The sequence below is a fragment of the Poecile atricapillus genome, chromosome 14 (assembly GCF_030490865.1).
Source record: "Poecile atricapillus isolate bPoeAtr1 chromosome 14, bPoeAtr1.hap1, whole genome shotgun sequence".
NCBI classification, from domain to species: Eukaryota; Metazoa; Chordata; class Aves; order Passeriformes; family Paridae; genus Poecile; species Poecile atricapillus.
Window position 1 is genome coordinate 16,814,080 of NC_081262.1, and position 142,853 is coordinate 16,956,932.

Below are 142,853 nucleotides of genomic sequence, written 5' to 3' on the forward strand. Positions count from 1 at the left end.
GGAGAAAGCTGAGAGACAATAATACATTCCTTCCCCTCACAAAATACATCCTAAAGCCAAACCTGAGAACTGGAGGTGGGAAGTGACAAAACGTGGAGCTTGAAAGAGGTGATGGCTGCTCCAGAAAACTGTGAGGAGGGAGGCTGTCAGCCCTAGGCTGCTCCACCAAGGCTGGGGACAGAGTTCCTGGAAGAGCATCATGCGTGGGTGCAATTGGCCTCGTCTACTAGCGCAGCTCCTGGCACCTAAACTATGAACCCTCCATGCTCCAAATTGAGTTCCTGCCTGCCCCTGCCCACGGTCTGCCACCTCTCCTCAGGATCCCAGGAGGAAGCAGGCTGCCCTAAGTTACTGTCCCCAAAGGGCCAGGGCCGAGGGGCCCTGCTGTGCGGGGCTGTCCCAGCGGAGCTGTGCCAACAGCCGGACAGAGCCACGGGCTGCGGGCAGAAAAGGCTCCGGGGGAGGTGGGGGGGAGCAGGCCAGAACACGGGGCCAAGGAGCTGTGGCGCGGTGACTTTTGCAGGGGAAAAGGAGGAGGATTTGTAGGGTACAGCTGACTCTGGCCCTGTTTCTGAGGCCCCGCGCCGTGAGCGCTGCCACGAGTGGATGCGGCACGGCGGGAGCCTCTGGGCAGCAGAAGGGGCAGACGGGGCTGGGGCAGGCGGGGCTGGGGCAGGGGGGGCTGGGAGAGCCGAGGGCAGGGGGAGCCGAGGGCAGGCGGGGCAGGGGCAGCGGAGGGCAGGGACAGCCCGGGCCGGGGCAGCGGAGGGCAGGGACAGCCGAGGGCTGGGGCAGCCGAGGGCAGGGACAGCGGAGGGCAGGGACAGCCCGGGCAGGGGCAGCGGAGGGCAGGGACAGCCCGGGCAGGGGCAGCGGAGGGCAGGGACAGCCCGGGCAGGGGCAGCGGAGGGCAGGGACAGCGGAGGGCAGGCGGGGCTGGGGCAGGCGGGGCAGGGGCAGCCGAGGGCCGGGAGAGCCGAGGGCCGGGGCAGCCGAGGGCAGGGACAGCCCGGGCCGGGGTCTCGGTGCCGCCGCCGCTGTCCGCGGTGCTGCCCGGCCCGGCGCGCTCCCCGCGCTCTCGGCGGCGGGGCCGGGGGCGGGCCGGGCCCTCCCCGCGCCGGGAACGCGCTCCCGCCTCCCACCCGGCACAAAGTTTCGCGGCAGGAACTCGGGCGGCAACAGTGCGGAGCCGCTGGCACCGGAGCGCGGAGCCCGAGCGCCCCGGTGCCCGGCGGGGGCCGGCGGTGACCGTGCCATGCGGGGCCCCCCCCCACCGGCGGCGGCGGGGCGGGCGGGCAGCGGCGCCCCATGCGGCTGGGGCGGCCGGGCGGCGGCTGACACCATGTGCGCCCGGTGCCCGGGGCGAGGAGCGGGCAGCAGCCATGTCCCCCCCCGCCCAGCCGGGGCTGCCGGGCGGGCGCGGCTCTAAGGGGCCCCCGGCGCGGAAGCTCCTCTGCATGTGCAGCCTCTCCCTGTGCCTCACCTACCTGTGCTACAGCCTGATGGGGGGCACCGGTCCCGCCGCCCTGCGCTCCCCCGCCGCCCTCCCCGGCTCGGCGGCCCCCGGAGCCCCGCGTTCCCCCAGCGCCTTCCCCGCCACGGTGGCCCCGCGCTCCCCCGCCAGCCCCTCGGGCAGCCCCGGCGCCCCGGCCGCCTCAGCCGCTCCTCCGCCGGCCTCCAACGGCAGCCGAGAAGGGGCGGCGGGCACCTGGCTGCGGGCGCGGCTGGCCCCCGGGGAGGTGATCACGGCACAGAGCGGAGCCTTCGAGAGGGACCCGCAGGAGTCCAGCACCACGGACGAGGAGCTGAGCCGGGCCGGGAGCCCGGGCAGCCGCGGCGGCGGCAGCAGCACCACGCCGGACTACGGGGAGAAGCGGCTGCCGCAAGCCCTCATCATCGGGGTGAAGAAGGGGGGGACGCGGGCGCTGCTGGAGGCCATCCGGGCGCACCCCGACGTGCGGGCCGTGGGCACCGAGCCCCACTTCTTCGACAGGAACTACGAGAAGGGGCTGGAGTGGTACAGGTGAGGCGGGGGACTGCGGTCCGCGGCGGGGGAGGGAGGAATGCGTGTCGGTGTGGGGCGGGGGAAGCTCCCGTGTGCTCCCGGGGATGCCCCGGTACCCCCGGTGGGACCGGGCCGGGGGCTCCGGGACCCCCTGTGTGGCCGGGGCAGGCGGGGGAGCTCGCCGGGGACCGCGCCTGGCAGCGGCGCTGATTGAAAACGCGCTGTTCTGCCGGAAAAGCAGGAAATCTCTAACAACATCCCTCTTAGCTGCTCAGTGTGTGAGCAGACCGCAGCAGTTCAGCTGTACTTGCTGTAAAATACACCTAAATAGGTCGGCAATGAATAATTACTGAAATAAACAAGATCGCAAGTTATTCCAGGTGCTGCTAGGGCTGAAGGGCTAAAGGATGCTGCCTTCATGCCAGTACATGATTTGCTTCACAAATAAGGTTTACTCTTTATTCAACAAGTTCCGTATCAGGAAGGTTTTTTTTTCCGTTGACAAGATCTAATTCTGTTTGTGAAAAAGTCTCTAAATACTATTGTCTGACAGTATTTGTTTCTATTTTAAAGGAATTTTATGTTAAAAGTCCGGGTTATTAGAAAACACTGGACTGCAGTAATGAAGTGTTAAATGTCTTAACATGTTTAGTAAATCAGTGGATTGTGATGGCTCAGTGTTTCTCTCTTTAAACATTTCTGAGCAGAATGCAGCACATCAGAGGAACTTAAAAATTCTTAGTAGCTCTGTAGGTCGCTGTTCAAAGCAAACCATACTGGTTCTTCATAAATAGTGGTCTGTGGCTGAGCTGGTGAAGTTCTTGTTGTGGTTAGTATGGCAGCTGCCTAGTTGCCCTGAAAATGAAGCTAAAAATGAGAGGCAGAAGGCTAGTTACTGCATGGATTATCTGGTCACTCTTTATTAAAATAAAGTACATGGTCTGCATGTCAGGGGTATTTAAAGGTGAGAAACTCCAGGCAGTCTGCTGTGGGGATTGTGGAAGCAAAGTTTTCATAATGCTTGGTGTGGCATGCACTTGGCTCTGGTGAAATGCTGTGGGATTTTCTGGAGGGATTTCAAGAAAGTGGACATCAGCACTGAGAAAGTGAGGTTGTCCCTGAGAGCGTTATTGGTGTGCTGCTCTGATGGGGGTGGGGGGAAGAACTAAAGTAATGGCTATGGTTATTATTGTGTTTATAGGTATAATTTCAGACACAGTATTTTATTGTACTGAATTTTCCTGGAGGAAAGGCTTACCTTGAAAAATAAGTTTAGAAAACTGGCTAGTAGAGGATAGGAAGTGGCATTTAAAAAAAGTTTGGTTTTATTCAAAACAGGAAGCAGAAGATCAAGCACTGAATATATTGAGCAGCTGTTTTTTCACCTTTAAAGTTATGCTACTAGAAAAGGGCTAGTGAGTGGGTGTAGCTCCTCTCGTGGAGTAAGAGGTGCACGCACAGGTTTTCATTTGCAGACTGCAGTTCGGTATTTTCTATTGCTGCAGCAGCTCTCTGGTGTGTGCAGCTCATTTCAAGCCCTGGAGCTCTGCTGCTGGGGCAGGAGAGGTGGGAGAACAGGCTGGGGCAGCCTCGGTGTGTGAGGGTCTGGGCAGAGCAGGCTGTGGGACGGCTGCTCTGGGTACAGGATAAAGAAATGGCTTTGGTGCTGTGTGCCATTGCAGCCCTGCCTGCCTGACCTGCACTTATCTTCACACCTGCCCAAGCCAAACACGTGCTTCTCCTCCCCTCCTTCCAGGAGTGTTCAGCCTTGGAGGGGCAGGACACTGCTGCTGCTGCTGTTCTGTGCCTCAGCAGCTGCCACAGCTTCCCTGGGGCTGTACTGGTGCCAGGCTGTTGGCATGGACTGGCTTTTAGTGCCATACAAACACAAACCAAAAGTGCAATGGGGAAAGATCGCCGTCCATCCCAGCAGTTCTTTCTTCCTGACCTTCTCTGAGATTACCTGATTGAGTGCACCAGGGAGGCTGACAGCTCATGGCTGTGTCCCAGGTAGAGTAACTGGAGATTTTCTTTCCCTATCCAGAGTATTGTCAATGTTTTTTTAGCAAAGAAGCAACTATTGAAGTTTTTACCAGCATTTCCTTATGGTGACTTCTGCATTACACAGTGAGCTTTTAACACGGTCAGGCTTTTTCTTACGTAGTGAAATAAGGGCATGGCAGAGCTTCAGGGTTCCTTGCTTTGTTGTTCAGTCACAAGATTATCTCCCAGCCTCGAGGAGCTGGAGGAAAGGGAAATGCCTCCTCCACCTTGGTTTCTCCACCTGTGAAATGGAGACAGCACCAGGGCATTGCTATTTTTTGTGTGTACTCCATATTACCTGTGTCTTTGCTGCCTTGAGACTGAAAAGCCCTAAACACTCTGGGTGTCGGGTCCAGGATCTCTCTCAGTGGCTGGAGTTGCTGCAAACACTGGACCAGGGGACACCAGCTCTGTGCTGCTGGGCCAGGATGGCAGCTCCACACTGCCTGCTCTGGTATTTCCTGGGAGCCTGTAGGGAAAGCTGAAGGTTTGTTTGGTGTCTCTGATGCCTTTAGCTCATTTCATGTGGCAATTGCAAACAGAGGTCTTCCCACATACAAATTGGTGCAAACTGGGCCAACACTGGTTTTGGTTAGTTTCTGTTACGTTGCCAGAATTGTTTGTGTGGTTGTGGTTGTAGTTTATGATTCTGTCTGTCCTCATGCTGGGCTGTCTGAAGGACAAGTTCCATGGCACAGCTTTCCTTAAACGACATCCAATCTTCCTGTGCTGTTCCTTTGTTGTCTTTAACTTGCTCCTTCCTTCCCCAGGACATGCCATCTTTCCTGCAGGAGCTGCTGCTGATTTTTAGGCAGTGTCCAAGTGTCCCCCTGTGCTGACGTGCCCAGGCACAGAGTGATCTCCGCGTGTCCCCTGCAGCCAGGCTGGACTGCAGGCATTTGCTCTCTCCAGTGCGATGCTCATGCCTCAGTGGGCATCTCCCATGCCATGAGCTCTGCCCTGAGCTACCCGGCATTTGGAAAAGCACCAAGAGCCTTTCTCAGAGCACAAAAAGGATGGCAGGATGACAGAGAGGCCTCTGAGGCTGGGGAATGGAGATTACATCCACAAATGCTCATTACAAGCACAGGCTCAGCATTTGGGACACGCCTGAGTTCCCTGCCTGGGCGTGGATCAAGGGCACACAATTGTGCAGGGATGTTGTGGAAAATGGGAACTACAAACTGCCTGCAGTGTCCAGCAGCTGGGCAGGTTTGTCCCCTTGTGGTGCTAGAGGCCTTGGTTTGTTCTCAGGGAGGAGAGGACCCCGGGAGGTGGGCAGGGGTCTGCAGGGGAGCCCTGGAGCCGGTGTGGTCCCAGTGGCTTTGTGTGACTGGAGAAGGAGGGGGATCCTGTTTGGCCCCGCCCTGTGGGTGGTGCACCGGGGTCACCTGGGCAGGTGCCGATACCTCGGGATGCTCAGATGCTGCTGGAAACTGGTCTGGGGATTTTGGAAGAGAAATGCTGCAGGTGGCTGTGTGAAGGGAGTGGGAGCTCCGAGCGCTGGCAGGGAGGGGTTTTAGTTGTGTCTTTCTGCTGGTACAAATGACCAGCACAGGAGACCTCATCCCTGGGGCACTCCTGAGGTTTTCTGAGCCGAGGGGAGCAGCCCAGTGCTCCCAGCTGCCTGCAGACTCAACACAGTGATGGGGTTCAGTTCTGTCATGTTACGCTTTCAAGGCTATCTTGACATCCTGCCTTTAGCAGAAAAACTGAGCTTCTCTAGCAGTATTTTGTAAACAAACTTGCAGTGTTAACACAAATATGATTTACATAACAGAAAGAGAATACCTGATAGTGGTGAGTTGAAATTGAGTTTTAAGGTTTGCTGATTTGAAGAGTTAAATTCTGTGTGTACATGCACATTGCTTTACTCCTTGCTTCCTCCTCAGTGGAGCCCTGATGGAGAGGCTGCAGCAATATCTGTGATGAGATCACATTCCCCTGTCTGCCCTGGGCCTCCAGTGCTGAGCACTTGCACAGGGTGTAGCTGTGTGCGTGGAGTGGCCCCAGTGCAGGAGCAGTCACCATGACAGGCAGTGGAATGGCTTGCATGTCTAATGCTATTTGCACCGCCTGTCTGGGTTTTTTGGAGTGTTCTCCGGAGCAGTCAGGCCTGTGTGTTATTTGGTGAGCTCTGCCCTCGTACAGATAATGAATAATGCCATGACAGGGAGCTCTTCTCTCGGTAATAAACACGTGCTCAGCGGTTCCGTGGAGCCGTGGCTCTGGAGCTGCTCCTCGCAGTCACATCCCTGTGTCTGTGTGGGGGAGGCAGCTGTTGTGTGTTGTTATTTCTGCCATGGGGCCATCTCACCTTCCTTCCCGTGCTGACCTGGTGGCTGGGGCAGTGGGGCCACCCCTGCATGCCCAGGGATGATCCAGCCTTGGAGCACCTGGCTTTTGCCGTCAGCTTTGGCTGCTGGCAGGAATCGTGTCCAGGGATGTGGAGGGGGACCTTTTTCAACATCCCCTAACAGCTGTTGGGGAGCAATAGCCTGGGGCCATTTCAGCCTCATCCCACCTAGTGTCACCTTGCTGTGGGCTGTACCTCGCTGTGAGCTGTAATTGTGTTGCTGGGTAATGCCTGTGCTGCTCTCATCGGCTCAGGGCATTCAGGAAATCAAACCCTTTCCATCAGGGCTGTGAGCCTGTGCTGACGGCACTGTGGGAACACCTACAATGGGCGGATGGATTGGGGTCTGCTGTTGCCCACAGGCACTGCTGCAGATCCTGGGAACTGCTGTGTTTCTCTGCAAAAAGCCTTCCCAGAGTATTGTACCCACTGCACTTCTGGTAACTTAGGGAAAGTGTATTGATTTTGTTTCTGGGCCCTGCTGTGAGCTGGCTTTTGCTGAAATGTAGTGACTCAGCTGCCTCTCTCCTCTGTGGATCCAGTGTATTGGACTTTGCTGACACCTGGGTGGGCTGTGGGCTGGGGACTGTGAGCAGGGGTCAGGTTTTGTGCTGGCTGGCCCCAATGGTTCACCCATCTGGGGACTGACGAGAGGCCATTCCAGCAGCAGCCGTGGATTTTCTTCTGCATCCTGCAGCTACTGCAGTGAATCTGTTGTGTGCCAGAGCTGGGGGTCTCCTGCCTTGAGTGCTGGGCCAGGGGTACTGACCCTGCACCCTTACTGGGCAGCAGTTGTCTTCCTCCTTTCTGCTGGGTTTTAGCTCCAGGAATGGGATGAAGGAATGAATTGTGTCTATTTGCAGTGTTTTATCACCTGATGATGGTTATCCACATGCTGCTCAGTTGTAGCCATGGGAATGGCAGCTGCTCTCAGCACCTGCAGCCCCTGTGTGCTGCTCTGGCTCTTCCTGCAAAGAGAGTGAGAGAAAAGCCAGGGCCAGCACTGGCAGGAGGGATCCAGAGCAGCTCCTGCAGGGCTTGTCACTGCTTCTGCCTCCATGTGAAATGTATTTGCAGTTGACTGAGGGCACAAAGCACTGAGAGAAAGGTGGGAGCAGGACAGGGAGGCAGCAGGGTGCTCTCTGTGCCCCTTGGCAGCCGCCAGGCACCGGCTCCCCTCTGCCTTGGCTGGGAGGTGTCTGACCCCATTCCCTCAGAAGGGTGGAGTGACCAGGGTGACATCCCACCACCATGCCCAGCTGGGTTCTGCCCTGTTCCCACTCTGATCCTGGCATGTGTGGGGAGCCTGGGAACAGGAGCAGCCACACAGCTCCCTTGGGAGCGCTGTGGACTCAGGGCTCTGCACCCCAGCCACACAGGTTGGGGACACCTCTTCCAGTGACTGTTGGAACATGCCTTGGAGCATGTAGGAAACTCACACGCCCTGAAATCATCAAACTGTTGCACTGTAGTCTCAAGAACATCCTTTCTCTAGGATTTTGCTCAATAACCCACTTTGTAAACACTCTGGTGCTTTGCTGCTAACGGTTTAAGTGTTATCTGTGGTGTCAAAGTTTGTGAGCTTTGCTCTCTTTGTGGGTGCAGTACTACTCGTGCATGTAGAGTTACAGAAAACTCAGAAACAGGCCTGGGGAAACACAGCCCCTTGGAGAAGCAAAAGGGGAAGTGTTGGGTGGTCGTGATCTCTGCTTTAAATGATGCACCTGACCCCTGCTTGCTCCCTGGCTCAGCAAGGCTCACTCTGCTCTGCACCGAGCCTGGACTGGCAGAGAAGGAACAACAGCTTCTCAAAGAAAGTTATGAGCAAAGGCTTCAGATTTTCAGAGTCAAAATTCCAACACAAATTTGTGACACCTTGTATCGACAAAGGTCAGAGTCTTATTCTTTTCATGGGTTTCTTTTACCTCTTCTTGTCATGGGGACTCCTTTTCTCTGAGTCATTATTTCATGCACTTCAGCAGAAATTTTATTGCTTTGGGGGCTGGGCTGGTTCATGTGGGACATTTTTCACTGCCGGAGTGTGATACACAGAGGTAATTTCTTTCAAATGATTTCTGCTTGAAGTGCTTTGAATGAATTGCAAAGGGTGTGAGGGTATGAGCATGAATGAATGGCTGAAACATTTGTATGGAGTCCAGGTGAGGAACCTGCATGATCAAACTTTCCAGAGCATCCAGTGTGGATATTGTAATTTCACTGCCGTGTGCATGTGAGCAGCAGTTCATTTTAGCCTTTTAATCCACTTTTAAATAAGTATTATTTAGGGGTGTATAAGGTTTAAATTGGTTTCCCAAAAGTTTAAAGGAAACCCCAGAATTACAAGAGTCTATTCAATCACAGTGAGAAATTCCTGTTTAGATCAAAAGTACCTGTGGAGGGCATGGGGGGAGTGGCTGGGCAGGACTGGCCCTGACCCTGCCAAGAGCAGCTCCTGTCCCTGGCCATGGCCAAGCTGCTGCCCAGACACTGCTCCATGGTGCCACATGGGAGCTGCTCCCTCCATTTCTTGTTTAGGTAGCTGCAGTTTCCAAGCTGAAGGAGAGTGTTGAAAGCTGACTGTAGAAGGCTGGGAAAAAGATTCATACTTATGAAAAGGAAGAGGAAAAAAGCCAAAAAAACAGCCCTCAAAAAAACCCTCCAACCTTTTATTTTTTCAGTCTCCCATTTCCCTCCCCAGTGTCAACACACCAATTTAGTAAATGTTGCAAGGCACAGTATTTCCCCCCTTGTCATATTATACATCCAGGCATCAAGGATGGATCATAAACTTGCTCTTTATGGCTTTAACATTTCAATTGCTAGTCACATTTTATGTAAATGAAGGTATTTACCTTGACAAGCTCTCCTGTGAAGTACAGTACTTCTTTACAGAATATATTTGGCAATATAAACAGGCCAAAGGCTGGGGGTGGATGCAAAATTCACAATTGATTTTTACAGCTAAGTAGGATCCTCCCAAAATATACTGGAGTTGTCTGCTCCAATCTTGTCAGTGACTGGAGAAACTGAGGCAGGGGGTCCTGGGGGAAGAGGAAATAGCAAAGGGACATCAGTTATAGCCACCGACCTACTAAACAGAACTAGCTTTGGATAAAAATAACTCCATCTGCCAGACTTTATTTTATGTTGCAGAGATTGCTGTAACACATTTCAAGCCAAAATCTGATTTCTGTTCTCTTCAGAGTCAGGCTGGACTGGCCATGGCCCTCTCCTTTATTAGCGTAATCATTTTGGATCTGAGCAGAGCAGTGCTGTGATAGCCCAGATCCGAGGTTCTCCTTTGTTTTAGAGTGTATTTCCTTTCATCTTGCATTGAGATGGGTACAGTGATATATTTAGTATTAGTGCTCATCCACATCTGCAAATAACTTTATTAGAGCCCAGCTCTGCCCTTTCTGTGTTTGCTCTTGGTGGACACTGATGTGATTTAGCAGAGCCGTGAGCACACTCGTGGGAAGGCAGCATCGGGGCTGGCTGTTAAACCCTGCCTGCATCCCACAGCTCTGGGGAACACAAACCCCCTCAGCCTGTGTGCTGAGCATGGGGGGTGCACCAGCCCCAGGGGCTTTGAGGCTCCTCCAGGTGCTGCTGTGCCCCAGGAAGCTCAGCTGCTGCCCAGCCCTGAGCCCCAGACATGTGGGAAGGGGTCACTTCCCAGCTCAGCCCCGGGTGGAAGGTGCTGTGTCACCTGTGCAGGTGACAAACTGTCAGTAACTCAGCTCTGTTCCTGCCTGTTCAACAGCAAAGTGACTGTTTAACATCCAGAGTGCTGACTGGAGAAATGCTGGTGGCAGACCATGGATCCTGAAGTCATTGCTGCTGGAGGTCTTTAACTGGCTGTTGGTTCATCCCTCCTTGGCTGTTCCTTGGGGAGCGGCAGCATCGATCCCACAGTGCCACTGCCCTGCCCTGTCAGCACTCACAGCTTTCAAGCTCGTTTTAGGACTCTTTATTTGTACCCTTCTAATTCCTGAATTACCAGTCACCACCTCTGCTTTGTGCTCTGTGGCACTGGGGCCTGCAGAGCCAGAGGGTGCACTGGGGGACACTGGTACATCAGGAAAGGGCTCTGGGTACCCTGGGAAAGGGCTCTGCCTCCTTTACATGAGCTGTTCACCTTGCACAGAAAGGCAAATCCAGTCAGGTGTGAACCAGAGGGGCTCTGGAGACCGGCCCATGTGGTAGGGTGGTGATTTTGCAGCATGAGGGAGGATGCTGGGGCCACAGCTGGTGCTGGTGCTGAGCTGTGCCACAGAAAGGAGGATGTAGCATCTGCCAGGGCCTGGCTGCAAAGGGATGGCACACAGCAGTGTTCCTGCTCTGGGTCTTTGCTAATGGCTCCCCCAGAGAAATGGGCACAACCCAGGGCAGCCAGGCACCGCCTGTGGTTACCTGTGTGTCACCCCCGGAGCTGGCTCTGGCAGGACAGACCCCAAAGGGGCTGGCACAGCGTGCAGGGACCCCAGGGCTGCACAGCCCCTGAGATGGGGCAGCTGCTGCTTGGGCTGCTCATCCTGCACTGCCACTGTGGGGAAGAGGCTCCAGCAGCTCCGTCGCTGGTTCTGTTGCACGTGCTGGGATCTGGAATGATAACGGCTCCTTACTCAGCTCAAAATCATCTAGAACCCCTCTAAAAATTGAAACAGTGTGGAAAAATGCCTGAGGCAACAACTTCATTGGTAAACTAAAGCATCTTGCTGAGAATTTCATAGACCCAGCAAATCATAATGCAATTTCCTATGCAAAAAGGGTTTATCTCTATCTAAATATTATTCCGCACCGTTACTCATTGTAGGGAAGTTATTGCTCTCCTAGGTTAACTGATTGAACTTTGGAAATAGAGCTGCAAGCTTATTGTACAGACGGGAGCTTGACTTTTATTGCTCCTAAATTGTAGTGATACTATTAGATGTGAGTAAAATATACACTCTATTAGAAAATATTAAAGTTTGGTACCACTTTAAAATTAAAAAAGATTAAAAGAAGCATTTCTGCAGTCTAGTCCACCATGAAATTTGAGTCTATTTGGTATGTGAAACGTGTGACACAAATAGCCTAACAATTAATCACAAAGGAAGAGCTGGGATGGATTTATGGCTTAAACTACCCTGGATTTCACAAGGCTGGTGTGGCAGCAAGGGAAATGTGTTATTAGATCATTACAGGCTTTTCTGCTAGAGCCACTGCTGCTAAAGTTACAGCAAGGTGTTTTATTATTACTGTGTTCCCACATAATACTCTGAAGCACTCTCATCCTGGGATATGGTGGTCTCAGTGGGAGGCGATCCATGGCTCTGCTGCGGATGGGTTCCTTTGGAAAACCTTATCAGGAACTCCTCAGCCATTTTTTTGCATTAGGCAGTGGTGAAGAAGTGCTTTCCCATGGGCAGGCTGTGGAAGGAGCTTGTTTATTATGTGTAAGTTCAGAGCTGCTGGCTGTCAGCAGGTGATGGCTGCACGAGCAGGGCTCTGGCCCCACGGCACCGTGCTGGATCTGTGTCCTGCTGCCCGGTTCAGGGTGCCTCCCTGGGCTGCTCTGGCATGGCACTGCCCAGTGTGGCTCCCCCCATCACCCCTATTAACTTTTTCTAATGCTTGGAGTGTGCTGCAGGCAGAGGTGAGGCTGAAGCTCTTTGCTGTGCCCAGAGGGTAAGGATTTGGGATGCTGGTGTCGGGAGGAAGGGAGGGCTCTGCAGAGAGGTGGATTTCACCTGTGCCTCTGTCTTCCAGTGAGCCTGTGGAGAGCTGAGCCCCCAGTTAGCCTAAGGCTGGGGAGACACCCTCATCCTGCAGCACTGCTGCTGTTGTTGGGGAGGGTCTCAGCTGCAGCCCTTCCCCTCCCACACGTGGCTGGCAGTGTCCAGGGGGTACCCAGGCACTGTGTGCCCCCCAGCACACCCAGCAGCTGTGCTGTGCCTTGGGCTCTCTCTTGGCGTGGGGAAAATAGATTGAGGTAGGACTGGTGTTTTGGGTGCCTTTGGGGTGCAGATTCAGGGCCTGTGGAGCCAGATGAGCATTGTATCCCTTGGAGTATAAACTGCATTTCTAATCCAGCTTTCTCACCCTGCACTTCATATGAGAGTCATCTTGTACTGGTGCCTCTGTGCTGGAGCCTACAGTGCAGGTTACATATCTCCTTCTTCATTAATGGGATTTATATCCTTGGTGCTCCTTGCTGGATGACTTAGTATTGTAATGTAGAACATGAGTGCTGCCTTAATTAAAATGTAACCCCTGTATTAATATATATGTTGCCACTGAAAATTGAATCAATGGAAACTGAGCTGAAAAGCTTGTGGCAGGTGTAGCCAGCAGGTGAAAGGGGAGGTGATTTGGGGTGAAGAGCCCCAGCTTGGCAGCCCAGCCCCGCAGTACCATGCTCAGCCTGTGGCAGGGTCAGAGCTGTCCTGCTGGTCCCCACAGCAGGCTGGCAGCTGGGGACACCACAGCTGTCCCAGGGCTGGGTGCTGCCAGCTGCCCTGAGCTCAGCACCGCTGGGAACCTGCACCAGTCCTGCTGCTCACTCCCAGGATGTTCTCTTTTACCAGGGAGGTGCAGAGCAGCTTAATGAACCAGAGAATTAGTTCCGTAATATTACTTAAAAAAAAATCTTGTAAATGCAAACATTCCAAGCCCGTCTCTGAGCTGTGCAAGCATTGCCATTGGCAGTATGATCAGTTATGAAGATATTTTGCATTCAAGGATTTGCGGTTTCTGGGTCCATGAATATTCAGGCTCCAGCTCACCCTTTTTGTCTGTGCTCCACACCTATCCTTTCCATTCCTTTGCTCCTTTTTTTTTTTTCCAGTGGATTCAATTAGTTCTATTTGCTGCTTTAGCAATAAAACAATTCCCTCTGTGGCATTAAAATGAGTTTCTTTCATTATTTCATTTGGCTTCTTGTTATATGTGGAAGGAAGGTAGGGAGCTGTGCTCTGTGCCCCAGCTCACAGGGCCTGCCAAGCCCTGGAGGACATGAGATGTACTTGGGGCAGCATTAGGAATTAATGAAGGGCATTGCTGGTGCAGAGCTGCAGGAGCTGCGCTGACAGAGCCACATTCTGAGCCACCAGAAAATCTGACCGGTCCCAGAGACTTTGGGTAGGACTTTGGCACCTGAGTGACTGCAGCCTTCAACGTGCTGTGCTCCTGACCATTGCTGAGCTTTGGGTCAGTTCTCACGTGGCCTTTGTGTTACCTGTTGGCAGCGAAATGCAGGGACAGAGCCCCAGCTTGGCTCAGATGAGGCACAAGTCAATCTGAGCTGAAACATGGATTAAACCAGCAGATCAGTTTGTGGAAGCAGCGTGGCTGCTGTGTGGCAGCAGGGGCTGAAGCTGGTCAAGGCTCTTGGTCCCGTTTCCTCCCTAAGCTGAGTCAAGTGCAGTGTGAGGGAAGCACAGAGGCACCGTGAGAGCCAGGAGAGCAGTGATGGTGTGGGCAGTGTGTACAGAGAATTGCACACAGTGCCAGAACGCTCGTCTGGCCACTCCTGGAGTGCCCTTTCAGGGGCTGCAGTGGCATTGGGAGTGTGTAGTGTGGACAGACACATAAATCATTCGTTTCGCACTGTGCTAAACACAAATCCTATTAGTGCGCTGAGGAGCATCTAAGTAGAGGAAAGAAAAAGCAAGATAGAAGGAGGAAAGGAGATTTAAATCTAATTGCTTTTTTGCCTGTGTTTCACCACAGTTTGGGCTGGGACATGATGAAACACGGCGGAGGAGAGCTGACACAGGTGGGAGTGGGAGCAGTGGTGTTCCTGCTCTGCTGTCCTGGACAGCTAATGCAGGTGTTGAAGGTCAATGACAGGAGATGTGGCTTTGTGTATTCAAATTTTTTTAAAAAAATCACTTTTCTTCCTCTTTCTGTGACTGGGGAAGGTTAAAGCAGTTGTGCTGATACCAGTTGCTTTTTCATTCTGAAGTAAAATCTAGAACCAAATGAGAATTTCCAGGCTGGAAGAGGGGCTGCAGACCCCAGGGTCCGGCAAGCACCCAAATTTTGGAAAAAGAGGTTTGTGCCTTTCCTCCCCCCACAGAAAGGCCCACGCCCCTCTGCAGCAGAACACGGGTGGCCACGGGTGTTGCTGTCTCCAGCTGGAACTGCAGATTCGGGCAGGATGGGTTAGTGATGGCAGGCTTCAGAGGGACAAAGTAAAGGAGCTGAACAAGGAAAGGTGTCTCTTAGGGATGGAAAACCATTTTAAAAGGAAGCAAAATTAGAGCATGCAGTAGGGTAAGTAGGACTGCAAAGTTCTGTAATTAATCACACTGTTGGAACTTGGAAAGGAAATAAATATGATAAAAGGATTTGTCCAAATAGATTACAGGCAAATTAGAGGGAAAAAAAAAAAAAAAAGGTGGGGTCATGATGGCCTTGGAAATTGTGCTCTTCAGAAATCTTCAATCATCCTCACAATCAATTCTGTGTTTCTTTAATAGCACTGCCTTGGATTAACCGCTGCGTGCATCCAGACATTAAACGAAGTATCGAGCATTTGTCTCTCAACAACACACTTGGAAATTGTTTATTTCCCTACTTGTGTTCTGCGGTGTATTTCAGTCTGTAACCCCAGCTGAAGTCCAGCCTGCCTGAGGTGCCCACCCCGAGCACGGGAGGGTTTTCTCATAAACCACTTGTTTGTTTGTGCAGACGATTACACCGGCTTTGCTATACAACAGTGTGTTTCTCTGCAGCAAACAATCTGCTTTATGGGTTTTCCTAGGAAAATATCAGCTCGCTATGCTCACTAATATGATTCAATTGTGTTGTGTTATCTGACCTTTAAGGAACTTGCAATCTATAATGACATGGTTCTACAGCAGAGCCACTGGTAAAAGCCCAGGCTCCTGGGGAATTCCGGCTGCAAATAAGTGAAGCCAGCTACAGGAGCAGTAACAAGGCACTTTAACCCCTTGGCTGCTGGCCTGGGGGGCGGGTGCTGTAGGGATGTGTCCTGTGATCCCATCCAGGAGCAGCCAGAGGCTCCCCAGGGAGCACGGTGGGCAGCAGGGGACAGGGAGGGGACGCGCTGGTGGCCAGCAGAGCCGCTGGTGCTGGCTGTGCCGAGCAGGCCGGAGAGGAGCCGTGCCCGGTTCCCGTCAGCGGCGCTGGGCAGCGCAGGCCCTGCCAGCCTCAGGCTGTGCCCGGTGCCATGGACAGGATGAACGCTGCTGTCACTGCCTGCCACCCCTCCTGTCTGTCCCCTTGGCTCCGGGCACCCTGCCACTTGTGGAGGCACCAGCGAGCTCCGCTACAGATGGGGGACCCCGCCTGTGTCCCCTTGCCCTCCTGGTGGCATCACCGCCAGTGCTGGCTCTGGGCCTGTCCTGACCTGGCACAGCATGGCCTCTGTCCCCCCCAGTCCCTTCTGCTCTGCCAAGGTCCCAGGGGGACACAGCACAGCAGCCCATTGACCTCCTGGCACAGTGGAAGCTCGGGAGGCAAACTGTTATGTACCGACATCATCCCTTTGCTCTGGCTGGTCTTTTCCCACTTGGAATTTACCCACGAGGTGCTTAGGGGAGGTCTGTAGGTCTTGGTCCCAACCAGGGCTGGAGTGACCCCTGGCTCGTAGATCAAACAGCCTGCTTTTCTCAGGAAGGGATATGCCACCCTCCAGCTCATGCTGCTGGTCCCTCCCTGCACCTGTCCCAGCATGGCCGGGAGGAGCTCAGGCTGCAGCAGGACATGGTGCTATTGAGGAGGCCTTGGGAAGCCTCGGGGTGTCTGTCCACTCTGCTCTGTTGGGCTCATTTTCAGGCCACTAATCACTGTCTGATCCCTCTGATGGCTTCTGTCTGACCTCCCTCCACAGCTGGGATGCTTTACCTAACAGGCATTTCAGGGATTTTATTGAGCGGAGTGAAAGATGGGGGATAGTCGGGAATCTGTCAGACCCAGGAAACTGGCAAGAGATAGGGAAGTTGAACCGAGAAACAGACACTCCAGAGATTCACAGAATGATTTGGGTTGGAAAGAACATTGAAGATCACCCGGTTCCAACCCTCCTTCCACCCAGGTGCAGGGTGGTGTGGCTGGAGCTTGCTGCCAAAGGCTGAGAGTGAAAAATTTTGAAGGGTTGGTTTATCAGAAGCTAAAGACAGCCTGTGCCAAGTTCTAGGTGCTGGGTTTTAAGAAGTTTCCTCAGTCTGCTGCACCAGCTTTTGGCAGAAATCTTTGTGAAACTACTTTTCCACTGAGGAACAGGAGATCAGAGAACTGTTCCCTTTAACACTTGAGTGTGCATGAACTTGCAGGGATATTGTTTGAAGCTCTGCTACCCTTGTTAAAGGTCACTTTTTGATCCCATCAAATACCCTCTTTACCTGGAGATAAGATTTAAAAATGGAAGACGAAAGAGAAAGAGCTTAAGGAAGAAGGAGAAGAGGGAAGCTGGCTGAGCAGCCTGCGCCCGCTGGCAGCAGGGGGGAGATTAAAGCAGGAAAAGGGCTCTGCAGGGTGGGGATGGAGCAGAAACAGAGGGGCTGGGGCATCCCCAGGGCTGTGGGGCAGCCCCTCGGTGCATCTGTGCCAGGAGAACTGCCCACCCTGTGCTGCTGGTGCTGCCACAGCACCTGCCAGAGCCCGCTGCTGCCATCTCCACAGTGCAGAGAAAGGAAACCACGCTGGGCCAAGGTCGTGGCTGAGGTCAATAAATTATACATGACAATTAATCTTAGAAACCTGTGATTCGGGGGAGAAAGACGAGGACACTGCGGATCCTGAGCTGGGCTGGCAGGCGGATGCCTTGGCTCCACGTCAGCCCGGGGAAGGCAGTGAAAAACAAGTCTGTGCTGGGATGCTGTGAGTGTGTGTGAGTCACTCAGCACGGCTGGCACGCTCCTGGTGCCCGTCCTGGCCCTGCTGGCTGTCACTGCCCTTCCCACTCCCCTGTGCAGGTGTCTGGGCTGTGCTCCCGGGGTGCTCAGCTCCTCTTCTGTCACCAGGCCCTGAGCCCTCCGTGCTGGGGGCTCAGCAATTGTTTGCCTGTTACAATCAATTCCCATTTGAGATGTTTTAAAATGTATAACTGTCTCCTTGAGACTTCAGCATTCAGCAGGTGGTAACACTCAAAGCTTTTTTTTTAAATCTGTAGTAAGGATTTACAAAGGAAACCTTGACTTTTAGATTGATTTTTAAATAAGCATATATTTAGCTGTTAGTGCTTGAAGTACATATTGGATTATATTCTTCTGCAAACAGAATATTCTAATTGATCTTGCTAATAAATAATGAAAGCCAGCCCTGCTACATATAATTCAAGGTTACACTGCATTTTGTATCAGCAGCACTGGGGAGTTTTTTAATGCTTAAAAGATTATTTCTTTTGAATAAGGAAAAAAAAAGGGGGTGGGGTGAGACTAAATGCTGAGCTTTTCTCTAGAATTTCCTTTTGTTGTTCTCTAAACTGTGGCTAACAAGTGTCACTCTTTGAGACCCTCCTGTACATATAAGGCTAAACCTAAAAGCCTCTCCCCAGTGAGTGCCCCTCAGGAGTGGCAGCAGCCCAGGATGTGCAGCCCTGGCTGCCTGCAGCTGGCCCTGTGGCTGCCTGGGGTGGGGCCAGCCCCCTTCCCACGCTGGACTGGGGGTACAAGTGACAATGGCAAGTTGACAGGAGCCCCTGGGAGGAGTGCAGAGCTGCCACTGGGACCTGAGATCAGCTGGAGGATGGATGTCCATGTTCAGCCTGGCACTGATCAGCGCTGGGATGGGTCACTTGGCTGGGCAAGAGCAGTTTCCAGGAGCCTGTGGGACAGGATGAGTCCAGGCCCTGTGCACCCTGGGGACACCTCTGGGGCTGGGCTGTGAGCTGGGCATAGCCAGGGCTCCTGGCAAGGGTGCAGAGCAGCTCTGTCAGCCAGGGCCCACTGCAGCACGAGCCAGGGACAGAAGGCTGCACCCTGCAGCTGGGGCACTGGGGTGCAGGTTATTGTGGTTTGCAGATGTGGTGCAGGTTCACTGAGAGCAGAGCAGACATTAATCACCCAGTGACATTGCAATTACCATAGTGGACAGGCATTTATTTGGCATTTAACTTGTAATTCGGGGAGATAACTATTTCTTCTCCGTTCACAGAGGTTGCAAGTTGCAGCTGGCCAGCTTTGAGCTGGTGAGTTTGTGCAGCTCAGCTGCATTGGCTTTGCCACGGGGCACAGAGCTCCTGTGTGCGGTGGAGGTGACACTTGCTGTTGCAGGGACATTCACAGCAGCTGTCCCCACTCCATACACAGCCTCTGCCTCCGGGGTGGCAGCAGTGACTGGAGAGTGGAGAGGGCAGGGCAGCTGGCCCAGGGTGATGCCATCCCACGGGGACCGTGGGGCAGGGACACAGGACGGTATTGCTCCCTAACTCCTCCAGGATTTCTCCAGTCTTAAATGCCCTCAGCCTGAGGACCAGGACAGAGGCCAGCCAGGCACACAGTGAGGGATAAAGGATAAAGCTGTATGGCTTTGTATCCCACTGGCTGCTGGAGGGAGAGCGGAGAGCAAGACCTCCAGGCCTAGGGCAGTGGCCCAGCTGGCCAGTGGATCAGGGCTGAGTGGATGCAAAAAGCTCCATTCTGTTCCACTCCTGTGACACCAGCAAAGCCCCTCATTCCTGAGCAAAACCCCGTGTACCTCGTGCTGGGGACCTGCCACTCCATTCCCTGTTTGAGATAGGGCAGGGGCCCATGGTGGCCCATGTGTCTGCTGACCCTCTTGCTGCCTCTCTGCTCCTGCTGCAAGAAGCCATTTGTTTGTGGTGTCGAGAGTGGTGCAGGAGGAAGAGCCAGCGCAGTTCTCCCAGGCAAGAGGAGACATTCCTGTCATCCTTTCCCCATAGGCAGCTGGCAATCACTCTCCCACCAGCTGGAGTGACAACATGATTGGCCAGGAAAAGCAGCACAATATTAAAGAGCTGCTGACACCTCATGGGAAATTCACTTTAAAATATTTTATTTAGGTGTGTGTCTGTGGATTTTTCTGTTTTTCCTTCCCTTGCTTCACATCCCAGGGAGCACTCTCTGGGGTGCAGGCACTGTGCTGAATGGGGAGAGGACAGGGACACAGAGCCACACAGAACCAAGCCCATGGAGTGTCTGGGAGCTGCATGTTCCATAGCTCCAGGGCTGCCTCGTGCCCAGCACTCCAGGGGTGAGAGCAGATTGATGTGGGCCACACAGGGTGGGTGTGTTGGTGGGAACAGAAATGGAGGTCATGGGATGAGGACAGATGGACTCTTCTGGCTCTGGCCAGGATAAAGGGCTTCTGCTGGTGGCTGTTTATTAGCAAAACTAGTCATGGTTTTGGCTTTTGTCTGTTCTAGGAAGTCATGTTAAATATGGGTGTGAGTGCACAGGGGGATGGGATGGTTAATTGGAGTCCTGGGAGTGGGATCTCCTGGGCTGTAATCACACCCTGGGGAGATGGAGCCAGTCCTGTAGGACCCCCCCTGCACACTGCCAGGCTGTGGGACCTGCAGCTATGGACTTGCCTCTCCACAGATCTAATTGTGTCTGTCCCACAGGCTTGTTGTGTGAGTCTGAGTTAATTAATGCTCATAAAGCCACTCAGCATCTTTGGAGAAGAGCAAAGGTATTGTAGGTGCTGTTAGGATATACTAGGCAATGCAATTAGTTTAATTTCAGAGAGTTATCATCCAGCAGCCATTTCCACAGCCTGTGCTGTCCCTGTTTGCCCACTGCCACAGACAGGTTCACAGAGAGCCAGCTCGTGCTGTCTGCCAGGGAGGAGACAGCAGCACTCTTTGTCTACTCTTCCTGAGCACCTCTTCCCCCCTGCCCCATCCCTGCTTCTTGAATCATCCCGGTTGTCACTCTTTGTCCTATTAATGGCCTGATGTCATTGTGACCTGTGGCTCTGGTCACAGCAGCCACCAGTGCTGTCATGAACAGATGAAGAATAAAAGTCATCCCATTTATCCTCAGCTGTTTACCTTGCCCTGAGCTCTGGTGATGTCAGTCCCTCTCCTCCAGCTACGAAGGTCTCTGATGAAACCCCCTCACTGCAACCCAAACACTGAGAGCCCAGAGGAAGGATGTGAATCCAAGCTAGCCTTTGTTCTGGTGACAGTCGCCTTTTCTCATGCTGCTTCTGGCCAGCAGATGTGTGGGACAAGCTCTCTCTCAGGCTGGGTCCAAGCTCTTTTAGTGCTGGAATGTTCCTGTGTCCCAGAGACTCGGGAAAAGTGGAGCATTAAATCCGTCTGTCACGGGAGGAGAGCAGGCTGAGCACGGCTGGGGAACGCGCGCGCGGCTCGGCCCGGCCGCGTGTGTCTGCAGGATGAGATGGGACAGAGGGTGTCAAAGCAGCGGGTGTATTTATATCTATCTATATGGATGTACATGTTTCTCTGTGTGTCTGTATGCATTTATTGGGTTAAGAACTTGAGGACCATCTGTTCCAGCTTTTGGGGGAAGCTAAAGCCATTTCTGGCATATGCTGAGGCTGTAGGTGATTAATCACCGAGGGCTCAGTGGTTTGCTGCCACAGAGTGGGGTTTGCAGAGCCTGGCTCCCATCATCTGAAGCCAGGGTGCCCTCGGGCCTCATGACCCTCCCTGGCCATGGCCAGTAAGGGCTGTGGTGGGTGGCAATGTCCCCTCCATGTGTTTTGTCACAGGGCCACACGGCTCCCAGCCCTTGGGGAGGGGAGAGCTGCAGCCTCTGGGGTTCAGCCTGAAGCAGTTACACTGGTCATCACTTCTTTCCAGGCTGCCTTGGGGAGAATATCTGGCATCAACCTTATGCCCCATCTCTGCACAAACCATTCTTTGTCACCAGCTCTTTTTTCTTCCTGAGACATGAAAACTGAGACCTGTTGCCTTTCTCTTTGCCTTTGCAGCAGATGAAGATGTCAGGAGCCTGAGTGGCTGTTGAAGAGATCTGCCATTACCTTTTGCCTTCTCCAATTTTTGAAATCATTTCATAGGAATCCAATTTTCTCTTTCATATTCACTTCTGCAAACAGATTTGAAAAATTCTTTGTTAGTCAGAATCATCTCTGAAATGTACTGCTGTATTTCTTTTTGCTATTCTAATTAGCCTTTTAACTCAGCACTGCTTGTATTTATAGCTGGCTAATCCTCCCTTTCCAGGCCCCATCCTCCTCCATAGCGGAACATTTCCACTCTTTAGAAGCCATTTTCTGTTTCCTGTTTTCTGTTTCCCAGTTCCTTTGCTGTCGCTGTTTCAATGCTCCAGCTCTTGACTGAGCTCCCTGATCAGACGCAGGGTCCCCTTTGCTGCAGCACCTTTCCTGGAGCGAGATTCAGCTCCAGGCTGGCACAAGCCTTTGAGCAGCTGCCTTGATTCTCTCCTTCAAGATTATTTCAAGACCATCTATTTTAGCTCCTCAGCTCCCATCCGCTCCTGCAAAATGGGCAGCCCAGGGTGGGCAGGGATGTGGAAACGATTGCCTTGCCCATGGCAGTGTGGGCAGAGAGCCTCTGGCACGGTTTTGGTGGCCACGGTTGTGTCCTGCCGTTCTTTGCAGTGCACGAGCGTGACCCCCATGTTCTGAGCTCCCTGGCTTCCTCCACTCAGACCAGTTCCTGCATCTGTAAAAAGGAGGCAGATTTTTGTCCTCATCCATCATCCTAATTAATCACCATAGTGTAGAATACATTTTTACTTTTTGATGCTTTTATGTACTTAGGAGCCAGGAGGAATCATTTTGCTGCAGTGTTTTAGTAAAGCCCTTCAGCTTAGCATTGGGAAGCATCACAGTTTGCCCAGGGTGGGCAGGGGGGGATGTAAATACGGATTTATCCCCCAAAGCCAGGGGGAGAGCACCCCCTAAGCACCCATTTTGCTGTGCGCCTCTAACCCTTGACTTAGGAGCAATTCCCTTGCTAATGCTTTAGCTCCACATTTATGAAGCTTAAGATAACTCAGAGCTCTTCTGGAGCAATGCCAAATGCTGGCATAAAATATCAAAATGTCTTGTATGGTGCAGAGCTTTATCTGTGGGCTGGAGCTGTGGGGCTTTCCCTTTATGTGGCCCTCCTGCCAGAGCTCCTCAGAGTGGGCTTTCAAAGAGCAGATACGCAGGAGATCTGCTGGCTTAGGACAATTCCTAAATGCAGATAAGGCTTACAGCCTCACACCAGGTAGGAAGATTCCATCATCAGTTAAATGGGCTCGCTTGTGCAAATCTCTGGCTGTGGCAGGGAGAGATGGGGAGCTCTGACAGATGGTCTGGCACAGGCAGCACGGGGAGCTGCTAAGGCACCCTGGTAAAAGACATCCTGCTGGCCTCGTGGCAGAGCCTGGGACCACCTGAGAGTCCCAACTCCCCATCCCTCTCTGGCTGGTCCCACCATCGTGGCCACTGTTTTCACACCCCTCAGCATGTCATCTTCCCCTGGGGTGGTCTCAAGCTGTCTGTGTGAACAGCAGCCACAGAGGTGTAAATCATGCAGGCTGAGGAGGATCCTGACAGAGCAGCCCCTGGCACAGGGAGTAGGGCTCGGGCCAGCCCCTGCTGTGATGGGGGGATTGGGGTGTGTGGGTGGGCTTTGCTGCATCCAAAGTCCACCCACAGCATTGTCCATCACACTTTGAGAGAAGGTGCTCCTCTCCACATTGCAGAGCTGGAGCCCCAGGCCCATTCCAACGTGGCAGCTCCTGTGGGGAGGGAGGAGAAGGTCAGAGAGGAGGAGGGTGTTGGAATAAGCAGCAGCACTGAGGGCAGGGACTCAGATGAGAAGGGGAATCGGTACTTTCTTCCTAATACCACATTTTTAAATGTGCAGATCTGTTAATCCTAAATTATTTGCTCCACATAAAATATTAGTTCTTGTCAAGATATATCTTTTCTGTGCATAAACTGCATAGTTTGATGCCTTGGGTGTTTTTATTCAGTCTCTCTGCTCCTGAAAATTCATCTACATTTTATCATTTGCTCAATTTTCACGTTTGTTTGGCATTTCTGAGATAGTCATGGCATCAATCCTCTGCTTCGGGAATCTCAAAGCCCTGGTGGGGAAGAGGGACTTGGAGTGCCCTCAGTCACAGATCTTCCCCTGGCATCAGGATCCACACAGCAGGGTTTGGGATGGATGGATGGATGGATGGATGATGGATGGATGGATGGATGATGGATGGATGATGGATGGATGATGGATGGATGGATGATGGATGGATGGATGATGGATGGATGGATGGATGGATGGATGGATGGATGATGGATGGATGGATGGATGATGGATGATGGATGGATGGATGATGGATGGATGGATGATGGATGGATGATGGATGATGGATGGATGATGGATGATGGATGATGGATGGATGGATGATGGATGATGGATGGATGGATGGATGATGGATGGATGATGGATGGATGATGGATGATGGATGGATGATGGATGATGGATGATGGATGGATGATGGATGATGGATGATGGATGGATGGATGATGGATGATGGATGGATGGATGGATGATGGATGGATGGATGGATGATGGAAGATGGATGGATGGATGGATGATGGATGATGGATGGATGATGGATGGATGGATGATGGATGATGGATGGATGATGGATGGATGGATGATGGATGGATGGATGGATGGATGGATGGATGGATGGATGGATGATGGATGATGGATGATGGATGATGGATGATGGATGATGGATGATGGATGGATGGATGGATGATGGATGATGGATGATGGATGGATGGATGGATGATGGATGGATGATGGATGATGGATGGATGGATGGATGGATGGATGGATGGATGGATGGATGATGGATGATGGATGGATGGATGGATGATGGATGGATGGATGGATGGATGGATGGATGATGGATGGATGGATGATGGATGATGGATGGATGGATGGATGGATGGATGATGGATGATGGATGATGGATGATGGATGATGGATGGATGATGGATGGATGGATGATGGATGGATGGATGGATGGATGGATGATGGATGATGGATGATGGATGGATGATGGATGATGGATGGATGATGGATGGATGGATGATGGATGGATGATGGATGATGGATGGATGGATGATGGATGGATGGATGGATGGATGATGGATGATGGATGATGGATGATGGATGGATGATGGATGGATGGATGATGGATGATGGATGGATGGATGATGGATGGATGGATGGATGGATGATGGATGATGGATGATGGATGATGGATGATGGATGGATGATGGATGGATGGATCATGGATGATGGATGATGGATGGATGATGGATGGATGGATGATGGATGATGGATGGATGATGGATGATGGATGATGGATGGATGGATGATGGATGATGGATGGATGGATGATGGATGGATGATGGATGATGGATGATGGATGATGGATGATGGATGGATGGATGATGGATGGATGGATGATGGATGGATGATGGATGATGGATGATGGATGATGGATGATGGATGGATGGATGATGGATGGATGGATGGATGGATGGATGGATGGATGGATGGATGGATGGATTGATGGATGGATGATGGATGATGGATGATGGATGGATGATGGATGATGGATGGATGGATGGATGATGGATGGATGATGGATGGATGATGGATGGATGATGGATGATGGATGGATGGATGATGGATGATGGATGGATGGATGGATGGATGGATGGATGATGGATGGATGGATGGATGATGGATGGATGATGGATGATGGATGATGGATGATGGATGGATGATGGATGGATGATGGATGATGGATGGATGGATGGATGGATGGATGGATGGATGGATGGATGGATGATGGATGATGGATGGATGATGGATGATGGATGGATGATGGATGGATGGATGGATGAATGATGGATGGATGGATGGATGATGGATGATGGATGGATGATGGATGATGGATGGATGATGGATGGATGGATGATGGATGGATGATGGATGGATGATGGATGGATGATGGATGGATGGATGGATGATGGATGGATGATGGATGGATGGATGATGGATGGATGGAGCAGGGAGAGCAGATGTGGGTGGGTGACAGCTTCCCAAGGACCCGGGGATTTGTTCAGTGAGTGGTGTTGAGAGGCTCAAACATGGAGTGTGGCCAGAGGCACAGAGCCCTGCTCACTCCAGCTCACTGGGCACCAGGGCACAGTTCTCAGCAGCCTTGGGCTGAGGACAAAGCATCATTTTCAGGTTGAAAAATTGTTTTATTGAGTGTAGCACTGGATCACAGCATAGGAAGAATATTAAAAGAGGTAAACCAAAAAATCCCCCTAGGAGCATATTTGGCCACCAGGGTTGGACATGGCTGCCTCAATGTCTCAGCTGTCACAGGCATCTTCAATTCCAGCTTCTCAGTGTGGATGTGATGCCCCAGTCTCCTTCATCCAGCCTCCATCAGACCTGGAATCTCAGTGCCCTTTGGGATATCTCAAGGAGCTGGAAGGGACGGCTCAGGCTGATCCTGACCCTTCCCCAGCCTCCCCAGATTTGCCTCTCAGTCCTTCCCCCAAGCTGGCATTCCCTCAGCTGGTGTTCCAGGCTCACAGCCTCCTCAGGACCTTGCAGTAAAACTTCACACGTCATTTATCACGAGATGTATTAATGGTACAAACAATCTCTTAGCTTCCTTTTATCTCAGCAGGCCTGCCATGTGCTTTGCCCATGACTATTAGCAGCACAGATGACAGTTTAGGCAGTGAATGGATGTTTTCTAGTTTCTTTTCCTTACCCCACTGTATTAGTGGGGGTTCTACCACCAGCCTAATGTGAGAGTAGATGAAGAAGTTTATAGCATGCAGGGGGTTAAACTCCTGTGTGTCATTATGCACAGACCAAGATTTCTGTCTCCCAGTCCAGTTGGTGCTTCTTAAGCATCATAAATCTGTCTTCTTGCCGCTGGAGCCAGCAAGAAATCACATCTCACTGTGTCAGTCTCCAGTTGGTCTCTTGTCCTGATTTAAGCAAAACCATGCAACTGGTGTTACTGTATGGGAATGCAAACGTTAACGCCTCATCTGTGATGCTGCTGGTGGTTCTGCAATCATTAATCTAATGAAACTGGTAATAACTCTTGGGGATGTGGTTCTGGGTGAAACCTCAGCTCAACTAGAGACATGCTGTGCAGCCTGTCCATTCAGGCAGTGATTTGTCATCTGCAGGATGGAGGCACCTGCAATGAGATGACTCCTGGAAAAACTCGATGCTGCTTCTTGGTGGGGAGCAGACTGGGAGAGGTTTCTTGATGGAGCTGCACATGCAGCATTGCAGCAGCAGCCCCGGGGCAGGGATGGGCAGCTCTCTGAGCAAGAGAACCTGCAAAGCCTGAAGTCTCCTTGTCAAACTTGACTGGGCACCTTGGAGCCAGGTGTGTCAGCACCTTTCCTGCAGTGTGAGGTGTTCCTCCAGCTGCTTTCATTGTCAGAGGCCAAGGGAAAATGCTCATTCTCATTCCCACTCTCAGTGGGGAGCTGAGAAAGAGCAGCCAGCAGAGTGGCAGGAGGTTTCTGCTGCCAGGAAAGGGGCTTGCAGTAATTTGCCCCCTTTCCAAGTGAGCTTTGGAAAGGTTTACTCCTGTCTGGGGTGATGCACCCTGGTGTCCCTGGCTGCACCTTCCCACTGCTCGGCCAGGCGTGTTCCCCACACCAGGGGCATGTGAGTGCAGTGGGGGCCAGCAAGGGCCAAGCTGCTGATGCAAAACCCCAGGGACACAGAGCCACAGCCCTGCTCTGTTAAACAACACACCATTTTGTTGTCTTTATGGCTGGAGGCTTTCATGAGAACATGCAGTTTTTGTCTGCACTCCAGCAAGAGGAAGAAGGATGCTTATAATCTGGTGCTGGAGAAATTGGCTGAGAATCAGAGCTCTGTGCCAGCCCCCTTTGCTCTCCCAGAATCTGCAGCAGAGATGCCTGGGAGTGTTTCTTAACCGTTCTTTTTGCCACAAAAAAAAGGAAAAAAAAAGCAAAAAAAAAAAATAAAATAAAAAGCTGCTAAGTCAAAACCTAAACAGTTTGCAAACTAAAGTTGATTTTGATGAACCTTCGGATTTTCAAGTGTTTGGGGGAGAAGTTCCATTGTTGACAGAACACCTTCTCTTAGTTGTGCTGGTGAACAGGCTGGAAAATGAGTCAGAATGTGAAGGCTTAATTACTTCAGGCCTAGCATGTAAAAAACCCTAAAACTAATAGGGCTGAATTCTGGGAAGGCTGCATTTCCAAAGATGCCAAATAATTTACTGAGAGATCATAAGGTGTTGGTCTTTCATCCACATAGGAAGAGCATTTTATATTTTAAAATCTCTTCAGGGGAAGAGAACCATTCCTGGCTTCTCTGTAATCAGGGGCTCCTTCCAGACAGGCCCCAAGAGGTGTTCACGTGAGCCGGGCAGGCTGTGAGAAGGACCAGGAGCTGATTTGAGGCTGGCAGCCCTTTGTGCCCAGAGGTGCCACTCCCCAGCACACCCTGGCCATGAGCCTTGCCCAGGGACACCTTCCCAGGCAGCCACTGTGGATGTGGAGAGATTCTTGATGTGCAGGGATCCAGCTGCCTCGCTCTGTGCTTGCCCTGTCCTCGCTGCCCAGGCTGGCACGGGCTGAGGGATGGTGCCAGCTCTGGGAGCTGCCCAGGAGATCTGCTTTAGCTGCTGTCTCCTCAGAGGCCTCCCAGGACCGTGCTGGTTATCCCGCTGGTTTTATGCACTTCCGAGGGGGCAGAGGGAGGAAAGTTTATGGCTGCATTTATGAGGAGCTTGAGATTATCTGCATACGCTAGAAAAATCACAGAGGCTATATAAAAAAGGGAAAGTGCCATCCCTCCGCAAGCAGAGTGAATTGGTATTAGCCTGCAGTCAAAGAGGATCTTAAATTATTGTTGTCTTTTTGTATTGCTGTACAGTAGTTTAAAGATAAAAGCCATCTGGGAAGAGTTGAGATAAGTTGTGGGGGGAGCCAGCTGAGCTCAGAGCTCAGACACTGAGTGCAGCGTGCTGGAATGAGCCCCCTCCCTGCGAGGCTTTGTGCTTCACTCCCCGGGCTCAGCACCATAAAGCTGGAACAGCCAGGGGGGCAGGGTGAATCCTACCTGGGTGCTTCAGCTGCCTCTGCAGATCCTGCTGGCTGCACCTGCCTGCTGCAGACACCTGCTCATGAAGCAGCTCTGGCTATAAATTCACTTGCTGTCCTTGGTGTGTATTCTCACTGCTCTTTCCCCAAAACAGAAGCTGCAAGCCCTGAGCTGGCTTGTGCCCATGTCCCTGTTGCCTGTGACACCTTCTCCATCCTTGGCACAGATCAGATGAGATATTTGTTCCTTCTCTCCCAGCGCTGAGGCATGTGGCTGGGCATGTGGCGAGTCCCTCTGGCTGTCCTCAGCCCCTGGGGACACAGCTTAGGTCTCACCCAAGGGAGGAAGGGGGGCTGCAGGGGCCCATCCCAGCTGACTGGGGGGATGTGGGTGAGGCCTTTGCCTGGCCCAGTTCTGACTGCAGTAAGGCTGACAGAGTGAGAGGCCCTCAAATCAGCTGGCCTTGCCTGCGTTGGTAATTTAAACATGGGTTTATTAGAAATAATGAATTTAGCCTGCAGCAGAATGACGCAGGGAGAGCAGCAGGAGCTGGCAGGTGGTGGGAAGGGGAGATGGTGGCACCTGTGCTGAGGAGCCAGGAGTGCCAGTGTCACTGGAGCCCCGCTCTCCTCTCACCTGCTGCTGTCACCCATGGCTCAGTCCCACAGGATGCTCTGGGGGCGTTGCTCCAGGCTGTGCTCACTGCCTGACCACACAAGTGGCATTTTGGACCTTTCCTGGGAGAAGGAGGTTTCTGGCAGCTTTACCCCACGCAGGGAACACGCTGGGCCCCACGAATGCCGGAGCGGTTCCGCGCAGCCGGGGGTGATGGCAGCGCACAGACAGCGGCAGGCAGGGACAGGACATGGCTCAGGTCACCCTGCTGGGGCTCTTGGGAAGGCAGCAGTGGAACAGCCGGGGCCCCTGTGCCAGGGGCAAAGGCTGGGTGACAGCAGTGCTGGCTGCTGGGGCAGTGGGGGCACAGGGAGCACAGACGGGGCTGAGCAGCCCAGAGCTCTCTGCTTTCCAGAGCTGTCCAGGAGGGACACCCGCCAGGAGCAGCCCAAGCAAGGTGCTGGGGTGATGCTGGGCACAGTGGGCACGCTGTGTGCTGCCCGTGGGGCTGAGGGCTGGTAATCAGCCCTCCTGGCAAGCATTGAGGCATTACTGTAATCTAGTCTGCACGAGATAAAAGCTCAACGAGCTTTGTGGAGTCAGACAAGGATAAGCGCTGACAAAGTCTGGAATGTTTCTTCAAATGATAATGGCTCTCCTTAATAAAATGCCAAAACAACAGTGGGCAGGGCTGAAAGCAGCGGCAGCAGAGGCTTCATGGCCATCCTGAGCACGGCCACCCCAGGCTGGGAGCCAGCCACAGGCTGGCTGGTGGCAGGGGCTTGTAGCTGGCCATAACATTGATCTGGCAGCCTGGAGGCTTGCCCAGCTCACCTCAGCCAGCAGCACACACTGCCTCCAACCCCTCACCACAGCCCACTCCTACCTTGCAGTAGCTGGGAGCAGCAGCCCACTCCACGGGCAGTGCCAGGACTGACCCTGCCATGTACTGGACAGGGCTGCGAGGGACTCCTGACCTGTGCCAGCCTTGCTGGGACTGAGCCACTGCCTGGGCACCAGCGGGGCTGGACTCAGCTCAAATCCTGCAGGACAGACACAGAGCAAGGGAGTCTGAGAAACTATTGCTGATTCCCCAGCGGCCTCAAAATCTGTCTTTGTGTGGTGCTGCTTTTTGAATTGCTACATTCACACAGCAGCTTGAGGGGAGTGATAAGGCTCATGAATATGAAATTTTTCTCAGATGGGGGAAGGGGGTTTGCTGGGACCTGGGGTGCTTTCCTGAAGTGCTTCTATCCTGCCTTTCTTTGACTACCATGTGCTCCAAGAAGTGATGTCTGAAGCAGCCCCTGGTGCTCACACCCACCCTATCTCCTGGAGCCAGCACAGCACTGGACCAGGGGCCCAGGGAAGGGCATGTGGGAGCTCTGTGAGGATAACAAGACATTAGCTGTGCCTGTGTACAGACACCCAGTTTTCCAGCAGCCACTGTGGGACTGGGATGCTCCTGTGCTCTGCAGAAACAGACTCATTCAATTCAGCACACGCTGTCCCCACCGGCAGCACAGCCCAGCATTGTGCTGTTTGCCCAGTGCAAATGGTTTACCAGTTTCTTGGCTTTGAGCACTCCTCTCTCTGCTAATCTGCCTGCCAGTTCGAAGCTAAACTTCCCCTTGCTCCTTGCAGCCATCTGCGTGCAGCCAGAGCCTACGGCTCAGAACAGACATGCAAGAGCCCTGTTGCTCCTGGGGCTCCGTGTGCCCCCAGCCACAGCCCGTGGCAGCAAACTTGGTGTGTCCTGGGAACCCCCACCAGTGCTGGCCTGCTTTAGTTCTGCCCAGCTCCTCTGATGGCCTCAGGGCTCAGTGCCAAGAGCCCTCAGTGCCATGGGGCTCAGCACCCCAGTCCCTGGAGCCCTCCAGTCCCGAGCTGTGGGGACAGCCAGCAGCGTTGGGCACGGGCTCAGCAGAGGTGCTGGTAGCACTGGTGCTGTCCCCAGCCGCTGCTCCAGCCTGCTCTGCACACATTCACTGCTTATTGATCGCTCTAAAAATCTTTAAAGATTGACTTCTGGGAACAAATATGACATCTTTATGGAGAGGCAGAACAAGCTGCTTTAGCATTCGAGTGGCTGCTTTGCTGCACAGAGACATCTGTTTGCAGCAGGACGCGCAGAGCAAATGATCTGTCAGCGTTCAGGGGCGCGTCCTGTGAGCAGCTGCTCCCCTTGATGGCAGGTACAGGTAACCTTGCCATCCCTGCAGCTGCACAAGCTGCACTCCTCACACTTGTTACTACACCGAGTTCCTGGCATGTGCTGTGAAACCAGCCAGCGTTTTCACTGTGTTCAGCCTCCAGTGTAAAGCCAGGTAGGGCATGGCCTTCCAGAAGCTTGGAGGGAGCAGCTGGCAGCAGCTGAATACATCCCTGTCCTTCGGATTAATTTCTTTTCCACAGCTAGAGAGAGCTTTTCGTGTGGCCATGATGGCAGAGCACACCTGGGAGCAGGGGACACTGGCTCCCCAGGGGTACAGGCACCATGGTGCAGGACAGCAGAGTCTCCATGGTTATTCTGCTGCAAGAGGATAACCTGCTGCAAAGAAATAACTCTCCTGGTGCAAAGCCCAGCCTGTGGCAGGGCAGCAGACTGTGTGAATGAAGGCACCTTTACCCAGGGCAGTGAATCATCATTAGAAATCATTCAATGATTTATGTCAGGAAGAGCAAGTCACATACTGGGTCATCCTTCTCATCTCACCAGCCAGCATTTGTGCATTCCCTCTGGGATATTTGCCAGGGATCTCTGATCCATCTCATGCCATGGGATTTTCCTCCTTTCCCTAGGATGGCAATTCCCTGATTAACATGGTTTGCTTCCAGAAAACTTTCTCCAGTATTCAGTCTGTGTTTTCCTTATGTTAATTTCGTGCCTTTACAGCACCTGATTAATAACTCTGTTTATGCCACTAGAATATTTGCAAGCCATTGCCACTGATGCAGGGACACTTAATGGAAGAGACATGTCTGTAGATCTAATTGCTTAATGAAGGGATGAAGAACATTCTCTGTTCCCCTGGGTTCTGCATGACCAGCAAATGTTTCTGTGGTCTGACTGTGTCGCAGTTGATGATCCCCTGGGCTGGCTTCAGCTTTCTGGTCACTCTGGTGTCTCCTTCTGCAGGCTCCTTGTCCCAGGGAATGCTGCTTCCACAGTGCAATCCAAAAACAGGACAGGGTTTCTATATGGTTCTTTACCGACTTGCAAATTACAGTAAAACACCCAGGGAAGATGCCCAGCAGTGAGTGCCTGGGGGGTCCAGGTTCCATGGTCCCACTGTACAGATGTGTGTGCAGTTGGCACTCCTTTCCTGTCATGGATCCATCAGTTCTCTCTCTGTTTCCCCAGCTCTGGCTGTTGTTTTTGCTCCCTGGCAGTGGCAGTTCCTCCTCCACAGACACGTAATGCTGCACATCCCCAAGCAGGAGCTGAAATGTGCAGTTTTCCTGTGGCACTGCTGAAACCAAATGCCCTGTGCAGCCCAGAGTGCCAGCTGGGCAGTGCTGGCAGCTGAGCCTGGAGATCAGTGTGGCTCCCTGCTGCTGCCCAGGCATCTCCTCCATGGAGCAGCTTGCAGGAGCTCAGTTCCCCTCCTCGGCTCAGACTTGGGCAGCCTCAAAGTAAAAATAGTCTCCAAAAGGTCTTCTGACCTCCTGCAAGGTTCCCAGCCTTATTGAGTGGAGGGAAAGGATACATTAATGTTTAGCTTCATTTCTGTTTATCAAAGAGAAAAAAGCTTTTGTCAAGCATCAAAGCTTGGGGATTCGGGACACAAAGCAACTGCTTTGCTCTGGGCTTCTGAGGAACCTGAGGAAGAAAAACACTTGTTCAAAATTCCCCACTAAACTGGTGAATCTGAAAGCCCTGGTTTGTTAAAAGAAGAGGATCAAGAAATTCCCTGTCTGCTGTAAGCATCTCTGGAGCCTGGAGCTCCATCCAGGTGTGAAATCCTGGGTAGCAAGGACGCTGGCACTGCACCCTGTGGGGATTTGGGACTCCAGGCTGGGCTGAGGCTGGAGCTGGAGCCAGAGCCAGCTGTGCACAGAGCCCTCAGACAGACCAGAAAACCCCAAACAGGCTGAAGCAGCTGCAAGGGAAATGTAAAATAAACATGTGGCCTGAAGTCCGGATGCAGTTTATTTTAAAACCTAATAACTCCAGATAATTGATAGTGGAGTGCAGTATTTTCCATGCGTTGGATTACGAGCGTCTGTCGCTCACCAGAAGCTGTAACCTTGAGCTATGAGACATTATTGGCAGTATTTAACACAAATCTGTTTTCCATCATTGTCAAATCCCACTTCAATATGCACCACAGGAAGAAAGCCGAATACTAAATTGATTTCTTTAACGGGAAGTGTTCTTCAGGAGATACCAACCTGTGTGGAGATGCATTAATAGGATTACAATGGAACCTTTTTATTTTGCTTTATTTTGAATGGAGATTTCCTCTCCTGACACACCGAGATGCTGCTTGGCCACGGACATGACGAGTCAAAGGCAAGGCAAGGCAGCGTACCATGAGGAGAAGCTCTGTCTCTGGAGATGCAGCTCCTGAAGCTGGGACTGCTGCTGTGGTGGCTCTGCCAAGCCGTGGCTGCAGGGAGCAGCTGGAAACAGCAGCATCCACCAAAAGCTACGGGAGAGCTCACCAGGTACAGCTGACTGGGATGAGGGGCTGCATCCTGCTGCCATCCGACAGCTCCCGGGACATCCCTCCTTCTCCTGACCCAGCAGCCTTTGGGAGGGCCTGGAGAAGCATCTGGAGAGAAGCAGGACAAAAGGGAGCCCAGAGTCAGCGTGGAGCTGGGTGTGGATGTGCTCAGCCTGGCCCAGTGCAGGCGCAGTGCCCGGGCTGCCCGTGGCCAGGGCACTGGAACCGGCAGCACTGGCCACTGGAACTGGCCACTGTCCTCACAGGCACCGGCTGGGCAGTCTGGGGACCGCTGGTGCCAAGCAGGCAGGAGGAAGGTTTGCCTTCTCCAGGAGAGTGGGAGTTCTGTAAGTGACAAGGTAATTACCTTACTTCAGCATAAGCTGATTGACAGCGAGCTAATTGAGTAGTAAGAGCCCCGTGAACTGCTCTCACTTCCTTCTGCCGACTTTGCCTGAGCTGAGGCTTGTCTGGGAGTCCCGAGCCCGGGCAGCTGAAAGCTCGCAGCTCTTCGGGGCTCTGTTCAGTGGGGTGAGGAGCTCCCCCCGCCCCTGCAGGGTTGGCAGTCGAGCCACAGCCCTTGAGCAGCAGGTTCACCTGGCGGCTGCTGATTCAGACATAGCTGGGCGTGCAGCAGTGCCACATTAGAATGTCTGTGTCAGAGTTGTGGGCTACTGCAAGGTTGTTTTCAAGTCTGACTGGCAAAGCTGAACCTTTCCTTGTGATATGCTGAGGATTTATGTCTGTAAATATTGAGGGGATGTGTAGGAGGTGTGATGAGTGCTGGCCATGCAGGGCAGGTTTGCTCCTCACAGCTTCCCTGCGGGGCTGGCTGCTGCTGCCCAGCCAAGGGTCTCAGTGAGCACCCGGGGACTGCAGGGGCTGCACTGAAGGATGCTGTTCAGGCAGGGAAGAGCCACCAACCATTTGACAAACAAGGCTTTATAGATTTACAGGAGCACATTACAGTTTCCAAAGGCAGTATGGTATGTTCTGGAGCTAATTTGAAGGATGGTTTTGGATTCAGAGACAATGCCGCTCTGGCATACCCTGACAGTAAGTGATGCTGTTGCCGTGACAACTCACCAAATCTTCTCTTCCACTCTCAAAAGCCACCTGGGTCTCCAGCTGCCCTGGGAGTGCACAGGGCTAGTGCTGCACACCCTCTCTCTGGGCACCTGCCTTTGGCTTTGGACAGCAAGACTCGTCCCAGCCCGTCAGGCACTCACACTGCTTTGCTGCCCCACTTCTCCTCTGCAGCCTGTGCAGCACTGGGCCCGTGGTAGGTATAAACAAGCTGCCACTGTGATGGATAAGAAAATCACAGCGTCAGTTAGAGCGGATTATAGCTCTTTTCTCCCCTGACGGGAAGGAGATGTCTCTCCATACAAGCCTGAGGTTGCTCAGGGCAGCTCCCACCTTCATCCGTCACTGCTGGTCCCCAAGCACTCCTCAGCCAGAGATGCATTTGGTCTGAAATGCATTCCCGTGGGCTGAGGCTTTTGAGGTGATCAGTGCTGATGGAGACCGTGCTGCCCAGAGCTCTGCCCCGGGCAGGAAGGTTGTCCTGCTGCCTCCAAAGAAGCATGGCCCATCCCTTCAAGCTGCAAAAGGCACGACAAATATGGAGAGTCTGGAAAAGCCCCAGGTGACAGTGGAAAAGTGACTTGGCCCTGGCCAGCGCGTGTGCCCAGACTGGCTGCAGCCCTGTCCCTGCTCTGGAGCCCGTGCAGCGGGGATGCAGTGTGAGCATTGCCCGTGGACAGCGGAGATAGATTCAGGCTGAGCATCACCGGCTGGAGCCAGAGGAGCTGGGTCTGCCTTAAAGCGAGGTGTTTGTGACCGATCAGATAACACAGGAACATCTAATGGGATTACTTGTGATTGGAGAGTGTCGGGTGTGCCTCGGCTTTGTCCTGTGCTCAGCACAACTGTGAAAGGCAGAGCTGCCAGGTGTCCTGTGTGACAGAGCCCCTCAAGGGCCAGGGGTCACACAGGAGCAGCAGCTGAGGCTACGCTGGGTTATTGTTCCTGGCAATGTGGAGAGGCTTCCCCGGGAGGCTGCTGCCCTCCCGGCAGAAACTGTGAGGGGGTCCTGTGCAGGGGGTGCTGTGCAGGGATGTGCAGTGGGTGCTGTGCAGGGGGTCCTGTGCAGGGAGGTGCAGTAGATGCTGTGCAGGGGGTGCAGGGGGTCCTGTGCAGGGGGTGCTGTGCAGGGAGGTGCAGGGAGTGCTGTGCAGGGGGTGCTGTGCAGGGAGTGCTGTGCAGGGAGTCCTGTGCAGGGGGTGCTGTGCAGGGAGTCCTGTGCAAGGGGTGCTGTGGGTGCTGTGCAGGGGGTGCTGTGCAGTGGGTGCTGTGCAGGGAGTCCTGTGCAGGGGGTGCTGTGCAGGGGGTGCAGGGGGTGCTGTGCAGGGAGTCCTGTGCAGGGAGGTGCAGTGGGTGCTGTGCAGTGGGTGCTGTGCAGGGGGTGCTGTGCAGGGAGGTGCAGGGGGTGCTGTGCAGGGAGGTGCAGTAGATGCTGTGCAGGGGGTGCTGTGCAGGGAGTCCTGTGCAGGGGGTGCAGGGGGTGCTGTGCAGTGGGTGCTGTGCAGGGACGGCAGCACACAGCCATGCCACAGATCCTCCTGGCAGGGCAGCCGTGGCCCGGGGCCGCTGGGCTCCGGGAGGAAAGCTCTCCTCGCTGGGTGGGAGCACTCCGGAGGGCACAGGTCCTGCAGCCCTCGCTGGGAGTGCATCGCCTCTCATTGATCCTGGTCTGGCTTACCTGAACGAGCCGCGGCCCCGAGCGGGTGCCAGGAAGACATTCCGGTTAACAAGAGCAATTAGGGCTGTGACAGTGGCAGGAAAGGAGCTCGGCAGCGGTGATTAATGTCCTCACACCTCTGTGTGCCGCAGCACGGATGTCTCTGCTGCATGGTGGGCTGCCCCAGCCCTGCTTGCCTGCAACACCTGTTTGCTGGAAACTTTCAGGAAACTTTCAAGTACAGAGGAGAAACATCTCCTCTAGGAAGGTCTGTGGAGATGCAGTGCTTGCTGTTGGAACCAGACCTGTGGATGTTTTCCCTGGCAGCCAGGAAGCAGGGCAGGCAGGACCTGGTGTGCCACAGCGGCTGCCTGGGCAGGACAGGGCACAGCCTGGTGGCACAGGGCACCACTGGCAGCTGGAACCGAGCCACTCGTGTTACAGGACTGTTTTCTGCTGAGGCTGTGCCCATTTCCCTTCCATGTAACCTGGGGCTTCTTCAGCTCCTTCCCAGCCGTGCTCTGTCACTGGCCCAGTGTCTCTGCAGGTCGTGCTCGTGCTCCCAGTGCCGGGACCCTGCTGCTGGTGAGTGCCAGAGATTTCATCGTCTGTTTGCTAATGGAGATGGGCATTAACGTGATTATTTTGCATAGTGATTGATGACATGTGTAGCGAGATCACCATGTGAGGAATGAGAAGTGAAAAGGTTTAGGGAAGTGGGATACCTGGGGGTTGAGACAGGGTGTTTGAGTGCCATGAATCAGTGCTCTGTGGCCAGGAACCCACCCAGTGTGGGGAACTTGCTTCCAGTGCTGCCCTGGCTGGGGGTTGTGACTGCCCTGAGCAGCCAGTGCAGTTTGGGGGTGCCAGCCTGCTGATGGCAGGTGCCCAGCGTGCCGGCTGGCATCCGCCACAGGCAGTGGCAGGCGGAAGCTTTCCCTCCCACGATGCCATACGGGAAGGCTTCTGTCACTGTGCCACTGCAGAGAGAGGAATTTAAAAGTGTGACAAGGCAGGTTCCTCTGAACTGCCTCCAAATACCCGCCTAAGAATAGTATCTCCCTCCAGAAGGGTGGCTGGCTCCAGGCTCTCGTCTCCCCGCGCTCCCAGCACTCCATCCTTCCTCCTGTCAACGTGCGGGCTGTGACCAGCTGCCAGGATCGATGTGTGAGGGGCAGGGTGGGATTTAGGAGTCACACAGACAGCACAGATCTTCTGCAACGTAAATCTGCACTCCACCTGCACAAAAGCAGAAGTCCTGGATTTTTTCCCCAGCTCCTTCCCCTGTTAATAGCAGGCCCTCTGCTCTGCCTGTGATGGCTAAGCACAGCAGCTTTACCAGGTGATAAACCTGGCTCAGTGAAGGCAGACTTTGTGTCAAACACGGTAACATTCCCCCAGCACAGCCCCAGCAGTGCACAGCCCAATGCCAGCTCACGGGGTTAGGCAGCAGAGCCCCCGTGTCCTGCCAGGTGAGACACAGAAAATGGGGTGTATGTGGCATGGGCGAAGGGAAGCTGGCAGTGGCTTCCTCCCTGCTTGCCTTCCACTGAAGACATTTACCTTTGAAGCAACATGCTGGAAGGTTTCCTTGCTGATTAAAGCCCAGCATTAGTATGCAGATGAAAACATGAATCGGCCTAGATGAGGCTTCCTGGGCAGTAGTGGAAGTCAAGGACTTAATCTAGCCTGATCTTGGACATGGTTTAAATTTCTCAAAACAAGAGCACATAACCTGCTGCAAGTTTTGTTTCAATAAACCCTGTCAGCAAGCTCCAGCAGCCTCTGTTTGCCTTCACAGTGATGGTCAGCAGAGGTGAAGTACCTGGCGTTGGTCCCTGCACCCCGTGCTGCTCCAGCAGCCCCCAGCTGCTGCTAGGACAGATCCTGGCATCCCTCCATGCCCCTGAGCTGTGCTGCTTCACTCCAGGCCGAGCCTGTTCCTCTGAAATGCAGTGGTCTGAGCCTTCAGCCAGCTCCAGCTGAGCCACTGGTGGTGGCTGGACCCTCTCCAGGTGATGAGCAAGTGAGCTTGCTGCTGCTGTTCAGAGATCTTGAGACCTCTCTTCTGTCCACCTTCTATTGCTTGTGGGAAAGACTCGTTTCATGCTCTCCCTGTAGCTTTGCAGGGCCCCCATAGCTGTCCATGGGACAAGGACAGTTCCAGCTGTTCTGGAGTTCCAAACCTCACCCCTTCGAGTTGCAGTATTTATTCATAAGAAAGTATGAATAAATAAATAATATGTCATCTCTGTGCCAGGTTCGGGAATTTCTTCTGCCAAATCCTGCACGCATCCCTTTGATACAGAGGCCAAAGCTCTGGAAGTGCTAGCTAAGCCCCAAGTTTTGATCAGATTTGCAGAAGCTCAGATTGCCTTGCGAGTCTCCAAATCCAAAGAGAATTCAGGGGCTGCAAAGGCAATGAACTGCCCAGCCTGAGGGTACTTGGGGCAGAGCAGTGATGAGGTGTTTGGTGGGCACAGTTCACAGGAGCAGCTCATGGCCATGGTGGGGCAGAGAGCGGGGCTGCTCCTCTCCACCCCTGGCTCAGAAGGTTCCTTGGGCTGGCTTCAGTGTGGCACTGGTCCTGCCCTGTGTCAGGGGAGCCATGGGGGGCTCTCAGGGATGGCACCTGGTGCAGCAGGCCCCAGACCCCAGACCCCAGTGCAGTCAGGCTGTTTCTGGGCAGCAGGATGAGGGCAGGCAGAGAGGGGATGTCTCTGGACAGAAGAGCAGCTGACTTGATTAGCGAGCACTTAATTAGTCTCTGTGTTAAAGCCTCCATCCACAGCAGCTGTACAAGGAGCTGTGAGGACAGGAAACATTCTTCAGCAAGAACAAGCAGCGAGACTGTGGGTTCCCAGACTTTCCCTCCAGAGTTGGAAAGCCTTCACACCAGGAGCACCAGCCAAGAACTGCTGGCAATGCCAGGCAGCCAAGCACAGCCATTGCTGCTCCATCCTTGTGCATAAATTACCTCCGGGCTCTGAGCTAAACAAAGGGCCCTGAAATAATTCTGCATTTTAATAAAGTCAGCATTCGTGCCACTGTTGTCCTTACAGAAAGAGAATTTGCATTTCCTTCTGCCAGCTCGCCCCACACAGCCCGCTGGCACTGAGGCCTGTGCACTCGCCTGTGTTCCCACCAAGGACAACGTTAGATATTGTTTCTTAATCACAGTGACACTAGAAACAGGGTAGAGCTGCCCAAAGCCCCAGACTAAAGAGCACATCAATATCTGCAGAGCCCTCCAATGTGCAAGGGTGCTTTTCAGCAGCGCTCTCCAAAACGCTTGTGCCGGTGGCTGTGCATCCCTTTGTGTCCCTGTGGATTCCTCTGGCAGCAGCCTGTGGGCAGGTTCATACCCCATGGCTCTGAGAGATGGGGAGGAAGAGCTGCTGCTTGCACTGCTGCTCTGTATTCTTGTCAAATCTGGAGAGAAACAAACTGCAGTTTCTCCCTCCCAAGGGGAAGGGATCCCCTGGGCTTAGGGATCCACCAGCTGTGCCTCCAGCAGGCAGCATGCAGTGAGCAGATGAGCAGCATCACAGTTCTGTGCAGGTGCTGATGGGTGCTGGACAGGTGCTTCCCCAGGCAGGCAGAGCAGAACCATGTCTTCTTTCTCTCTGATGGGCCTGTCACCCCTCTGGTTTCCCTCCTCACCCCCCTGTGCTGGACACACAGGCCAGGGGGGCTGGTCTGGCCTGGAGCACAGAGCCTTTGCAGCTGGTGCCCAAAGCACCAGCTTGTGTCCTGCTGCAGGGACAGAGGCACTCGCCTGCCCCAGGGTTTATCCCCCGTTCTGGGAGGGTCCCCGGCCCACAGGGCTCTGTCCCACTTGGTTGCTGTGGGCTGGGCAAAGCTCTGGCTGCAGCTGTCCCTGTGCATCCCTGCAGGGCTCTCTGGGTCCCTGTCCCACCTCTCACCTCCACCCCACTCCCCTCTGCTGGCAGCTGCACCAAACCCTGCTGTGGGGGATAGCTGCAATCACAGTTTTCAGCATGTTCAATTACTGCCAGTTAATGATGATTAATTTACAATTAAGGGCCTCTAAAGGGTAGTGTGTCTGTTAAATAAATATTGATCTTTCATTTGTGGCCACAGATATATTGCCCCAGTTATGGGAAGCGCTGCAGCAGCAGAGCCGGGCTCTCCCAGAGAGGCGCTCCCTGCAGAACCCGAGCTCACAGGATTGTTGGGACACTGGGGACTGCCCAGTGCAGGGAACTGGGCTTTGCCTCGTCCCAGGAGCCTGGGCTCTCAGGCTGGACAAGGATCATGATATCTGGGGAGTTTCAGTGCTGACTGGAGGTGCTCAGTCCTGTTGGTCCTGTTCCCGTTTGCAGAAGGGGTGTGGGAATGGGGATGCTGGAGCTGGTGTTTCCCTTTTGTGTGAGCCTTGATTTGCCTTGTAAAGTAAACAGATTGTCCAAAGGCTCCACTAGCGGCCTGACAACAAACTCCTTCCTGAATATATGTGTTTTCCAGCCCCATTTCAGCCATGCTCTGCAATCTCTCTCTGGCCAGCGTGGTTGTGCCGCTGCCCACACATGCACCCACACTGTGGGCTACCGGACTTCCACCTGTCTAACCCCCTCTCCAAGCGGTATTTTTCTAAAAATCTCTTACCAATTACTTGTTAGCCATACAGCTCTCACCTTTTTCCAAGGCATTGACCCCAAATAAACAAAGGCCATTTCAACCAATTGTCAGATCCATCCAGACCTCAATGCTGGATTTCGTGCTGAATGCTGGAGCTCAGCAGGGATTTCTGCAGGGGTGTAGCACTCTTCTTTCTCACCTCTGATTCTTTTCCACATGCAGATGAGGTGGAAACACCTTCCCACCCTGCCTCCAGACATACCCCAGGCAGTCCCTGAGTGTGCCCTGCTCCTTTTTCCTAGCACATTCCCAGTCACTGTCCCCTCATCTCCCTTCCCCTCTGCATTCCTTGGAAGCAGGCTCACCAGGGGAACACTCTCTGGCTTTCTCTTTTATTTGAGGCATGTATTTGGAACAGTGCTTTTGTTCCAAATGAACACGTTGATTCATTCAGAAGTGCAGTTTCTGTTTTTGAATCAGCAGAGCTGTTTATGCTCATAGTGTCCATAAAACTGTTATTTTAGTTCTGACACTGATGCTTATGAATAAAATTTAGATCTCATTCAGAAGAACATTAGCTGTAGCTGTTTGGCTTCTTGTTAAAGCATTAATTTTTATTGAGACCACATTGCCAAGCAGCTCCTTCTGCATCTTGCAGCAACCAAGTAGCTGGAAGTGGAGAGTTGGGTGGGACCAGATTGCAGCACGTGTCCCCCAGACCCTCGCCTCCAGCTGCAGTGATGATGATGATGGTGGTGGGAGCCTCCCAGGTCCCCCAGGTGAGCAGGGCACATGGGAGCAGGGGCACCACACTGAGGGGAGATGCTGGGGTCTGCTGGAGGAGTCAGGAGCTGACACAGCAGTGCTTGCTCGTGCTGGGTGGATGTTGGGTTTCTGGTGCCAATTAGCTCTCCTGTGTATTTATTGCACCTTTTTGCTCAGAGCAAGCTGTTAAATGTCAGAAACACTTTAGCATTTTAGCAGAAAGATAATTTTTAATAGATTCCACCTACAAAAAGGAGCTGACTGGCAGAATATTAAACTGAGGGAGATTTATTTTTACTCCGTGCCTCCAAACAGCTTGAGATAACCATTTTTGCATGGCTCCTTGCTGATTAATGCTGCTGTCTCTTGCCTGTCCTCCTCACTTGATGCTGTGGCAGCTGTGGTCTCTCACATCCCATTAACCTTGTCTGCAGAAGGGATACCTGGCCAAAGCAAGAATTAGCCCTTGTAATTAGGAATGTAAACATCTCACTGCCTGCTAACATCCACACATCCTTCCCTGCCTGCTCCTGGTGCTTCTTAGGGCAGGATACCCCCAGACAGGCTATTCCTATCATCAGCTTCCCACATACCAGCTTTCAATAATTTCTAGTTGAAGAGGTATATAAAGACCAAATCAAACCCAAAGTAGCTTTGGTTCTTCAGGGACTAAGGTGGGTGTTCTGTCAGTGCTGGTTTTGCTCTCGAAAAGTGCACTGGGAGGGTTTGCTGGGACTGTGGTGAGTCTTTCCTCTTCCTTAGCAGAGCTGATGGATGCCTGGGATTTGTGGCTGGCACTGGCCAAGCCATCATGTTTTCAGTGATGGTGATGTTTGTACCTGGGCACTGCAGCTGGTGGCACAGCCCCAGGCCAGCCCCGAGTGCTTCCACAGCAGCACTGCCTGAGGTGTTGCAGGGATGTCACCTGTCACCTCTGCCTGTGGCCCAGGTTTGATTTTTGGGTGAAGCTGTGTCAGTCTGTTCTCAGTATGAGCAGTGACTCCCTTGTGCTGGATGGAGCAATTGAGTCATTGCTCATAATACAGCAGCTTCTGAAAATTCAGGTGACTTTATTTTTTCTCGGTGATATAACGAGCTGTTTTGAGTGATGTTAGATTTAATGGCTAAATCAATGTGTGTATTTAGTGTTAGCCTTTATTTTAGCACTAAGTGACATGAGATAAGCAGACTTAGTGTTAATTGGTTTGTGTTTAGCATTTACACTAATCAGACTGTGCAGTGCTGCCCAGAGCTCTTCAACACTAGTAATTCTGTTTATCCAAACCAGGAATTGTTTACTCTATTGACTAAAGTGGCATCGGGCTGTTTTTTCAGTCTCTTGGATGTTACGCTACATGTGTGAATTAACAGAGATCCCTGGCTAACACTGAGCAGTGCCACACACAGAGTGTGGGGAAAGGTGGCTGAGCAAACCTGCTGAGACAGAACACAGCAGGGTCCCTGTACGGGCAGCAGGGCCAGCAGGAGCAGCAGGAGCAGCAGCAGCAGCAGCAGCAGCAGCAGGAGCAGGAGCAGCAGCAGGAGCAGGAGCAGCAGGAGCAGCAGCAGCAGCAGCAGCAGCAGCAGCAGCAGCAGCAGGAGCAGCAGCAGCAGCAGCAGCAGGGCCAGCAGCAGCAGCAGCAGGGCCAGCAGCAGCAGCAGCAGCAGCAGCAGCAGCAGGAGGATCAGCAGCAGCAGCAGCAGCAGCAGCAGCAGCAGGGCTAGCAGCAGCAGCAGCAGCAGCAGCAGCAGGAGGATCAGCAGCAGCAGCAGCAGCAGCAGCAGCAGCAGGGCTAGCAGCAGCAGCAGCAGCAGGGCCAGCAGCAGCAGCAGCAGCAGCAGCAGCAGCAGCAGCAGCAGCAGGAGGATCAGCAGCAGCAGCAGCAGCAGCAGCAGCAGCAGCAGCAGCAGCAGCAGCAGCAGGGCCAGCAGCAGCAGCACCAGCAGCAGCAGCAGCAGCAGCAGCAGCAGGGCCAGCAGCAGCAGCAGCAGCAGCAGCAGCAGCAGCAGCAGCAGCAGCAGCACAGCCCTCTGTGGCTGCCGTGCTCCTGCCCTCATTGTGAGCAGTGCAGGAGGCAAGAAGAGCCTGTGCTCCCTGTCCCAGGCCTCTGTCAGATGGAGCTGCCATGGCCCCATTCCTGCACGGAGCCACTGCTGAGCTCTTGGCAGCAGGAACACAACGCTCTTCCCGTGGGGCACACACTGGAGGGGTGGGATATGGGTTATGGGCTGAGGTGCTGGGGCTGTGCTGCCCAGAGGGGAACTCGCAGGTCTGTGGGGCAGTGTGGATGTGCCAGGACTCTCCTCCTGTGGCAGGGCTGCCTGGCCTGGGCTCACACCCATCTTGTACTGATGGGAGCAGGTGCCTGGGCAAGAGCCCACCAGAGCATCCCAGGAGCCAACGGCAGCATGCTCTGGCCAGCCAGCAACACGCAGCATGGCTGCCTTCAAAATGGCTTGAAAATTGCCTCACCATTGCTCTGTTCCCATCACCTGGCTGGTTCTATTAGAGTTGGTTTTGGATCATTTAATTTTGATCTAAACATTCACTTCCCAGCTGAGCTCTTGGAGAGCTCTGGCTCCCTGGGCTGCTGCTGAGCCCCTGGAAGTGGAACTGCCTGTAGGATGTGCTGATGGACCCTGCTGCTGCTGCTGCTGCTGCTGGGAGCTGCCTCCTGAGCCATCCCTGCTCCTCCCCACTGCAGTCCCGGGGCTCCCTTTGCTCCTGGGCCCCTGACTCCTGCAGGGGTAGGTATGATTCACCTGTGAGAACCCATGGTGTGCTTCCCCAACAGGGGTGACCTGGGTGGGAGAGGTCAGACATGCCACAGGCTGCTCTGTGCTGTGCTGGGAGGCACAGCAGGATGAATTCCCTTTAATTTTGCAAAGTGTCGTTTTTACTGGTTTCTGCCAACCAACCCCAAACTGGGCTGCAGTGCCTCTCCAGTGCCACCCCGGGGATAGTGGAGAGAACCTGCAGTCATTATCTGGAGCTGCAGCAGCATCCTGACAGTCCCTGGGATGGATGTTAAATCACAGTGTGAGGGCAAGCACGGGGGTATCGCTGGGGCTCAGGGAGGAAGCTCTGCAGTACCGTTTGCACTGACTGTGTGATCCGAGTCAGAATGAGAATCATAAATCTTGATTATTCTCTGTCTCAGCTGATTTGAACCAAATGCCTTGGACAGGGATGTAGGTCACATCTCGCTGAAAACTGCAAAAAAACTGATTAAATGTACAAACTGATATCAATAGCACTCTATCTCTGTTAATGCCCAAACTGTCAGAGTTTGGGGAGAGGATTCTGTGTGGGCAGGCTCTGTCCCAGCCCAGAGCAGCTTCCTGAGGTGTTTCAGGGTGGCTTTTTCCCCACTGTTATTTATTTTGGTGCTTCGTTCCTGCAATTCTGGCTGTTATTATGATGCTGTCAATTACAGATGGCATCTCTGATTCTGATTGCACTTTGCTTACAATTAAGCATCCTATAGAAAAATGGAAATGCTGGGTCATTAACATAGTGTAATAATAAGGTAAACCATTCAATTATGGAGGAAAAACCACTTTGAATAATAAGGATATTGTATGCCTAAAAGACTTTCAGATGCCGATGTATTACCATTCTTGCATACATAATAAATGAACTTAAACCCCAAAATAATCAACAGAAACAAATAATAAATAGCTGTGCCCTCAGCAGCAGCCTGACTGGCATCACTCCCTCCAGGGGCAGAGGAGCAGCTATGGGGTGGGAATGGGTGAATCTTGGATCTGTGTAGTCCTTGGCAGTTGTTTTGGGAGATGCCTTGGCCGCTGCAGGACTCGGCTGATGCGGGGACTGACGTGGTTCCCACCTGGATGAGGAGGAGGCAGAGAAGGGGCTGGGACACTGCTGTGCCCTGCTCCCTGCACTGGGATTCTGCCCAGGGCATCTGCTGGGCTCCAGAGGCTGGATGCAAGCACTGGTCCACTGTAGATTAATCCAGTGGGATATTGTGCCTTGGACAGTCGAGAGGCTGATGCAGTTGGGGAGATCTCACCACTCAGTGTCTCTGTGGGGAATTCTGAGCTGGCTTTGCTACTTCCAGCAACTGCTGAGAGCCAGTCACCTCCCCACTTGTCTCTTCCGCTGCTCTGCCTGCAGCACTGATGCTCTGCATGGATCCATCTCATTGACAACTAGAAAAGGAACAGGTAACTGCAGGTGTGAAGGTCACCTGAGGAGGGTCACACTCCTGGCCACCACCTCTGACCAGCCTGGGGCTCCTCTGGCAGCCCTGAAGGTGGTTTTGGGTCCAGCCTTTTTGTGCTGGTCCCTCTGGCAGGAGGGCAGGAGTCCCTCTCCCATCCCCGGCTGCCAGTGGTGCTGGAGCTCAGCACAGGATATGAGGAATTACTGCTCTTTTCAGCCTATTTGGCAGTATCGCTGCTCCATAACAATTCCCAGCCTTTTAGCTGTTGATGGCTTACCTATTACTCTGGCATTGCTTTAGGATAACATCCAGATACATCTGAAGAATGGAATTTATTTACTCTTTTCCCTGAAAAGCTTTTAGTATGATACAGCCGTGGTGCTTTCACTTAGGCAGCCATTATTGCCGGGGTGTTTTTCCTGATAGAATTAAATTTTCCAGAGGATGAAAAAGGACTCCTCAGGATATGCAGCTCCAAACCACTATATTTTAATATTTTATTTCCCTGGCCTTCTTTGGGAAGGGCCCATCCCATCTTTGGGAAACTGGCATGGTTTGAACCACCCGATTGAGTCCGATCAGTGTCAGGTGTCAGCTGCACACTCAGAGCTTTCCACATCCTACTGGCTGTTCCAGGAACAGCAGCCTGCGAACAACAGCATCTATTATTGACAGGCTCGAAACTTCCACAGGCATCACTTAGCAACCATCAAGGCTGAGCTGGGTGGGAGCAGTCCTGGGTGGGAACAGTCCTGGGTGGGAGCACTCTTGGGTGGGAGCACTCCTGGGTGGGAGCAGTCCTGGGTGGGAGCAGTCCTGGATGGCAGCAGTCCTGGGTGGGAGCACTCCTGGGTGGGAGCAGTCCTGGGTGGGAGCAGTCCTGGATGGCAGCACTCCTGGGTGGGAGCACTCCTGGGTGGGAGCAGTCCTGGGTGGGAGCAGTCCTGGATGGCAGCAGTCCTGGGTGGGAGCACTCCTGGATGGCAGCAGTCCTGGGTGGGAGCAGTCCTGGGTGGGAGCAGTCCTGGGTGGGAGCACTCTTGGGTGGGAGCACTCCTGGGTGGGAGCAGTCCTGGGTGGGAGCACTCCTGGGTGGGAGCAGTCCTGGGTGGGAGCACTCTTGGGTGGGAGCACTCCTGGGTGGGAGCAGTCCTGGGTGGGAGCAGTCCTGGGTGGGAGCAGTCCTGGATGGCAGCAGTCCTGGGTGGGAGCACTCCTGGATGGCAGCACTCCTGGGTGGGAGCAGTCCTGGGTGGGAGCGCTCCTGGGTGGGAGCAGTCCGGGGTGGGAGCACTCCTGGGTGGGAGCACTGCTGGATGGCAGCACTCCTGGGTGGGAGCACTGCTGGATGGGAGCACTCCTGGGTGGGAGCAGTCCTGGGTGGGAGCGCTCCTGGGTGGGAGCAGTCCTGGGTGGGAGCACTCCTGGGTGGGAGCACTGCTGGATGGGAGCACTCTTGGGTGGCAGCACTCCTGGGTGGGAGCACTCCTGGGTGGCAGCACTCCTGCCTGGTGTCCGTGTGCTCTCCTGTTGCTCTGCTGGGGCAGGAGGAGCACAGCTGCGTGTTGGTATTGAACTCCCAGATTGGGAATCCTGAGGTGTGCAATGACTGCTGCCAACAAGGTGCTCTGGACTGCAGTGCTCTCTTCAGAGAGGTTTCTGTCCTGCAGATTGCATGTGCATTGGCATTTCATGTAGCTCTGCCCCACAGCTGAGCACTGGCATGGGGCTGGCAAAAAACAGTGGGAAGAGTGAACTGGCACCAAGGGGTGAACTCCTGTGCTGAAGGGAAATCTGGACTGGGAGCAGACTAGCTTGACTTGAACATCCTCAGGAGGAGGAGGCAGGACTCACCCCTGCCTGCCTTGCCTGTGAGTCCTCATTCCAGCACTGTGTGAGAAGCTCAGGCTAGGGCTGCTTTGCTGAAACTGTGACTAATATAGTAATTAAATCTGGTAGACGACACTAAGAGATTCCCAGTGAATGAGATCATGGCTCTTCTGTAAAGAATGCTAGTGAGACTTTGTCAAAATAATTTTGACAACAGAGGGGTTAGAAATACACATTTCCAGCCTTTTTCACAACCAGTTCCATGGCTGACTGCTGACCAACAATAAATTTTGCACTAAAATTGGAGAGACTGGCCCAAATTTATCCCTGGTCAAACAGTGTCACACTGAATACACATCTCCATCCAAAGAGCTGAGGTACCTTGGCACAGCCAAAGCTGAGTGGTGCTAAGGACTGTTTGTGACACCTGAGGAGGTGTGTGCTGACACAGACGTGCCAAGTGCTCCCAGCCCTGCCAGGAGCTCCCCAGGTAAAGAGCCAGTGTGCTCCTGTACATCCCACAGCTGCTGGTGAGGAGGGCAGTCCCCATCAGGAAAGCACATCAAGCATTTCCTCATCAGGAACCCCTCAGCACTAACCTGAGCCTTCTCAATTTATGTGAGAGCTGTGCACCGACAGGCAAGGGATTTTGGCACAAGGCAGCAGCCATGTCCCAGAGGAGATCCACTTGAGGAAAGAACAGAAGAAAGCAAGATTTAGCATTAGGATCATAATTTCAGATTACATTGTGCGAGTATCAACAGTCTATACTCAAGAGAGCCTTGGGGAACACAATGCTGCAGCAGCTCTCCCAGCTAGCCTGATCAGTGAGGGTTGGTTTTAATTGCAGCTGAATGGATCTAACCTTGTGATGTCTGTTCACAAAGCATTGCCAGATTAATATAGGTTCCATAGTTGCTTCTGCTAAAAGACTTTAATGGATCAGCTTAGTACTCTGCTCCATGATTATAGCAGTCCTACCCACCTATCATGCCTGAGCCAGATGGTCCCAGTGAAATCAGAGCATATTTATATTTTTGTCTGCTACTCAGCCACCTGCCCACTGATTTTGTTGCATAGTGGTAGGAGGAGAGGAAACTTCCTGGATGCAATTTGCCCCCCACCCCTTTCCCTAGCCCTGGTACCTGTCCCATCTCCCGGGAGATCCCGCAGGAGCCGCAGGAAGGATGCTCAGGGTGCCAGGGAGGCTTGCCCGGCCGTCTGGAGGCTCCTGGGCAGCAGCGTGGCTCTGACTCCTGGCACAGAGACAGCTGCTTCCCAGGCTGCTGGGGGATGTTTCCAGTCCTATCGGTGATGAGAGTCATTAAGAAGGTACAAGTACTAAAGAGATCTTGAGCGATGCCTATAAAACCTTTGAATCCTTGACAGAATCAATAGCAGGTTCTCAGGAGTAACTTCTTATCCAGGCCAACTTAAGCACATGCCAATGAGCCGTTAAAGATTTTGCATTTTGTGGAGACACAGAAGCCCTTTCATTGTGATTGCTGGACTCTAGACTAAGCGATATTGTGAAAAATCATATTAGAAACAGACTGTGCTCCAAAGGCATTTTCCTCAGTGTCTGGAGGTGTGGCTGGAGCTCTGCTCCCGAGCCGCATCCTCCCGCCCGGGCGGGGAGCCCGGAGCTTTGCGGATCGCTGCCAGCAGCAGCGGCGAGCCCTGCACACGGCAGCCGGGAGAGAGATGGGGGACAGGGAGGGAGCGGGGGAGCTGTGCTCCAGGAGATGGGGGGACAGGGAGGGAGCGGGGGAGCTGTGCCCCAGGAGATGGGGGGACAGGGAGGGGGCAGGAGAGCTGTGCCCCAGGAGATGGGGGGACAGGGAGGGAGCAGGGGAGCTGTGCCCCAGGAGATGGGGGGACAGGGAGCGGGGGAGCTGTGCCCCAGGAGATGGGGGCACAGGGAGGGAGCAGGGGAGCTGTGCCCCAGGAGATGGGGGGACAGGGAGCAGGGGAGCTGTGCCCCAGGAGATGGGGGGCTCAGCCGGGCACTGCCCCTGCCGCCTCTCGGGTACCTGTGCCATTGACACGCTTCCCAATTCGGCATCTCGGTTGCCGTGGCAACTCCAGGCTGCCATTCTGTGATGGGATCAGCTCTCGGTTCGTCACCACGCGGTTTCACCTGCGTTGGTATGGCAACCCGGCGCCGCGCTCATCCGGCCGATGTTGCGGAGCTGCGGACAGACGGAGGGACGGCTCCAAGCAGCGCTGGGAGGAGGGCTGGCCCTGCTGAAGGCCACTGAGACACCCCCAAGCCCCAGCTGCCTCCTGTTCCCTGGCTGCGCTGGGATCCGGGGCTGCCCCCGCTGCAGCTGCAGCGTCCTGGGCTCCCGCATCCTGCACGGCCGGGGGATGCTGGCAGCAAACTCAGCAGGGACTTGTCCTTGCCATCCCAAACTGCCCTCACAAGAGTGTTCTGCGTGGACAGTGAACGGCTTTGGAAACTCTGGGAAGAGGCAAAGCTCCTTGTCTTGGAGAGGGAAACCAATGGTACAGGCAGCCATTAATTTGGGGTTATAAGCCCTGCAAAAGCAGAACACAAGTCACACGCAGAGGGGGGTGCTTCACCCTCATCTCCTAGCCATCATTCCAGATTCCTAATCATTAAACTCTTCCAGTGAGTTTCCTGGGGATGGTTTGTTTTCCTTTGGCCCCCAGTCTGACCTGGCACCCGCTTTTCTGAAAGGGCTTTATAATTTGCGTTTAGTGTTTTTTAACAGACATATGTGAGCTGTTTGAATTAGAGCAATGTGAATCTATTAGGCAGCGACAGATGCAAGTTTTGTGTCTCTTATTAGAAGGGATTGGCTTCTGAGGTTTAGTGATGTGCAAAGGATTGGACTTTGGAGAGATTAAAATTATTTTCAGCGTTAAGCACAATATTTCTGAGCTAATGCACTCACTCTTGAATATAGATTCACAGACCAAAAAGATTATAAAACATTAAACCTATGTAAATTCAGCTGTAAATTTATGTTTGAACAAATTCAACAAGAGATTTGACTCAGGGGCTTATAGCAAATGGGTTCTGCCTTTAATGCGTGCTGTGGGCTCAGTTGCAATGCCGCTCTCCCCTTGAAAGTCCCACGCCTGCTGAATTACTGGCAGGTCACAGCTGACAGCTCAAGCAATTATACTGGAATGTGTTAATAATAAAAAGGAAAAGGATTCATGTTTGTCTTTTCAGAAGACAAAAGCAGCTGTTTGCTCCACCGTAAGGAGCAGTTGAGAGGAGCTCTGTGTGCAGGTGACACTTGCAGCACCTGGCCATTTCCTCTTTCCATGGCAGCCATGCAAATCCTTGTCCTCCTCTGTGATTCCCCAAACCCTGGGAGTTGCTATGAACTTTTTTCTCTTGTTGAGAACATGAAAATACAGTTAACAAAGACGCCTTTTGAGTGGGATTGCAGGAAACCTGCAACATCGTGAACAAGCTGCCTACACAGAGATAAATGACAGCTGTGACTGAAGGAATAAACAAGATAATCTGGATTTAAATAAACCACAAGGGGATTTTGGCAACATGCAAATTCACAAATTTATAAAATGTATCCTTTGAAAATAAAGAGCTTGTTTGAAGCCAGCAGTTAAGAACAATTACTACAGCACATTTTCCCGATGACAGCTTAGAGCTGGCCTCTGCTCCAAGGCAGGGCAGGCGGGAGCCAGCTGTCCTGCCTGCCACCCACAGTGGCTGGGCCTGCCATGCACAGAGCAGAAAGCTGCAGGAGTGACAGCAGCCGGCCCCTGTGCAGCTCAGGGGTGCTGGGGGCTCACAGAGCAGTCTGGCCCTCCTCAGCCTCTGGGCCCAGCACTGGGGAATGAACGGGAAAGGAGAGAAACATCAAAAGCCCCGGCAAGTACTCAATAATATATATTGTATCATCTGCTTGGAGGACGAGGCAATTCCTGTGTCCAAGGCCAGCAATGACAGTTCAGTTTTGACATTGTGCTGTGTAGTGATGCTGCACCAACGAGCACAAGGGGATGATGCCCCTCCCGTCAGGGAGCAGGGGGTTTGTTCATGCCTGTGTCAGTGAAGCTCCTGCCAGGGGATTGTTGTCATTGCTCCCCTTTTTCAGGTGAGCAGTGATGGAGAGGGAAGAGGTGCAGGTGGGGATTCAGCGGTGGCAGAGCCACGAGCAGACATGTCCCACTGCAACCCTTCACCTCCTGCAGTGCAGTCACCCCATGGCCCTGCATCTTCAGCAACCAGACTGGCCTCAGAAGGGACACAAACACTGCAGGGAAGGCCAAGGTGTGCTCCAGAGGGAGCAAAGCCCTAGCCCCACGCTGCAAACTGCTCTGCAGCTGCCACTGCAGGAGAGCGGAGCGGAGCATTGCTCTGCCTGCACACACAGAGCTGGTTAGAATTCCATCGGCACACACGCAATTAGGGCAGAGCACATGGCAGCAGCTCTGTGAAGGTTAACTGCTCTGAGGAGCATTCCTGCCGTGCCAGAGGCTCGCTTGCTCCGGCTTTAACACCCTTGTTATTCCCAGCAGCAGGAGCCGGCTGTGCTGTGTGCCGCGCTGTTTGGCAGCAGTTATCACACGCCACCGCCTGCACACAGGGCACCTGACCCTAGGGCTGCAGGCTCAAGCTTTCTTCACCTGAGCAGTGTAGCTCAGTGCCTGCCCCAGCAGGGCAGCACTTGGGGAGGGACTCTGAAACACAGCAGACTTTGGGGTAAAGCCTTTGTGTATGTTTGTCCCAGAGCCACAGTCGTTCCAGGCTCTGCAGGGCCAGGGTGTCTTGAGGACACACTGTGGCTTCCAGCTTTTCCTAAATGCCAAACTACCACATTGCTTAAAACTGTACAGCAAAAGCTGAGTCTGCTTCTCTTTTCCTTGATCAGTGCTTGCCCATTTTCTCTCCTCAGGGCCAGCCCATCCATCCATTTGTCTTTATTGTGCATGGAGTTGAACACAGTCCTTAAATGTGGCAACATTTCCAGATTATTAGCTCTGCAATTTCTTGGCTCCTGTTTATTGTGGTAACATCATCTGAAGGGGAAGTTGTAATTAACATGTTTGTTCATGCTTCTTTTATAAATCCCCAATGTGTTTGTTCTGTACAAACCAAACCAAATGGGGATGCCCCTGGGGCATGGGGAGCAGATACCATGGTGGCTCTTGCTGCAGGTGGGTCCATCCCATCCTCCCCTGGCAGCTGATAGCAGGGGCTGGGAGAGTGGGCACGGGGCAGCACTGCTGCTGGCAGCCCCTCCCGATCCTCCACCCCTGCAGTACAGCAGTGGGCACCCAAGGGCTCACCTCTGATCATACTGTGGCTCTTGCTGTGATGTGCATAGCCGGAAAATCTGCTTCCTTCCCACAGGGCTGTTAAATTCAGGTATTGGATTCCCCAGGGAAGCTGGTCTGTAATTCTGCAGCATCTGCAGTCCCCAAGTGCTCCTATCCCTCTTAATTTGTTCAGGGTTTTCTTAAAGGAATAAATACCTCAGGATGCATCGTTCTGACTAATCCTTGCTCCCTTTGTGTCGCTGCTGCTCAAGCGGCTGATGCAAGGCAAGCATGAAGCACTGGAGTGCTCTGGGGAGAAGACAGGCTTGCAGGCACCTTGCCTTTGGGAAGGCAGCTCCAGCAGGACCCGATGCCATTGGGATGGCCTTCCCTATAGAGCACACTGGCCCTGAGACAGGGAGCCCTGCAGCCCTGCAGGCTTCATTGCTGCTGCTTAGACAGACACTCTTCAACAGGAAAGGTTCTGCAACAGGACCAGGACAGCCACAGGAACACCAGCCTCTTCACCCAAAATGCTGAGGACACTGGCAGCCCTGTGGCAGCACCAAATGCACCCTCACTCTGGCCTTGGCAGGACACCCCTCATCACCCCCAGAAGAACCTCAGCAGAACCAGCCTGGTGGGCTGTGTGGCACCAGCAGTGAACACACAAATTACAGGGGTGTTAAAGCCAGTCGATGCCTTTAGCAGTGAAATCCGAGGTGACACTGACAGGCACATCCAGCGGGCTGTGCCTGTCATCTGCTCCTGCTCCAGCCTTCAGCTACGTTATTCCTGCAGTGGGTCTTCCTGGGGCCCAGCAGTTTGACGTCAGCATTGCTGTGCCTGTCGCTGCCCAAGGTGCTCTCACAGAGCCATTTCAAGCCTATTCACGTTATTTCCTCACCATATGTTTGCACTAAAAATAGTTGCAATACAAAGGGATAATCCTGCAAGGCCATGGGCATTGCCATCCTCCTGTCTGACAGAGGAGATCTCTGCAGTGCCGTGAGCTCTTCCCCAGGACAGTGACCCTGTTCCTCCTCCCTGGCACTGTGGCTGTGTGTGGGCAGCAGGCAGGTGTGGCACAGCCTCCAGCCCAACACGTGTGACGAGGCTGTGACGCTCTTGCAGGGGACATCTTGTGGGTCCCTTCTTATTCAGCTTATTCTGTGATTTTGTGATCACTTAAGACCCTCTGGCTGGCTGTGATAATCTTTAACTGGTGGCACTGGGACAAGAATTTACCTCTTCATTTTCTTAGACATAACTGCTATCTCACTGCAGTTTCATTTTACTGTATGGTAATACGCTATCCAGGAAAATCTTGCTACATCCTAATTTATCCAGTAGGCAAATTCCTTTTGGCTAATAAAAGTGCTTGCACAGGAAGCTCAAAACCCAGCAGCAATTAATTATTGACAGAGCATGTGAATTAGAGATAAAAGAAAAGTCATTCTTTCCCACACACAAGATAGTAAATAAATTTAATTATTGTACTAGAAGCAAGGGATCTTATTCTGTATTAAGTTTTATTAGCTGAGACATTTAAAAGCATGTCATCATAACAAAAAGGTCCTGTGTAATCCGAACTGCGCCGCTCCGCACACGGCTCTGGAGTGAATAGGCTTAATTGAGCAAATGGGAGCAGATGGCTTCTGAACAGGCAGGTATTGTGCAGGTTTAGTGTCAATTAGCTCTGGGCTACATCCACCTATGGCAGATTGTCTGCATAATGTGTCACCAAGGCTGACTTTACATTTTGGGTGCCCACCGTGGCCAGGGGCTGAGAAGAAACAAAGGCAGAAAGACTTGTCTGAGGGTCACACAGGAGGAGTGACAGCATCCCCCCTCCTGCATGTCCCACCGACACCTGCACAAGGTGCCCGCCCCGCCTGGCCCTCGCTAACCCCCTGCTCTGCTTCTGCGCAGGAACGTGATGCCCAAGACGCTGGAGGGACAGATCACCATGGAGAAGACCCCCAGCTACTTTGTGACCAACGAGGCCCCCAGGCGCATTCACTCCATGGCCAAGGACACCAAGCTGATCGTGGTGGTGCGCAACCCGGTCACCCGCGCCATCTCGGACTACACGCAGACCCTCTCCAAAAAGCCAGAGATCCCCACCTTTGAGGTGCTGGCCTTCAAGAACAGGACTCTGGGGCTGATCGATGCCTCCTGGAGTGCTATCCGCATTGGGATTTATGCCCTGCACTTGGAAAACTGGCTTCAGTACTTCCCCCTCTCCCAGATCCTGTTTGTCAGTGGTGAGAGGCTCATCACTGACCCAGCTGGGGAAATGGCCAAGGTCCAGGACTTCTTAGGCCTCAAGAGGATTGTGACAGAGAAGCATTTTTATTTTAATAAAACGAAGGGGTTTCCCTGTCTAAAGAAGCCAGAGGACAGCAGTGCTCCCCGGTGTTTGGGCAAGTCCAAGGGTCGAACTCACCCCAAAATAGACCCAGACGTCATCCACAGACTGCGGAAGTTTTACAAACCCTTCAATGTCATGTTTTACCAAATGACAGGCCAAGATTTCCAGTGGGAGCAGGAAGAAAGTGATAAGTAGAACCACAAAATCAGGAAAAAATCTTTTTTGTTTTTGGGATGTGAATCATCATTTCAGACCCAAAACTCTCTTGGGGCTGGAGGCTCAGCCCTGAGTGTAACAGGCTCTTGTGTTGTCAGGGCTGCAGCAGAAGTCACCCCACATGTGCAGTTCAGGAACTCCAGTGGCCTGTCACCTCGGGCTGCTCTCCCCACGGCACCCCTGGGGGTCAGGGGCAGGTGGGAGGAGGAGGAGGAGGAGGAGGAGGAGGGGAAGCAGGGATCCTCAGGGTGATGGGGCACTTTGTGTCGCCGTTTCGCTGCTGGTGTCCCCCTTGCAGCCAGGCAGGCAGGACCAGACCTCATGCCATGGCAAGCTGGGCAAGAGGGTGGCTCCCAAAGCCCAGCACTGGCACAAGCCCACAGATTTGATTTCTCCTGCCCTGCACTTTAGTTTTGCCCAAACAGCAGCATCTGATCTGGTAAATTCAGGCCTTGTGCACTCATATGCACACTGGTCTTTGTGTGTGGAAGGAATAAAGCCAGTTATGCTGCAAAGGAACTATGTACAGGAACTTCATTTGCACCAAACGTTTCAATTACTTCTTGCACTAAAACTAGAATTTACCAAGTGCCACAGACACCTGGCCTCAATTCTCCTCTGGCTGACGGGTGCCCCTCCACTGTTGGAAGAGAGTAGTTCCTTCTTTGCTGAGGTGCTCAGTGAGATTGGCACTGGGGTCCCCCCAGGCCTCCACCCTCCTGGAAGCTGAAAGAACATTCCCAGGCTCCCCAGGAGTGAGCCAGGCTCCCACACGTGTCCACGCAGCTCCTCCTGGCCAGGCTGTGCCAAGCCCTGCTCCATGGTTTGGAGCCAGGTGTTGCCAGTGGGGACTGACAGGGTGGCTGCAGGGGGGACACCTGGGGACACTCAGGACCCCTGGCACTGCCATTCATTTGCATCTTGAAAACACAATCCCTGCTGCTTGCTGTGGACAGCTGGGGTCACAGAACAGGGAAGCAGCCTTCATCTTACTTCAGAATTAAAAAAAAAGCAATTAATTCCCAGGGCAAGCACTGCTCAGCGCACAAAACCTGTGCATTTCTAGTGGAAATGGCCAAGTCACCCAAATCTGCAAATCCTGGCAGGAACTATAGGATAAACTATCACCCCTACTCCATCCCCCAGTTCATGAGAGCTGTTTGCTGACAAGAGCAGACAAGAGCAGCTCTTGCACACAACTGCACAGTTCCACCTCCACTGCTGCAGGAAACTAGGCAGAGGGGAAGCAAAGGTGAAATGCAGAGCTGCTGAAACAATCCCTCGCATGGTGATTTCTGAGAGCACTTGGATACTGCTGGCAGCTCTCTTTGCTCTGATGAGGGCTGAGACTCCCTCCAGCTTGGGGTGTAGCCACATGAGAGCCCCCTCCCATTGGGCAGGTCCCCAGCAGAGGTGCAGGATGGGGTTGCTGCAGGAGGAGCAGGGCTGGGTTCTGATTGAGGTGAAAGAACTCCCTACAGCTGCACTAAGCAGCTGAAATCAGCGTTGCATTCCTTGGGTGACAAGCTGACCCTGCTCAGGGTTCCAGGGCCTGTCGTGTGGCTCATTCTGCCATGAAATGGTGCCGGTGCCTTGGACTGGATGAGAAGAGCTGAAGCCATTTGGACCATTTACTACGTGGCCCATGCTGAGGGGCACTGCGAGGACCCTGCTGGCATCACGTCAGTTCCCATCAGCCTGGTCAGATTTCAAAACAGCTCCTGATATAGCACAGTTTTCACAAACCCACAAACTTCCAAATTACTACAGGAAAATTGGGAGTATATAACAAGAATAATCTCACGGTGTTTCCCACGTTATTAAAATACCAGCACAGGTCCTACATGAAACCTGTTGTTGCATAATTTGGTGCACATTGCTCAGTGGAGGACAAGGGGCTCACAGCCCAGCTCAGCAGAGGGGTGTCTGGGGATCTCAGCCTGTCTGCAGAGGGGTGTCTGGGGATCTCAGCCTGTCTGCAGAGGGGTGTCTGGGCATCTCAGCCTGTCTGCAGAGGGGTGTCTGGAGATCTCAGCCTGTCTGCAGAGGGGTGTCTGGGGATCTCAGCCTGTCTGCAGAGGGGTGTCTGGGGATCTCAGCCTGTCTGCAGAGGGGTGTCTGGGGATCTCAGCCTGTCTGCAGAGGGGTGTCTGGGATCTCAGCCTGTCTGCAGAGGGGTGTCTGGGGATCTCAGCCTGTCTGCAGAGGGGTGTCTGGGATCTCAGCCTGTCTGCAGAGGGGTGTCTGGGGATCTCAGCCTGTCTGCAGAGGGGTGTCTGGGCATCTCAGCCTGTCTGCAGAGTGCTGCAGCCCAGCGTGGTGTGGGGCTGAGCTCTGGGGCTGCCTGATGGAGGGGCTCAGCTCCGGGGACGGGGGCTCCTGCGTGGGCTGGGGACACACTGCACCCCCCACATTCACTCCCCTTATTTCTGCCATATATTCAGAGGTTTATTTTTTATACCAGACGCCATCTGCAGCTCGGCAGGAGCTGATGGGTGCCCACAGAGAGAGGGGACCCTGCTCCCCTGCCCTGAGTGCCTGCTCCATGGACACCAAGCACTCACCATGGTGCAACAGGACCCTCCAGCCCCCCAGCCCTCTCTCCAGGTACAGCTGTGGTGCTGCCAGCACTGCTGGGAGGGAGCAGGGACGTGCCAGTCACCCTGCTGTGGGCTGGGGGCATGGGGACTGGGGTGGGGGTGGTGTTATTTTGTTTTGTTCTTTGGAAATGCACCCCATGTATGCCCCACTGCAGCTGGGGCTGGATGGGGGGATTGTTTTCTATCTGGCCAGAGAAAGGCCTGCCAAATGAGAGTCAGGTTAATAACACTTTTTTTAAAAAAAACTATTCAAATGTCAGCATTAGAATACACAGGAAATTGAATTTTGTATTTGGTTTCAATTAGCAAAGCATAAATTATATTTAATTTTATACACAGACTGAGTGATTCATTGTTCTGGAAAAGCTGGTACTTTCTGGTTCAGAGGCTGGAGATGGAGAGTGGGTCTGTTCTGAACCTTACTTGCTGTGCTGTCACTGCCTCCCCAGCGCGTCTCTGTCTGTCAGTGTCTCTGTACCTGAGCGATGTGACTGTCCTGAACTGAACCCTGGAACCCCCAGCACTAAACAATAAATCATTGTAGCAGCTGCATTTCTCAGCTCCGTTTCTCTCGGCCCCCCAGCAGCACCAAGACCCCACGAGCGGGAGCCACGAGAGGATGATGCTGGCCGTGACCTGCCAGCCCAGCTGGCTGCTGTGACTCGTCCCACAGCCCAAGGGGCTGCAGAAGGCACTCGCTGCAGCCAGGATCACAACCAGGAGCAGGAGCACCTGGGCCAGCCTGCAGCTCCTGGTGTAGGGGAGAGCTTTCCTCACTGACCTCTCAGTTTGGGGTGCACCTCCCAAGGTCACAAAGAACAAATCCCTGAGTAATGCCTCAGAGATTTCACTTGCTGCTGACTAAGGATAAGTCAATGGCTAATAAAAAGAGAGGGCTGAGAGAGGGCTGGCTGCCAGGCAAAGAAATTAGGAGGAAAATTTTCTTTAATCTTATTTTGTGTGCACAATTTCCTGGTTGTTTGAAAAGAGGTTATTTCACAGCACGGTCCTATTGTGTCATCTGATAAAAACCACGGAAAAACTTTTATCGACAAAATTAGGAAGTAGTGAACTATAAAATTGCTAATTATTTTCTAGTAAATTTACTTTTAAATAACTTTAGACACCAATTACAGGCACCATTAAGCACCATTAACACTGGGTGTATTTACCAAACAAGGATGGAATACTTATTCAAATCAAGATCATTTTGGTGTAGATTCTGCTGTTTGGAAAGCAGCCCCTTCTCACCAGATATTTAAAAAGCCATGAGAAGATCAATCAGGAACCTCAGGTTCCTAATATGTGATTTGTGGTGTGATGTAATTCAGCCCTTGAAGAAAACTCCTGTGAACAGGAGCAGCACCAGGGCTGGCACCCACCCTCCCGTGCTGCAAACCCCGGGACTCCACTCGCCTGTTGTGCAGAACCAGCAGCCTCCTGCAGCCCCTCCATCCCTGCCCCGAGCAGGGCTGAGCCCCACGGCCGTGCCCGGGGAGCCGGGGCTGCCGTGCCCCATCAGCCGGGATCAGCTCCTGCCTCGTCTTTGGAGGTTGCCAAGCGGCTGTCAGAGAGCTGCTGCAAAGCTGCTGCCTGCTCCCACTTTCCTGCTGTCATCTTTGACATCCTCATTATTTATTAACTGCCCGGTACCCAACAGGCTGCCACTGGTGCAGAGATGCTGGGATTATGCAGGTTCGATATGCTGCCTGCCTCCAAGGTCACGTCCTCCAGGATGTCTTGCAAACCAGATTGAAGAGGTACCAGCAAAGATGCAACATGTTCTGTATTGCTGATGCCAGATTTCAAACAGAGCCTTTTGAATAAGGATGACTTACTACACAGCATCGTGGAATAATGAAATTGTTTAGGTTGGAAAAGGTCTCCAAGACCGTTAAGTCCCACCATTCCTCAGCACTGCCGAGGCCACCGCTAAGCAATGTCCCCAAGTGCCACATCTACATGGCTTTTAAATCCCTCCAGGGAGAGTGATTTTATCACTGTGCTGGGCAGCCTTTCCATGTAGAATATTATTCCTATTATCCAGTCTAAACTGGGCCTGATCCCAGTTTGATTGTCTTGTATGTGCTGTGTGATGGTACTCAAGATGATCTGGTCCTTCAGCATCCTCAGCACCAAGGTCAGACTGACAGGCCTGTAGTTCCCTGGAGGAATTCTGTGCCCTTCAGGACTCCCAAGGAAATCTGTCAGCCAGGCTCCTCAAGAGCTCAGCCTGCTCTCCAGCCCTCCAAGGAGGCAGTTCTGTGACCCCCTCCTTCCTCCCAAATGCTGCCATTTTGGGTTCTCTGTGCCCAGGATGGGCTCTGACAGATGGTGATATCAGGCCCTGCTGCTCGCTGCTGTTCCCATTCCTGCCTGCAGCTCAGAGCATTCTCTGCACCAGTGCCAGCAAACACAGGGCCCAGAATGTCAGGAGAGAGATCCTCCAGCAGCTTTCCTGTGGGACATGGGCTTTGTCTTTACACCCGAGCTGGGGGGGATGGCAGGGTGGGGATTGTTCAGCTGCCACCCTGCAGTGACCTGTTAGAGCTTGGCCAGCAGGAATCCCCTGACCTGGGGCACTGCCTCCGAGGCACAGTGCCGTGGCATTGGAACCCTGTGCCAGCAGCCTGTGACACCCTAGGCAGAAACAGCTAAACAATCTTTCACATCCCAGATTTCCTGGGGCCCTGTGCTTGGGGTGGTTTTGTTTTGCTGACTTCAGAAACTCTCCCTCTATGAGTCACTTGCTGGGAAAAAGATATGATTAGAAAATTTTTGGTGCCCTTTAAGAAGCTCTTCTAACTTCCAGTACAGGAAGAAATATTTGAGGGTCACATCACAATTACCTTATACCACCAACAGGGATATTTTGAAGTTTTTATCTACAATATAAGAACTAACACCAGATATCAGCACTTGCCCATATGTACCCTGTGCAAGGACAGAGGCTGGCAGATGTATCTGCAGATTAACAGATTCCTGCTTTCACCTCTGCTGTCCCATTGCCCAGAGGGAGCAGGGCCCAGAGGGAGGGTCCCTGTGTGCAGTCTTCAAGGAAATGGGAATGGAGGGAACTGGATTTGTTGCAGCACCTCATTTGTGACTGAAGTCATTATGTGCAGAGAGACGTACGGGTAGCTGAAAGACAGAATTAATATAGTAAGTAATCCTCTCCCTTTAGCATATCTTTCTGCATGAAATAATGGTTTAATGTCTAACTTTTCTAGGCACATGCTTTTCCTCATAACAAACACTTATATGAGATGCAGCTATTTATGTTTCAAGGCAAAAAGTGTGGAGTGTAATGGACTCTACTCTGACTATCCGCCCATGAAGAAATTTCACTGTATCGTGGGAAATGAGGAAAAACATTTTATTTGGAGTCCATTTCTTTCTTTTTAAGCCATTCTTATCTTTCTGCCTTGTTCTCTGTTGGAAAGGATATTTGCTGGCTCTGAGCAGCCTCTCCTGTTTGCAGGGCATCCCCAGCAGGGCACCCCTCACAGGAGGTAAACGTGTCTCCAAAGCAGGGTGGGGGGCTCGTGGTGCCAGCTGCAGGAGCCCAGCTGCAGGACCTGCAGGAGCCCAGCTGCAGGAGGGAGTCCAGCTGCAGGAGTCCAGCTGCAGGACCTGCAGGAGTCCAGCTGCAGGAGGGAGTCCAGCTGCAGGAGCCCAGCTGCAGGAGCCCAGCTGCAGGACCTGCAGGAGCCCAGCTGCAGGAGGGAGTCCAGCTGCAGGAGTCCAGCTGCAGGACCTGCAGGAGCCCAGCTGCAGGAGCCCAGCTGCAGGACCTGCAGGAGCCCAGCTGCAGGAGCCCAGCTGCAGGAGCCCAGCTGCAGGAGTCCAGCTGCAGGAGGCCAGCTGCAGGACCTGCAGGAGCCCAGCTGCAGGAGCCCAGCTGCAGGACCTGCAGGACCTGCTGGCCGAGGGGCAGGGCACTGCTGTCCCCGACTGCAGTGCCTGACCACAGCAGCCCTGGCAGCTCAGACCTCAGCGAGGAGCTCCCGGCTCCAGCGCTCCTTTTCCTCCCAGGCTAAATCCAGAGCAGTGTGGGACAGAGATGTGTCTCATGTGGAGACCTGCCTCCAGGGTGTTTCCCTCTGCAGTCTCCAAGGCAGATCCCACAAAGCCCCAGCCCACAAAGGAGCAATGAGGTTTTCCCTGGTCTGACACTGCTTAGTGCACTCATCCAGATGATGCAGGGCATGGCTGTGTAAGGAAGGCAAACGGTACATCTGGCAATTTTCCACCCAACTGACAGAGATAAACAGGTATAAATATACCCCTTTAACAGTGTAAGCATCCTTCAAAGCTTTTGTGGAGAGGCTGTGGGGCCAGCATGTGGCAGGGGCTGGTGCTGCAGTGAGGGACCTGAGCAGCAGCTACTGCAGAGCCACCAGGCCCAAAGCCCCTCAGCAGCAGAGACAAAACAAAGGTTGGCAGTGGCAAAGGCAGAGACACTTCCCAGGAACAGGAGAAGCTGGGAAGCTGTAAATGCAGCTGGGAGCACAGCTGAGCCATGCTCTCCCAGCCTCTGTGGTCACTGCCAGCTCAGCTCCAGCAGGTCAGCAGGTGCTCAAGTGTCCTACCCCAGGGACTGCCATCCATCCCTCTCCCAAGGAACCCTCTGCAGCACCCAGCAGTGATGAGCAGGTAGACCTGGCTGGGTTTCAGCCCTAGTTCAACAAGGGAAAGCTAATGGCAGGGTTTTGCCTTGATCTAAGCAAGCTACTGCAGGATAAATTGCAGTTAATGAAAAGAGTGAGGAATAGGCAGGTCATGGGGATGACCTCACACACCTCTTGAAGGATTTTTTCTCAGAGAATAAGCAGCTGAGAGCAAGTTCTTTGTCAAATTCATCTTTTTCCAGGGAATCTTTACATTCACATGTCATGTGAAGCTGGAGGGCTGGATGCTGTGCCTGCATCAGAAACCTCTCCCTGCCTGGGGCTGTGGTAGAGGATGGAGAAGTTCTTAATTTCCTCAATGTCCCAAATTTACATGTGAAGAAATGTCTCATCACAGTTAATTCATGCTAATTTCATCTAATTTTTCAACACTGGCTGTCTGTTCCCCCTGTCCCATGTTTGGGAGGCACGGTGGATGCTGCTGGAGTAACAAGACTCCAGACCTGGCCAATGACAGGAGCTGCTCACAGCAGATGATCTCCATGGAGCAGGGCAAGTGATTTACAGTGCTTTGCCCAGGTGCTGATGGTTTTGACTGCCCTGTGGGCTGACCTGTTTGTCCCAAGATTTTTACTGCCTAGCAAAGGTTTACTGCTGAGAAGTTTGATTTGTCTTAAAAGACCACAGCATCCCCTGACACAATCGTGCTAGTCCTAAGCACTGGTACCAGCACAGCCCTGCCTGACATGAACCAGGCTTCCCAGACACTCCATTAGTGACTGTGCAAAGAGGCTGCAATTGGACCATTTTCCAGTTCACACAATCTGCCAGAGTTCACAGCAGAGGAAAGTCCTGCTGAGAGGGGCTTCACAGCTCCTGCAGAACTGCAGCTCCCAAGCGGGAGAGCAGGCACGGCAGCAAGCACTGGGCTCATCCATTTAGTCCAGGGCCATTGCTGCATCTCTCTAATACAGAAAAACAGTTTAACTGATTCTTTTTCTAGCAATATTTAATAATAAAATCATAAGTCTGGTGTTTTCCTTCCAGATACGACAACTTATGTGGAAAAGTTGATTTGTAAGATTAATGGTATAAGAACTACTCTCAGAAAGGAAAAAACCCAAACAAACCCAAGGCAGTGCTCCCAGAACATATGCTAGAAATCTTCTAATGCCCTGAGAACTGTGAGTTTTAACCCCATTCTAGTACAGAAAATGTCTTTCCATGTAACTCAGAGGGAATGGCATGTGCCACTGGCTTGTCCATCTGTTTTGCTCTCTTTGCAGCAGCAGAACTCTCAGACCAGCCAACCGGCTCTTGGTCCTGTCAAAACCGCAGCATCCAGTTATTATTTTAAGCACAGAAAAGAAGAGCTCACAGCAGTGTGAGCTGCAGCCCAGGCTGTGCACAGTCAGGCATTCCTGAGGGGGCTGCACACACAGTGACCATGGTGCCCCAAACCCTGGGGCAGAGCAGACTCTTCCTCCTGCACCAGGGGGTGAACAGGCTGAGCTGCCCCTGTCGTGGGAGGTTACCTGTGGAGAAGGAAGGTGGGCACCTCTGCATGGCTGCTGGCCCAGTGCAGTGCAGCCTGACTGCAGACAGTGCTCATGGCCTGCCAGCCTGCTCAGGCCAGCCTGGGGACCATTCACATCGTGGGCCACAAATGAAATGCTGTTGCCACATTTCACCATCACCAGGCACACACCGGCTGCTGCCGCCTTCCCCGTGCCACCGAGGAATCTGGCTGTCTCCGTGGGCACAGCTGCTGGGACTCAGTCCACACAGCACCTACAGCTTCTCTGCTATTCACCATCTTGGTTTATGTTTAATGAGTTCATGTAACTTTTTGTTAAGCAGCAAGGAAATGTTTTCCAGGGAAGCCACTTCCAGCACATCCTCTGTGTGTAGGTTGGATGTTATGGAACAGTGGCTCTGTTGAATGCATTAGCATACAGCACTTCACTTACTCACCTAATCTACATATTTTTCTCGAGGGTGAGGAAAACCTCCAGGTGCTGGTAAGAAGCTCAGGTGCCCGGGGCTCTGGCAGGTGGACATGGGCAGGTGTGGGGCAGGGTGCTGCACTGCCCCACGCCGTGGGTCTGACCGTGCCGAGGGAGGCTTGACTGTGTTCTTCAGCCAAACCACAAAAAACGGGACCTGTGTGAGGCAGTGCCACCTCCTGCCAAAACTCTCACCCTCACCTCCTGTCCTCTGCCTCCTCCTGTCCCGGCAAGGGGACCGTGCCAGCCCGTGTCCCACCGCCCTGGGCCCCGAGAGGAGGATGAGCAGAGCTCCCTCCTGGGCTGTGCTCACAGAAACACACACATGCTACTGGGACCCAGGCATTTTTTCATCTTGGCACAGAATTCTTCCAGAGATGATTATTTGAAAGATGAGTCACCAAATACAATAGCAAAGACACATCCTTGACTTACTGGCAGAGAAGGGATGTGACCAGCATTAAGTCTCCGTGCAATGTCTCCATCACACAGTGTCTGGCGTTTATTCTAAACAGCTCTCAGTCTTGAGCAGAATTGTTTTTTCACATCAGAAATCCAGCTACGTTTTCGTAAGAAATGTTCCTTAATGAAAGGAAAACCAGACAGTGTTCACGGATGTAAAAATCATTACAGCACAGCCATGTGCTCTCTGCAGCTGCTGCCTGTTCCAGCCTGTTTGTAGAACACAGGCTTACAGGGAGATGCACATCAGCATCCCTGTGCTGGGGGTGGCGAGGCTGTGCCCCTCAAATGGGACAGAACCCAAAAGACACCTTTGTTCAGGGAGTCACATGGAAAAGCCAAGGGGAAATAGGTACCAGCTCCTCCCAGGGTGAGTCCGTCTGGACACGAGAGGAAGATTTTTCACAATGAGGACACGGATACAGAATCATCTCCCCGGGGAAGCAGCCCCTGCTCCCGGGCAGGGCTGGCGGGCAGGACCTGCAGCAGAAGCCCCTTCCCTTGGCCAGGAGGAGCCGGAGGAGCGCGGAGTAGGGGCTGAGCAGGGGCTGAGCAGGGGCTGAGCAAGGGCTGAGCAAGGGCTGAGCAGGGGCTGAGCAGGGGCTGAGCAGGGGCTGAGCAAGGGCTGAGCAGGGGCTGAGCAAGGGCTGAGCAGGGGCTGAGTAGGGACTGAGCAAGGGCTGAGCAGGGGCTGAGCAAGGGCTGAGCAAGGGCTGAGCAGGGGCTGAGCAGGGGCTGAGCAAGGGCTGAGCAGGGGCTGAGTAGGGACTGAGCAAGGGCTGAGCAGGGGCTGAGCAAGGGCTGAGCAGGGACTGAGCAGGGGCTGAGTAGGGGCTGAGTAGGGACTGAGGAGGGGCTGAGCAGGGGCTGAGCAGGGGCTGAGCAGGGGCTGAGTAGGGGCTGAGTAGGGACTGAGCAGGGGCTGAGCAGGGGCTGAGCAGGGGCTGCTGTCTCGTAGCCTACTCCAGCTCAGCAGTGTCCTGACCTTGATGATGTTGGTTTAACTAGGATATGAAATGCAAATATAGCCTAAGCTCGGTAATTCTTGCACCCAGCAGAGAGCCTGAAGGGTGGAACGCTTCCCAGAAGGGTCAGGAAGAGCAGAAAAAATTATATAGAGCAAATAAACAGAATAAAAGGCTTCTCACTTATCCTGGTGCAGAGGGCTGCAGCTCCAGGGGACTGCAGGAGATTGTGCTGCTCTGAGGCTTATCCTCAGGGACAAGCTGCTGATCGGGAGACAGAGGAAAGCCGAAGGGCAAGGAGTCAATTTGTTTTAAATAACTGCAAGCCAGGAGGAAGTCACCCCCGTTGTGCTTCTCGGCTGATTCTGTCACCCCTCAGCTCCCCCGCAGCCAAGGCAGTCCCCCCAGGGATTTCCCAGGATCTGGGGCCGGACCTTCGGAGAGGGGATGATGATGTGTGATCCTCCCGGGGAAGGGAGACACCCTGGGGCACCGAACCGACCTCCTCCTCCTCCTCCTGCTCCGAGGAGCTGCTACCCCCAGCCTTGGGGGACCTGAATAGACCCCGAGCTACTGCTACACCAGAGCAGAAAACCGGAATTGAGCAGATTGAAACACCTATTTTCAAATCAAGGTGGGGTTTGCACGTGGTCAGGAATCTTCAGCGAAAGCATCCAGAATGCTGATCTGGGCTCTGCGTGTCCCCAGGGGTCACAGCCCACCCTGGCCCCGGGGACAGGGGGACACCGCTGCAGCCCCGACACGGAGCGGGGGCACTGCAGACCCCAGACCCCCAAACCTTCAGCTTCCTCCTGGAGCGGGGGCACTGCAGACCCCAGACCCCAGACCCAGACCCCCAGACCTTCAGCTGCCTCCTGGAGCGAGGGGGGCACTGCAGACCCCCAGCCCCAGACCCCCAGACCTTCAGCTGCCTCCTGGAGCGAGGGGGGCACCCCCAGACCCCCCCGCTCCCGGGACGAGCACCCTCATCTGGGCATCGCGACTTTAATCAACATTTAAAACACAAAGTACAACATTTATTGGGAAGAATCGCTTTCCTACCAATTACAGTTAATAGGGTAAAATTAATGTACCAATTAATATGGCTGCTTCTAAACTTGGTCTAATATGTTAAATACTGTTCCTATCTCTGTAAATGCAGCGAAATAAAGTGATGATCAGGATAGGAGCTAATAAAGTTTTGCTTCTCTGTACTTAAACTATTTGGCATCACTGAGTTAAGGCACAGGAAAAAGGAGATTATTTAACATTTTAAGGTTTGTAAGACCCATAAATCATTTCATACATGCCATATTTGTTGAAAAGGATAGAATACATTCAATTTTACAGTATATTAAACTTCATCTAATTTGAACGTAAGAACAGACCAGCAAAATAAATGACCAATTTCTGAAGCAGAAATTACCATTTGGCTGCTGCCATTATGAAGCTGCTGGTATTTTATCATGTTCTTAACATAATATTGCTTGTCTATTGATGCATAGTTATAGTGCTAGTCCAAATTGGAAGGCGGTGAAAGAGGACAGTGCAGAGGGTTTTTTTAATAGGCGTCATTTGTCAGATGTTATTTCAGAGGTCTTTGCACTGATGATAATATGCAGATTAAACCAGAAGTAAATAGAAAAAAAAAAAAAAAAAAAAAGAAGAAGAAAAAAGAGAGATAGTGAGAAAGGAAGGCAGAAAAGGAATGAGAATTTCAGCCCGTTTTGGCTGCAGCAGGTGGAGCAGCCCCAGTGGGACCAGATAGCAGTAATTAATCTGGGGTTTAGGATTTCTTCTGAAACCTCACAGTATTTGACAAAAGGCAATCTCCTTCCTTGCATCCCAGTGCTGCAGGGCCACGGGGAGCGTGGGAGCAGGGCAGGGCCCCAGATGGTTCCTCCTCCCCACTCTCCCTGCACCATCCAGAAACATGAGCACAAATAAAAATTATGTTTAGTTTGCAAAACAGGAGGAAGGTACCTCCATCCTCTAGAGTTCATTGTTCTGCTACACTTGGTATTATAGTGGCAATATATTACAGAGAAGAAAAATCAGCTGGCTGCTGCCTCCAGAATGACAATGGAAAGCACAAACACGCTGGAGCTGCGGCTGCCCAGGGGGATCTGCCAGGGCTCTGCGGGCACTGGGGCACAAGGAAGGGTGCTGATGGGGAAGAGCACCCACCCAGTCGATGGGCACAGCATCCCATGGGACAGACAGACACCTCCTGTACAGCAGGGATGGCCACGCTCCGGGACAGGACAGGCGGGGACCCAGCACCCCTGGGCACTCCTGCTGCTTCTCAGCCATCTCAGGCTCTTCAGGCAGCAGCTCCTCTGCCAGGGCAGGGCATGACCCAGGGCAGGGCATGACCCAGGGCAGGGCATGACCCAGGGCAGGGCACCATCCCAGGGCAGGGCACCATCCCAGGGCAGGGCATGACCCAGGACAGGGCATGACCCAGGGCAGGGCATGACCCAGGACAGGGCATGACCCAGGACAGGGCATGACCCAGGACAGGGCACCATCCCAGGGCAGGGCATGACCCAGGACAGGGCATGACCCAGGACAGGGCACTCAGCTGGCACCAGGATCAGCTGTGCCCACACTCAGAGGCGATCCCTGACCACAGCGCCTGCCCCAGTGCTGCCCGTGGACACAGCTACAGAAAACAGCTTCCTACCAATGCACAAGGTGGTTCATTTGTACTGAGGACAATCATCCTGACCCCTCATCCTCCTGTTCCCTCAGTGAAGGGCTTCTGCTGCCTGCAGGCTGCCAGGAGAGGGGCAGAGCAGGGGGAGCAGGGCTGCAGTGGGCAGAGCCTGCAGAGGTTTCTGCTGCCCTGCTCAGCACTGGCAGCTATTGAGAGCTCCCTGAGCCCGGGTCTGCTTAAACCAAATGAATTGTCAGATATTAGAACTGGAACTGGGTTCTGTGCCTGCAAATCTGCACAGGAATATATTGTGCTTTAACGTAGATTTCAATTACTTCCCAACCTTCAGTGTGATGATGCGACATTATGCTCTACTGCCAGGGTTTGCCAGCATGCTCCTACTTTTATTTCTCCTGTTAAATATGGTCTTTGTTGCGCTTCATTGATCTCTGAGCATATTCTGCTGTTTACAACTTTGATAATCTTTGTGTAATCTTCAGGGGTAATTGAATTCTGACAAACATAGCTGAATTTTAAACACCACACAGATTTCAGTACATTGAAGAGCCATGATATGAAAGTCAAAACTGGAAATGGGGAGCAGCATTTGTTTTCAGTGCCCATCCTGAACAACAGGAGGTGAGCCAGGCTCAGAGCCCAGGGACATTGAGGGCAAGTTAGGAGACATGACTGGGGATGGGACAGACCCGGCCCAGAGCTCAATCCCAAGTGGACAATATAATGTCATTTAACGATTTTTTAATATACACCCCCAAGACACTTCTGCACTTGCACAAAGTCCCAGAAATCCCACTGTGCCTACTCTGCTAGCATAGGATAGAGTCAGCAGCTACCAATCTTCACTAAATACCTCGGGAATTGCCCATGTACAAGTAAATTATTGTTTTTATGGGTATATATCGCGAATTAGACAAGGGGGAAAACGTTGCAGTTGGATTTTGATGCAGAAGGTTTTTTTGCAGAGCCCATGGGGCACATGCATAGCGCTTCCAGAATCATTATTGTTATTTATCATTTGCCAGCACCAGGAACGTGCCCAGCCCAGCCCAGGCCAGCTGGAGCACAGCTGCTGGGCAGCACTGTGCCCCCAGTGCCCCCAGACACCGGGCACCCACCCAGCCTCCTGTTCCTCGCCAGGACACCAGCACCATGTCCCTTGCCCCAGCCTGTCATCCTCTGCCCCCCACTGGCCCCCAGCTGCTGCAGTAAGGCACAGCCTCCCTTTTGGTGGCTGCAAAAACAGCTGTCTTGCTTGAGGACATCAGATTTTTGATGCATTTTCTACAAACTTTAATTTCCCAAACCCTCCTTGCTCAGGATGCAGGGAGACTGCTCAAGCACGCTATAAATTAGTATGCCAGCAGAGCTGCTCCTGGAAGGAGGATAAGCTCAGCCAGACAAGAAGGAGCCTCCAGAAATCTCCGTGCTGGAAGGGAAAACTTGCTGCTCTCTTGCTGTTTGTGCTGGAGCTCTGTGTCTCCAGTTTATTGCAATAGCACACGACAGCCTCAGTGCAGCAAAGATTTTCTGCTGAAGGGTCTGAGCTGCACGGAGGGTCCCCACGCAATCGAAAGAAAAGGAATTAAGGGGTTGTCTGATCTGAGAAAAGGGATATTGAATCTAATCTGAGACGGTGTAATTTGGAAATCCAATTGCAGCTGTCCATCAGCAAAGGCAGCCACTGGTGGGGGGAGGCAGGAGGCTGTGGAGGACCAGAGCCCCCAGAGCAGGCAGGGCTTAACTCCACAGGACCCCCGGAGCCCCTGGGGAGCCCCAGGTTCCTGCAAAGCCTCCATCACCTGTGGTAGCCCACAGCCCTGGCCAGGGGCCTGTCCAGAGCCTGGCACTGCCACGGAGCCACGGGCAGGACACACTGCTGCCAGCCGGGAAGGAGAAGCAGGAGGGATGTTCTGAGCTGTCCCCACCTTCACCCTCTGCCCCAGAAGATGGAGCTGCCCCCAGAGCCAGCCTGGCTCATCCCACACTGACATCTCACCCCCAGGGCACAGCACGGCTTCCCCTGCACCTCCCTCCCTTGGAGGTGCTTCAGGAGAGACCAGACACCGATTACAATTGATTAAACATTTTCTGCTGGAGTTTAACTTGGGCTCAGAGTCCTCCTCATAGTTCACTTGCCCAGGGTCATTACACTGATATTTTACCAGAAGCCAGAAGTTTTTAAAGCTCCTGGATGGACCCAAATGAGGCCAGAGTCCTTTGCTATGTGGCCCTTGCCTGCAAACCACCGGCAGCTCCCAGCTTCCAATCCTGCCCCTTCCCCAGACAGGAGGCTCCGAGAGCTTGTCAGTGTTTCAGATGCCAAATGTCCCTGGCTCTGTGCACAGGGCTTGGCAGGAGGGACACAGGCCAAGGCTGGGTGCAAAGGCCAGCAGGCAGCAGCTCCTGCTGGGCTGGGGTGCTGCTGCAGTGGGGAGCGGCTCCAGAGCTCCTCTCCAAGGGCTGCTGGCTCTGCAGGCAAGGGGAGAGAGTGAAAAGGAGGCACACGAAGATGCACCTGCCCCTGCCCACCAGCTAGCCCCTGGAGCTTGCAGGGGTGAGGAAAGGAGGGCAGAGAAACAGGCTGGGTCTCAGTTGTACCTCCTGCGGGATTTGGGGACCCTGATGGGACCTCAGGGCTGGCTCTGCCCCGATGGAGAGGTGGGGAGCAGATGAAACCTCCCTGCAGCACAGCACTGAGCATCCCTCCTGCAGGAGAGCTGGAGCAGAGCTGCTCTCAGATATTAGCTCCCCACATGTGCTTTATTTCCTGAATTAAAGAGCAGAATTATAATGAGACTTGACGTTAAATTCCATAAAAAGTCAAGCTAATCAGTGACCAAACCTGTAATTGATTCTTTGCTAGTTCAATACTTAATGCTACATGTTAAGCAATAGGATTTTACAATTTGCTAGCACTTCACTTACAGAGAATTAAGCAATAAAAATCTATTCAGAGTACAAGCACCAGGAAGGGAGCCACAGCTGCTGATACATGAACAAGCCAATGGCTCAACCCTTGGATCAGTATCTTGTTTTTCAGAGTATCTACACCTGTTTGATAGTGAAACCCCTTTAACACGTGCAAGGGAGGTGTGAAAGCCCTAGGGGGAAGATGCCGGGTGGGGAATGCCATGGATGAGGTGCAGGTGACAGCAGCTCTCTGCCAGCCCAGGGGCTGGAGAGCTGGGGGAGCCCCCAGTGCCCAGCCCAGGCACTCGGGGGTCAGCCCAGAGGAGCCACCCCAGTGAGACACAGCTGTGTCACCCACAGTGCCACCCCAGGGACAGGAGTGTTGGAGCACAGAGACTGGAGCCAGCAGAGCTGCTGCCACTCGTGGGTCATGGCCACCCTGCACAGGAGGCAGCACTGGAGGGGACAGCATGCTTGACAAATGCTGCTTTTTAGAAAATGTTTTCTTCAAACTTCTTGCATTATTTGCTATTATTCAAGGCAAAATTCAATCTAAGGAAACAGCTCCTGCAGCCATTTGAATAGACAGGTACCAGAATTCAGTTTCAAGCAGTTTGTGTTTTAAAATGCAAAATCAAAAATGCAAAATCACCCACATCCCTCTTTGCCCACTAAATTTTCCTCCTTTGGGCTTTTTTTGTGTTTCAGCACAAGTCAAATCCTTGTGTGGGAGCTGCATGGTGCTTCTGCTGAGTGCAGTGACAGCAGAGCCAGTGACAGAACATCCCTGGGAAGGGAGCACTGTCACATGCTGACCCCCAGCAAAAAGCCCTGGACTTGTCCTGCCATGACCTGCTGGTCTCAGCAGTGCTGGGACGTGGTAGGAGAGCAGTTTTACCTTTTTTTTTACCCAACATTTTTACCTTTGCCACCACCTCAGCCGGGCCCCTGCAGTGTGGCAGGAGGGATGCTCTGGAAACACAATTATTATTGTGAAGGGAAGGGCTGTGCTCCTGGTCTCCAAGGGGGTTCAGCTTCCTGCTACAATGATTCAGGGAATATGCTGAGGCAGATTTTGTGAATTCCATTGAAGCTGTGGAGCTGCTGCATTAGGCAAACACCTTGATGATTGTCAAGTCAGGCCCTTGCTGTCAGAGCTGCTCTGCATTGCCCAGCCCAGGGGCCGCAGGTGCTTGGAGAGGACTGCACATCCTGCACAGCTTTTGTACGAGCCCTGCACATCTGCCCAGAGCCCACAGCAGCACGTCCTGCAGCCCCAGAGCTCCTTTCCTGGACCCTCTACCAGGGCATCTTCAAACATGTGCAGATGTCCTAATCTGAGCTCCCAGTGCCCAGCCACCAGCCCCTGGCTGCACCAGCTGAGCCAGCACGAGCACCAAACTGCTGCTCTTTGGGGAGGCAAGAGCCAAGCAAGGAGAGTTGGATGAGGACCAAATCTGCCTCAGATGTGAGTGCATGGCCCTGCAGTCTCCTGCCAGCACACCTAAGCCAGGCACACCATGCTCTAGAGTTGAAATGCTGAAACACAGCAAGGAAACAGATCTACAGCCTGAGAAAAAGCTTCTGAATGAAAACTTTAAACAGTAGTAAATCAAATTTTTAATAATGCAGGTTAACACTGCCAAGAGATGTGGCTAAGAAGATACAATTTCTCTGGGCTGGAGGAGAACATGGAGAAATCAAACCCCATCACTAGGCACAGCACTGGGCTGGGGGGGCTGTGGCTGCAGGGAGCTCTGAGGAGGGGGAGCAGGTACAGGGTGACAGCACAACGGAGTCCCAAGGAGCTGCTGTCACCACTGTCAGACTGCAGGCAGCACTGCTGGCTTGTGGAGATTATATCTTCAAAATATACCTGGCTAAAGGATTCACATCTGACAGCTTCAAGTGTTAGACAATTTGTACAGCACAAGAATGTGTCTGAACACTTGTCACTGCAGACTTGTACAGGGAGCTGTGGCCACACACTGGGCATGCCCTGCATCTGTTACAGGTGCATCCATCACCTTCCACAGGCACCAGATGGAAACCACTGGGTACCCAAGAGATGTGCTGCTGCCACCTCCACAGAGGACACCTGGTGTCATGCCCTGTGTGCATTCCTGCCCCTGCACAGCCCTGCCCCAAATGTGCTCTGACTGCTGGCAAGGAAGAAAACCACAGCTGTGGATATAAGGTTTCTGCTGTCTCCAGGAGAAGCAGAGGAAGCAACTGGAAATGCAGGTGCCTGTGCAGATGGGAGGAAAGCAATAGCTGTCTGTGCTGAGCCAGGAGCTCTCAGCCACAGACAAAATCATCATCTCAGCTCAGTTGTGGTGGACATTTGGAGATTCAGTGCTGCTTCGGGCCTGTTCTTTCGTGCCCAGGCTGGGAGCAAGAGCAGAACCCGGGGTGTCAGTGTCAGGAGAGTCAGGCATCCCACCTGTGCCAGCCAGGACCCAGAGAGCTGCAAGCCACCTGAGCTTTCCCCAGATGGGATGCCTGGAGGAGCAGCAGGTCCAGCTCCACCATTACCAGAGCTCAGGACACACACTTGGGCTTTGGGGCAGAGCCTCTGCTCAAATGCCTTCCACACTGCTGTGTCATTTCCCCTCCAACAATGAACACCTCCTCACCAGGTGTCTGTCAGAGCCTTAAACCATGAAATTCTATGGCTCTACCTTCACCTTAGGTTTTCCACAGTGACCATCTCCTGCAGAATACACACTGCAGCTTGGGAGCATTTCTCTGAATCAGCCAACAAAAAATACAGCCTCAAAATGTGGATCTCTGCTAATTCACTGGGATGTGTCCCCCGTTTTCAGAGCAGCCTCAGTGCAAGGCCAGGAGCTGGCTTGCTGCTGCAGGGGCTCCAGCAAGGGCCCTCTGCTGCCTTCAGCACCTCAGGGCACAGGGGATGCAGCAGATATCACGCTGACCATGCTCCTGGCCCCAGATGGCTCCAGTAAAGGCTGATCTCAAAGCTCAACTGCACTTGCTCCCAGCTCACACCAGTATCCCTCCAGCTACATACGTGTCTCTTTCTCTCACTGTGCCTGCAGAAACAGGCACCACCTACAAGGACCCAAACACCTTTATTTCCCCAGCTTCTTCCAGAGGATTTAAGAGATATTCATCTCAAAATTAAAAAAATATCTAACTTGGTGTGCTGCAGAGCAGGAGGCAGAGAGGACCCCCAGTCCTGTGCAGGGGCTGGGCTCAGGAGGGCTGGCACAAAGCTCCCAGGGCACCGTCAGCTGGGAAGCAAACAGCATCCCACAGGATGCTCCTCTGTGCCAGAAAACCAACACCCTTCCACCACCCAGGGGGACAGAAGAGCTAAGACAGCCCTGAGTCCCCCACCCAGGCAGGGGAGCCTTAAAAGCAATGCCCTGGTTCCCTGGAGAGGAGAGAAGCCCCTGGCATTTCCCACCACTCTCAGGTTGCTCCAGCAATCAAGAGGCATCTGAACTTGCAGGAGTCTGATCGAGTGAGAATGCCAGTGTCATTACCAAGTTAATTAGAAAAACTCAAATGGAGCTTTAAACATTTTTATAATACATTTGGGTCTTTTTGGCAGGATTATTGCAATCTTTTGGGTTTCCATTTCCCATTAAAGCACTCTCAGTAGTGCACATATAAAAGCCATGTGATCTTCGCTCCTTGCTGCTTTTTTTCTTTCCCCCCCTCCCCTTTTTTGGGGTAAGATTTATTAAATATTTTAATCAGTTAAATTCTGGCAGCTTAAACATTTTCTTTAATAGCCTTGTTAAATGTGGATTAGATTTAAAATCCCTGCCTCTGAACTCTGAAGCAGCAGTATTTATATGCAATGTTAAAAAAATTAAAAGCTTTACACAGCAGTAATTACTCTTTTGCTGCAGGAGGAGGAGAGATTGACTTTCTAAGTTATTTTTAGGCAAGTTTTCCAGCCTCGCCGTACCCAGACAACACTACACAAGCATCATTTACTCTTCCTGAAGGATTCCCCCCAAAGAATGTCAAGGTGTGGCATGCCTTAGACGCAAAGCCCACAGCACCAGCTTTGGTTTGGTTTTGTGACAGGAGCCCTTGCAGGACGCTGCTCCTGCACACAGCAGCGCTCCCAGGCGAGTGGGTGCCCAGCAGTGGCCAGGACAGCCCAGTGAGGAGGGGCCCCCTTCGCCTCCCCCTTCATCAGCTGAGCCCAGCAGCCCCTCACAGCCCCCAGACGGGATGGCCAAAGCTGCAGCCCCCGGCTGGGGCAGCCCCTGCTCCTCAGCCATCCCGGTAATGACAGTTCTCAGCTTTGGCTGTGCCCAAGGGATGCCTGCCCCGACTGTGGCCACAACTCCACGCTGTGCTTGCAGACACAGAGACCTGCTTATGTATTACCTGAAGTTCAGGAAAACCTTCACATGCTATTAAGAAAAGCTAAAGCAGCAGGGAAGTTCCTGGTGCTGTGTTTTCCCTTCCTCTCCCTGCCCAGCAGCGCTGGCCCCGGGCTGGGACAGGAGCTCCCAGGGAGGGCAGCAGCCTCTCCTGGGGCAGGGACAGCATCCATGTCTCTCTCACGAAAGTGTGACGGGCTGGGAAGGACAGGGAGGGTATTTTACAGTGATTTACAAAACTGACAGCAGCTTAGGCGTGCAGGAACAGAGAAGCACCTCGGGAACAGCCACAGCCACTGAACAGGACACACATGGGCACCACAAAAACAAAGCCACAAAGAGGGGAGGGTGGCCTGGCCACCCCTCACATCTCCTGGAGAAGCTGCCCTGGCTGCTGGGGTGGGTCTGTGCAGGGTGTCCTGCTGGGACAGGAGCAGGGGACAGCACAGCACAGGGTGAGCCCCATGCACAGGAGCTCGGGGTGAGTCTCAGCAGGTGTGCCCAAGCCAGCGAGGCTTTCCTGGGAGAAGGTGGCCCCTCCCGATGGTCTGGAAGGCAGCTGGAGGGTCCAAGGGATCCCAGGGGGTGCCCAGAGGAAAGATGCCAGGCTTGTAGGCAGCACGCAGAAGTCTGGGGAAGCAAAACCCATGTGAGGGAGGGAGAGTTCCCCCAGCAGTGCTGGACAGCTGAGCTTGCCCTGCCCTGCATTCTGTGTGACAGCACAGAGGGGCCCACACACAGCCCTGCCCGGCAGCACTGAAACCCCTCTGCACGTGTGGCTGGAAGGATGAGCTTTGCTGAATATTTCTGAGGAACAGAAGGTACCTTTGGGAGCCTTACCTGGGTTTTAATGAAGCTTTTTACCATTGAATATAAGTCAATTTTCTTGGAGTGATTACCCTGTCTCTGGAGGGTATTGTAGGAATAGGTAAGAACTAGAGAGGGACAGGAATAATATCAAGGACTAGAACAATTCTCAAATAAGGAGAGACAGAAAAACAAGGTAGAAACAGAATGAATAAATAATAAATGGTCTTCAAGAGACAGTCTGGGAGCTCCTTTTATCCCACTCTCATAAAACAGAGGAAATATGATGTTGAATTAAAAGGTGGAATAAAAGGTAAACACTTTCCTCATGTGGGCTGTAACAAGTGCATGGGGCTCAGCATGGCATGATCCCAGGCACTCCCCAGGGAGCTCAGCTCTACCTCACGAGCTTCGGCCCTGGGATGCAGAGAAAGAGCCTGGGATCTGCTGGTGGCTTTGGTCCAGGTGGCAAACTGGCTCTCTCCTGCAGCAGAGGCATCTCCCTGAGCTGATCAGAAACTCAGAGCTGGGGTTTTTGGGCTGAGGTCCCTGCAGCTGGATGATGTGTGGGAAGGATGCTCTGCCAAGGCTCTTACATAGCGATGTTGTGTTGTCACCCTGGGGTGCCAGCTTCCATCCTCTGCATCTGCAGCTGGTCCTGCAGGGACTGTCATGAAACCACAGGTAACACACAGGAGCAAACAGATTTAAGAAGTGCTAATGCAGGAAGAGGCTGTGAGCAGACTCTTCCTGCCTCAGCCAGCCCTGTGAAGCTGGCTCCCAGGGACAGGACTTCAGGGAACAGAAACTCCTCTCAGTTCTTCACCAGAGAATGAAGACTTTCTCCTTTTAAAATTCATAAAACAACCCAGACACTAAGTTACAAACTGCAGAGCTGGTATTTACATATATCACTGCAAGAACCACAGTGCTCGTTATGAATTATTTAGCATGATGCACTCTCACACCAGCCCTGCTTGCTCTGTGGCCTCCTCTCAATTAGGCCTTTGTGGCAGAGGGGTCACTAATAACAGGTCACTTAACTGTAAATAAAAGTGACACTGGGAGATATGCTGGAGTATTTATTTGTACTGTTGTATTATTGTAAAACTGTGTTTATGGAGATCAGCTCCTCACATGTTTACTTGTCATGCAAAAGACAAAAGAAGTGTTTAGCACAATGCAGGTGCCAGAGCTGAGGCCCAGCAGCTGTGGCTGTTCTGTGCTGCCCTGGCTGGGCACTGGGCACTGTCTGCACCTGACACCTGCCAGGAGCACTCAATAAAATTAAACATTTTGTGGCAAAGAAGCAAACTTACTGACAGTGAGTTTGGTTTGTCAATTTATTTGGCTTTCAAAAGGACAGTGTTTTAAGAAGTTTTGGTGCTTTTCCACCTGATGCCTTTAATGTTCTTAAAAAGAACAAATTCAGTAAGGATGTTAAGTTCTTCATTTTGGACCAAATTAAGCACTTCCCCATACAAAAAGGCTGCCCTTTGTTCTGTGTTTTATAGTACTCTCTGCTCTGCAGAAGTTTTTGAAAAGTCATTTAATGTCAAGCCAATGTTTCTGGGCTTTTTTGAGCTGCAAGCAAATAGAAAAATCAGGTTTTTACCCCACTCCCCAGGAAACTCTTCCAGCTGGCATCTCCTCCTCCCCTCTGAGGCCTGGCTCCCTCCATCCATCCCATCTGCCAATCTCCACCAGCACATCTGCACTGCAGCTCGCTCCTGCTACCTGACACAGAGCCATGGCCCTGGGGGACAGTGGGACCCTGCAGCTCTCAGCCAGGCAAGGATCACACTGGTCTGCAACGGTGCACAAATTCACTTGCCATCAGGGGGATCAACCTGCATCAAAAATGAAACTGCTGCCTAGCAGAGCTCCACTGTCAGCAGGTGATGCTCCTGGGATCGCTCTCGGTGCAAGGGGATGGAGAGGAGCACGGGATGAGGGTCCCCAACACCCAGAACATCCCTGGAGAGATGTATCCCTGTTCCCTTGTCCCCAGAGGATGCAGCCAGTCCAGCCTCGATTTTCTCTGTGCCTTTGCAAAAGGCTCTTAGTCCCAAAGGCCATGGAGGGACAGCAGCAGCATCTCCCTGCAGAATGCCAGGGCTGGCTGCTGCCTCCCTCCCCGGCAGGACAGGGCAGCAGGGCTGGGGCTGCCCTTCCACTGCGGGACAGGGCTGGGATCCCTCACATCCAGCAGCAGTCCCTTCCCAGTGCTCAGCACGGCTTTTCCCAGGAACTGCTATTAGCTCAGTATGGGAGGTGATAATAGCGAGCCATTAATGGGAATCTGTTTGAGTGCCACTGTGTGGCAAGATCGTAAATTAACGGTCGTTCCATTTATTGTCATTTTATCCATAACAAGACACTGATTTTCCTCCTGGGATAATGAAATTGATCTGTAAGAACCATAAATCCTCCCCCGTGGTGTGGCTGGAGCAAGGTGCTGGATTAACAGGCTAATGGCAGAGATGTGAAAGCTCATGAATCACACGGTGGGAGGAGAGGGCAGCTGTGCTGGGGGAGCCGTGCTGGCACCACACTGCTCCTGTGCCAGAGCGCTCTGCAGGCTGACAGTGAGCTATTTCAGGCATCAGATCAGGAAGATCCAAATAGCCCTCGGTGGCTTGTATTTTCTGTTGACAGAAAATAATTTTTTAAAGGCAGACCAAAATGGTCCAGGGCACTCTGTCACCTTTACCCCATCAGGGGTGTCCCAGACAGATGCTGCCCAGCTCGCCTGCACACCAGCAGCTCAGGATCAGCCAGGAAGAGGATTGATGGCTTCTGTAGCATTCCCCTGGAGCATAAAACAAAAACACATTGAAAATTTATAGCACGCATTGAGCTGACATGCTTCCTTTGCTTCATGTTCCCTGCCGTTCCCAGGACCCCCAGCCAAGGACCTTTACCCAGTGGAAGAGTCTGGCTTCACAGCAGTGACCTCCTGGAAACAAAAATTAAGAAGAGAAAGTTCTCATAATCAAGTGTTTAAATTGGAAAAGGAATTGGAGCTCTTGGGCTGGTGAGCAATCTCCTTGTGGCGCCGCAGCAGCAGCAGAGACGTGCACCTCGCTCTGTGCCTGTCCCTGCCGGAGGACACTGAGCCCCCAGCCACTGTCCTGCTCACTGTCACTTCTCACACCCCCCAGTGCTTCAACCTCCTGATGCCTGTTGGAGCCCTCACTCCTTACCCCTTCCCTCTCCTCATCTTGCTCTCCCCTTCACAAAATGAGGCGCCCTTGCCTGGCTCAGGGCAGGACGTGGCACCAGGGCTGGCTGGGCAGAGACTTCCCTACCCAGAGGGATCCTTCAGCGGAGAAAGACTGTGGGGAGGAGAGCCCTGGGAGCCTCTGCTGCTCCCAGGAGCCCACTGCAGCAAGGTGTTTAGAAGGCCCAACAGCTGTCTGGGCTTTCTCCTTGTGTCATTCAGCAGAGATATCATTTTAAATATAACTATTTTTCTCACTCAGTTATGAGAAATATTAACTGGCCAAACTTTGCTGAGGCTGTCACCATCCTTTCAGCAGTGTGATTGCCAGCAGGGATTTATCGTCCTCCCCACACCTGGGTTATTTGAGTTTTGCTTTGCTGCAGGGCCAGGGCAACAATAAATTTCCTTCTCCTCTGGAACATGCTCTAACCTCTCATTTTCTAATAAAGTGTTAAACCTTGGAGCAACCACACTGGCCTGGTGCTGGAGAGGAGTGGAGTTCCAGCTAAGCCAAGGAACTGCCTGTTGTGGGCAGGAAGGCACCCTCAGGGACCAGGACATCTCTTCCCACACTGGCTGTCCTGAATTCTGGTTTCCTTTTCCAGGCAGAGGCTGTGTCCTGCCTGTCCCCAGCACCCACAGCAGCAGAGTGCCTGAAGGCATCAAGGGAGGGTGTGCAGGAGAACACACCCAGCGAGGCCTGACCAGGACAGGGGCAAAAGGCAGCAGCTCGGGGAGGTTCCCCACCCCACAAATGGGGTGTCCCTGGTGCTGCCCCTGCCCCGCCAGCCCACCCTCCTTCGGTACCCAGCCAGTGGTGGAGAGACAGCAAGAGCTGCTGGCAACACTGGGCTCATCAGCAGCACAGGGTTTAGGCTGTGAGAAAGGGTCCCAGGCAGCAGCCTGCCACCCCTCACCGTGCCAGCCCTTCCTGCTCCTCCAGGGCTGCAGGAGAGGCTGACAGGACAGGAGGGATGGGATGCTGGGTGGATGCGTGGGGCATCTGCTGCTGGTCCTTTACAGAACCAGAGGTGACTGCAGCACCAGGTTCCACTGGCTGAGCTGCTTGGTGAGTTATGGCAAGGGACCCTGTTGTGGAGATATGGTTTTTCCAATATATTCTGTTTGGACTGGCAAGTTGGTCTCACTCTTTCTCAACTGACTGATAAAGCACTAGACAGGGGATTAGTCCTCTTGGAAGCTAAAGAAAGAGGTAATTTGTGTTGTTTATAGCCTGCAGGGGTAGAATCAAAATGTACAATACTGAGAGAGTCAAACTTTTACAGCGTATGGCAGAGCCATAACTCAGAGCAAGTATCACACATTACAGTCCTGTGAAATGCATTCCCGTGACAAAAGGCTGGAAAGGCAGAAAGAATGAGAGGAATTAATCTGTTCTTGGGACAAATATTGTAATGAAGACAGGAAATGCCAAGAAAGCTAACCTCAGCCTGGTTCAGTGTTGGAACTGGAGTGTTTAGTCCAGAAGTCCTGGCTCTGTGCTTTGGGCAGCACTGGAAGCAGCTCCAGCCCCAGTGTCTCTGCAGTGTGGGCAGAGGGAACCCTAGCCTGACCTTGGCTTTTCTGCACTAAAGGAGTAACAGCTTTCCCTCAACTGGGTTTTGCTGGATTTCCATAGCTATTAAATCTAATTGCTGAGATAGAGTTATAAAATTATAATTTTAACCATGCAATTTAGATGGAGTAACCGGTCGCCTATTTCTGTGATTATCCCTGATTATTAAATGAACAGCTGCCTCCAAATATGTTTGCAACAAACTAATTCAATGAGTGCATGTGCCTGAATATTCATGGCCCTTATTCACGGCACAGACTTTTTCACTGTGACTTTAAAAGTTAATTTATCCTGGCAGTTTAAATAAATCCACTTCCATCAGCCTTGGTTCAAGCTCCAGACATTGACACTGAGTTTGGCAGCGAGGAAAGTGTCCCAGCCCCTGCCTCGGCCCCGCTCGCACCGACACCAGCACCAGTGGCAATTCCAGGCTTCTCCCGTGTCTTGTCTGTGGGTTTGACAACTCTTCTCTGCACAGAACTAACACAGTGTGACACTCCACAGTCTGTTTGGTTTAGCTTTTCCACTAAAATTTGCAGCCATGCCAAGCAGTCAGGAAATAACCCGCCCTCCCCAAGCACTGAAATATGGGCACAGCTGGCTGGCACAAGAGCCAGCCAGAGGCTCCCCCAGCTGCTGGGCCGGTGTCGGCTGAGGAATGGCTCCCAACAGCTAGCAGACATCCTGGTCTTCATCAGGAATTACATTTTCCTCCTTGCAAAGGAGGTGCCTTGCATTGCCACCAGCTAGAGTGAGGGTGGAGGGGCCAGGACCATCCCAGGCAGCCAGACCTGTTTCCAGCCTGCAGTGTGCCAGGGTGGCTGTGGAGCAGCCACAGGGCCAAGGCACAGCAGCACTGGGGGGCAGAAAAAGGCAATGGGACACGGTGTGAATGCCCTTTGGCACCTGGATGCTTTGGCCATCTCTTGTGACCCCAGTCAGGGGCAGACTGCACAGACTGGGGCAGAGCTGTGTCAGGGTTTGGGTGCCCATGGGATAAGTGCTACTGTCCCAGCCTGGCCTGGGAGAATGTTAAATGGATTTCTTGGACTTAAATCTCTGTGCACTCTTCAGACCAAGCTGCACTGCTACTGACCACAGGAGCATTTTAATAACAGCCACAGCATGATACACACTGCCTAGAAACCTGAAAGTACTGCCTGAATGAGTGCCCAAGAATAGTTATTTCATCTGCTGCTGCTCATATCACAAAGCTCTGGAATTCCCCCTGGGGTCTCCCAGCCACAGTGGCAGCACGAGGCCTCTGGACCCCAGCAGAAACCTCCTGCACTCGGGAACGTGCTAGGCTTTACATACTTACTGGAGAGAAACAGCAGCTGCTCAGGAGGCAAGCCCAGCTCCCAGGACACATTGCTGAGGTGCCTATTAGGCAAATGCTGGCAGCACATGCCTGGGTTCTCCAGGCAATCCATCCGTCCTGCCCCCATGGAAGATCAGCAGCTGCTCCACTGGAACAGGCACGCACCAGCCTGGAACAACAAGCCTAGCTGGGGCAGTGACTTGTGCAACCTCTGAGTGCAACAGCTTCCTCACATCCCCACTGACATGTCCTTTGGCAAGCAACCACCATTAAAAAAAAAAGGTCTGTTTAAAGCTTTTATTAAAAATCCAAGGAAAGAAAAAAGAAAAGAAAAATCTGTTAAAGTATTTGAAATGTAAAGTAGGGCTTTCATTTCAAAAGCATCCCTGCTGCCTTTTGTCTCTTCCTGTACAGAGGTTTCACAAAAAGATCCACAGTTTGACAGATACTCAGATAATATTAAAGAGGGCAACATCTGATTGTGGGGGGAAAGAAACAGTTCAGCTGAGCCAGGCCAGAGCTGTTGGACTGTGACCAGCTCTTCTGCAGAACCAAACACCAATAGGGAGGGGTCTCAGAGGGGCCTGGCAGCCCCTGCTAGAGAGAGGAGCCCGTTCCACAGCCTTCCTAGCTCCTGCAGCGTGTCCTCCCAGAGGACATCCCTCCATCAGCGTGTACAGGGGTCTGTGTCTGGCTGGGGTCCCCCTCCTCTGCAGCTCCCATGGCTCAGACAGCGCTGCCTCCCCAGCTGTTCTGAGGGTGCCTGTCCCTGCTGCAGAGGCTGCATCACTTGGGCTGTGTGATGGGTGGGCACAGGGACAGGCATCTGCTCCAAGAGATTGCCCTGCTGCTGGGCTCTGCTTGTCCCAGGAGACTTCCAGGGATCTACATGGAAACTCATCCTTGTGTGCCAGTCCCTTTGGGAGAACCCAAACTTCTCCTCAGCCCCTGCATGGCTGCTCTCAGCCCTGTGTCCCTGCTCTGTGGGGTTGTCCCCATGGGCAGGGCAGGAGCAGGCCCTGCCCTGGGAGCGATGTTTGGCAGGGATGCCACTCTCCTGCAGCTGGGGAGGCAGGAACAGGCACCAAGGAATGCTTCTGCTGTTCTAACAAGGAACAATAGATTAAAAATCTAGTTAAAAATTCATCCAGGAGAGGCAGAGTTTCCCAAGCATATCAGAGTTAATATTTATAAAGAGGATTGTTGCTCAGTCTCAATTATCCTAAAAGCTTGGTACAACTGATGCATTGGAGAAACCACGAACACAGACATGTCAAGGGAAAACCATTCCCTGTGACCGCTAACAAAATGCAATCAGATCTGCAGCATGTGGAGCCAATTGATTTTCAACAAGTCCTACAATGTAAACAAATGATTGATTCTCAGTGCTTTCATTTCTGAGCAAGCAGCCAGGCACTCTCCAGCTCCCGGTGCAGGTGAGGCTGGAGGTAAACGCAACTGCAGTGGGGCAGCTGCAGCACTTTCATCACCACAGAACAGCAGGAGCTTTGATTTTTGTTTCCCCAGCCCCTTAAGCAGCCACTAAATAATGAACAATTCCTCATGTAAGCAGCCCCCACCATGTGAAATCCTTCTGCTGCCAGTGGTCATGTCAGACCACATTCTGCCTTCAATGGACGTCAGGAGTTTTTTATTGCTTTTGCATTTTGCGTCCTCTGATGTTTTCAGCTTTGCTCTGATTTACTCGAGACAGATGAGACAGGAATCTCTCGAAGAGCTTTATCGCTGCTTTGTCAGTGGCTGCAGCAGTGTGCTGGTGTGTGTCTGTGCCAGTGGCTGCTCAGCTCGCTCCCCTCTCCCTGTGGAACCAATAAACCAGACTCCACTGCACCAGTGGCTGCCCGACCTGCCCTGGGTGTGTCAAATGAAAGCTCAGGCCAGCACGGGCAGGCTGCCAATATCAGCACCTGTCCCTGGGCAGGGATGGGCACCTGGGGCTGGGGCTGCAGCTGCCAGTGCAGCACCAAACCCCAGCACTGGAGCCACAGGACATCGGGGTGACAACCACTGGCACATCTCCTTTTCCCCCTCATTCACACCCCTGGCTGCCCCCTTCCAAAGTCTTTTGGTGCCATGGAGGCACCAGTGTGGGACAGTCTGTGCTCCCCCACCCTCCAAGCCCTGCTGGGATGCTGTTAACATTACTGATGCTGGGGAAAAGTCACATTTCCATGAACATGATAATTATTGCAGCAATAGGTATAAAACTGCATTTCCAGAGCTCTACCATCCACCTGTTTCTACCTCGTGTGCAGCGCAGGGTCCCGAGGGTCCCCAGGGAGAAGGAGCCACTGCCCATTCCCAGAGCCCCTGGGAACAAGGGCCCGGAGCTCTGCTCTCCCAAAGGTGCCAGCCACCTCCTACCAGCAGCAGAGAGCTGCCCTCGGGGCTGGGGGTCTGTAGACAGCCATGTCTGGCTCTGCATTCCTTCCCTGCAGAGTGGGAGCAGTGAGGGGCTGCTGCCTTGGATGTCCGTCCCGGGCTACAGCTCCCCTCTGGCCACAGAGCCCAGTCCTTCCCAGGAACAGCCTCCTCTTTCCAGAACTCTCTGGGGCTGGGCATTCATGACCCCCTCAGTGGTCACAGGGCTGTGGGGTTCCCCCCCAGCCACCCCAGTGGTGCCTGTGGTGGGACACGTGGCGAGGGCTGCCAGGCATCGTGCCCGCTCCTGGCACCAGGGACTGGCACCGCTCCCCGTCAGTGGGTGCAAATTCTTCATAAAACACAAACAAAGGAGGAAGTGCGTGGGCACTGACAGATTCCTGTACATAGAGGGACCCCACCAGGGCCAGGAGTGTTTCTGTTTAAAATTAAAATGGTCTTTTCAAAGCAAATTAAAACTCGTGAAAGCAACCACAAACATCTGTGATCTCCTCACAAAGGCCTTCCTGGCTATTTTAGAAATTACCCTGTGCCCATTATAGTATCAGCATAATTCTGCCTCTTTATTCCAAGCTTGCAAGATATTTATATTTCAAATAATTTTACATAGTTCAAATGTGAATCACAAGCCAGTTTTTCTGCTTATGTATTAATTGCATGTGTGTGTCCAGTGCTGAGCCTTATTGCCATGTAATTTGTACAACGTAATTAACCATGTAGAAACCATATTACATTGTGTTTGGAAGTGTTACATCCAGTTAATCTAATTGACTAATAACATGTTTTCATTTAGCAGCACGTACTGTATTTCCAGTGATTGAATTAATGTCATGTTAACGGCTGCTTTTTGCAACAACATTTGGCATAAATTGCATTAAAAATTGATGTTCGTACAAATGTATTTTGAATACAGCTCAGCATGTGGCCTGGGAAAACACTCCTGCTGTTTATTAAATCAGCTCCACTTAGGAATGCCCTCGGAGGCACAGCACCACTGCCCTGCCCGTGCGCTGGGAGCCCTGGGGCTCTGTCCCCTGTCCTGCCCCGGCTCTGAGCCACCCCAGCTGGGATACAGATCCCTTCCAGCTCCTTGGGCTGGCAGTGCCCAGGGTTACACCTTGACTCCCTGGGCTCTTGTGACAGGTTTTCAAAGGACTCTCTGTTGATGAGAGGGTGGTGGGCAAGCTCCAGGCACGTGTTGGTAGAGGCAGAGCCCTCTGTGAGCCCCCATGACTGCACCTGGCCAGCCCACCGGCCTCTCCCAGAGCAAGGACAGGATGGACACGTGCTCCACAGCCACCTCCTTCCCTCCCATCCCTGTTCACAGCTGGTCCCAGGGAGCTGTAGCCAGGAGCTTCTCGCTCACCTTCATCTGCTGTGGGAACAGCTGCAAGTGCCGTGCCCCGAGCACCCTGCACAGCTCCAGAGGGCCAGGAGAATGGGCACGGGCATTGCACACAGCCAGGCCAGCGGTGTCCAACTCCACAACCACAGCCCACTGAAGGAGCCCAAGGCTCTCCCTGTTTCTCTTTGACAGATTAAAAATCCTGGGGTTTTTTTGTTCTATATTTGTCAGCGTATTATGTTTCTGCTGGGGTGGACAGAGTTGGTTTAAGATACTTGTGAAAGCAAAGCTAAAAAAGAACAGGAAAACTGTTGGTTGTGGTGGCACTTGTCCAAAGCCAGAAAAACAGGAAAACAAGGCACAGATATATTTGTGATGATGGCAGCTTGATGTCTCATCTCCTCACAGGCATTTTCCACGCCATTGCAAAACCGCATTTTCCCCACCTCTATAAGCACCACTCTGGTAAATCAGAGGGGCTGTAAAAGACACCACAAGTGGTCTGTGAGCCAGGGAGGGCTCTGGGGCTTTGTGGGGGAGAAAGTTCCCCTTCCTTGGTTTGCTGTCTTCTTTGCAGGCTCCACAGGCTCCGTTCTCTCCTACAGGCGCTGCTGAGCATCCTGAAGAGGGGGATCTGACTTACTGGAACCCCATTCCTGCAGCAGCTGTACCCCTGTGGCACCACATCTCTGTGGGAGCAGCAAGGAACCAGCACAGCCCTTCACGCCTGTGCCCTGCGAGGGAAGCAGAGCCTGCTGGAGAGGCAGGGAAGCGATGAGGAAGGCAGTGCTGGGTGGGACAGCACAGTGCAGCAGGGAACAGCCCCTGAGTTCAGCCAGGAGCTCAGCATTCAGCCAGGAACGCTGCTCTCAGGAGCCATCCCCGGGGGTGTCAAAGGCAAAGCAAGGAGCCAAGTTCCACCCTAGAATCAGCACTGAGGAGTGACAGCCTTGACTCATGGCAATGCACCTCATCGGATCCCGGTGTGTTATTGCATCCCACCAAACATCTCTGGGAAACAAAACCATAACCAGAAAGAAGCTTAAATCACAGAACCTCACAGCAATTAAAAGTCATGTTAATAGAGCCATTAGTTCTGATTCTCACACTCTTTACATAGGACCAGAACATAATAATAATTTCCAATTAAATTATGCTTCTCCAAGGTGCATTAACCACTTCTATCCATCCGATTAATTGGATGCATCTCCACTGCATGGAGCAGTTACACCACTCCAGAGGGAAAGCAGACAGTTAATAACAGCTGCTGCTGTGGTGCTAATGCAGGAACACTGCTGTCAAACCCATGGACACATTTCCTGCAAACTGTCCACCCAAACACAGCTCTGTGGCTCCCTGCTCCTGCACTGTCCTGTGCTCTGTTCACTCCTACAGTGTGACAAGGGGATGCACCAGTGCTTGGATCTTGTGTTCCCCTCTTCCCAGGACTTGGCACCTGGTGGTTCTGTGGAAAGTAGCAGCTTGTGTGAGGAAATTGCAGAATTGTGCAGGAAGAGCTGACCTGTTGCCATGACCCAGGGGTGAGAGTTTAGTTACCTGAGAGGGATGTATGTTTCCATGTAAATTCTTTGGGCACTCAATTCTTCAGACTCCTCAGTGAGAAATTAAGGCAGATTCCTCGCGTGCAGCAAAGGTGATGTTAGTGCAGCACAGCAGCAGCAGCAGGGCAGAGTGTGTCTGAAATACAGTGAATGGGACACCCAGATGTGTGTGGTGGCCTGAGTGTGTCTGCAGAGACCTCACACACACAAGGGCAGCTGTACCTGGGATGGAGCCCCAAGGTGCCTTCCCACAAAGAGGTAAGATGAGATCTTTAAAAGAATTACCTGCTGACCTTGGGGCTTTGTAAATCAGATCAGTAGAGTACATGAGCCCTACCCCCATTCTCATGATTGCAGTTCCTCTGTGGGAGCAACCACTTGGACATCCCTTGGGGGCTGAAGCAATTCCTGTGTGACAGGAGGCAGTGCGAGCATGGAAACAGCCAGGGGCACCCAGAGCAGTGCACACATGGACCCCAGGTAGTGACACTGGGGGACAGTGAAACTGGGTAGGCACTGGAACATCACCAGAAACATGTTGAAAGGAGCAGGAATGGGACAGAGCCAGCCCTGAGAGGCAGAGGTCTTTTCCAGAAGGCCTGATGAGTCTCTGACCTGTGCTGGAGGGAGGTGCTGGGATGGCAGAGGTGCGTGTGTGCGTGCTCCCGTGTGCCCACGCTGGAGACACAGCAGCATTCCCACTCATTCTCTCCGCAGGCACGGATAACATACCCTCAGGAGCATGCAGTTATCAAAATGTTATAAATTGCTGCCTTTTAAATAGGGTGGTAATTTGCTAGTCCATTACGGGAGGAGTGGTAGGATACAAGGAGCACGCTGTAAGATGAAGCTTTCTGCGTCACTGCTGACCTCCGCAGCCGAGGTGCTCTCAGAAGTGCTCCATCATGTCAGCCTGCCCTGAGCAATTAGCCACCCGTCAGCATGTCACAGTGCCTCACAGGAGCAGGGGCCTGCCAGTTCCCATCCCCAAATCCTGCTCTGCTGAGGTTCCAGGAACCACAGCGGCTCTGCACCACCTCTGCTGCTGGAATCGGTGCCTTTGGATAGCACCACTGGGCGGGGCACCGCCTAATTCTAGTCCAGCAGTTTCATTCTCTGGATTCCCCAGAGCTGGGAACGATCCTCTCTGGAGGGAGCTGTGTTTTCGGTGGCAGTGCTGCTGCCCAGTGCTCTCCGTGCAGAAGACAGCCTGACACGTCCCAGCAGCACGTGTTGCTCTGGGGCTGGGATAGCTGTGCTCCCTGTTCATTCAGGTCACACCAGGAGAATTATGTTCATTATGCCAATTTTGTGTGAGGCAAAGGAATATTTCTCCTAACCTATGTTTAATTTCTCAGCATAAATCCCTCTGAAACGAAACTTCCCCATAATTCTTTTGTGCTTAGATATTTTCTCACAAGTTGCAGGTGAAATCCATGTCCTGGCACACACATATGAGCAAATACAGGAGGGATGTGCCCTGGCAACATATGCATCATCCCTAGAGATAAATATTTTCTTGCTGGGAAGGAAAAGCACAAACACCAACTACTATTTTTTCCCAATGTATACACACCTTTCAGGACAAAAATAAACATGTGAACACAGGACATGCTATTCCCAGGCTTTCTGCCCAGAGCCAAGGTGACAAGCAGCAGTTCAGAGGAAACTTGCACACAAGTTACACTCAGCCAACTCATTAAAAACACATCAGGGAACCTCCACTACCCTGGGAACCCCAGAAACAGCTTCTGATCCTATCACACACACAAAACACATGGGCTGCTGTCATTCTGCTCTAGCCACCTCCCTCAAAATGGGAAATGCAGGAATGGGTGGCAACAACATGGGGCCAGAGGCTGGCACAGCCTGGCAAGGGCCCCCCAGGCACACAGTGTAGCCACTCTCCTCCCAAGGACGAGCCAAAACTTCCACCATGGGTGGCTGTCCTGGTCCCTGTTGGTGTGGGACAGCTGTGAGCCAGGGCAGGACCTCACTGGTTTGCATCCTCCACATCACATTCCTCACAGGAACACCATCAGGGAGCTTTGTGGGATCGTGAATATGAATTGCTTTGACCTCACTTAGTCTGATATGGTAGAGTATTAAATCTCTATTTTTCAAGCATTAAGCCTGTGTAATAGAAGGATGCTGTGAGCAATTTGCAGTAAGATGAAGGGATATTACTGTCCTGGGAGACAGACAATCCAACTACATCCACAAATTGATAACACAGATAGTGGCTTAGGTTCGTGCTAGCTATTAATTAAGGGCATGTTTTATGTGGAAGACAATACCAGCTTACACTGGCAGGTACTCGCTGGCCTCCTCTCCCCTGCAGTGAGCGGCGCTCCCGGAGCTGGAGCACAGCCAGGTGGGTTCGTACCTTGCTGAACCACAGTTCACATGTGTGCATTTGAATCTCTGACAGGAAAAATTAATTTCTCAAGCCTTTAGCATTCACAGCTCCAAGAGCTGTTGTGGCTGAGGAGCTGTGCCTCTGGGAGCAGTGTGCTAGCCCTTCTTGCAGGGACACTCAGAGGCTCGGCCAGCCCAGGGTGCTGAGAGCTCTCACGTCTCTGGCTGCTAATGAGCACTAACCATGTCCCAGGCTCTTCCTCTGCCCTCAGAACTCACTGCCTCGTTAGCTGGCAGATGCACAGCCCTTAGCAAAGAAATCCAATACCAGCTTTCACTCCTCTCATCTTGGCTGTGGCAACATCCCACTCAGCTGTTACCCCTCTCCCACTTGGTGCTCTCGGTAGGCTCTCCCTAGCCCCTGTGGCAGGACTCTCATCTCACATCCACTGATTAACTTAGGATGATTGCACAGCCACTAATTTTGTCCAAATTACCAAGAGAACATTATCCTTTTACAATCTTTTGCTCCTCGCCCTAGAATTCAGCAGCAAGCCTGCATCATGCCCTGACAGCTGCCCCCTGTGCTGGCACAAAAGACCCACAACAGTTTCAGCCTCGCTCAGAAAACCCTCTCCCCAGCCTCAGACAGGTTTCCTGAGCAGGGCAAGCCCATGCAGGGACACATCCTTGGAAGTTCACAGCCACCCATGGCACAAGGTGAAACATTACAGAGGGCAAGAACCAAGAGACCCCAGCCAGCATCCCCGGAGCCTGTGCTGCTGTTGCAGCCAAGGAACGTGGCAAATCCAGAGCACCAGCAGTGCCACAGTGTCCAAGTGCTCTTGTGGACAGGGCCTTCCCAGCAGGAATCTGCAAAGCCAAAGAATGCAGGTCAGCCATGGAGGTATGTATGTAATACTGGAGAAAGCAACAAGACAGTCCTGTGTCACAAATAAATTAAAGCATCCCTTTTTATGGACAGACCCCTAGGGACAAGAACACAACAAGGGAGCTGGTCTGGGGAGAAAAAAGAGGTTTCTTTTATTGCAGATGGGACTAGAGAACAGCTGGAGAATTGACGAGGTGGCAAGGACAGGAGGTGGCTCCAGGCTCCTGCCAACACATCAGAGCCCTGTGCTGGGCCACAGGCAGGTCACACATACTTTTCTGGAAAACTGTATTCAGAGATGGGGCAACTCTTGGCAGGAAGCATCAACCCTTACATACCATGACAGCTCCCTTCAGGCTCTCCTGATAAAGTGTCTCATGGCCACTGGTTCCCAGAGACACCTGTCACACCTAGGGTATGTCCATGAGCTGGACAGGAGCAGACCTGCTCAGACCTCCCCAGCTGAGCACAGCAAGGACAGGCAGGGACCTGGGCAGGGGCTGTTGGAGAGGTGAGAAATGGATAAATGAACAAAACAAAGGGAAAGAAGGACAAGCTGGAAGTCAGGCCACTGAGGATGAACGGAACTGCCCTTGTAGTGGGAGAGTTCACAGCTGCAGACATATCTGGCCACAGGTTCACCCTGTCTGCAGGGTCTCCTTTAAAAGCTGGATGCAAATGTCCTTATGAAACCAAAAGCTGTCCTGGGCTGAAGTGACCCTCTGCCCAGCAAGTGTGGGAAGGGGCACACCCTCACACACCTGGCACCTGTAGCCATGTCCCCAGGCACTCTGGAGCCAGGATCTGTACTGTGCCCAGCACCCCAGGCTGCCTGCTGCAACCCAGCTGCATGTCTGATCAGGGGTGAGAAATTTCTCTTTATACCGGGCTGTCTATTCAAGTCATAAAAATAGGCTTTTTTTCCTTCTGTAAGTGCAACACTTTTCATATTTTTACTTCCAGCTGTCTAGATAGTATTTCACTTTTTTCATTTCTAGTACTCGCTCTCAGTTATTTAATGTGAATTTCTAGGGCATGGTGCCCTTAGCAGACATCAGAGCAATATAACACAAGAAATCAGATATACACTGTTCTAGGAGAAGGCAGGAACAAAAAGACAAACTAGGCTCTTAATACATATGGTGCTTTTGATTCATGGAATATAGAAAATTGTATTTGATTATATCTGTAATGGATCCTCATAACTTTAGATTAGGGTTATGCTGATGGCCCAACTAATGGACAGTTTATTGCAGGAATAGATTTCATCCTATCATATTTTTTCCTGGTATCAATTACTTATAATGTTTAAATGTTTCATTTCTGTGGATGTTTATTGCTTAATTTTCCTTTCTAAGAAAAGCCTACACACACACAATGCCTTGGTGCTCCTCTTCTAAGGGGCAAGGAACTGCAGGGCTGTGATCCTGGAGCCCAGAAACTCCCATCATCTCTGGCTGCACAGGCCAGGAGATCCATAGCTGCTGGCACCACCGTGAGTGGAACCGTAAATTCCCTTAGCAGAGATGTGATGTTATTGGGGAAAAAAATAAAATTAAAATAATTATTTATTTTAAATAGTTATTTAAATTAACCTGTCTCAAAAGCCAACAGACTCTGTGGGATTGCTGCCACAAAGTCAACAGCAGAGCTGATGATAAGAGAGGCTGGAAGTAAAGATGGTTTTTTGGAGAGAATTGCATTTGCAGTCAGCTGAAATGGTAATACTATTAATAAAAACAGTAATAATAAAAAATAGTATTTCAACAATTATTAAATAACAATATTATGGAACCCTGAAGATAAAGGCTTGTTTCTCAGTAAAGAGTTTAGGGGGCTGTTGAGACACCAGAGATGCTACTTACTGATCCCAGAGACAGAAGGCAAAGTGGCTAATGGATTTTTTTTTTTTTTTAACTTTGCCAAGCTGTAACCACACCTGAAATCCTACCCAAAAAAAACCCTGAAACAAACAAACAAAAACCCCCAAAGAAATAAAAAAAACCCAAAACATAAAAAACTTCTAATCAAAGAACAGTAACAGAAAGATCCCAAACTACAAAAAAAAACCCAACAAACCAAATAACAATGAAAGCACAAACAAACAACCCCCCCCAAAAAAAACCCCAAACCCCAACCAAACAAACTTGCAGAGAAACACACCACCTTTGTCCCACTTTAAATACAGCTGCTTGGACACCAGTGACTTCAGAATGGTCTCTGCTATTTACACAAGCGTGCCTTGCTGCACTCCAGAATTGACACCTGGCAGCCAAAGCAGGGCCATGAGTTTGATCTCCCTGAAGAGCAGCAATCCAGGAGCAGGAGCAGCTCTGAGTGTCACAGGCACCTGTCAGGGCCATTGGCATCAGCAAGGAACACCAGCTGCACGTCCCAAAGGGTGCCCAGCACTGGGAATTTGGACCTTTTTTTAATCTTTAGCTGAACTCTTCCATTTGCCCTGCATGCTGAGAGGGGAGGGTGCTGGGGCTCTTCTGCCCCAGTGCGTTTTGCTGTCACGGTCCCTTCTCGGGGAAGAAGGAGCCTGGCAGCAGGGACACGGGATGGCCCTGTCAAGAAGGGCACGGTGGCATCTTGGTCACAGCAGTTTCCTGTTGTGAGGTGGGATCCTTGCATCCTGCTCCTGCCTTTTCCTGGAGCCTTTTCTCCACGCTCAGTGGAAGCCTCAGGCCGAGCTGCAGCCCCCTCTCCACAGGCAGCTCAAGGACACGGGGAAGGGAGGGGACATCGATGGGGACAGTCCCTCGCAGGGATGGCAGCTTGTGAATGCCAAGCCACCTCAGTTCACTCGGCACACTCATTCTCATACAGGTGGCATGTTATCACCACTTCAAGAGGAGAGCTGGCTCCACTTATTTTTTTTCATTAAAATGCAAATTAATTTAATAAAAAGTGGAATTGTAAATTAATGAAGCGCTTTAAAATTCTACATAATACAAGGCTAATACTTACTCTATAGTATTTCCTCCAGTTAATACCACTACCAACTCCCCCAAGTGGCACCAGCTCCCCCAGTCTCACTGACTGAGATGGGCCCAGAGCTTGCAGAAATAGGCACAATGCCTTATTACAGTTTCTGGGGCAGTTCCCAGGCTCTCTCGTCCTCAGGAACCTCAGCAGTGCCTGCCTGCACCCTCAGGCCCAAAGCACTCGAGAGCAGAGATTCTGCCTTTCCTCTAGAAATAGCAATGGATCCCTGTAATTTACTGCAGCCCAACAGTTCCCATGGAGATTGAAGGGGCTGCTGCCCAAACCAGCCCTGGACAAGCTCTGGTCATGTCAGCTGTGACAACAATCAGGGCTGCCTCGGGTGCTGAGCTCCCACGGCACCTTTAGGCATATTTGAACTTAAGAAAGACTCTCGATTCACATGTGGTTTTTTTTTCTTTATTTTTACCCCGATACAAAAAGTCAGATTCAGGTATTGACTCCAAAGCCAACCCGCTGTGCTGCCACTGCGCTCACGAGCAGCTCGGCTGCTGCACGGATCCCCCCACATCTGGCTGGGCTCTCAGCAGCCCCTCTACCCCCACCACTGCTGCCCCTTCACTGCAGGAGGGAGCAGAGAGACAGGAGAAGGCACCCAGGCAAGGCTGGCAGGGGAAAGTTATTGCTCAGGACCCCCTGTCTTCAGGGCAAACCTGGCTGAGGAAAACAAAACATTACCTTGAACACACATGAGCAAGGTTTGTTTCCTACATCTTCCCTTTCTCACGTCTACTTGCATGGAAACACTGTAGGAGATCCATCCTTAGAATATTTATCCTTAAAATAAAGTAGAACCAGAGAAGCACACTAGGAAAATATTGGTCTAAATGAATGAGGTATTTCCAACAGGATCTATCCCTTCTGACTTACAACTCCACATCTGAGATCATCACCTTCTGCTTATTTTATAGCAAAAGGAAAGAAAAGGCAATTCTGAGAATAATTTAATTCCTCCCAGAAGTATCTCAGGTAGGTCGGTAAAAGACCAAAACCCACCCTTTCCTCTCTGCTGGTGATGAAGCGTCCTGGAGCTGTGGCACTGCTCCATCCCGAGCTGGCCAGGAGTGCCTGAGCTGCCCTCGCTGCTGGCTCCGTGCTCAGTGGCACGTCCTGCCCTGTCCTGCCCTGCCCTGTCCTGTCCATCCCAGTCCTGTCCATCCCAGTCCTGTCCTGCCCATCCCAGTCCTGTCCTGTCCATCCCAGTCCTGTCCTGCCCTGCCCTGTCCTGCCCTGCCCTGTCCTGTCCATCCCAGTCCTGCCCTGCTGCCCTGCCCTGTCCTGTCCATCCCAGTCCTGTCCTGCCCATCCCAGTCCTGCCCTGCCCATCCCAGTCCTGTCCTGCCCATCCCAGTCCTGTCCTGCCCATCCCAGTCCTGTCCTGCCCTGCCCTGCCCTGCCCATCCCAGTCCTGTCCTGCCCATCCCAGTCCTGTCCTGCCCATCCCAGTCCTGTCCTGTCCATCCCAGTCCTGTCCATCCCAGTCCTGTCCTGCCCATCCCAGTCCTGTCCTGCCCATCCCAGTCCTGCCCTGCCCATCCCAGTCCTGTCCCGCCCATCCCAGTCCTGTCCTGCCCATCCCAGTCCTGTCCTGTCCTGTCCCTGTCCCTGTCCCATCCCGTCCCGTCCCATCCCAACCCATCCCATCCCATCCCATCCCATCCCATCCCATCCCATCCCTCCGCGGCTGCCCCGGCTCCTTCTCTGGCCGCAGGGGCTCCGTGCCTGTCAATCCCCCCTCGCTCCTTTTCCGCCGTGTCTACACCGCACATTATCCCTTAAACAAAGCTCGCCCACCCTGTTATTGTAATGTCAATGCTGAACCTGAGATAAGCCCTACAGACGATTTCTAATTACACAGCAATAGCTCCTGTGCGCTGCACGGAGGGGCCAGGAGAGAGGGTTTAGGTCTTTGACAGGTCTGTGCTGGCATTTCATCCTGACACCTCCTGCCACCCCAATCCTGCGACGGCACAGCCGGCCTTTGTTGTGTGATCTCAGGTGAAGAGAGCACGTAATGGGCAATAATTGCGGCCGATTACTGTTTACCTGTTAACTCTGCTTGGCAGAGCAGCCGTGATGGACACGGGGACTGGAATATTCCCTTTTATCGCCTGTAGCACTGAGAGTGAACTGCTGCTTAATTCAAAGGCTGAAATCTATAAAAAATAAGACGAAACCCATCATTAAATTTCTCTTAGTGGCTATGTGCATAATTCATCCAAACACCATCAAATATAGATGGGCTGGTGTCAGGCTGAGCAGGGCAGGCTCAGCTCATCCGCTGCTCCCGGCAGGGCACGGGCACCGTGCGAGCCCAGGGCTGCTCCTGATCCCAAATCTCTCCTGCTGCCATGCAATGTTGACTAACATTTTTATCTCCCCTAGAGCTTAAAAACGCTTGCAGAGATTACAATATCCAAATTCTTTATTGCTCCCTGCTAGGGTCTGAACTTTGATTAAGAGCTGAATGCCCCCGATTTCAGCAGCCGCAGCCCGGTACGCGGCCCCCGTTCCACACTGCAGATGTCAATCTGCAGCAGTTCAGTGAACACTTGCAACAAGTTTTCTAGGAAGTTTTTTCCAATTATTTTAAAAACAACAAGTTATTTAATAAATCACAGAAAGTTGTTTTGCAAAAGTATCCTTTGAACCATTAGATATTATTTTGAATGCCAATTTTTCTTCCCACCTTATGGCAGGATAAAGATACCCCACTCAATTTTCATCAAAAGCACATGAAAGCAATTAAGGCTCCTGTAGTTTCTATGGAAATAAGGGATGCAAATTGGGATTGTGTGGTGCCTTTTTTCTTGAATTTATCCATAAAAATGCAAATATTCTTCAACAGATACTGAAATATTGGCCTTTTTTAAGGGAGCAGAATACACAGATGAGGTTCTTTTGTCCACTGGCTCTTCTGGCAGAGGTTTGACAGCCTGTGGAGCACAGGCCTGCAAAAACAGAATGAACCCTGCCAGAGCACGGATGGCAGCAAAGCAGCCTCCAAGAGATGTGTGCCCAGCCCAGAGGTCTGGGGCTTCCCCACACAGGTCCTTCAGTCAGCAGCATTAGCAAATGGCTTCTCCTGCCTTTTCCCACAGGAGGACCCACCTCACCCACAGGTACTGCATGGATCCCTGCCCACAGTGCCAGGCCACCAGCCCTGTGGCACTGAATTAGGACAGCGATGTCACCTCCTTCGTGTGGAAAGCATAAGCCAAGGGACCAGCACAAACAAATCACATTTGATTTGATACATCTGCTTTACTTTCCTGCCAGATATTTCAGGGCAGAGCATCCAGTACAGAGCATCCTACTCTGTTGCTGGGACTCATCTTGTCCTGCAGCAGGGATGGATCAAAACCCTGCAGCACAAGGTTTAATTAATTCCCTTTCAGACTGGAGGATACAGAAGAGTTAATGCTAGCAAAGGTCTCTGGATTATTCCCCGAAGTGCCATCCAGCTCTCTCCTCTCTCTGCAGGCTGGATGTAGTGAGCATCACACAGCATTCACAATAAATAATCCAACAGCCTGAGGAGCTGCCAATCTGCAGCTGGGCACCTCATGCCTGTCAGCTCCGGGTGCTCAGTGCCTCCCGTGTAGGAGGCTGGGGCTCCTCCCCAGCATGTGCACTCTGCCTGTGGGTTTACCAAGGCTGAAAAGGTCAACAAATGCTATTTCAGATCACTCTGTTTGCCAGAATTGATGACAAACCGTGGCAACTCAACTAGTAAAACTCTAAGCATGAATTAGAGCATGCTGCAGCTGCACAATTATCAGCCTGCAATTAATTAATTGTGCTGTCACTATATGCACCTGAGAACAACACTAAGATCAAAGAACTGAACAGAGATCAAAATGAGTTGTAGATCACCTTACTTACAGCTGAAAGTGCCAATTAGATACAGCAAAGACAGTCTGGCTTAGCTGCTTAACAGCTCTGGAAAGGAAAAGTCAGTCAACTGACTGTAGGAAAAAGCCCATGACAGCTGGATTGCTTCCAGCCAGGGCAGAGGGGAGCCTGATGGACTCACTGAATTCTCCTCTCCGAGGGTACAGGATATCTCTCTGTGCCTGTTACACTCTACAGCATCCACACCTTGGGCTGTGCTGGGGAGTCCCACTGGCTCTGGGAGCCAAAGGCCCTTCCAGCAGGCCCAGGAGCCCCAGGAGAGCCAGAAACAGGAGCCCAGCTGCTGGCACATCCTCTGCTGAGGAGCCCAGGGAGGGGCTGCCTGTGAGCCACCACCTGCCCACCAGGTACCATGGGCATGGTGAGGCTGAGCCACACAGACAGGTTGTGGAAGTGACTCTGGTGACAATGCCCAAGGTCTCAGTGTGCCAGTGACATTTCCCAAGGCATCAAGGGCTGACCCACAGCACCATTCTCTCCTGCCACCTCTGTGAGCTGCCCCACACTGACTGAGCCAAGCATGGCTGTAGTTACGGTGTTGATTTATAATTTTCTGTAAAGTTATTTGGAAAACACATTCCAGCTGCACTTTCCTAGCCTCCAGGAGGGATTTTAGCTGCCTGTAGACAGCCTCTCCCCTCTGCCAGCACACTGATGGCAGCAGTGAGGAATTCTGCAGATAGTTATCTTTCAGTGAGCAACACTCTAGCTCACCCAAACATACGAGCTCCTTGGAAGAACTAAGAACCCATTTCTGGCACATGTTAAACTGGATGCCATGTTTGTGACCACAGAGAGCAGCCTCCAGGCTGAGGTGATGCATTAGGCTGAGTTCAAGGGACGCTGCCCTTCCAGTGCTGGCTCTGAGTCCTTCAAAGTCCCCACACTCCTCATCAAGCACCCAGCCTCTGAGGCCAGAAAACATCTGCCCAGCTGCCCAGAGGAAGGGGATTTGCTGGACTCTGTTGCTGGCACAGGAGAGATGGTGCCAGGAGGAGAGGCCAGAGCAAGGAGGAGATGTCCCCTAACAAGAGGGTTCTGACAGCCTCAGGTGCCAGCCCCATGAGACAGGTCCCATGCCCCAGTGAGGTGACTGCAGAAGCCCTGGGAAGGCACTACTGCACTGACACAGACTGCTGTACATGTGGCTGCTGGACTGGCTGGCCTTCCTTACATGTGCCAGCTTTGTCTCCATTGTCTCCTGTTTATCACATTGTTTAATTTCTCTTCTTAATTGACTCAGACATTTTTTAATTTCTCTGTTTAATTGGTGCAGACTGAGAGGCTGCAGGCAATGTCATCTTCACACCATCCCTCAGAAACCTCTCCAGCATTGAGGGGTGACATCATTGGCCGCACACAGCAAGTTGTGCAGAACCTCCAGACTCTCCCAGCCGGGGCTGAGGAGCAGGAACAGGGAGCAGATGTAAATCATGGATGTCTGCAGGACAAAGGCAATTAGCAGGGTGCTGTCCTGGGCTGTATAGGAACTGCTTTCATTTAACATACAATTGGGATGGCAGGCAGACAACTCATCCTCAAACACAGATGACACAACTATTTACATCATTCAAACCCAGGAGTTCCTGCAGGGAGCTTCTGAGACATCTCACAATGAGGTGAAAGCAGGTAAAGACAGTGAGCAACAAAATCCTGCCAAGACATGTGCTCTTGGAGCAGAGACTGCAAGATCTATTTAAGCCACATGTTTTTCTTAAGCAATACAGATTCAACAGATACCTGAAAAACTATTGAACAAATGTTCCTTTGTATTTTAAAATGCCTTGCATCTCACATTTTGTACTTTTCCAGTCACATGAATTGCTTGAACAGATGCGTTTATCTCCCTGGGTTCAACAGGGACAAGCCAACGGCTGCTTCATCTGCCTGGTTTGACAAACCCAGGGGCTTCAGGAAGGGATTTTCCACATAGGCTTCTTTCAGAGGGTGCTGGACAGTACTAGAAGAGCTAGAGGTGAAAAATGCAAGTTCAGACTTTCCCTGGAGAGCTGCAAGTGTTTGGAGATATGCAGCATTGCTCACTGAAAAGATTTTTAATAGCTTTGACCTTTGTGGGGTCTGTACAGTCTCCTTTTGTCAAAAAGTGTGTGTGGAAGAATTGTGGGAAAGAGCTGCAGATAATACACATGTTCTGCAGCCTGTGAGGGGATTACAGAGCACTCCTTACTTGCTTGGATTATTGTTCCCAAGTTTAGACCATCAGCATCAGCTGCTGCAGGTGTATGGGAATTTATCATCAGAAAGGGCAAACCATTGCTGGTCATGAAGCAATATAAATATTAGTTATTGCAGATGACTTATAAATAAATCATTTGAAATTACAAAATTAATCAGACAATTCATCTGACAAATAAGTATTTGATCAGCTCTGTCTGAACCACTGTGGTCAGCCAGGCACTCTGAAAAGAATCCCTGAAATTTATGGGAAGAGAAATTATTATTTATGAAAAGCAAGGGAATTTATCCCTTCACCTCAGGAGGAGCAGGCACAGAGAGCAATGGCCTGAACATAAACTGTGGAACTTGGGCACTCCAGACAAGGCAGGTTCCAGAAGGTTCCTGGGGACAGGGGCGAGAGCAGCTCAGCCCTGGACTCCAGCTGGGGACACCGAGCCCTGCATGGGCACTCACCAGTGGCCCCGAGGGTTTGGGCAGGGAGGGGACTGTTGCCAGCCAGCTGCTCACATCGTTTTTTAACTGTGCCAAGCTAACTTGAGCTGGGGTTTATTTTTTTTTCCAAACCTACAAAATGAGTATGTGTCAATCTAATAGCTCTGCGTATTCTAAGTCTCATCTGTATTCAGCACATCACCAAAATGAGAGGAAGAAAATAGCCCCTGAAAATAAAAGTGTGAGAGAGAGAAGGAACCACGAGCCATTAAAAAAGCAAACAGCTCCCTGCATGTGCTCTGCCAAAGGGGGTGCTGGACACAAACCCCTCCTCCTCACATTCCACATCTCCAGTGCCTTTATCAGAGCCGTAAGCACTGACCTTCCTCTGGGCTGGCACATTCTGAAGAGTGTGGATCCCTTGAAAATGAAAGATTTCATGTCCCTTCCGTGTATTTTAGGAGGAAGCTTCCTATAAAATCACATACATGTAATTTTCCTACAGTCTCCAAATCCCCAGCTGCTGTCAGCTGATGTAAAGAAAACCTGTTATCCATCTTACAACTCTTGCACCTCCCCAGGATGGGGAGATTATTTGAAGCCACAAGGAGGAATTGGCAGGTCAAACTTCTCCTGATACTCAACAATTTCATGGTTGGTTCTTCTAAGGGAGTTTTAATGTCACAATCAAAACAGCAGCAACCCTGCCAATGGCAGTGACACCACGGTCCCCAGGGCCTGTGTGACAGCAGTGACTGTGCTGGCAGCACTGGCTCCTGCTGGCCAAGCAGTGACGGGGGGACCACGGCTGGAGAGACCCAGCTGGGTCAGAGTCAGCCTCACCCAGGGGCTGCATCAGCCCAGCAATAATTTGGCCAAGGTCTGCTTTGGAGGCATGTGTGCTACTCTGCAGCACACTTCTCTCCTGGAACACTAGGGCTGATCCAGGCTGGATGTGGTAGAATTTTCAGGGCTGATGTGGATATTTTCTACTCTGTCAACCTTTTATTTAAATGACATTTGGCTGCAGTGCTAGAAGTGTGATATTGAAAATCAATAGCTGGAAAGTGTTTGAAAGCCAATCTAAATCAAATATTACAATATGGTGAAGTTAATCATCTGAAATTAACCTTATAACTGCTTGAATCACTCTAATCTATAAAGAAAATCAATATAAGCATATCAAACCCTGCTGCGAGCTGCTGTCCGTTTGAGCTGACCATGCAAATGGAAAATAATAGCCAGAGGATGTTTATTGCTCCCTGTATGTTAACACTTCTTACAGGGCTGAGATGGGTACATGGGCTCCCCAGGGAGATGTGGTTGTGAGATGCAGGTGAAGGCTCCTGCTCCAAGGAGGCCGAGCAGCCGTAGAGACCCTCGGAGCCACCCTCTCAGCAGTGGATTTCAGAGAGCTGTGAGGGACTAACAGGCTGTTTCATGAGGAGAATTGATTCTCCCTGAATGAAAAACAGCTGCCCGTGCACAGCACCTCGCACCCCCCGCTCCAGCTGAGCTCCAGGTTACAGCCACAGGGGGGTTCCCGTGATGGGACTCAGCCCTGGGCACCAGGGGAGGACACAGGCTCACGGTCCCCACCATCACCAGCAGTCACCCACCCAGTCAGCAGCACCCCCAGCTGTGACAGCTGCCCTGTGCCCACCACAGTGCTCTGCCTGGGTGTCCTGGGCCATGTCACAGCAGCTGTCACAAAGGTGACCTGTTGCCCCTATTGGAGGCACTGCTCGCTGTGTCTGTCTCCCAGTGAGCAGCTCCAAACCAAGGGTGACACACACCCACCCTGGTGGGGGCTGCAGCCCCATGCTGAGGGGCACAGGTGACAACCCTCCTTGTCCAGCTGCATTTCCAGGGTGGCCATCAACAGGCATTTACTGGAGGCTCTGAGGTATGACAGTGATAAGTGCTTTGATAGCAGACAGAAATCTATAAATAACAACAGTTTCTCTCAAACCCCTCATTTTAAAATAATGAAGACATTTCATAAACTGACAAGTGTCTCAAACATTGAGAGTAAAAGCTCAGAGAGGCTCTTTTTGAAGTTTGGGAACAGATGGGAGGAGTGAGATCCCAGCAGCAACTTGCATGGCCTCAAGAGCCTGGGACTAGTCAGAGCCAAGGAGATCAATCACAAGCTTTTCCTGGTGCTCTTCATGGGCACCAGATTTGGAGAAGGATGAAGATTTCTGAGTAGATTCCATTGTCCAGGGAGTGCAGCTGCTTCACACCACTCCTGCCTGCGCCAGGGTGAAAAGCAATATTTGCCTCCAAGGTCCACTTGCTGTGGAACTTCCTGAGCTGCCACAGAACCCAAGGTGAAATTATTTTCTGCATTACAATAAAAGAAAAAAATTGTACCAATTTTTCAGCTGTCAGTCTGGCATGTGCTGGCTCCCCTCTCAGTCTTGGAGCAGTGGTGTGGGCAGGCAGACAGCAGCAGCAGGAGTGTCCCATGCAGAGGGTGACAGCTGGACAGAGGTGACACACGGGCAGCTCACGGCAGCAGCTCCCTTGTTGCTCATGATTTGCCTTTTGCTCAGTGTCTGTTCCTGAGGTATTTCCTGCATTCCAAATGGAGATGTGAATGATGTGGAGGTGTGCTGCCCTAGGGAGGGGCAGCAGAGCAAACATGGAAGAGGGCAGCAGCTGTCCCAGAAGTGAACACCAGCTGGGAGGCTGAAGATGCTGTTTGAAGCAGCAGGTTGCCATGGATTAGGAATGGTCCTTTGATACTGGAAATGTGTTTTAATGAGTTTCCTGCAATGTATGCATCCTTTGGGTTCCTGTGGAAAGGTGTTGAACAATTCTCCCCTTTTCTCACCCAAAAGGACATCAAGACATGTAAAAATTCTTCATTTTTTTTCATATTTTAAGTAGAACAAGTTTTAAAGAACTGGGAGCTTTCTTAGTGCTTAAAAATTTCTTGCTTTCTTTAAATTACAAGGACAAGCTGCATTTTCAGAATCAATACTCAGAATGTACAAACAGCTCTCCAGGTGAGGAGGCTCAACAGCAGAGCTGGGCTCTCAGAGGTTGCTCAGTGGTGAAGCTTTCTGTCCTGGCTGTCAGCCTGTGGAACAGGGCAGCCACAGCCCTGACTCCAGCAGAGCCAGGCTGTGACACTGGTAGAGGTCATGACTCCAGCAGAACTTGGTTCTCCACAGCACAGGAGCCCCTTATTCTGTGTTATAATTTATTTTAGAGTTTGAGCTTTCTGAGGAAGGGACTGTATCTAATTTAGTGTGGAGAGAGTACACACTGGCCAGGACAGAAAATCTGTGTCTGCTGAAGCCATGAGCTCCTGCACAGTGCGGAGAGAGAAGTAATGGCAAACATGAACATTCATCCAGGGGTCTCGCAGCAAGAGCTCAGGGCAGGGTGGCACAGTGCCAGCAAGGAGCGGTGCCAGCATGGGAGAAGGGGTTTGCTGCCCTTAGCCTGACTCTGAGCCTTCACAGACACTCCAAAGAGGAGCTGGGCTAAAAGCCCCTGGACCTGGTACTGCTGTGATCTCCTCCACCTCACCTGCAGCATCTCCCATGAGAGGGCCCAGGCTCAGCACAGTCCCTCTGCCTCACCCACTCTGTCCCACAGGGATGCATGGGCAGGTCAGCAAGTGCACAAATGTCATGCAGAAAGCAGGCTTTGTCCAATGTCACTAACACCATTCACAGCCTATTGGAGGGGACAATTGTCCCATTAAGAAACCCAAAGACATTCTGGATTTCTTCAGCCTGAGGGCTTGGAAGCAGGAAGAATTTACTGCCTAATTAAATTTTCATATACTGGCAGAGTACAGCTCTTCTAGTGAATCTGTACTGGACAGTGTGCCAGATTTTGCAGAAAAAGAGCAGGCTCGAGTTGCCTGGGGCTGCTCCCGGCTGGTGAGGAGAGCCCCGGGCACAGCAGCCGTGGCATCACCTCCTGGAGCTGCCCACAGGGATGCACCAGCCGCTCTCCTCGGGTCTCAGGCCAAGTGCCTTTCTCTTTCTAGCAGAAAAAGGATTCCTCTGGTGGCTTCTCTGCTCGTTTTTAAGGGGCAGATAGCAGCCAAAAGGGCTGACCCTGCTCCAGGTTAAGGTGAACACTGTGCAGCAGCTGGCAGTGTCCTGGGCATGTGCCAGAATGCAGGCACTTGCTCTCCTTGTGCTCGCCCTTGGCCCCAGCAGCACCCACCGTTCAGCACATGGGCTCCCTGCACTTGTGACTCTCAGAGCCAGGGTGGTTCCTTGCCTGTCCCCACTATGCCAGGTCAGAGCTCCACACTGGGCTCAGCCTTTCTGAAAAACTGCCCCTGACTCTCATGGTGTGTGTTCAGCTGCTCTGCACACCAGGACACAGATGGAGACCCCAGCAGACAAGCTTACTGCTCCTGGATGCCCCTCGTTACTTCTGCCATGGCCCCAGCCCTTATCTGAGTGCCCTGATGCCCTGTGACAGGATGGGGACAAGGAGCCCAGTGCCATCCCCAGCCGGGCACAGCCCCCTGCACACACATGCCACGGCCAGCACGGGGCTGGGACCACTGCCACACTGCTGAAGGAGCCCAAGGGCCGTGGGGCCCAGCCCTTATGTCCTTGGTAAATAAGGGCCTGAAAAGCACCCAGTGGAGACCAGGGACAGGTCACTAAACCTGTTGTGATCATTCACAAGGTGACTCGTGCATTCTCCTGTGCCACAGCTCTGCCACCGTGACCTGCTGCAGGAAACATTCCCACAAGACTTCCAGAGCACAGGGCTGAAATAAGGTGCTGTCAAAATAACCCAGATTTGTGCAGCTGCTGGCAGGAGCTGTTGCTGTTGTATTGTTCTTTAACAGAGAGACAAGCATTGGAGCTCAGACCACGACAGGCGTTCGTGGCGGTGCTGGGAGAGTCTCCAAAACAACCCAGGGCTGCCACAGGCACCAGGCAAGTGCCAAGGGCTGAGTTCAGGCAGACTGAGGCATAGCATTCCCACAGGTCACATCCAAACACTGTCTGTGGGCATGCAGTGCCAGGTTACAGGGACAGCGCTTCCCTCCCTCCTCCTGGCCACACATGGGGCTCCACCACTGCTGCCACTGGCCTTCAGCTGGGGCTGAATGCAGCAGAAACCTGCCCCGTGCAAGCTGTCAGCCACACACAACACATCCAGCTCCAGAAAAGCCACTGCTGGAATTGCTGGAGGGTGAAACAGAGACAGCAGCACTACCCCACCACAAACTCATGTGCACACACCCCCATGCAAACACTCCCCAGAGCTGCTGCACACAACACAAAGTGCTGAGCAATTGAGTAGCTGAAATGCTCTGTTTCAGTCCAGCCAGGGAAAAAGCCAGTGTTTGATCAATATTTTCCACAACAACCACTTCCATGTGATAAATGCAGTTATAGGGAAGAGGAACAAATTAACCTTCTGGTACAGATGGCAGCTACTGCCTGGGAAAAAAGATGGCTCAATTCTGCAGGGAAACAGGGAAGGGCCATGCCAGAATTCCTGCAAAACTGACCAGTTGAGGCAGCATCTGGAAGGCATTAATGAAAATCAGCCGCAGCAGCACACACTCACCTACCTGTACCTTCCCTAGGGGGAAGGCAAAAGCAGCCACTGAAAGTGGCACCTGCGTGACTCGGAAGAAGCTGAACCAGGAGAAAATATATGAACTTGGGGCAGCTGATAGATGAAGACAACTGAGGGACTGTGCTGCAGCACCATGAATGTGGGAAGACAAAAGGCATCTCAGAAAGTGCTTCCCAACATCAATCCTTCCACCGGTGACAAATTATCTGAAGTCAGGGTAGTTCAGCAGCTGTCTGGATCAAAGATTCCATCACAGATTTCTCAGCCACAGGCAGCTGGATGCAAATGGCAGCAAGTGGAGATGTGTAAAGAGTGCACTGTGTAAGATACCATGCACAGGAGCTGTGCAGCCCTGGGAAAACCAGGAGCCTGAAGAGTGGAAAGATGAAAAGGCAATTGCCCATGCAAGGAGAAGAAGGGCAAAACCAGCACATGGTGAGGCCCATCTCTGGGCTGCCCATCCATAACCTGCTTCTTAGGCCTGGAGAAGGCAAGGCAGACTTTCCAAACAGAAAAAAATGCTAGAGAAAAAGATCAGAAACCTCATGGGGATGAAGACATCAATTTCTCTCTGACTATGTATCTCTGACCATTCAGATTACATTTACTCTTCTCCCAGCTGAAAATGTGGGTGAAAATATGGTTCACTGCTCTGCAATCTATCTTGAACTTGATTTTGTCTGTATCTGAAAGTAACCTTGTGCTGCATCAGCCTCAGCATCAGAGTACAGCAAGGATTCTGTCTTGGAGCTTGCTCCATGAGCTCTGCAGGAGCTCTGCTTTCCTTCTGAACCTCATCCTGCTCCTCTGTCACTGCCAGGCTGCCTGGCTTCATGCTGCTGTCACTCTTATTGTGGGGACAACACTATAGGATGCTCAGGAGCTGGTCCTGTGCAACAGCTCCCTCATCTAGCTGGGGTTTTCCTATCAGAGCTAAGCAGATTTTGCCTCCTGGAATGAGTGACAAATGCAGCTGTACACTCGAATCCTGCAAATGCATCTCTGCCATTAGCAGTGAGCAGCCCCAGGTGCTCCACAGAAAACCCAGAACTGTTACTACAAAGCACAGCTGAGAGGAGGCCCAGAGCACCTGCACTGCCCAGCACTGCTCTGCTCCGGGGCTGCCAGCCTGCCTCACTTGAGTCTGCCCCCCAGGCAGGAGATCCTGACCTGCGAAGTCCCCACCCTGCTCTGGAAAAGGTGATGGAGGGAAAAAAGGGATCACATGTAACCTGGCAATGGTGAGCAGCAAGGCAGAGGGGTCATACAATTTTGCTGAAAGAAGATGAAAGCCTGTTTGTGTTCTGACTTCCCACTGAAACAAATACACAAGGCAGGAATTTGCTGGAAATTCATTAATGTTCCACATATTTCCAGGAATTTAATTTATCAACTAGTAACTGCATAAATAGAACAGGCAAAAATGCTGAAAGTAGATTAAACATTGATGTAAGTATATATTGATTTGAACATTCCTGTGCCTTTGCTTGTGACACATCAATAAAATTAAATAATATCTTAATAAAATGTCTTGGTAATTATGTCTTTTCCCTTGTGTAAGTGTGCCCTTCAGCAATGTAATTAAAATCAAAATTACATTAACCCTCCCATGACCATTTGACAAAAAAAATTAAGAGTCTAGAGATTTCTCTGAGCTCTCCCACCGAGCCAGATCACTCCTGGTCACACACCCTGCATTCTGATGGCGCTGTGAACAGAGATTGTGCTCACTCACATGTGTTGAGCGATACCCAAGGAAGTCAAAGAGCTCTGCGTGGAAGAACAAAGAGGATTCAAAGGTTCACTGGGGCTCTGGAAGGAGCTGGCTCTCTCAGCCCTGGTGCTAGCCCTTGCAAGAGCATTCCCATGTCTCTCAAGCAGTGGTGAGTCAGACAGGCCATGGTGCCACACTGGCACAGAGCAGGATCCACCCATGGGATCTCTGGAGCTCTGCTGTGAGGACACCCAGCTGACTTCTCCTGCCCAGGACCAGGAGAACCATGGCAAAGCTCCATCTGCCTGGGCCTGCCCACTGTTCTGGTGGCAAGCCCATGCCTGGGCTGCAGCAGGAGCCCCCTCCTAGCCAGCACAGGGACACCTGCCACAGGTGAAGCAGCTCTTCAGAAATGTCACCAAGAAGCTTTGCCATTTCTAGGAGTGACTGGAGCACAGAGCAGTGAAACCCCTTGTCATTCCCATTCAGCAGGGGGAACAGCTCTGTCCTGCTGTCAGAGACACTGACAACATGGCCTTTCAGGAACCACCAGTAATCTGTCTGCTCAACTCTGCTGTGTAACACTGTCAGCTTCTCACCTAAACTTGCCATTCACATAACCTATTAGTTGTCCAATTTGTCTTTCTGTCGTGGACCATGTGATGCTCAGCACAGTGACTCTGTGCATTTTTATTGCTCTTCTTAGTTAATAAAGCACCACTTTGGAATTTGGGGGAATTGAGAAGACATCTCTGTCACAGCACATCCCTGTCCTTGACACCCAGCATGTCCCACCATTCTGTGGCATCTCACCAGAGCAACCCATCAGGACAGGAGCAAAACTGCCTTGATAGGACTGCCAGACAAAAACACCTCCCAGCCTGCTCAGGAGATCTGCTGAGGCTGCCACAAAGGCATCTGCTCTTGCCTCAGACAGAGCTGGGCATGGATTCCATCACCTCCAGGGCAGAGCAAAAGGTCCAGAGTGAGACAGACCCAGCTTGGCTTTCATACCTTCTGCTTCAGTCCTGGTCTTGAGAGCGAGAGGGGATTGCAAGTGAGTCCTGACTCAGGAACAGGCAGCTGCTGGCTGTGTGGATGGAGGGAGGCCAGGGGATACTGATCAGCTCCAGCACCAGATTCAGCAGCAAATGGCTATGCAGACAGGGACTTGGAGGCTGAATTGTGTCAGATCAGAGGCTTCTCCTCCTCTGCTGGTGCTGTGATGGTGTTTGTGCCAAGTAAATGCATCTGTGTCCCAGAGACTGTGCCCAGGACATTGGTGTGACTCCACTAGGTGCTAGACCCTCAACTTCCAGACTGAAGGCAAAACCTTCCCCCATCCCCAGGAGATGATCACAGCTCCATATCTAAGCTAAATCCAGCACAGCAAAGCCTTCAGATCCTGGCTGGCAGCACCCGGCATCCTTTGAGAGGTGGCTGCACCTTCCATTGTGCTCCTGTGGGTGTTTCATCTGAAGGATTTGCAGAGAACTTTGTAGCCATTCATTAGCACAGAACTTCCTGGCACCATCAGCTAATGAGAGAAGAGAGACAGATGAAAAAGCTTTTCCTAAAAACCATTATCAATCCTGAATTCACAGCAAAGCTTTTTTTCCTGCTTATTAGGTTTGGAATTAAAACAATTTGGCCAACTATTCTGCTACTCTGCATATCTAATAAGCAGACATTTTTCTATTTAGGTACAATTACAAAAGAAACCTTGAGTTGTACAGCGAAGAGCTTGGAGTTTCTGCCCGCTCACCTTTTTATTGAAATCCTTGTAAGACTGTGTGCCATAATTCACCAGGCTGTCAAACACCATAGTTAAAGCCCCAGTATGACATTTTACACCTGACTTAACCAGCACTAGATTATTGGCTGCTGGCACAAGAGTGCATTTTTTACAACTTGCTTGTCTCTGAACTTGTATTAAAGGGTCCTGGAAACCTGGTGGGACTGAGCAGGCTCAAGACAGCAGTGGTATAACTTCGCAGCTCTTGGCATGCTTGCACAGACCATTAGCTGCAGATGTCCTTCTGAAGATCAAGAGCAATTCAAAGTCTTCTGAATTCCTTCCTAAGCTCAAGAGGTTTGGACCATTTGCACAGCTTATGCCAGCTGACCTCGATTCATGAGGCAGCACTCAGATCCAGACTATGACTTTCCCTAAAAGTAGTTTAAATGTCTCTCATTCTCTGCAATGAAACAAACACTGGACTTCATTTGCACACATTTGAAAAGTTACATTTTGAGTAGTCTGCCTTGTCTGCTTATTACAGACAGTTGCCTTCACAATGAACTTGGGGGAGACTCCCCATTCACTCTAGGACAGCAGTGGAGACATTCCTGTTTTCCAGGCACTCATGGGACCGGGCAGCATTGGTATTTGCAAGTTCACAAGAAACACTGAAAGTAGTTACAGATTTCTGAGGACTATTGTTAGTTAATCTGCAAATATTCTAGTGAGTGACAAGTGCTTTGGGATTTGAGGATCATTGATGTCTCCTTTTGTCTGTGCTTAATATTAGTAATAATTATTATATAATTAATATAATATAATTAATATAATTAATTAATATAATAATTAATATAATTAAAAATTAATAATTATAATAATATAATATAATTAATAGAATTAGTAATATTAGTAGCAAAATAGTTCAAATTCAGATAACATAAATGCTTCATGAAAGAAAAAACATTCCTGGTCAAAGATCCAGGGTTATGGACATTACCCAGGGAGGCAGACACTCAACCTGTACCTGGAAATTTGGAAGGACAGGAATCCCTGGTGCACCAAGCTCATGCTCTCTGTTTCCTCTGAGGACCTCCTGGTTTTCTGGCGTGACAGGGATAATTCATTTTGAAGTTTTTAAGAAAATGAACCAGGCACAGCTCAAGCAGGACAGAAACAAACACCACACAGCCTCAGAAACAAACACCACAGTATTAACAGAGACCAGATGGGCCACACAGAGCGAGTGGCACAGCAGCACCTGCTCCAAAGGAGGAAAACCAGCACAAACAGCAGAAAGTTTCCATGCCCTGGCAGCTCCTGCCAGGGACGAGTTCACATCGGGAATCAATCAGGCCAGAGTCCACTCAGCATCATCAGGGATGGTGCTGTATGGGAGACTGTTTCTCCTTTAGCACTCTCTCCTCTCTCCATAGTGATGGGATGTGCTGATGGCTTAACAAGCTGCCAATGGGATTATGCAGAATCATTTTGTTGGGTTCAGGAGCTGTGTGAAATTGCATATGCTGAAAGCACAAGAATGCAGTGCCCTAACTGCAAACAGAATGAGATCTGAGCTCAAAGACTTGTGATAAAGAAGAAAAGACACGAAGAGGCTGAACATCTTCAGTATCTCAGAGCAGAAATCCAAACCCTGCAGGTGGTGGGCATCCAGGAACTGCTGAGTTTCTAGGACAGGCAGAGATTTCTGCAGCATGCATAGCAGAAACTGAGAGCACCACAGTGATGAACATCCCCTGCTGCAAGAGCACTGGAAGGCTGGTCAGCCCACCCATGTCCAGCAGCACTCCCTCCCACAGGAGGGACACGCCCTGCAAGAGCAAAGGATGGTCCCTTCATGACCTCTGCTACTGTCAGCACCCTATAACAAGAGCTAGGACCCTCCTAGCAAAAGGTGAACAGCTTACCTAACTTCATTAAAAAGCCAGCAACATTCATTATTTCAGCCTTCCAGGGCAGGCACAAAGATAGATGAAAGGAATAAAGGCAAGCTAGAAACATCAATAAATTACTGCATCTTCTTATTGGCTGCAGTATTCAATAGTTTGAAATGTTTTCTGGTGCCTTTGGCAAGCAGAAGGTTTGCAGAAGTGCTGAGCCTGTCACCTGTAACGTGTCATCATCACTTATCCCCGCTAAGTTGGGTTTGTTCTCCCTTCCCAGGGAGTGCCCACTGCTGCAGATGGGAACTGGTGATGATGGCTCTGAGCTGCCAGGGCTTTCTGGGGACAGGCCCAGAGGGATGAAAGCGACAGAGCAACAGAGCTGAGTGAGTGCAAGGTAAAAGATGTACTTCAGCTGCAGTCACCAATTATCCTGAAGGAGATGGACATGTTCCATGGGGAGGAGCCCTGCCTGACCCCCCAGCCTGCCCCAGTGTCCAAGGAGGACACGGTGCCCATGGAGACTCACATGTCCCTGAGCAATGATGTGCTCTGCAGCCAGGGACAGAGCTCCTTGTTCTGGGACTGCATGGGAAAGCAGAGGTGAAGGCTCGGCTTGAGCAGCTGATAATGAGTTCCTGATGCCATTCCTAGGACTTGATTAGCCCAGCAGCCCCTGAGCAAGTTCAGGGATGCCCAGCCAAGGGCAACGGGGCCACACTGTGGTTTTGGGGCACTGGGCTGAGAAGTGTCCTCTGTGCAGCACTGAGCTTTTTCCTGGGAAAGGGCTCTGCCTCCAGTTGTACATAGAGAGCCCATGGAGAGCCCATGGAGCTGATGGCACCTGGCATGGTCTGGCCCAAGGAGACACACAGGGTGAGACAGGCCTGGAGCCACTCACAGGCATCCCAGCCCATGGGGAACCAGTACAGGTAAAAGCAATCCTGGATGACCTGCTCCCTGACAGTGCCATGTACCTGCACCAGGATTCTCACAAGTGTAGTAGATTACACCACATGGCTTCAAAAATGCTGCTGAAAATATTTAATAAACTCTGGAATATGAATCACTATCAAGGACCCTGAACATTAATTTCAGTCACAGCTGGCCACACTCTATCACCCTATAAACACCTCTCCAGTTTCAATTAACATTTCGCTATCTCCTGTCTCACTGAATATTATATTTAACTAATTTAAGAGGATTGGTAAAGATAGTTTTCACACTTCACATGAAAGCATAATGAAATAATGATACCTGTACCCAAAAAAAAAAGCATGACGATACTGCATAAAGAGTTTTAAAGTCATCTGAAGCAAAAACTTCTCCAGTCTAGCTTTGGCTACCAAGGCCCCCGTGCATGTGTGTACCATCCCTGGCAGGGAGTCCAGCTCTGGACCCCAGCCCCGAGCAGCCACAGTGTCCCTGCATTTGGGTTTCCCCATGTTATAACAAATGCCTTTGGAAGGAGCAGGCATTTACCATGCCAGACTCAGAGAAACTGATTATTGTTTCTCCTCATCTGTCACCTCATTTGCAAAAAAACCCAATATTGCAAGTTCTCAAAATCATGGAAGTTTAGGCCTAAGAAGGACAGAACTGAAAGCTGTTCTTTGTGCAATAACCTTTCCTCTGTTTGAAGACTGTCACTTCCCCCAACTCTTATTTTCCCATTTCAGGTCAACACCACTTAATTCTTTCAGCCTTTCCCCATAAGTCACATATTTTGGATCTCAGCATCTCTCTCAAATTTTTCCAGTACTTCACCAACTTCTCTGTATTTTTTCTTAGAAGAAATATATATTTCATTATTTTTAAGAGATAAAATATTTTTATTCTCTGATATTACATGCAGGGGGAACGCTTGTACCTGGGCCCATACAGGCAACACTCATGTTAATGTATCCTAAAATAAGGCTTTGCTTTTTGGCATCATCACACCCACATCCTTTCCTGCAAAAATGTTGCCTTGCCAGATACTTCATATCTCAAAAGCAGAATATATAAATACATAAGTATGTATTCCTGCTTTTTAGTTCTCCCTTCTGTGCAGAATGTGGACTTTCTGTATCAGTGCAGGCTACTTTCCTATCCTAATTGTGCCCCAGGGACTGCTCAGACTCTACAGCTACATGACTCAGGCCAGAGTTACAAGGTTTATAAGCATGTAGGCTCTGCCCTCATCCCCAGCTAGGGTTTAGTAGACCTCTCAATTTCCTATATTAAACAAAACAATTTTCCAATAATGTGCTTGCTTCATCTCCCTTCTGTGCAGAGCAGAAGCAGCTCCCTGTGGGAGCCCAGCTCTAGCTGTTCCACACGGCCAGGTGCTGTGGAACATCCCTGGGTGGGATGGAGATGTGGAGGATGCTCCGCCCAGGGATGCTCCACTCTGGTACCAGCACTCATCCCCACCCCGTCACTGCTGGCCTCAGCGCCCTGGAGCTCAGCCCTGCTCCGGCTGCAGCGGGACTGGAGTGCTGGGGAGCCCCCAGACCCACTCACACGAGGCTCCAGCCTCCTGGGGTAATGCCCCCACTCTGGGCAATCACACCACGACCTTTGCCCCAGCAGAATCCTGACTTCTGAGGACTTCTGTAGAGCAGAATCACCAAGACGACCCAAAAATTGTCACCATGTTCTTTGTTTTCATCATCACTAGGTCATATTTCCCCTTGTAATGGTGGCAGTGGGCATAGTTTACCGATATCATCAACTCAGCTATTTTTGTTGCTCAGAAATTAGCCTAGCAGGAATTCAATTCCATTAAATTCCATTATTCTGGGAGGGGAAACTCAATGCTGATTTCAGAGAACAGCAGTCACTAAATCTGCAGAAAGGCTCAGGAGGGCAAAAACCTGAAATGCTGCAGAGGAGGGGTGGGAGGGAGCTAGGAAGAAGGTGATGAGCTGCCCCAGCACCCTGGCACCTCTGCCCAGGAGAGCAGCTCCCTGTAGGGCTGCATCATTCCTGTTACCAGTACCCCACTGGCTGTGCCACAGCTTTTTTGGAACACACAACTTTGCTGGACTCATGCTGTACTCAGAACTTCTTTTCCCCACAAACTCCTCAAAGCAGTGAAAGTTCTTGCTGTGTTTACATTTCCTCATTAAGCACTGCTATGAGTTTCCCATTGAAATGCATCATCCTTGAATGGGAGTCTATGGGTTTCCACTCTTCACTGCTTGACAGACTTTACTGCTATCCTTAAAAACAGTTTCAGAGTCCTGATAATTAGTACTAATTAGATGTGGTCACCTAGGAAACAAGGGAGATTCCCAAAAACCAGTGCCAGAAAATGTGGTAACCCACAACTAATTAAGAAAAAATTAATTAGATAAGCCCTGTGTGTTTGCAGTTGCGAAATTAACAGCACAGTCACCTGCCTGTGAGCTTCTGTGGGGTTAAAACACACAGGATAGTGAGATGGGATTCCAACAGCCCTGCCCTCATGCCAGCCCATCACAGGATAAACAGCTCCTGACCAGAGCCAAGCTGTAGGTTCAGATTCATATATGCAAGAGATGATTCTTGTTGATGTATCTGAAGTTCAGTTACACAGACCTACTGTTTTGGTTTCTGTGCACTACACAAAACATCATTTGCTGAGAGGAACTGTTGGAGCTGACAGAGATCTTTATGAGAGAGAAAGATTGCCCCCATCCTATCTGGGACATCTCCATCCTTACACAGCTCTGCTGATGGGAAGCCAAAGGCTCTGGAGCCAGGCTGGTGCCCTGGTCCCTCCCAGTCCTGGCATTGCTGTGCCACTGGAGCCAGGGATGTTGCAGTGCTCCTTCACAACAGCAATGGCAAACACCTGCAAGCCTTGGGGAAGATCTGTGGCTCAGAGGCCCTAAGCAGCTCAGATCACTGCATTAAAGAGATGAAAAAATATTTTCCTGGTTAGCTCCAACACTTTATTTAATAAAGTTTAAAATACTCACCCTGACTCAATCCCAGGTCCCATTCAGGTCCCATTATATTTCTTCATTTTAAGTTTGGAGAGGAAAAAAATGATACAGATACAGGAGCTGTCTGATTTGAATTTCACTTCTACCCCATAACTCTTTACAGAGGTCAAGGAGAAAATGACATGTGGAAAAATGTTTCTTGGAATCACCCACTGGAGATTTAAGGTTCCTTCCCCAGTGTGTCTCTGTGGTCAGCAAGAGAGGAGGAGCAGGATTTGGTGACTGAGTGGCAGCATGGGAGGTGAGAAGTGAGCCCAGTGTGGCAGGACCAGGACGGTGCAGGGGCACAATCCTGACACCAGTCTGGAAACATTTCCTGCCAAACCTGATTTTAACGTTATGGAGAAAACTCCATCTTGTCTGCCAAGCAGGCCATCCCAGGGAGCAGTGCCCAAGGCAAAGCTCAGCCCTGCAGCAGCCCAAGGCTCACCCCCTGCCCCTGCAAACAGCCCATGTGGAGCCACACTGGTTCCTGCTCCATAGCACCTGGGTCCTGTGCAGCTGCTCCAAGAGCATTCTCAGCATTGCCAGACACCCAGCTGACAGTTGTTTTCTGTGTGAACAGGGCACCATTTTGCAGTTTTGAGGAACTGTAAATGAACTTAATTCACAGATTTAACAAACTCAAAAATTTAGTAATTAGATAAATTTTCTCTATATTAATAGAGGGCCCTATATATTGATAGAGAACTGCCTCAAAACAAATGAGGAGTGATTGGAAGCATCAGAAAAGGAGGACAGCAGCAACCAATAACTCCCCTACATCAACAGGACTTGGGATTTACATATGCAAACATATTGTCATGCTCTGTAACCACAATCTCCAAGCAGAGACCTGTGAGGGGTGCCAGTCTGGCTCAGGAGAGCAAGCCCATTTGCACTCAGCTGACCCTGGAAGCTGTTTCCAGCAGCAGCTCCCTTCTCTTGCTGCAGAAACCAATATTCCATAAGCTCTGGTGGGTCCCAGAGCTGCAGCTCAGCACATGCATCTTGTACTCGGTGTAGGACAGACTCCCTTTCACAACTCTCAGTGCTGCCAACCTGCTTACACAGACCCCCCCAGCCAAATGTCCCGGAGCCTCCCCAGGATTTAGAAGGAGCCATCACAAGTCCTTGTCCTTTCTCTTCCTTTTGTAAACAGATTTAATCTCCAGACTGTGCATACATACACAGATACACCTTGCTGGGGCAATGCTGTGCTGAGGATGCTTCTAAGCACAGCCGTGACTCTGGCCCATGGCAGCTGTGACCCCTCTCCCCAGCCCTGTGTGAGGCAGAGTCCCACTGGCTGCAGCTGTGCTGCTGCTCCTGCTGAGCTGTCACCAAGCTGAGGTCACTGTGTCTGGGAGGACAGAAGGGAGGAGCTGCACAGGCCAATGGCTCTTCCAGAGGGGACAGGCACTTCCCTCCCAGTCACCCCACATGCCATCACTACCTCTGATGTTTTCAGTCTGCTCTTAGACACTCCACGGTACAGCAGGCCCTTTCCTGATGGTGCATACCTGCACAGCTGCCCCACTTACCACTGCGTGTTGTAGCCAAAGGCAGGAACTGCTTTGGCTGCAGGGCCAGGTCGTGCCTCCACAGCTTTTTCAGGGCTGTAACACACACAGCACGCAGCCACAGCCACACACCTGGGCACTGCTTTGCCAGCCCCTCCAGGCAGTTCAGGAGCTCCCCATTCCATCTGGGAGGGTGGAGGAAAAGCTCCTCCTCAAGGTCCCAGGCCCATCCTCATGTGAGCGTGTGTGTGCCCACCTCCACACAGCCCACGGCCACTGGCCCATGTCCCCAGCAGCACCTCTGGCTGCCCTTCTGCAGAACCAGCCACCTCTGCATTATCCCTGCTGACAAATCCCTCAGAGGAGCAACCACGGCACAGCTGAGTCTGCACAAAGTCTCCACAGAGCAACGCAGCCTGCAAGGGGTTTCCTCTATCCTACCCCAAGCACTGACTGTAGAAGCCAACAGTTTCATGTTGTCATTTCCTTTAGACTGAAATGCTCTCATTTTAGCACAGCAACTTATTTTTAATGGAGTTTGGAAATATTCTTTTTGTATGTCCTCACTTCTACTCCAAACATATTTGCTCTCGATTTATTTCTGCTCTTCTTATCTTCTCAACAACTGCATCTCTTGTTCCTAGTCCTGCTCAATTTCTGCTCCGTATTGTGATCTTTCTTTAATTTCAGCTTGTTCCCACACTTTGCAATCACGCATTTCATCACTCCAGCTTCCCTATTGCCAAGAAATATGTGATTTCTTTATCTTAATTGTATCACCCAGTCATCTGGTTCCAGGATGGCATCTCTTTACCTCACAGTGCAGTCCCTTTAATCATTACTGCTTCTGGCATGTATAATAATAGCTGAGACCAGCTGTTAGCTTTCACCTTCCAGTTACAGGCACAAGGGGTTTTTTCTTCCATGTAAGTCCTAATGACAACACAAACTGAAACCATCCAAACATCACACAGGCTGCAGAAATAAAATCAGTTCTCCATGAGCTCCTCTTCCCTGCTCCCAGCTAAGCAGCAGGGAGCTGCCCAAGACCAGCCCTGGAGGAAACAAAGTCTTCCTGAAGGATCAAACTCAAGCCCTTGCAAGGAGCCCGTCAGCAGAAGTACCTGTGGCCCCTTGGCTTGTCACAACGGGAAATGATCCCATTTCTGCTGTTTGCTCCCTGTGTCATTCCCAGGGGTGTCTCCATCCCATGAAGCCTGGGCTGGACCCAGACCCCTGCCAGTGGGCAGTGGTCTCCATGGAAATGCAGCCTTCTCCCAGAGCACATGGGACCCTTTTTCCTCCTACCTGCCAGGTTAACACCTCTCCAACGCCCACCAATCCACCCACAAGTGACAAAGCTCCACACAGTCAGCAGCCAGGCTGTTGCCCACTGCCCTGTTAGAGGGTCCTTCTCCTTCCAGGCTGGGGGATTTGACACCAAGTGTCTTTCTCAGTGCTTAGCAGAAGTTATAGACCAATTGCATCATCTGGGGTGCTGTCCTTGTCTCCAAATGTGGGAGGTGCTGGCACTATGGCATTCTCTGGACAACTGGCTACACAAGCTATAGGCAGTGCCTTCTGTGCCTCAGATCTTCATCCAGCTCCTCAGTCCCTCCCTCCCTTCCTCAAAAGAATTTCAAATGGCTAATTCAGGTTCAAAGCATCTTCAGCATTTGGCGTGTCCTGCTCAGTGCAGGCAGTGACAGCTCCTTTCCAGAGATGCAGAAGAGAACTGGAACCAGCAGCCCAGGCTGGGATGAGACAACTGTGCTGGGCTGTCAAGCAGCCAGAGTGGAGGCACTACCACAGGGATCCAGTAACTGTCCATTCCAGATGAAAATTCTGCTGTCTGGATCCACTTGTCCAGCTCCAGGAAAAGGCAAAGAGCTTTGAATGCATCACAAGTTATCAGCAATAAGAAGTTTTACTTGGGGGTATAGGGAATAAAAAGTGATACTACAAGCTGCTTAAATGCCACTGCAAAAGGCAGCATGGCACTGGAGTCACTGTATGGGTCTAACTTAACACTTCTGTCTGGATCCTGATCCACACGTGCTGCTTGGAAGGTCAGCGAGAGCTGGGCTTCTGCACAGAGCAACATTTTACATCTGTCAGAGGGTGCCCTGGTGCCAGCCATGAATCAGCACAGGAGAGTGTCTCGTCACCTGATTTACACAAAGGTAGAACTGAATTGGAGCTTGAATAATACAGGTCAAACAAAGAACAGAGTGGGGGATTATACAGCAGGAAAATCTGACAAAAGGACTTATTTTGTCTGGAGAAAGGCCATTTACTAAGGGCACCATACTTTGTCAATGTAAAGCAATCCTTGCTGATCTGTCCCTAGACAGGCCCATGCTAAAAGTCAGCAGCTCAAGTGGAGAAGGAATGTGCTCCATGAGTACTTGGGTGTTGAGCTGTGTTCCTGCTCTGCTGAGCAAGGCCAGGAGCTGGCACCCAGATGTGGCCAGCACTTTAACACTCCAGCACCAGCACATGAACTGCTCTAGCACAGCAGGAGGGTCAGTCAGAGAAGAACCATCCAATCCCTTGACTTTGCTATGGAGTTGATTTGTGCCCTGGAGCAATTGTGTTTTCAGGGTTCAAACCTTTAACATCATTGGAGTCACCACGCACAAAACATGGGCAGAGACAGAGCATGGAGCAGGTGGAAGCACTGCCAGATGCATGAGCTGTTCAGGATGAAGAGCTGCACGTAGGAGAGAAAAGGAGAGGAAGTTTTTACCAAGTGGCAAGAAAGCAGATGTTGCACAAGGACTGGACCAGAAGGATGGTTTTGCTGACCTAGATGTCTGCATTTACCTACAGGGAAGGAAAATGCACAAAGAGCTAAACAAGGCCCTAGAGTAACAGAAATGTGTTTAAGAGCCCCACAAGTCTTCCTGCCTCTACTCCTGCCAGAGCTAAAGGAGCAGGCACAGGGGTGCACAAGGGCATTGCCACAGGCTGGTACTGAGCCTCTGCCTGAAAGTTTTTCACAAACCAAGGTGAGTGAAAAGGCAGCACGTACAAATACTGACAAAGATGTACAAAAGGACTATCAAAAGAAATGTTGGCAACTGGCAGAGACAAGGGGAAGGTGCTGGACCAGTCCTTTGGAAGCACCAGATCTGCAGGCACTGCCCAATGCTTCAGCCATTCCAGGATGGGCCTGAGGCAGCAGGAGTTTACACAGAACCTCCCTCCAGGGTCCCCAGGGCTCCACACTGCTCAGCTCAGCTGGAAGAGCTCAGGAGCAACAGCACTGCCTCATCCCTCCTTGTTCCTGTACACTGAACCTGCACACCCTGTGGTTTAAATCTTAGGCATTCAAGGCATGTTGATGTATTCAAATATTTCTGCCATGCAAATAAGACTCTATATAATCCATTCTAGGCAGCCATAACCTAAATTGACAGCTGAGGGAGCCTGCCACAACCATGACAAACACAGATAACAACCTTTGAGGGCAATACCCCAATAGCCAGACCTGGATGGATGGGGAAAGTCCTCCTGGACACTCAGGTCAATGAAATCACAATTCACCACATGGGTTTGGGCTTTAAGAGCAAGTCAGGTGCTGGCAATTTGATTTCTCCCCCTAAAAAAGGATTGCTGAAGGAAAAATAATATCAACAAGGAATGCCATCTAAAGCAAAGTCTCAGAGTCTTCTTCAAGAGGAGCTCTTTGAGGGCACATTTTTCCCGAGTTCTCCAAGTAGCACACACGGCCCAGGGTCCTGCCCCATGCAGCCCCCACAGGCAGTCCCCAGACCAGCTGCTCTGCTGTTTGGTCTCTACAATGCCTCCCAAACCCTTCCTACAGCTTTCTGGCTAGAGGTTTTCCAATGTAACTTTTCAGTTAGCTTTCCCAGCAGGTCCCAGCCACACAAATAGTCAAAATGGACTCCCATAAAGGAGCAGTTCTAAATGTTCTTGTGTATTAGCCAAGTTCCTGGCATTGATACCCAGCAATTAAATAACCTTGTTAATGTATCTTTTCAAACTTCTTACTGCACAGACAGGCATGCCTTGAGATCTTATCACCCCTGCCCAGAGACAGGGATTTATAAGCACAGGCAGCAGCTTAGATGAAGATAGACCAACTGGTGCATGAAATCATACCAAAGCTCTCCCCAGTTTGCTCACAACAGGCAATGCAGCCTTTGGGGTAAAAACTGCTGCTTCACAGAGAACCTCTGCCCCTGGCTACATCTCTTTGAGAACCAAAGTTCCTTTCTAATCAAATTCCCATGCCAATGCCTGTCTTTACCATCAACACAATTAACCTCCTCACACATAAAATATAAATGACTGAAACATTTCTCCAGGGTCTGTGGGACTCACTCATCGGAGTGATGCTGGTCCACCCCTGTTGCTGGGAGCTTCTGTGGCTTCTCCTGGCTCCAGCAGCATAATTCTCCTGCATTCATCTCCTCTCAGTGTGCACTAAGCACCAGCACCAACCCCACCTCCCTGTACTCCTCTTGTCTCTTCTTACGGAAGGAAGAGCGGGAAAAAACACCCTGAAGCCCACAGGAGCTCATAAACAACTGGTCCCTTGCTCCTACAAGAAAGGCATGTCCCACACACTTGGTGCCATTGCTGCCACAATGTGAAGCAGATCAGATCTGCCCACTGAGAGCTGTTTGTCTCCAGGTGACTGACACCTGCCTGGAGATCAGCCACATTATCAGTGCTGGCATCTGGAAAAGACCAAATACTGGAGCTTTCCCCTGCACCTGGCAACAGTGCCCAGTGCCCAGGGAACCAGCCCCAGCTCTGCAAGAAGCACTGGGAGGGACAAGCCCTGGGGCTAATTTACATGGAATGTAAAACATTTTACATGGAATGAAAAATCACTTCATGCATTGAATTCCTGACACTGTAGCAGCCATTTCCTACACACAAAGCAAATGCAGTATTGGTTGTTCTCTCAGCCAGTCTTTCCCTGCCCTAGAAAGAGCTCTGAAGTGCTCTTCAGCATCCACAGTGCTGCCAAACCATTGCTGACTGCTGGAGCATGCTCTCCACAGGATGCTTCAGAGGAGGGCCCTGGCCAGGTGTGCTGAGGTGCTGTTCCAGGGCCATGCAGCACATGTTTGTGTCCTGAGCCTCCACAGCTGCTCCCAGCCCCGGCAAGCCCCAGCCAGCAGAGCCCTGGCACATCAGTGCAGTGTCCAGGCAGGTCCTGGGCGCTGCTGGCTCCCTGGACATGGCCACGGGGCAGCCAAGGTGTGCAGAGGGTGCTGCTGGCTCTGTGAGCAGGTGGACACGGCCACATCTGCAGGAGGCAGCTGCCTTGTAAAGCCCTAAGACCTGCTGGAGTTTCCATTTGTAGTCAGTGCTGGTGATGTATTGAGAGGATAAAAAGCCTTTTCCTCACACTCACACTGGCAGCAGTCACAGTCCCTGCACCAGGCTCTCCCAAGAATCCAGCCCCATCACCACCTCCAGCCTCCCCCTGCTCACAGCCACTGTGCAGGTCTCCATGGAGCAGGCACTCGCTGTACATCAGCAATTCCCAGACGGGGATATCAGAGGCTGCAGCCCAGTGCAGGGAGCTGACATCATGTGCCTGATGTTGCCAAACACGGATGAGCTGTTGCTAGAACAATCAATTTTTAAATACCTCTCTGCTTGTTACCCTGAGCCTGCAGTAACTATAGTAACATGCTCCGGGCTCCCCTCTTCAAAGGCACCACGGCTGTGCCTGGGGCTGGGGGTCTGCAGGGGCTGGGAGGGCCGATGCCTCCTGGGCTGTGTCCCAGGATGCTCTGTGGGTCACCCTGGAGCATCCCATCCGCTCTGTCCAGGCACTGGCAGCAGGACTCTGCAGACACCGGGTGGCTCCAGCCCCTCTGACCATGGAGGGAGCATTCCTCTCAGCACTGCCAGGCTCCACCTCAATACTTTGGGAACAGGAATCCTCTGGAAGGGGTCACACTGCCCACCCACAAGGCTTTTGCAGGGCTCTTTCAGGGGGATCCAGCATGGTCCTGCAAAGCAGATTTCCTCTGGCACATGTAGCAATGACTGGAAGAGCCCTGACACCTCGACAGAGCCCTTGTGCCTCAGTCCCTGCCTCAGAGTGGTGCTGGCAGGTGCTGTAAGAGCACACCCCCTAAACAGCACTGTTTTCAGCACAGGTGCTCACAGGGAGACCATGAATGCCATGAGGAATAATGAAGAGGAAACCAGACTTAGCATATTTGCTGAGCTGAATTAAAGGATCAAGCAATAAATACCAGGCTTAGAAGTAGGAAAAGGCAGAACAGTGATGTGCACTGCAGCACTGGACAGCCTGCTGGCTGCCAGCTGACCTCTGGGCTTCCTCAGCATGGGGAATTGCCATGTCCAGCACCTCTTTGCAGAGTGGCTGCAGAGACACAGCTCTCAGGGTGTGCTCTTGTCCTGTGTCAGTGCAGCTCAGGGGTGATCCCATCCTCACCTCTCTGCATGTGTACAGCCTGATCCAGAGTGCAGCATCCCATCACCTGCACAGCATCCCACCACCTGCAGCAGGATGGCATCTCCTTGGCAGTGTGCAAGTGGGCTCTGACACACCTACCCCACGTAGGGAACACCTCATGCTGTGGTCTGGGCTGTCTGGGATGTTTACCTTATTTTTCTCCTTACCTCTCTTCTGCTCAGTAAAAATGCAAATGAAGTGTTGCTACTCTGTTCACTCTTTCTGCAATGCAAATGCTGTGTGTTCCCTCTGTACCTGCTGCTTCCCAGATTGAGGGGGTGGAGAACAAGGAGGGAGGTGGGTTGGCTGAATCGCACCTTAATTAGGCTCCTCCCTGACAACCCGTACTGTGAATTTTTCAAAATTCTAAAAATCATGTAATATCAATTATTCAATCATTCTGCTAATCTAAAGGCTTCCAGAAGACTTCTAGCTTTGTAAGAAAGCTAAACATGAAGTGTCAATAATTGACAGCCTTCCCATCAGAGGATTAACTCCCAGAACATATCCCCTTGGAGCACAAGTAGAGCATGCAGTGCTCCCTGGGGAAGTATTACCTCCACTAGACAAAAGTGTTCTTGCAGAGTCCTCATCGCACCAAATCCCATCACTGCATTTTATAAATCCTATCCTATTAGATGCATTTATCCTACAAACAAATTTGCAGTATAATTCCTAGGTTTTCCCCGTGACATTACTGAGGTCCACATAGCCAAGGTACATAAGGGATTAACACAGCGGGCACATCTGACAATCACATTTGCAGTTCTGGAGTGTTCCAAGGGACCGGACTGTCTGCATGCACACACTGGATCAAGGAGGGTCACATCCTCTGCACACAGGGCAAGCTGAGAGGGGGTAGTCCGTGTCCCACCTCAGGATAACTGCATGCAGCCCCTGCTCATTGCCCCCAGCCCCAAATCAGACAGCTGCATCTTCCATCTGATCAGAGTGGGGGTCACACTTTCACCTTCTCCCACAGCCCGGGCTTTCCCTGCACAGCCCTTTCCCTTCCCCTTCCCCTTTCCCTTTCCCTTTCCCTTTCCCTTTCCCTTTCCCTTTCCCTTTCCCTTTCCCTTTCCCTTTCCCTTTCCCTTTCCCTTTCCCTTTCCCTTTCCCTTTCCCTTTCCCTTTCCCTTTCCCTTTCCCTTCCCGGCTGGTGCCCGGCCCGCAGAGGGCTCCGCTCCTGCCGGGATGCTCTCCGGGCACTGGCACTGCTCCTCCCCGGCACACGGCGTGGGCAGCAGGAGCCCGAGGCTGGTGGCTGTCCCCGGCAGCTCTGGAACTCGCCACGGAGGCTGCAGAGAGCCAGCAGCACGCAGAGCCTTTGGATGCCTCCTACAGGCAGGAGGGGGACAGAGAGTTAATTAAAATGCACTGAGCAAGTGTAAAGTTTCATTATAAGACACAAAGGTAGGCTGAGTCCCTCCTCCAGCAGACATATCTGCATAATCCCGCCCGGCCCTGCAGCTGCCCTCACTGCTGCTGCGGCCCCTGTTTTCATCTCTTTTATTGAGCAAACACTACCCCGGCTTGGAGCTGCATAACCAGTCCTGCTGCGCCGTAATGCCTTTGCTTTCTTCCTACAAATCTAACATCAAAGTGAGCATCCTGCAGACAGGCACGCCCATCCTTTGCCACTGCCTTTCACACGGACACGAGCGCAGTGTCTGAGACAGGCACCTGGCACAGAGCATTCCCAGGTACAGTCTGCACCTGTAAAAAAGGACACCTCCAAACCTTCAGGTGGTGGCTGGGGTGGCAGCAGACTGGAGACCATCCAGGGTCAGCGGTCCCACTGCAGCGCATTTTTCCAGGAAAACATCCACAAGGTTCTGGTTCTCTGGCTGAAACCCAGCTCAGCCTGCAGGGTTTGGAGTATGAATATACTGTACATGCGAACTGCAGATTTGTTCCACATATTTTCCTCAAAGACTGTATGTCTTTTCAGTTTTTTTTAATAATGCCAGTCATAAATGTCACATGTTGGAGCCCAGATCTCATTATTGTGAGCAGAGAAATGTATGCCAGGCAATAAATTCTTTTGTTGGAAATAACCCTGGTGACTAGAGAAATTTATGAATTTATTACTCTTTGTAGGAACCTTTCCTCCTGTGACTTAAAGAGAGATCTATCATCCTACAGGAGACCTTGCTGGTTCTCTAGAAACCTTTGTACAGTTTTCTGTCACGTTCCCTGCCTTCCTGTCCTAAGGATTCATCCACATGCATGGCTCATTATAAACAAGGCGTTCTGAAACGGGGCAGCAGCGCACAGCCGTGCCACCTCCCGTGCTGGCACCGCTCTCGGGTGGCACAGCTGCCACTCTTGGTGTCACCAGCGCCCGTCCCCAGCACCCACACGGGCACGGTGGCTGTGCTGGGTGGCCACAGCTGGCACGGCCGTGCTGGCCCTGCAGAGGGGGGCTGCAGTCCTGGGGAGCAGCTCTGCCAGCCCAGCTCTGCCAGCCCAGCTCTGCCAGCCCAGCCACCGGCCCCTTCTCAAGCCCCAGCATTCAATACTCTGCCAGCTGAATGGCTGAGGGGAGACATGGGGCTGCCAAATGAGGAAGATCCGAGGAGTAAATGGCATCAGTTCAGCTCCAGACAGCGTGTCAGGGACCCTGCTGCCAGCTGCAGAACATCCAGAGAGCAGGGATGGGTGTGCAATCACCTACTGACAGAGCCACTACAAAATTACACCTTGTTATCTCACCACCAATTATATTTTCATATAGGTCTGAAATACTTTGAATACAAACATTTTCTGTAACATTACAAATTGCTCAAGCACTTCTGCACTTTGGATAGCAGAGGGTCAATTATTTGGGCATGGGTTTGTGTATAATGGCCTGCAACAGATTGTAAAGTTTCTCTGTTAGTGAAGCAATTATGAACACTGAATCCAAACTACGGCTGGAGGGTGGTGGAATGGGGCCATCTGGACAGGGAGACACATGCACAGCTGTGAGGGAACTCCCTAGGCCAAGTGCTGTAGGTGCTGGGGTATGTGTATGGTCTCCACAGAGCCACACACATGGTGTAAGAGACAGTCCAATAACAAAAATAAAAATAAATACAAATACAAATGTAAAAATAAGAAAGAGAAGTGTCTTCTTTTTTTTTTTTTTTTTTTTGCCAAGAAAGAAGTTCAAACTTCACTTCCATGTGATTACTGTTTATTCCAGAAGACCAGATCAGTTAATTCATTTAATGGTTCAAAACATGTTATTTTCAAAAATCCTTAAAAGCTTTCACAAACAGACTCTCATCCAGCCAAAATCCAGCTGGCAAAGCTCCTGGGTGTGAGGATAGATTAATTTATCACTTCTCAGCAATGAATATTAGAGTTTATTTTGTTGAAAAGAAAAACCATTTAGGGTTCTGACCATCCAAAGTGGCAATCACTGCTGTTAAACACAGAAGCCAGAGTGCCTGCCATGAAAGACTCCAGAAACCACCTCCATAACAGCACATTCCTAGCACCAGGCTCTGTTCCTGGGATGACATTAGCTGTCTCCACAGCTAGTTTATCACTTCCAGGCTCCTGTCCTGCTCCCCACCACCATGCCCAGGGCATCTGCTCTCCTCTGGTGGCACATGGAGCCACCAGTCCTGTGCTTCTCTTTGGCATTTCACCACCATTGTGTCACACCTTTGTCCTGAAGCCTTGTCAGAGCTGGGCACAGCTGCCTGCACTGCAAAGCTGCCTGTTCCACACCCAGCCACACTCCTCAGAGCTACAGCCTGGATTTCCTGCCTTTTTCCATCACTTCATAAAAAATGGATGTCGAATGAAAGGTTTTACACAGCAAACAGAACTGAGATTTAGGGCTACAAATGTCAGATTTCACAACACTCTGCCCATAAAACTGAAAGTCACATCACCAGTAGCATGAACCAGGGGATGGGATCACAGATTTCCTAAAAGTAAATGAAAATGACATCTGAAGTTATTTTTCTCCTACTCTTAAAAATCAGCCTAACGGGAACATCAAAGTAATCCATGAGCCTGGTCATTCCTGTAACACATTGGCATAAATCAAATACAAAACCATGGTTGAGTCGGGTAGAAAATCATCTTCCAGAAACATCCAACTGAGCTCAGCAAAGGAGAACAGGCTGACACAACATCTTTAAACATTTTTAATTACCCTGTCAAAGTGACAATTATGGAGCTAATTATTAGGAAGACAATACCAGATATACTGAATAGCACATCAACAGTGTTTTTATGTAATTATGCAATTTAATGAATTGAAGGCTACAGTAATGGACTATATCTGGTTAATTAGGGACTCCCTTTCTGTTAATAATGCCATTTATTTTCAATTCACTATTTTTTATTTTTTTTTTTTGTAAAACCAAGCACATTTCCACAGACAATGAAGGATTTTTCAGCGTAGCTCATACTGCTTACACCTTCCTGTATGGGTGGGACACAGTTTTTCTTGGGGTGGACAATGAACTCCAGCTGTTACTCTTTCATTTCCAACTTTGCCACGTTCCCTAGGGGTTAGTTACATCCTGAAGCTGGGCTCCAGGTGTTGGCATTCAGCCTGCCCAAAGCCACTCTCCTCCCTGACCTTCTGGACCAGCCCCGTGCCAGGGCACTGGGGCAGGAGGTCCTCAGGGGCACATGGATGGCTTGAGGTTGCCCATCTCCTGAGCCCTCACAGGGACCTGTTGAGCCAGTTCCCAGGTGGACCCTGCCCAGCAGCACCAGCCTGCCCTGAACTTCTGCCAGCCCCTGACCCTGCTCCTGAGCCACAGGGCAGCGTGTGCAGGCCTGGGGCTGGCTGCTGCTGCTGCTCCTCTAACACCAGTCACGGGAAGGAGAAGAAATAATTTAAACATTTTCCCCAGCAGATAAAATTTTGTAGAGTTTCAAGCCTCCTAATTTCTCATTGTTCAACAAAAATTCTCTGATAAATTATTAATTGTATTTTAAATGTACCCACAGAAGCCATTTTAATTTTTTTTCTTTCTGGGAACAATTAACCTGTTTTAATTTTTTAATCACTTGAAGATATTTACCAATTGTTGATACCTCTTGGGGAGGAGCCCTGCCTGCCACACAGATCCACTGGTTTCAGGAGACTTGAGAGGGAGGAACAGGCTGTGGGAAGCCCTATGACCACACTCTGCTGCTGGATCAGATCCCACATCCCAGATTCCCACAGCATTCCAGGGTGGCATGAAGGGCAAGCTTGGAACATTGCCTGTACAGGCCACAGCAACCTGCCAAGGTGGGTATGAAAATGTGGGTGGTGAAGCTTCTGCTGAGTCGGATGGAGCCACTGTCACCACAGGTTTCTGCAGGCACTGCTTTATGCCACTGAGGTCCAGCTCAGATCCTGCCCTTCCTCCCCTCTTTGAGGCAGAAGTATACCTGTCCATGCTGCAGCTGCAATCCTGCCAGCCAAAAACACCCCTGCCCTGCTGCTTTGGTCTCTGCAGCTCATTTAACTGTTGTTATGAAGGAGTTGACGGGTCCCAAAACACAGATAAAAATAGAGGTATTTCACTCCAGAAGCAGTGAGAAGTATCATAGTAATAGATCAGCTTTTTCAGGTTCTGATGCCAACTGGGTCCTTTCAAAGAAGGTGCAGTATGTATTTGTTGGGGATCCCTGGTTCTGTTTTGTTGTTAACGCTGTAGTTATTGTTGTTTGTTTGCCTTGTTATACACATTAGTAAAGAACTGTTATTCCTATCCCCAGATCTCTGCCTGAGAGCCCCTTGATTTCAAAATTACAGTAATTCAGAAAGAGGGGAGTCTACATTTTTATTCCGAAGGGGGCTCCTGCCCTCCCTAGCAGACACCTGTCTTCTAAACCAGGACAGTATTTATGGCAGAAATACCGAGAACTTAAAGAAGATGTGATGGAGGAAGATCCTGTGTTTGCATCAAGTGCTGGTGGAACTTGCAGGCTGTGCAAGAGCCTCATGCCCCACCAGCCAGGTGACACAGTCAGCTCTGCTCCCAGAGCCAGGGCCTCCCATGGCATGGAGGTGACTGGAAGTCTCTTCCTTCTGGAAAAAACTGCAATACCTGACAAATGAAAGCACAATATTCACCTTTTCACATTTGCAAGTTACCAGCATTAATGGCACAAATATTTGGCAGGTGACCCTTTGCAGAGTTTTACTGGCTTCATGACCTAAATACACTAAAGGACTTCCCATCTAAGTGGAAGCTGCTTTTAGGAAGGAAGAAATGCAATAATGTACTTGTAAATTAATAAAAACCTGGCAATTGTGAAAACATCCTGAGCTTTTGTCGGCCCAGAGATTTATTCAGTCCTTCTGGCTTCCCAGCTGAGGCAGGAAAGATCATAAACCTGCTAAAAGAAATGCCACTGCAAAATGTTCCAGGATCAGCTATAACATTCCTCCTCCTCCTCCTTCTGGCACAGCAGCCAAGGTGCCTCAAAAAGGCCAAGAGCTGAACTTGGAAACCCTGTCCCATCTGTCCTTGCCAGCGGCTGCTCAGGAGCACTAATGCTGACAAGAGCTAAAGTTCTGCACTTGGAATGTGGTTTGGGGGGATCTTTTAAAGCTTCCTTCTTTCTAGGAGTACAGGAAGCCTTGAACTGTGTTATGTGTCTGTCAAAATGCCATGAGGGAGGGCTGGGAGGGGGCTGTGGGTGTCTGGACTGTGCACAGTCCCTGCTGTCAGCTCAGGCTGAAGGAGAGCCTGTGCTGAGCTGCAATGGGAACGGTCAGGGCCACATGCCCCATTCAGAGCACGGGACCCAGGGAGAGCAGGCTGACCTGCAGCTCATGGCAAGGACTGGAAAGGAACCAGTCGAGTGCTGCAAGGCACAGCAGCAGCAAGAGCTGCTGTCTGGAGTGATAGTCACGTTCCTGCTCCTGCCTGTTAAGCAGGGCAGACACAGCTCCCTGGCCCTCGTTCCCCCAGCGATGCTGTGAGGCAGCGAAACATTTTGCTCCTGCTGTACAAGTGGAACACATTAACTGCAGCCCACTGGGGAGTCTCTGAACACTGTACCGAGCCCTGCCACTTCCCCAGGGTCAGCAGCTGATCCAACCATCTTCCCAACTACCTGTCAAGGCAGCAGGATTCACCACATATTCCTTGGATTTATGAACATCCCCAGTCCCCAAGGCCAGGTGCAGGAGATACAGGCTCACCATGAGCAGCATCAGCACAGGACAGACCCCAAGGACACAAGGATGCTGATGGGGGCTCTGCCCTGTAGACTTGCAGCCCAGATCCCAGTGGACAGTGAGAACATGTTTCCTGGCTTCCAAATGTTTTTGCAGAGCTCCATCTAGGGGGGATGATGCTGGACCAGGCTGCAGAGCAAGACAGGTACTAGTAAAAAACACAATGGCTCCTTCCCCTGGCCTGAGGCTTCTCATCATGCACGGTGCTAATTACAAAGGAAGGAAAGAGCCTATAAATTTTACAGTTTATTCTAATTTCAGTTGCAGCTGATTTCAAAAGAGCCGATGAAGGTAAGCGCACCTGTGCAGATCAGTGGTGCATCACAGACAGAGAGCCAGAGCGCTTAATTAAATGTTATTCTAGGAATAGCCTTCATTGGACAAGTCTGAGTATTAAAGCATCAATTTTCTGAAGGAGACTGAGTGTAATCAGAGTCTCTTGCTATAGAAAAGCAAAACCAATCCCAGCTCCTGACACCAACGTCCCTCAGAGAGTGGCAGAGGAAACTAGCACAGCCCTGGAAGCACCTAGCATTTCCAAGGACAGAGTGGCCTGCAAAGAGAGAAGCCCCTGGGAGGTCTCAGAAGTCTGCTCTGTTCACAGCTGGCCCAGCACGGGGAGCTGGGTCCCAGACCACCCTGACCAGTGGTAGCAGCACAGGTGCTAAAAACAAATGGGCATCGCCCCAGCCCTGCCGCAGAGCTGATGGATGCTGTGCTGGGGAAAGTGTCACAGCTGTGACAGCAAACAGCAGGTTGGGTCACTGACAATCTCCTCAGAGGGGATAGAACAGATCTAGCCTCATCCTCTATATGTTTTTATTTTCAGGTGAATCATGGTGTTTCATTTTATGGCCTCAGCCCTGAGATGAAAGAATAGTGTTAAACTTCACAAATCCTCTAATATTGCTGTGCCTAGAGTTGGAGGCCTCATGTATGCAGATATTACTTCTCTGTTGCTCTGAGGTCTCTTTCTAATTTCATACTTTAACAACATTGCAAAATTCATAATGTGGGCTTCTCCAGAGGAAAACAGCTTATCTCCCAGTAAAGGGAGCCTGTCACTGCAGTGGATTCTCTGCTGTTCCACCCTGTCCCCATGTCGGGGTGGCAAGGCGATGGCCAGGATGCCAGTGCACACCTCTGCATCCAGCCGGGCATTTGGTGCCCATGGCAGCCTCGATGAAGCTGCAGCAAGCACAGGGCAAAGGCTGTGTCTGTGGGTCCTTTCCATCCTCCAATGGTCTCCAGGTCTGCCCGCCTGGAGCCCTGACAGGAGCAGGAGGAGAGGGAGGGAGGGAGGGGGATGGAGGGGCTGCCAGCCAGATCTGCCCTTTGCTGTTACTGTCAGATCAAATAGCTGCTAATTGACCAGTGTGTCTCCTTTTGCTGAGCTATTAGCCACGGCACCATGGCAGCTTCCTGACATTAATTATCTGTGAGTTAGCAGGGTCTGAAAGCATAAATAACGATTTGCCATGATGGCAGGGTGAGCTCAGTGCTGCAGGCACTGATGTGGCCACTGTGCCCTGGTGTGGTGGGTGCCATCACTGGGCCCATGGCCAGCAAGGTGTCAAGCACCACACAGAGCATCCAGTTCTTCCCAAAAGCACGGAGTTTGTTTGGACTACCATGGTCCAGGAATGCCCCACTTCTTGGTCTACTTCATCTGTGACAACTGTACCTGAGACCTCAGCACCAGCCAATGGTATCAACAGGACCACAGCACGCTGGTGTGAGCCACACTGACTGGGCTTTGCCCTGCTTTGGAGCGCTGTCTTACAGCCAACACAAACACAAAATGCAGCATGAGGGTCATTCCTCCAGCAGACCATCACCACAGAGAGGAAAGCATTAAATACAGCAAACTTTGGCACATGTTTAATTTCCCATTAGCAGCTGCTGCAAAGCCAACGGGCCCCTGGCACTGCAGCGAAGGAGGCTCAGGAAGTTCCTTGCTCATTGCAACACAGCTCTCCACGGACACCCAGCCTGGCCCTCCTGCACACCTGCAACACGGACACCCCGAGGGAATGGAAGTGACCCCTGTCTGGAGGCAGAACCAATCTAATTCATTGGTCAGTAAATGGCATTTTACATGCCCATCAAATCTTTTTAATCCTGGATAGTTTATATATTTTGTTCACTGATTCCCACGGGACAGATTTCTTGGTTTTTTACAGGTGCAGATTGTTTTTCTCTACAGGAATAGTTTATTGTGCTAACTGCTTTCATTCTTCTGATTCTTTTCACATGGGAACTTACAAGCTAGCTGATCGTTTAGCTAGAGTAGCAGGGCCTAAACCACATATTATAAGGCCTTTCTTTTATAATATCTCTACCTGTATGAACAATTAATTAATTGATTTTCATCAGTTAATCCAAAGTCAAGTCATCCTGTCCATGGCTCCATTCCTGACCTGTTTCCATGGGCTTCTTTCCTTGTGTATTTAACCCTGTCCTTAAGAAGAATTAAGTTCCTGCTATCCTGAAACAGCCAGTGGGTTCAGTGGTGAGAACATGGAGTGTGAGTTTCTGTCCCCTCAGGACAGCTGACACCCAGCAGCCAGTGGCCAGATCCATGGCACACAACATCCTCCCTGGCATTTCACCAGTTACCAGGTGGGCAAGGTGGACAGCAGGTTCAGCCAGCTGGGCTCACCTCCTGCTGGAGGGGGGCTGCTTTCAGAGAATCCACACCTTTAGCCAAAGGAAGATGGATGTGACTTGGAGTGTTATTGCAACAATCTTGCCATTTTTATTCCCTAGTAGCTAAAATGTTGCAAAAAGTGAATGACCCAAGGTCATTAAACTTTCTAAAGAGATTAGTGCAGGCATTTCCAGACGTATCTGAAACCAAGTCACCATGACTGCCAATGACTAAAGGAGAGCACCGGCTGGCAAACAGTAAATTGTCTTGGTTTATATCCCTTCAGAATTTTTTGCTGAGGTCTCCTGGTTCTTCATGTCAAATTTGATGACCACATTACTTAAAATTAGAGTTGAGTGAGAGGTGCCCTTACCCTTTTATCACCCTATCTGATATGAAGAATAAGACTAACTTTTGGGAAATATCATGACAATAGATAACTGTATAACTTGGGTTCTTTAAACCAGTTCCTGGTTAAAGGATTGTAACATTTGCTTGCTTGTAATATTCAAGAGACATACAAAGATTATTTAAAAGTTGCAGAAATACAACATCACCCACAACTCCATGAAAGGGGCCCTACAGAGCATCCTTGCCACTCCCCTGGACAGCAGCATCATTGCAGGTGTGCCCTAGGTGATGGACACGATGCAGGCAATGACACCCTTGCTGCCCAGGGCCCTCATAGTGCTTTCCAGGCCAGCAGCCCCAGTCCTGTGTAGGACTGGGATGGCACATGCAGTGCCAGAGTGACCACCCGTTCCCAGGAGGATCCTGTCTTTAGATGCCACACAGCAACACCAGATACTGCTGCTCATTGCAAAAGTATGACACAAACTGATACAGCAAGATTAGACTGGATTTTTTGTCCTTCTTTCTGCTTTGTTTCAGTGTGGGGAAAAAAACAAACATCAATCCAGAGCTAACATGATCAAGGTGTGAATGTGAGCAGCTCAGAATGCTGTGAATCATATAAAAAATTTGATCACAGTCAATATCAGCTGCTGAGCTATAATAGCTTTTGCGACTCTCCTAACAGGATTTTAATTTTATGTTTATTATTTGGGGACCAGCAAAGCACAGGAAATGCCCTTGTGGTGGTGCAGGCCCCCTTCCCTCTGTTCTCTGGAAAGCTAGGAAGACTCAAGTGCAAAGCAACCTGACTTTCAGCATTTTCAATTTTTGCTTGTGTTCCCCAGGCTTGGCAGGAGAGAGTGAACTTAATTAAAATCAATGGAGAAAGAGAATGGAATAAATCACAATATGAATATTCTCTGTGCCCTCATTGAAGCGCAGCACATGGCTCTGCCAGCACTCAAACAGTGACTCCTTCAAAGCTGGAGGAGCCTCTGGCCCTCTCTTGTGTCCAACAGCATCAGCCCCACTGCAGAGGCTGTGCCCTGTGCCCCTCGCTCTCTCTGCCAGGACGGGATGTGGGAAGCAGGTAGGAAGCATTGCCATGGCCAGCCTGTGAGTGCAGTCCCAGCTTCTTCTCCAGCCCCCTTGGCCTCAGAGCCAGCCCTGCCTCTCTGGCCAGCATGGTCCCTGGGCAGAGGGGCTGCCACTCCCACCTGGACAGGCCCCAGGTGTGTTTCCAGCAGTGAAGATAAGCTGTCTGATTCTTTTCCTCAATCAGGAAGCTTGTTTTGGCAGTGCATGTTTTCCAAAGCCACAGACAGCATCATCCTCCCCATGCTGGCCATAACTGGGACACTGTAGAGCCAGAGCTGGGAACAGGCCTGGGACACAGCTGGAGAGGGCAAGAGGGGAGGTTGCTTCTCATAGTGGTTCAGCTTCTGAGTCCCACCACAGACCATTAAGAGGTCAGGAAGTGAGACCGAAAGAAGAGGGGAAAAAAGGAGAAGGAGACACTGGGAGGGAACCACCAGTCCCTATTTATTCCCAAATAAATAGGCTGTTTAAGGGCAATCTTGGATTGCTTTTCAGAAGCAAATAACAGCTTTTCAGTCACCTGCCAGCAGGTGTAGGTACTTTAAAGCTCTTCCACATCAGAATAGAATTTCCATGTATAGTGTGCTGAGTGGTTAGCAGCAGCGGGTTAGAGTGCCAGAAGTGCCTCACTCCAGGCTGGCCCCACACCAGAGGTTGCAGTGCTTGCCATCCACGTGCCCACGGGGGCTGTGCTTGGGGCATCCAGGTGTCCACCCCAGACAAGAGCAGATTCTCCATCACTGCCCTGAAGCCTCCTCAATACCATTTTTCCAAGCCTCTCTGACTGTTTCAAGCATTATACAGAGCCACAAAGCCAAGCACCAACCAGCTTGTGCCCCTGTAGCAGGGGAGAGCCCTTGGCTCAGTGAGGACCGCGAGAAACCCCAGAGGCTCAGGCAGGCCCAGGCAGCCTGTCTGCCCCACCAGCCTCAGTGCTGTCCTTATCTGCCTCTTCCTCACCCTAGGAATCTGTAACCAGCACCACACCAAGGCTCAGTCCTCCCACTGCATTTAGCTGCTGCCATAGCTACCATGCAAGAGCAACAGGGCTTCCTCTCTCCATGCAGCCAGGAGTTCAGATTTCATAAAAAAATTCATTATACTATTGTTTAACACCACATGCCAATCCCTTCCAGATGACTTAATTTGTTAATCACACTTTTAATGGTGGAGACTGTTAGAGCCCATGAGGGAGAGGTTAATATTAGTACCATTTAAGTGTGGAAAGCTTTTCATATCATAAACCAGGCACACGGTTGAACAATAAACCCAGGGTGTAATTGGCAGGTAACAGGCCTCCCAGCGCTCATAGCTCCTGGTGCTGCCAGCAGCCACCGAGTGCCAGACTGGGATGGCCAGCAGCTGACAGGTCCTGCCCTGTCCCCCGGCCCAGAGCCCCCAGCCCAGCTCAGCGGGGCACGGTGACCACAGAATGGCTGTGGGGGCAATCACTCGCCTCCAGGCTGGATTATTGCCAGTGGGCATGGCATGAGAGAGCATTCAGCAAGTACGTGGGCTGCTCCTGACTGTATTTCTCTTCCAGTCAATCTTTCACAGATTTATGCTGGAGAAATGGGAACATTAAATATCCCCTTGCTGTAATTCAGCATGCCGCAAGAGATACAGATTTAAATATTTAGTAGCACATAACTGGCTAAAAGCCTCAGCAACATTTTAAAATATCACTTTTTAATAAAACTGGACTGAAATATTCCCCACAGTTAGAATTTATGGTTTGTAATCGGTGTTCTTGTGATAAATAGGAGTGAATATATATTTATGAACAACAAATATTAATGAAGAAATAATATGGGAGCCCACCTTCAGGCCGTGCAGCTGCTAGTGCTCTGCAACATTCCCCAAGAAATGCTGACATTAAGCAAACATAAAGGCCAGATCAACAGTGCTATTAGAGTGAAAAATCCAGGAGGAAAGGAGCATGGCCTGGGTACAGAGGCTAGCTCAGAGGTGGCTGCACTCCTGGGAGCCTCGGCTGAACGGATCACAGACATCGTGTGTCTGAACCGTGGCTGCAAACGCTCCAGCACGATTGATTTCTATCGGGGTGAGCCATTCATTTGCATGTGTTTCCCTGTGATAATAAACCTGGAGGCAAAGCCCACAGTAACTGCTTCTCTCTTCTGGCCGATGGCAGGAAGAGATTTATCTCGGGGTGCTGATCTCGATTACTGCCTGGGCACAGCGCAGGCGGGAGCAGCATGCTGATTTCTCTGCACTTCACACCCAGCAGGAGCAGTTTGGGTTTTAATGCTGGCCATCTTCTGCACCATAACATCAAATTAACACAAGCCAGACTGAGGAACGCTAGAGAGCGTGGGGGATTCCTCCCCTCATGGCAGCATTTGCACCCATGGATGCTCTGTCTGCACCCCAGCCTGGACCAAGCAGAGGGAGCCGCTGGGCTCCCGAGGCTTTGTGGAGCATACCACAGCCCATGGACTATGCAGGCAGAAAAGCAGCTCAAACACCTTCCCAGGGGACCAGCTTCAGGGAGTCAGACCCACAGCAGGAGCTCTTGGAGCAGCCATCACATCTCTCTGCCCCACGGGGAGGCTGGCACTCGCCCCCACACCAGCAGTGCTGAAGAGCTACAGCAGCCAAAGGAAACATTTCCAACATTAAATAAAACAGACATGTTTATTGTACAATAGAAGCTCTGTGATCTTGGAACACAATTTGCATAAACAGACAATTTGGCTATAAACAATTTCAACATTAACTGGTATTTACATATAGAACAACTCACTCAAAATACAATTAAAGGCCTTGATGGATTGTAAAATGTCAAAATATTTAAAAGGCTACAATACATGCTTGGTTTATGTCTCCTTGGTCAGACATAAAACTGGAGTTTGTTTACATTTTCTTGGCCCGAGCTTAGAGCACAAGGGGCTTCTGGCTCCCCGCGTCAGGACATGCAAGAATCAATTGGCTGCTTACTCCTCCACACAGGGAATCATCTCTGTTTTCTCTGAGAATAGATTTGAAGTAGGGAGGTTATGGTTCACCTCACCGCTCCACTTGCTCAGTACCCCAAAAAGAATCTGCAGGGCCACTGTCTTCCATATTGCCCAAGCAGAGGCTGGTAGGATTCATTCATTCATTCAAGACTGAGCTATTGCAGCAGAGGACAAGACCTGGATCTCACCCCAGGCTGCCTGAAAGCAGAAGAATCACAAATCAGCAGCAGCCTTTCCAGTTTGGGCCAGAACCTCTAGCTGTCCAGAGAAAGCATCAGACTCCTCAGCCCTTACCAGAACAAAAGCCAAAACCCAGCTCTCCCCAGTCCCCAGAGTCTCCTCCTCACAAGCTCACTACCTCACCCCACCAAAAAGCTAAGTACCTAACACAAAGGGGAACAGGTCCAGTATCAGCAGAAAGTCCTCCCCACCTCAAAGAGGCTGCTCCACTGCTGTGAGACGTGGGAGATATATGTCCAACCACCCCTGGAGAAGAGCTCAGGCACCCACATCCTGAAAGATGCTCTAGCAGGAGGAGGGCGCGGGCAGGAGCTTTGCTGCCGTGGCAGATCCGCACAGCTCAGCTCACCAGGCAGGAGCTTTGCAGCACATGGCAGCCAAGTGAGGTGCCAAGAACCAGGCTGTGCACTTCTGTCTGGTTCAGCTTCACACCCTCAGAGCTTGGCTGTCAGAACCAGCACACAAGTAACCCAGCCAAGGCTGTCCCAACTGCCAGGAGTGACGCATCCCTGGAAATCTCAGCAGACACTTGGCAACTTTACCCTCAAGTTCTCTGCCTCTGACTGCACACTGAGGTTACCTGAGAGGAAGAGGAGGCTGGAGATCAAGTTTCTTCCCAAACCACACCAGCCAAACACACCACCTACTGCTGAAATAATAAGAAAGAGTGATTGTCCTGTCTGATCATTCTGGGAACATTTTGAAAGCTGCTCACAGCATTTCTTCTCTCCAAGGTCAGGTTCTTCAGGGACTGAACAATTCTGCATTCATCCTAAAAACACAGAGCTTATTTATAAACTGCCTAATATGTTTTAAAGGGCAGACACTCCACATTTTACTTTTTATTGCCACTTATCTTTCATCTCTGCTGTAGTTTTTATCCTCTGCTATGCCAAGGCACATCTCTGCACCGTGTGGCTGACACGGTAGAACACTGTGAACTCAGTTAAATGCAGTCCTTGTAATCTGTCAGAGCTCATGGAGGGGATCCGGATGCTTTCCCAAATACCACTGAGCTTATAAAGCAAAGCAAAAACCCATAAGCAGTCATTGACCGTGGAGCTCAAAGAAAGACTGAGAGCTCTACTCACAAAACCCACAACATCCGCCTGGGAAGGTGCTGGAGAAGCAGCTCCAAAAGCGAACAGGCTTTGCTCCTGGCAGAGCAGCGTCCTTGTTGGGAGTCTGTTCCACTCACAAGGAGCCATTTGCCTCCCTATACTCTTTAACACTTTCCTTCCAGGCTGCAGCAACTGCCCAACCTGGTGCCAGCCTGCAGGACAAAGCTGCACATGAGTCCAGGCTCTGCCAGCACCCTGCTCTGGGGGCACAGACAGACACCCTGCACAGAGGGGCAGGCAGTGCAGAGCCTCTGGGATGTGGCTGCAGCTGGAGACAGCACAGGTGCTGCCCAGGGAGCCTGCATGGGGCTGCTCATTCCTCTCCTGCTTCCCACCAGCCCTGCTGGGCACTGCTGCCCCTCTGCCCACAGAGCCTGCCAGCTCCTGGCAGCACCAGCCCCACACAGCACAGGCAGCAGAGCAAAGAGCTGAAGAGGCACAGGGTGCCCCAGGTGGGCCCAGCCACTGGCATGGCACTTCCCCCCATCTGAAACTGGTCTGTATGGAGGGAGCTGGGGAGCCCCAAACACTCCCTCAGGCCCCTGAGGAGGGGCCATGAAGTCAGGTTTTCTGCAGGAATCCACAGCAGGTGTCTCTTTGGAATTTGAGGTCGTTTTGGAGAGCCCTGAGAAGGGGGCTCTCATCAGCAAGGACACAGGGTCCCAGCCATGGGACTCCCTGGTGGGAAGGGGAAGAGGAAGGGGAAGCACAGCATCCCCAAGAGTCATGTATCACCCCAACAAAAACTTCAAGCCATATAATTACAGAAACTATGAATCTGAAAGACAAGTTACTTGTGACACACACACACAGCATGTGATACAGACACCAGCACATTTGAACTGGGTCTACATCATGGGATGATCAGTACAGAGATACAAACCCACACAGTTTTCAATTCCTGAAAGAAAGCACATTTTTTCCTTTATAGATTCTTGATAATTAACCTACTCAATGCTTTTTATTTGCATTGATCACATTTTATAGTATGATTAAATTTGTATGGAAGCAAACCAATTAGTTTTGTTTTACACTTATTGAATCCACTTTATGGTCAGACAAATTAACTCGCAGTTAGTTAGTTTGATTTATTTAGCAGCATAAAGCTTGACAATCTGGACTCTCAGATAAACAGTTTTGAAATAATTATATTTTCTCTTATTTTTCCTGTTTGGGAAAAACCATTAAACCTGGAGGCAGGTATGAAGAAGAAGCAAACACTCATCACAGACTAGCCCTTCCCAGAGATTTCAAAACTCAACCTGTTTGTCTCCTGCCAAAGGCTCTGTTGAAAGGCACCACCATATTCTGCATAGAGACTGTCTCCTGGCACAGAGTGAGAGCCAGCACAGTGACCCAGTTCTGAGGAGCGAGTGCCAGGCTGTTTTAGGAAGGCCACTTTACCCCTTGTTTGGGAACCACATGTAGGCACAGGACCAACAGGTGCAGTGGGTGTCCAAGGTGCTCCCCCAGGGAGTAACTGGAAATGCTGAGCCAAGAGGGGGTACCCAGGGAAAATTACCTATGGGAGAGCTAGAATGGAAAACTGTCCCCAGTAAAAGGAGATCTGGAAATCCTGGGAGCAAATCCATTATCAGGCCCATCATATGGGACCCCATTCCTTTGCTCCTTATTGATCCTGTAACATAAAATTCAAAAGTAGCATCTCTTACTGGATAAAACACTAGTTGCTCTCTAAAATATCAAGCCTAAATATGATACTGAGAGTATATCAACAACAGACTTCTAAGCTGGGGAACAGAAGTATGGTTTGGAGGACTGCATCCAACAAACAAAAGCATCCCAGCACTTCTCTGGAGTGGGTATAACTTTGCAGGGTCCTTAGAGGACACAGTTGCTCCTCTCCCTTACAAGGGCCTCCTTGAGAAGCTCCATGTGCATAGATCCCACAGCTGCCATTTAACCAAGCCACAAAGAACTATGAAAGTCAAACCTTGGACTGGGAGCAGCACACCATCTGTTCAGGCCTGAAAGACAGGAAATCACTATCACAACTGCAATCTAATCATGATCAGCTGGCTGGCAGCTGACAAGAATGCACACTGCCTGGTGAAGAGCAAAAGAGAGAGCCCTGCATGAGAGAAATGAAGTGTCTGATGGACTAAGGGAGAAGTACAAGAGCGGGTAGCTAAGACAAGATGAAAGAGTGATGTGGTCCAGTGATAACCAGGGAGCATCTACACAAGGTTCCTCCACTTGCACCTATACACCTGGACTTTGTACCTCTAAGTTGAGCCTGTTTTGCCCTTGAAGAGTTTTCTCCTGGTCCCTATCTCAACTTAAGAACCCTTTGTTATTTTTTTTCTCTCCACTGGCCAGCTGTGGCAGGGGAGGGTGAGCAAGTTGTTTTTGTGGGTGCCTGGTGCTTGGCCAGTGCCAAACCACGACAACACCTCTGGTTAAATTTACATCCTCCATGAAACAGTGGCCAAGAAGTAGTCAAATATGTCTGCAGGAACAAAACTAAAGCCTACAGCAGAGATGGGAACTAAGCACTACCTATGAACCCTGGAGTGAAGGAACTGAAAAATGTACTGGATAGAGAAACTTAATCTCTGGGAAAGTATGGAAGATGTTCTGTGAAAAGGACACTGACAGCAAATCCCTGAAGATGCCAAAGTTTGCTCTATTGAACTCCAGGGTAGGAGTAGCAATATTTTACTTTATTTTAATTATTGAACTGGTCTTATTTCAATCCACAGAAAAATATAGTTTTTTTTCTGATTCTCCTTCCCATCCCATTGAGAGGGGAGGGTGAGCAAACAGTTGTGTGGGACTGGGTTGTTGGCTGGGGTTAAGCCATAACAACATCGCCTGTTCCAACACATTTGCTGTGTTTATCTCCTTCCAGAACCTCGTTATCCCAGGAGCATCTGATGATCCACAGCTGT

The 142,853-nt window shown here is 51.4% G+C and overlaps 1 protein-coding gene and 1 long non-coding RNA gene across 3 annotated transcripts in view; one reads left to right on the forward strand and one right to left on the reverse strand.

Moving 5' to 3' along the window:
* The first annotated feature begins 1,382 nt into the window (after nt 1-1,382).
* Nucleotides 1,383-56,268, forward strand: HS3ST4 (heparan sulfate-glucosamine 3-sulfotransferase 4). Its single transcript, XM_058849844.1, has 2 exons — nt 1,383-2,023; nt 55,092-56,268. Exons 1-2 carry the CDS (start codon nt 1,383-1,385, stop codon nt 55,726-55,728), a joined length of 1,278 nt encoding a protein of 425 aa, XP_058705827.1. The 3' UTR covers nt 55,729-56,268.
* A 23,706-nt stretch (nt 56,269-79,974) lies between these two features.
* LOC131584773 (uncharacterized) overlaps nt 79,975-142,853 on the reverse strand; it is a 114,924-nt gene continuing 52,045 nt past the window's right edge. Inside the window, exons 2-3 of one of the 2 annotated variants that reach the window (XR_009278798.1) lie at nt 96,919-97,028; nt 79,975-79,992 (exon numbers count right to left, since the gene is read on the reverse strand). This is a non-coding gene — a long non-coding RNA (uncharacterized LOC131584773). Of the gene's footprint in view, nt 79,993-95,268; nt 95,530-96,918; nt 97,029-142,853 lie in introns of those variants that run through there. The other variant, XR_009278797.1, reaches the window with a different exon arrangement.

Bases quoted from the DNA above. Each gene is read 5' to 3' on its own strand.
- HS3ST4 (XM_058849844.1), top strand. From the start codon at position 1,383: ATGTCCCCCCCCGCCCAGCCGGGGCTGCCGGGCGGGCGCGGCTCTAAG. The intron at 2,024-55,091 runs GTGAGGCGGGGG...GCTTCTGCGCAG, and splicing joins AAGGGGCTGGAGTGGTACAG to GAACGTGATGCCCAAGACGC.